General features: G+C 34.6%; 8 protein-coding genes across 13 annotated transcripts; 3 read left to right on the top strand and 5 right to left on the bottom strand.

Moving 5' to 3' along the window:
* The first annotated feature begins 8,838 nt into the window (after window positions 1-8,838).
* Window positions 8,839-20,562, top strand: LOC123561413 (protein TANC1-like). Its single transcript, XM_053525183.1, has 3 exons — window positions 8,839-9,050; window positions 15,998-16,740; window positions 17,198-20,562. The coding sequence occupies exons 1-3, from the start codon at window positions 8,848-8,850 to the stop codon at window positions 19,900-19,902; spliced, it is 3,651 nt and encodes a 1,216-aa protein (XP_053381158.1). The 5' UTR covers window positions 8,839-8,847; the 3' UTR covers window positions 19,903-20,562.
* A 6,419-nt stretch (window positions 20,563-26,981) lies between these two features.
* LOC123552472 (uncharacterized) lies at window positions 26,982-38,744 on the top strand. Its single transcript, XM_045342157.2, has 9 exons — window positions 26,982-27,163; window positions 27,942-28,059; window positions 28,554-28,657; window positions 31,110-31,251; window positions 31,436-31,530; window positions 34,652-34,757; window positions 35,116-35,200; window positions 35,615-35,816; window positions 38,416-38,744. Exons 1-9 carry the CDS (start codon window positions 27,023-27,025, stop codon window positions 38,542-38,544), a joined length of 1,122 nt encoding a protein of 373 aa, XP_045198092.2. The 5' UTR covers window positions 26,982-27,022; the 3' UTR covers window positions 38,545-38,744.
* Window positions 38,745-39,652: 908 nt separating this feature from the next.
* Window positions 39,653-41,844, bottom strand: LOC123557949 (cytochrome P450 1A1-like). Its single transcript, XM_053525187.1, has one exon. It carries the CDS (start codon window positions 41,731-41,733, stop codon window positions 40,231-40,233), a length of 1,503 nt encoding a protein of 500 aa, XP_053381162.1. The 5' UTR covers window positions 41,734-41,844; the 3' UTR covers window positions 39,653-40,230.
* A 4,756-nt stretch (window positions 41,845-46,600) lies between these two features.
* Window positions 46,601-60,987, bottom strand: LOC123561418 (uncharacterized). 6 transcript variants are annotated; one of them, XM_053525189.1, is made up of 6 exons: window positions 60,349-60,987; window positions 59,884-60,039; window positions 53,478-53,669; window positions 52,918-52,980; window positions 51,889-51,951; window positions 50,769-50,924 (listed from the first exon to the last, which is right to left on the bottom strand). In XM_053525189.1, the coding sequence occupies exons 1-3, from the start codon at window positions 60,844-60,846 to the stop codon at window positions 53,559-53,561; spliced, it is 765 nt and encodes a 254-aa protein (XP_053381164.1). In that variant the 5' UTR covers window positions 60,847-60,987; the 3' UTR covers window positions 50,769-50,924; window positions 51,889-51,951; window positions 52,918-52,980; window positions 53,478-53,558. The 6 variants fall into 6 exon arrangements, with proteins under 6 accessions (XP_053381169.1, XP_053381168.1, XP_053381166.1 ...); XM_053525194.1 differs by lacking the exons at window positions 50,769-50,924; window positions 51,889-51,951; window positions 52,918-52,980 and adding exons at window positions 46,601-47,586; window positions 49,834-49,896; XM_053525193.1 differs by lacking the exons at window positions 50,769-50,924; window positions 51,889-51,951; window positions 52,918-52,980 and adding exons at window positions 48,778-48,941; window positions 49,834-49,896.
* Window positions 60,988-62,704: 1,717 nt separating this feature from the next.
* On the top strand, window positions 62,705-69,935 carry LOC123561439 (C-type lectin domain family 4 member M-like). The gene is made up of 5 exons (XM_045353811.2): window positions 62,705-62,811; window positions 64,151-64,236; window positions 65,375-65,465; window positions 68,638-68,860; window positions 69,762-69,935. The coding sequence occupies exons 1-5, from the start codon at window positions 62,757-62,759 to the stop codon at window positions 69,781-69,783; spliced, it is 477 nt and encodes a 158-aa protein (XP_045209746.2). The 5' UTR covers window positions 62,705-62,756; the 3' UTR covers window positions 69,784-69,935.
* An 8,853-nt stretch (window positions 69,936-78,788) lies between these two features.
* Window positions 78,789-83,849, bottom strand: LOC123561447 (perlucin-like protein). Its single transcript, XM_045353821.2, has 5 exons — window positions 83,561-83,849; window positions 81,991-82,076; window positions 81,415-81,505; window positions 80,000-80,222; window positions 78,789-78,942 (listed from the first exon to the last, which is right to left on the bottom strand). The coding sequence occupies exons 1-5, from the start codon at window positions 83,613-83,615 to the stop codon at window positions 78,921-78,923; spliced, it is 477 nt and encodes a 158-aa protein (XP_045209756.2). The 5' UTR covers window positions 83,616-83,849; the 3' UTR covers window positions 78,789-78,920.
* Window positions 83,850-89,062: 5,213 nt separating this feature from the next.
* LOC123552478 (CD209 antigen-like protein 2) lies at window positions 89,063-98,974 on the bottom strand. Its single transcript, XM_053525198.1, has 5 exons — window positions 96,856-98,974; window positions 92,089-92,174; window positions 91,505-91,595; window positions 90,013-90,235; window positions 89,063-89,206 (listed from the first exon to the last, which is right to left on the bottom strand). The coding sequence occupies exons 2-5, from the start codon at window positions 92,101-92,103 to the stop codon at window positions 89,185-89,187; spliced, it is 351 nt and encodes a 116-aa protein (XP_053381173.1). The 5' UTR covers window positions 92,104-92,174; window positions 96,856-98,974; the 3' UTR covers window positions 89,063-89,184.
* A 153-nt stretch (window positions 98,975-99,127) lies between these two features.
* On the bottom strand, window positions 99,128-105,376 carry LOC128549071 (low affinity immunoglobulin epsilon Fc receptor-like). Its single transcript, XM_053525196.1, has 6 exons — window positions 105,240-105,376; window positions 103,398-103,483; window positions 102,424-102,481; window positions 102,152-102,184; window positions 100,672-100,891; window positions 99,128-99,341 (listed from the first exon to the last, which is right to left on the bottom strand). The coding sequence occupies exons 1-6, from the start codon at window positions 105,286-105,288 to the stop codon at window positions 99,320-99,322; spliced, it is 468 nt and encodes a 155-aa protein (XP_053381171.1). The 5' UTR covers window positions 105,289-105,376; the 3' UTR covers window positions 99,128-99,319.
* Between the last annotated feature and the right edge of the window lie 4,349 nt (window positions 105,377-109,725).

Below are 109,725 nucleotides of genomic sequence, written 5' to 3'. Positions count from 1 at the left end.
GTCAAGTTCGAAACTGGGTCACGTGCCATCAAAAACTAGGTCAGTAGGTCTAAAATAGAAAAACCTTGTGACCTCTCTAGAGGCCATATATTTCACAAGATCTTCATGAAAATTGGTCAGAATGTTCACCTTGATGATATCTAGGTCAAGTTCGAAACTGGGTCACGTGCCATCAAAAACTAGGTCAGTAGGTCTAAAAATAGAAAAACCTTGTGACCTCTCTAGAGGCCATATATTTCACAAGCTCTTCATGGAAATTAATCAGAATATTCACCTTGATGATATCTAGGTCAAGTTCGAAAGTGGGTCACGTGCCTTCAAAAACTAGGTCAGTAGGTCTAAAAATAGAAAAACCTTGTGACCTCTCTAGAGGCCATATATTTCACAAGATCTTCATGAAAATTGGTCAGAACGTTCACCTTGATAATATCTAGGTCAAGTTCGAAACTGGATCACGTGCCATCAAAAACTAGGTCAGTAGGTCAAATAATAGAAAAACCTTGTGACCTCTCTAAAGGCCATATTTTTCATGGGATCTGTATGAAAGTTGGTCTGAATGTTCATCTTGATGATATCTAGATCAAGTTCGAAACTGGGTCACGTGCGGTCAAAAACTAGGTCAGTAGGTCTAAAAATAGAAAAAAATAGTGACCTCTCTAGAGGCCATATATTTCATGAGATCTTCATGAAAATTGGTCAGAATGTTCACCTTGATGATATCTAGGTCAAGTTCGAAAGTAGGTCATTTGCCATCAAAAACTAGGTCAGTAGGTCAAATAATAGAAAAACCTTGTGACCTTTCTAGAGGCCATATTTTTCATGGGATCTGTATGAAATTTGCATTGAATGTTCATCTTGATGATATCTAGGTGAAGTTCGAAACTGGGTCACGTGCCATCAAAAACTAGGTCAGTAGGTCAAATAATAGAAAAACATTGTGACCTCTCTAAAGGCCATATTTTTCATGGGATCTGTATGAAAATTGGTCTGAATGTTCATCTTGATGATATCTAGGTCAAGTTTGAAACAGGGTCATGTGCAGTCAAAAACTAGGTCAGTAGGTCTAAAAATGGAAAAACCTTGTGACCTCTCTAGAGGCCATACTTGTGAGTGGATCTCCATAAAAATTGGTCAGAATGTTCACCTTGATGATATCTAGGTCAAGTTTGAAACTGGGTCACGTGCCTTAAAAAACTAGGTCAGTAGGTCAAATAATAAAAATACCTTGTGGCCTCTCTAGAGGCCATACTTTTCATGGGATCTGTATGAAAATTGGTCTGAATGTTCATCATGATGATATCTAGTTCAAGTTTGAAACTGGGTCAACTGCGGTCAAAAACTAGGTCAGTAGTTCTAAAATTATTAAAATCTTTTGACCTTTCTAGAGGCCATATTTTTCAATGGATCTTCATGAAAATTGATCTGAATGTTCACCTCGATGATATCTAGGTCATTTTCGAAACTGGGTCACATGCAATCAAAAACTAGGCCAGTAGGTATAAAAATAGAAAAACCTTGTGACCTCTCTAGAGGCCATATTTTTCATGAGATCTTCATGAAAATTAGTGAGAATGTTCACCTTGATGATATCTAGGCAAAGTTCAAAACAGGGTCACGTACCTTCGAAAACTAGGTCAATAGGTCATATAATAGAAAAACCTTGTGACCTCTCTAGAGACCATATTTTTCAATGGATCTTCATGAAAATTGGTCAGAATTTTTATTTTGATAATATTTAGGTCAAGTTCAAAACTGGGTCACATGAGCTCAAAAACTAGGTCACTATGTCAAATAATAGAAAAAACGATGTCATACTCAAAACTGGGTCATGTGGGAAGAGGTGAGCGATTCAGGACCATCATGGTCCTCTTGTTAATCTTCTTGTCTGAAAGTTCAAGGTTTAAGCCTTTGCTATTTGATATATAGCATTGCCTAGTGGTTCTCTAACAGGATTGTTCAAATTATGCCCCTGGGGTGAAAAGAGGCCCCACCCCGGAGTCACTTGTATATAAGTTATATAGGAAAAAATACTTCAAAAATTATCAGATCGTATTTCCTAGATTGTTTAATTATAATTACCTGATGACCCCAAGTAATTAGGGATCACCTGACTTTGACCTTGACTTACTGACCTACTTTCTCGTTTCTTAAGATACAGCCTTGACATTTGGATGACATATACAGTTTTGCACACCGATCAAAACAGCATAGAAATTTGGACCACCTCAATAACTTTCGATAAAAATTTCAATACTCCTCTTTAATGTTCTTAGCCCTGACCTACTCTTTATTGTTTTTAGCTCATCTGAGCCAAAGGCTCATGATGAGCTTTTGTGACCGCTCAATATCCGTCGCGCGTCCGTCAACATTTTCTGAAAAAATCTTCTTAAAAACCACTTGGCAGAATTACACCAAACTTGACAGTTACCCTCGGAGGGCTATACTGGAGAGCTTTCATACAATCCTGTTTCTCCACTGCTCACTTTTGAGATGAAAGTTGACAGTTACCCTCGGAGGGCTAAATTGTAGAGTTTTTATACAACCTTGTTTCTCCACTGCTCACTTATGAGATGAAAGTTGACAGTTACCCTCGGAGGGCTAAACCGTAGAGTTTTCATACAACCCTGTTTCTCTACTGCTCACTTATGAAATGAAAGTTGACAGTTGCCCTCAGAGGGCTAAACTGTAGAGTTTTCATACAACCCTGTTTCTCCACTTCCCACTTATGAGATGAAAGTTGACAGTTACCCTCGGAGGGCTAAACTGTAGAGTTTTCATACAACCCTGTTTCTCCACTGCTCACTTATGAGATGAAAGTTGACAGTTACCCTCGGATGGCTAAACTGTAGAGTTTTCATACAACCCTGTTTCTCCACTGCTCACTTATGAGATGAAAGTTGACAGTTACCCTCGGAGGGCTATACTGGAGAGTTTTCATACAATCCTTTTTCTCCACTTACTATTTATTTTTTCATGCAAAGCATGTATGTTTACCATCATGGAAATACAAAAGAATACAGTTATTTTGTGGCGCGTCTTTAAGCTTAATAAACGTACGCAATTTATACATCTTAACCCGTACGAATTTTTACAGCTGTAAAAGACCTGTATTATCGCTCAACATTACATTCATGATTATTTCAAATTTACTCTTGTAGATTTTATATGACAACAATGAGTTTACAGCTGTAGATTTCAACTTACAACGAAAACCACTTTAAAACAGTTTTAATTATGCAAATGAGATACAGGTTTAAAACAAACTTATAGCTGTAAAATTGAAAAAAGTTACAGCTGTAGAAATATTATAGGTGTTGAAAAAGATAGAATTATTTCAAGGGACAAAAACAGATGTACAAACAGTTTTAGGATGAGCTTTAATTCTCTAGAAAGGTTATCATTTGCTACAGAAAAAATGACAAAACAAAAGATCTAGTAGGTAAAGTATTCTATGTAGCAATTGCAAAATTCAAGAGTAGGATACAAAGTAGAAGCTATGCATATGATCTTGTTTATAAAATTCTCTTTGTCATGAAAACATAATTATGACAACCTTGAAATTATTACTTTTTAACTGATCAGCTTCAAATATAGAGTAAAAAGTTAATGTATGTACTTTAACATATCCCTTTACAACTATTTTAGATCATAAAGCATTTGCTCATTCTCCATACCGCTTTAAATTCAGATATTTTAGAGAATATGATGTCCCTGTGAATTTCAGTTATCCTGCCAAAATGCATTAATTTAATAAATATGGCTGACGATACTCATGTTTTCCTAAAATGTGGGCAAGGGACAGTAAATCTGAAAATTCCACAAATCTGCACTGATACCAGTGCGAAAAAATCATAAAAAATCCAATTTTTAAAATTAAAAGCAAGTGTTGAGCGAATGTCTTGCATAGACGTAGCACTTCATTATCATGGTGACATTTTCAGTCTACAGATTCTGTTGCTTTTGTGATAAAAACGAGTAAAACAAATGACTGGCCTAAAACACATGCATATTTTCAAAGCATGTGGTCAGACGAAAATAATGGTGGGAAGAAAAGTGTCTCATAACCGTTTACTTTTTCCGCAAATTCGAGCTGAAGCTGGATGGATGGATGACCGTTTCCACTTCATCTGACTGTAAAATAATGAAAGATTATTATATTGTTTGTAAACCAGCTACACACCTGTCAAGTTGATATATTGTTGGTGCATTTATGTAATTGTTTATTATATCAAACCCTCACGTTTTATACGTCAAGTTGTCAGACTGATGTTAGAGAATACTATATATTGATGGTTAGATATTTCGGCTTGCAGAAGGGTCTTGGAGAAGGGTCTAGAGACACAAGGCGAGACCTAGTAATGGGTCTCGCGGATATTAAGTTAGGCTTTAGATATGACATTTGTTAAGGCTTAAGAAGTTACGAAATAAATTATGAAAGTATGTACGAAATATCCTACTGTGTAAATAAACATCAAAAATGTTCAGACTCATGTTTGTGTTGTGCTATGTGACACAACCTCTTTCAATTTTTGGTGCCGTGACCAGGATGTCGAATTTCAAGATGGGTTGTTGCGACATTACGAAGCGAAGTACTACTGCCAACGACGACACGCTGCCAAGACGAAAGAAGAGAAACTGTGAGTTGCCATTTTCCCTATCTTCTAGTGCAATTTTGCAAGCTAGTCTTTTCTTTTATTAATTTTTTGTTTCTATTTTTGAACAAAATTTCAAGGTAAATTTATTTTGATTGATTGTTAGACACCAAAAGAAATGTAAATTTATAAAATGATAAAACCTAACTCATAATATACAAAATTCTTAAAAAAAGTAAAATAATAGAAAAAAACAACGTAAAAACAATAAGAAACAATGCATTGAGGAAAATACTCAAGAGACTGAATTAAGAAATGCAAATGTGAAAATATTTGTTTTTCGAAAATTTTACTTGTCATATTATGTTTATTTTACTTGTTCCATATGATATTTGTTTCCCTTATGGCCACATTTAAACAGTTTTGAGCATTCTCGCATTGACAAATTGTTTAAATGAAGGAAGATGGATTGACCTATGAAACTTGTGTTGTATTCATAGATATGCGCAAAATGAGTTGTAAATAGTTTCTGTTGAGGTTATGGGTAATATTTCATCACTAATATATGTGAAAATACAAGGAACGGCTGAAAACTAGTTAAATACGTGGAATTCGTGTTTAAGATGTTTTATGCATGAGAATGCATTGTTGGGTTGAAGTGTTATTGCTGAATAAATGTGTACATGGTTATCGTACTAAAATATGGTTACTTCAGGTCTCAGTAAAATTATAAGGTTGGTCTGTTGTGCTGGAAATATTTTGAAGCCTGATATGGCACAAGAATATGTTTATTATGCAAAACTGACTTGATATTGTCTCTGGAACATGTGGATTCCAGTAAGGTTAAATTTATATATATTGTGAGATACTTAGAGTTACTTGATATTGTCTTTGTGAGACTGGAAGTTGTGATCCCAGTTGTTTTGTAAGATGTATACTATTATACAGACACAGATACTGTCTTCCGAAATATTTAATCGGAGTCTTACTATCATAGCGTGAAATCGGTGCATATATTGCATTATGAGGTACGTGTATGTACCGGATATTTAAGCGCAACAGCTTTTTGTTTTATGAGACCTGATGTAGTATTTTTGTCAAAGAGTTACAAAATCAGTCGAACGTGCTGTTACTTGTTCATGTTACCCTTCATGATTTTCATGCAGAGAATTTTGTCGGAAAATTTATATTTTTCTCGCGGACGACATAATATTTCTGTTGAATCATGTAGAAAGGTTACATTGTGTAAATATAATCATGGAAGAAATCATGATCATGCAGTTATTCTGTTATATATGGGTGTTGGTTGTTTGTGTTATGTCTATTCGTATTTAGATATGACTGGGCGCTTTATTTTGTAGCTTTCGTATGCATTCTTAAATATTATATAATTAGATTGTTTATGTAAGAACATATTTTGCTTTTTGTTACGAACATATTTTGGCTGATATCTTTATTTTTTGAATAATGTAAAACGTAGGACATAGCTTGCTAAAAAGTACAAAGAAGTAAGGTTTTCGGTAACATAACGGTTTATGTGAAGTACAGATCACTTAAAAAAGGAGACTACGAACTGGCTGGGAAAATACCATTAAACTGTCAAATCAACCTGGGAAAAAGTGTATTCCAAGTCAACATTATAAGTCTTGTCATATTGTGGACTGTCATTATATAATAGCCAAAGGGAGACTAATTACGTGTAACGGTTACATATTGGGAAGTACCTGTCAAAGCAAAATGATGACATTTGCATTGTGTATTATGACGATTTGTAAACATGCAGTCTTGATTTTATCTGTCATTTATGACAAATGGGAACAATGAATAACAAAGTATTTTCGGAAGTCATCGGAATATTGGACATGACTTTAATAAAACAGTAATATTATAACTTGGAGAACTCTAGAAAATGCATCTGAAATATTGAACATTTCGTTAATGAAGCAATAATATTATAACTTGGAGAACTCTAGATAATTTCAGAAGTTAGCAAATGAAATTAGATGGATGAACATCATAAACTTGAATAGTGCGGTACAACGTTACGGCCTATGACGGGAGATTTTTAGCTACTGAGACTGATGGTGACTCGTTACGCTATATAAGAATGCCGGAACCAAAGGACAAATTTGTAAAAAGATGGCGAAACCAAGCGACAATGGCGAAGTGGATTGAAAATGCTGGGAAGCCTGTTGAGTTTGGCGAAGAAGATGGTCCAGCTGGAAAATTACAGAATACTAAAAAAACTAATTATCTTCTCTCTCTTTCTACTTATCAATACATAATTCATACATTTTGGTCATTACATATCTATTTTACTATTTATTTAAGATCTGTAGTCAAATATCAAAATATTTTGAAAGTAAGATAAATATGATGGATAAAATATTTGTATAAATAAGTGAAATTTAAATATCATGATATAATTACAGGCAATTTATCAATGTTATTAAACGAAATTGTTATCTTTTTCCTAACTCTTATATAGCATATATTCTAAAAGATACTCACCTGTGTTTTGCTTTATTTTACAGATATTGGTTTTGTGAAATATGGCTGTAACACGGGTTAAAGAAAAAGTCTTGGAGGAAGAAAGGAGAAGTGCCACTACAAAGGCCGATATAAAATAAAAAAGACTTTCTATGAATTGTGAAAATTGTTTAGTTTAAAATTCTATTCTCCTTTGTTCTTGTTTACATTAATTGCATAAATGACTTAAGATTTTTTCTTTAACACTGTTTTTTAATATCATTCCTTCAGATTGTATTCTAATGTTCTTGATCATATTAAATATCATTCTACATGTCATATTGTAAGGCGATAGATAGTACTTCAAGTCTGAAAAATTTAAATTTGCAATTCAAATTTTTTCTTTCGGTGGGTAACGAGTGTAAAATAATGAAAGATTATTTTATTGTTTGTAAACCAGCTACACACCTGTCAAGTTGATATATTGTTGGTGCATTTAGGTAATTGTTTATTATATCAAACCCTCACGTTTTATACGTCAAGTTGTCAGACTGATGTTAGAGAATACTATATATTGATGGTTAGATATTTCGGCTTGCAGAAGGGTCTTGGAGAAGGGTCTGGAGACACCAGGCGAGGCCTAGTAATGGGTCTCGCGAATATTAAGTTAGGCTTTAGATATGACATTTGTTAAGGCTTAAGAAGTTACGAAATAAATTATGAAAGTATGTACGAAATATCCTACTGTGTAAATAAACATCAAAAATGTTCAGACTCATGTTTGTGTTGTGCTATGTGACAGACTTCCGTTACCTCGGGTAAGGTTTTAGACCTGGCCGTCTACACGGAGCTAGGAAAATTGATATTATGGGGGCAAGGGACAGTAAATTTGAAAATTCCACAACTCTGCGCTGATACCAGTGCGAAACAAATCATGAAAAATCCAATTTTGATCAATTCAAGGCAAGTGTTGAGCGAATGTCTTGCATAGACGTAGCACTTCATTATATTACATCAAAGAAGTATAAAATACATTATTTATTTTTATACCTTTTTGGTTACATTTTCAGCCTGCCGTTCTGTTGCTTCTGTGATAAAAACGAGTAAAAACGCAGGTTTCAGGACACTAAATTTTGAGACAAAAATGGCCCAAAGTGCACACATTGCGCGACCTGTGCCGTATTATCTGCAAATGACTGACCTAGCTAAAACGCATGCATATTTTTAAAGCATATGGCCAGACGAAAATAATGGGGGAAGAAAAGTGTCTCATAACCGTTTACTTTTTCCGCAAATTCGAGCTGAAGCTGGATGGATGGAATCCTTAGTTCTATAAACATCATAAATAACCAGTTGAATATATATGCCTGTAAAGTACATATGTCTATTTTATTTAAAAAACGTACCCTGCCAAATGCGAAACTGGCCCCTGCCACTAAAAAAAATTACAGCTGTAATTTGCCAAATGCGAAACTGGTCCCTGCCACTAAAAAAAAGTTACAGCTGTAATTTTGAGACATGACCATTTTACAGCTGTACATTTCAACTGTATTTTTACAGCAGTATTTTTGAGACCTGCATATTTTAAACTTGTAAATTTTAACTGTATTACTGGTCATTTTCCACTTACAGGTACTCTACAAATGTAATTTCAAATTACAGGTCTTTTAAGCTGTAAAACAGGTCTGTTTTCGTACAGGAAGTACCCCTAGATATATATGGACGTACCCGTCTCCGGTTCATCAATTGCCACACCAGGTTCAGTGTAAGCCGATATCATATAGCAATGGCGGATATTAGACAGTTAAGGCAAAACCGAAAGTGTAAAAATTATATTGGTGCTTTTGTGGCAACGTACAAAACTGGGGAGTCATTAGAAAATTTCACAGAGCAAGGATTGTTGTCTTTACATAATCATATTAAGCAGACACTGGGTAATATGCCAGTATGCGCACATCAGTGTAGCCGAAATTACAGAGATATAAATAGGTATGGTATCTTTTATACGTACAACAGGCTATAACAGTATAATAACTGTAACAACTAACACAACAACACTAAGATTTCCAAATTAACACATACATGATTTTATTCCATCTTTAGCCTGCTGGCGGCAAGCGATTCTGCCTTTGCGACCAGTGCAGACCAAGATCAGCCTGCACATCCGTGCAGTCTGATCATGGTCTGCACTGTTCGCTATTCAGATAGTAAATTTTCAGTGAACACCCCTTCGAATAATAAATGGTACTGCCCAAATTGAATGATGGACCAGTTCATTTTAGAAATTTAGCAGGCTAAAGGTTAATCACAACATGGCAATTTCTGTTCAAACAGTAGTCAGTTTGGTGACTCGGGGCCGACTATCACACTTGTGTAGCGTTCAAATGATAATCATCGACTGTGAGTTTCACGCCCCCAGGCGGGATAAAATGATGTTATTGTACAGCTTAGTCCTTCCTCATCATTTAACCTGAAAGTATCATATAGAGCCCACATTCCTGATTAGATATTTATCAGAAGAATGGTCATGATAACATCAGAGCTAAGTCTGAAACTCAGTCATTTCGGATGAACAACTACGTAAGTCTGAATTTAAACACAACCTTGTGTATGCAATACATTTCATTCCATATACCGAAACATAGAGGTCAGTTTTGTATATGGGCCATGATCAGTCAATAGTTAGGTCGCTAAATACTACAATAAAAATCCTGCTCGCACTACAAAGGCAATGTTTTTTCTCCAACATTCATGAAACCCCATCAGACTGTCTGTTTGCCTAGGGTCTACAACAAAGACACAAGTGTCATTATATCATCTCCCGTTCTATGAGGGTTATGCAAAAAGGTCTGTCATTGGGTTCGGATTTCTTAAGTGCTACGTTTCATCAAAATGATTATATTATAAGCCTTAAAGTATTCCTCACTTACCGAAACACATTTTGTTACCTTTTCGTCCAGTCGGGAAAAGCAAATTAATACTAATAGTCTTCCTTTGGTATCTGTTTGAGACACTGACAAATGGCGCTGCCAAGAAAACCTCTGGACTTAAATTTATTTCCAGAAAGCATTTTCGTAAACCTTCGAAAGACGAAAAGGTCACAGAGACTCGGGTCAGGTGAATAAGGCGGATGCTTTACAACTTCCACCTTTTAAGAAGCCAAAAAAAGACTTAACAACTTCGCATTTATGAGAGGAGGCGTTGTCGTGTATAAGATGGACTCCTGACCATTTTTTGCTTGGACGTTTCTTATTGTCAAACTTCTCACTTTTTGCAGTACAGAGTTCTTGTGGAATTGTCCAGTGACTGTATGACCAGATGGACAAGGCACTTGAACGATTAGCCCGCTAGAACTGAAGAAAATTGCGTATAACATCTTTTTCGAACTTGTGGTTCTCTTGGCAATACAGGAGCGTTTTTAATCTTTTCGCTTCCGTTGCTTATTGTCAGCCCTTCTCTGTGGCTCAAACATGTGCACCAGGTTTCGTCACCTGTTAGCAAGTTAGAAATAACCCGACTATCACAGTCTTTGTGTTTTCAAAAATTCCCGGTCACAATTAAGGCGTTGTTCCTTTTGCTCCTCAGTGAGCAAATGAGGTACCCACCTAGCGCAAACCTTTCTCAGGTCCAAACGCTTTTTCACAATTGTTTGCACACTGCCCTCAAATATGCCAGTACGACTGGCTATATCTTTCACTGACAACCGCGCATCCTTTTCGACCACAGCTTTTACAGCAGCGATGTTTTAGGCCTACCAGAACGGGTATCACATTGGACGGATAATTTCCCAGCTTTAAAAGCTTAAATCCACCTAAACACTGTGCGCATTGCAATGGCCTGAGGTCCATATATACTAAACAATTCATCAAATAATATTATCTGCTTTGAATCTATATCAAGCATTTAATAAAGCTACGTCTTTTCGTCCATCTTCAAATGTGACATTTCAATTAAAGGATTTCTGAATTTGCCTACGGTGATTTTTTTTGCTCTAAATAGAATTACGTACCATGTTATATACACATATAAAAGCTATTTTTCATTATACAACATTGTTCGCCCACGTGCATCAAAACCACACTAGTATTTGGTCATTATATGTGGATATTAATAATACAAATTTTCTGTAACTATTGTGTTGATGCACTTTTAAATAAAAAATATAACTACAGGGCGTTCCCACATGTAAACTACCTGTACGAAAAAAAGGACCTGTTTTACAGCTGTAAAACGTCTGTAAAAGACCTGTATTTTGAAATTACAACTGTTAAAGACCTGTAAGTGGAAAAATGATCAGAAATACAGTTAGAATTTTCAGGTGTAAAATATGAAGGTCTCAATTTACAGCTGTAAAAGTTTTACTGTTGAAAGTTACAGCTGTAAAATGGTCATGTCTCAAAATTACAGCTGTAACATTTTTGGAGGGAAACATGCGTATTGTCAGCCATCTTTAATGCATTTTGGCAGGAAATAACTGAAATTCACACAGACATCACATCTTGTAAAATTTTGGAATTTAAAGCGGTATAGAGTAAGTACAGATGTTTAATTATCTATTATAGTTGTAAAAGGACATGTATAAGTACACACATTAACTATTTACTCTATACTGGAAGCCGATAAGTTTAAATTAAAAGAAATAATTACAAGTTTGTCATATGTTTTCATGACAGACAAAGAAAGTTTTATAAACAAGATCTGCATATATTCTACTTTGTATCTTACTCTGCTATACTGTAACCATACCACATATATTTTACGTACTAGATCATTTATTTTGCCATTTTCATAGTAATTGCTAACTTATTTAGAGAATTGAAGTTCATCCTAAAACTTTTTGCACCTCTACTTTTGTCCCTTAAAATAATGCCCTCTTTTTCAACACCTATAATACTTCTACAGCTGTAATTTTTTGGCATTTTTACAGCTGTAACTTTTTTACAGGTGTAGCTCTTTTGCCTATTTCGAACTGTTTTACAGTCGTTTGACAGCTGTAAATTGAAATCTACAGCTGTAAAATCTATGTTGTTATATAAAATCTACAGGTGTAAATTTGAAATAAGCATGACTGTTATTTTGAACCAAAATACAGGTCTTTTACAGCTGTAAAATTTCGTACAGGTAACCAACACTTTTTATAATCATTTTAAATAATTTGATAGTCACATATTTTCACATCTGTTTGTAACTCAAATAACATACAAATGTTTGCAAAACGTGCAAATAGATATGTTATACATGTATATTAGTTAGAGAAGCAAATACTGTGAAAACATCATTGTTGATTGGGTTGAATTTTCGTTGAATTTGACTTATCCTGGTTGTTTGTTGCAGTAGATTTGCAAATGTGTGCTGTTCAATACAGACAATCTACTCTTGCCCTCTACGCGACGCGCACACAATCAGTGATGAGGAAGTTGTTTTTTCTCCAGTTTTTATTTTATTTTATATATTTTCTATTTCTTATTTTTTCCTTTCTTTCTGTGCTTTTATGTTTATGTCTTTGAGACACAATGTCACACGCATTCATTACTTCATGTTCTTTCCTTTTTGAAAACTGAATTGGAGATTGCTCTTTGTGGAGGACTTGGCCTAAGTACCACAACAAAGAGGCAATATGTGCACATCAGCCAACGGTTCTTTGCCCAGCTTTGCACTGACAATACCAAGCGTTAATCTGATCCTGACTATAGACTATCCAACCGAAATAACGATTGACATTGATGTGGATAGGATTCGTGACCTAAGCAGGCCTGCGTCAATATCAATATTATATTCACCGTCCTCGGACACATGCTAACGGGCGTAACATTTGGCTTGTTAAAATGATAACTGCCAAATGTTAAAGCCTGGAGTTGTTGCAGATTTAGCCTTGGGAAGTTTGGAACAGCATATTTAGCATCAAAGATGACGGCTTTTCAGTTCTGCTGAATAGTTGATTGCGGGTCAATTCTGCCTTACGAAGCATATCTTTAGCATGGGCTACGTCATGCTTATTGGTTTGTATTAATGGTGGACGAAATGCATTCATGGCGGCTGTCAGAATTCTGTTTAAGGCTCCGGGAATGTGAACCTCATCATGGTGGATAACATGATCGAAGAACAGCCACTTTTTCATTCGCCCATGATATGCCTCTACTGCCCACCTTACTTTTGTCACAAGATTTGTTCGCTTCCTCAATAGAATGTTGGATCATCCCAGCCTTTAGGAAGGAGGACATCTTTGGTTCCAAACCAAGGTCTTCAAATACATTAAGTACGTCACGGAAACTTCGGTTTACTATACTAACATCTCCTTCCTGAAATCATTCAATGAGGTCACCATGGATAAAATATGTCTGCATCATTGTTCTTGCTATCGGCAAGGTAAGGACCAACAGAGTCTAATACATAACCGTCTGGCAAGGCCAATGACATGAACTTAAATACAGACTTATATTTCTGACCGGAGTATGTTTTACTACCAAAGGCATAGTCACTTTTTTGTTGTTTGAAGTAATACCTTCCATCATATATTACACAAAGTTTACCGCCATAGAGATCCAGTGAGTTTGTATGTTGTCATATGGTTATCTAAAGCTACTTGTCTTGAAAGGTGGTTAGCTCTTAGGTAAATAGGGACAAAATGCTTGTCCAGAACCGTAGCAATCGTCCTGAAAGCACGCGAAGCTGCTCTGCGTCCATTATCAGTGTTTTCTATAATCAGAGAACCTATTTGATGAAATGACATATTAGTTTTTAACTTGACCCAAAATACAAGCAGTGCCTCACATTTGTCGTGGTTTAAACTGGACCTTGTATCTTCAAGATACACAGGCATGGACTGAAACTGTGGCTTGGTCCAAATAATGCAATCATTATCACTGGATATTGGACGAAGGAAATCTAGTATAAATGAAGATTCTTCCTGTGATGCATAGGTCAAGAACTGTTCAATCAGATCAGTAGCTTCTTGGCAGGTCATATCAGTGACGGTTTCACATTCAGTGTGATGCCATGAAAGTGATGTGTCAAGTCGCTTTCCATTCAGCTGGCATATACAAATACGGCTTGAATCGTGAGATAAAACTAGAACACGAAATAAAAGGTCCAGCCGAGCTTCAGGTGGAATTTTTATGCAGCGGCCTTCTTCTACTTTAGCCCTACAAATAATACATTTCGAATGTGTTTTGCCCACAACTTCAGCCCTGATTTGCACAACATTATCTTTAGCGGAGTTGCAGTCAGACTCATCTGAGTTAACTTTTTCCAATACAGCTTCCTAAGGCAAGTCCCAAAAGAACTGTTATTTCGGATACATTTTTATTACATTTTTTAGACAAATATTGTCTTTTCCACTGGTACTTATCCCCAGCGAGAACCCTACGGCCTTGATAAGATGACTGCCTTTTCTTAGTATTAAAGTTACACAGCCCAGTCTTATCTGCCACCACTTATAACATGAACATGTACTTGAATAACCAAGTGCCCACTGTAATAAACTGCAGCATGTCTACACATGTAATGCATCAATAACTTTACATTATGAACAGTGTATATATTAAGAAAGAATAGGAAGTTTAAATAAAGTACAGGTTGTTTGTAAAGATATCATTCTCTTTTTTATTTATTTATAGGATTTTAATCTTAAAATGTAATTTTTCCTTAACTTTTAGATTTTATCACTTTTTTTTCAGTTGGAATTCATATATTTGAAACTTCTTTACAGTGACGACATCATAACTAATGGAAATTAAACATCTTATTTTTTCAAAACAGTATTATTAACCTGGCCTAGTTTAAAAAACAATATCTTGATAAGAACGGATACAAACCAGTTTCTGCTGTAATATGTTAAGTTATTCATTGCTTTATATGTGATTCGAAACGATTTGGGTATTGTTTAAATACTCAGTGGGACTTTTGCATTCAAAATGTAGGCTAGCAGCATATGATAGTGTCCTAAGTCCTTGATCAGTGTATATGACTGCATGCATTTCAATTTAAAATACTAGTATCGGTCATTTGAAAAGCAGTTTGCACGAAATAAACCGATATCGTTAGCTATTAGACACACCATTCAAGTGTAATAAAGCGTTTTAAAGAATACATGGGAAAACCACGAAAGCCCATTAGAAACAGAACGTTTTGCATGACCCTCGTATCAGTACTAGATACACTGTTTTGTTTGGCGCGAAGTTTCCTTTTGCTGCATTTGGCAGCAACTTTCGTACTTGTTGATAATACTGTGGTGAGATTAACCGATACAGGTGAATATCAACGTACTAATCTCTTTGTTTACATTATCAAAAAACGAGTACATTTAAAACATTTAAAAATGATATGGAAACACAGATTTTATTTAACCATAGTCAATTTGTTTTGAAATAAAATTACATTAGGACCATCGCGATTGTATCATGTGATTAACACACTCATTTAAAGGAATGAGGATAAACATGTACACTGAACACCGATAAACGTAAACCCACTATTTAGGAACCGATCAAAACATTTAAATGCATGACGCAAGGAGAAAGAAATACTGCTTGTTTTCGAACACATTACTAGTATTTCTGTTTTTAAGGGGTTAACCTCACCAATAAGAATACGGATACGGCCTTGTTATATTTGAAATAATCTTAACTATACAGTCCAGTTCAAAATACCATTTTCGGCAAAGTACATTTCTGATGCGTTTTATATTAACACTGGAGGTGACAGAATATATTTAAAGTAGGCCATGCTTATAAATGTGCCAATAAAACCGCTCGTCGTCTGATTCTATGCTGTGTACTCTACCTGCTCAGTCTGATTCAGCAAAAACATGTTGTTCATGTCGATACGTGTGGTAAGCAACACTATTTTAAAATGACATTTTGTTTGTTGTATAAAGATTTTTTTTTTGGTAAATTAATATTTTCTTTTCAATATAAAACTTTGTATTATAATTGTAGGTGGTGTGTCACATGCACTGGATGGCGAATTGAACTGGAGAATGCTATGCCTCGAGGTATCCGGCGAATTTGGAACGATAAAAAGTCGTGGAACTGGCCAAATAGCTCTCGAGATATTGCTGAAGTTTTTATCTTACCAGGTTGGAATACGAACAACATTAACTTGAAAGATTTATCGACGATATATAATGTGTGGAATAGATGCTTACAGTTTCCAAGGCATGTCGTACAAGTGTTGGACAATCTAAAGGATTCTCGCAACGATCTTGTTCATAACACAGTCAGTATGAAAATTACCAGTGCCAAGAAGAAAGTCATATTTCAGAATATCACAAATGTTGTCAATCATCCTGATATTCAACCATCATTACCGAACAATGCAAATTTGTTACAAACACTACGAGATTTAAAAAAAGGCAAACTATTTCAGGACGATATTAGGTATACCTTTAACCAGATTGGGAAGCAAAATGCTGATATAAAAGCTAAATTAGACAGACTCGCGTTGACACTTGATGACACAAACAGAACATTTCATCTGCAGCTTGAGAAACTACAAAAGCGTTTCACAAGACAAGCTTTCGTCATTCCCATGGTTATGGTGTTTGCAATTGCTATCATGTTTGGTTTAAGCCCGTGTTTGATTGATCCTCTGTGTACAATGATTCAAACCAAATCCTCACAACAAACTGGACAATTTCCAGGGCCCCGTAGAAATTTGCATATACTTACGTCAAGAGAAGGTAATATATTTGTGATGTTTAAGGTACTTTTCTAATTTTTGGATAGGGTAGATTCAAAGTAAGTCTGTTGCAGATAGACCGAAAATTAATTCTGTAAGACTTTTATGCGGACGGCAATTTGTTACTTACTCGCTATTTATGCCATTTCCACTAGTATTTCATATGTGATGTTACAGTGGTTAGTGTATCTAGCAACAGTTTCTGGATTCTGTTCCTGAAAAAAAAAGTTTTTTGCAGGTAACTGAGAACTGTATCACACAAATAAATGGGCTAAAGATGAATAACGTCAGAAGTGAAGTTTTTTTGTCAAAACCTAATGCAGAATATTTGCTTTGCACGGGGACTGAGCAATATACAAGTGAAAATGAATGGTTAAATGTTTTCTTTCCAATTTATTTTTTTACAACAAACATCAAATGCAGAGCAATAAAGAAATAATTACGAATTTCATTTCCAGGTTGCCTTTCTGAGACGTCAAATACAATGCCGTATAGTCAGATTTCTCTATTTGAGTACCTAGCTCACCACAATAACTTCGTCGGAAGAAATTGGTTGATTGATCATATTAGAAAGGAACTATTTAACATGAATGCAAACAACAGAGGAATACTTCTTGAAGCCGGAATGGGATACGGAAAATCTGCATTGATAAAACATATAATATGTTCTTCTTCTGGAGGCCCAGCCGGAAAACTAAGGAGTCAGCTTGTCTCGTATTATGTTTGCAGATTTGACGTCTTAATTTCAAAACTTTCATATGTTTTTGTTCTAAGATTAATTAATATGATATCTTCTCAAATGCCATTTATTGCTGACGGGATCAAGTCATGTTCAAATGTTTTTAACAGAGACATGTGTGAAAGAGACCCAAACGGATGCTTAGACCAGTGTTTAATAATACCGCTGAAAAACATTCCGTATTCTGGCAGTGAACCAGTGATTATTGCCATTGACGGTTTAGACGAATGCTTTGACACCTACCGAGACATGAATGAAATACTACTAATACTGAAGCAAAGACTTTACCGATTTCCAGCTTGGGTGAAATTTTTAGTTTCATCTAGACCAGATTCAAGGATAAGACACTTGACCACAGACCTGCTCTTTTTGGAACTCAGTGATGAATCCGAAGACAATATGAATGATATTAACGCATATCTCAAACAACTAAGTATAAGAAAGTCCACCAAGACTAATGACAAATTGATTGATTACAATATTTCTAATTTCCTTGTATTATCTCTTTTACATGAAAATAAAGAAATAGAAGCAGTCGGAACATCGTTGTCAACTTCACTTGATCGCTATTATGACGAACAATTCACTAGGCTGTTTAAAAATAAAGTAAGCATGCGCTTTGAAGATGCAAAGATCATCCTTGAGGTTATGTTTTCGACATTTCAAACACCAACGAAAGAAATTATATGGAGTGTAGTATCAAATGTAACAGACATGACTTTAAAACAGTTTGATAAAAGTGTCCAAATGCTGGATAGCTTCTTTCGTAAAATTGGTAACGAACTTCGTCTTATACACATTTCACTGCAGCAATGGCTTATGAGTGCTGAAAACGTTGACTTTTACGTAGACATAGAAAACGGTCATGAAGTAAACGCCAAATACATTTTCAGGCTAATAGAAAATGGCTTTTACCAATGTGACATTGTTGATTTAGCGATTCACGTAGGCATTTCCTCATCACGTGTCCTTTATCAACGATTTTTGAACCTGTCTGAAAAAGTGGTAGCACAACTTGAACATGATGCAGCCGAATATCCGCTTTTAAGGCTGGCCAGAAGGGCAGATAGTTACATAACAACAGATATATTGACATTACATTTCAAAGCCGTTGACCATCGAAATAAAGACAATCAGACAGCTTTATTTATTACCGCATCCTTAGGTCATTTGAAAACATTTGATGCTCTGATAAAGAAAGGTTCGAATATACGTTATCGGACAGACTCGTTTCAGGATATCATAAACTTTGAAAATGCATCAAAAGTTTCAATTGAACATTATCTTTGGGACTATGGGGTTTTAGACATCGCTGCGCAAAATGGACATACAAATATCATTGAATATGTTTTGAAAAATAACAAAGTTTTGTTTGATTATCCCATGGAAAAAGTAAATTCAATGATGTTGTTACCAATTCACTTAGCGTGTAAAAAGGGCCACTTGAAAGTTGTTCAGCAATTACATTCTCGATACAAGTGGATGCTCGACTGGCAGTGCTTATATTACGCTTCTGAAATCGGAAAAGTTAGTTTAGTGAAGTATATCCTGGAAAGGAATATAAAAGATGAATGCCGCCAGTGTGAACCATACATACACTGGATCCCAAAAGGACAATTGCGGGTACAAGGTCAATTGCTCTATCTAGATTCTCATAACTACACATATGTTCTTTATGATGACTGGGGAAATATCACATGCGAGTCTGCGTTACATATCGCTGTAAGAGAAAACAAACTTGGTATTGTTAAACTGTTAGTGGGACAATCAGAACACGCCGCAGAGTGTTTTGATAGGGGTGGTAGAACACCAATTATTTCGGCTTTACAAAATGGTTTTAAAGATATTGTGGAATATTTCATAAGTACCGGACTTTTGAGAGGAATTGAAAAATGTGCGGCCGTTATTAATTTAAATGATCGTTTGAAACTACACAAAAGCGAATGGAAAAGGTTGGAAAGTTACTTCTGTGAAACAAATATGTCCGTTGCACATATCATTGCTAAATATGATCCTCTGTGGGTATTTGACATGATGACAGAGTATGGAGTTAAACTAGACTGGAACAGCAAAGACAATATGGGTTGCTACCCAATACATAAAGCTGCATGTCATAGTAGCATGACTGTACTCAGATTCCTTCTTAAACAATTCGATACACAATCTGAGTATTATAAATGGTATAAATGTATAAATGGTTCCACGCCGTTACATTCCGCAATAGCATGTGGGTCTGTGTCTGCCACTGAAATACTGCTCTTAAAATATATAGGATATAACAGAGAATCAAAAACCATAAAAATATCATATATTAATCATTCCCTATTGACGGATTATGGTTCGGAGTTGGCAAATGACATCGCAGATATAGAAAAAAATATTTCGATAATAATATCTATGCTTATAACAGAGGTTCCGATTTAAATGTAACAGATGCTATGAACAGAAATATTTTACATTATGCTATTCAAAAAGGCCATTTTTATGTTTTGCTACACTTGTTTTCTCGTTTCCCGGAAAAGTCAAAACTTCTACTGAAGGCAAAAGATTTAAACGATTTAAACCCTTTATATTATGCCATACATCAACTGAAGTCCTTTTCCAAATTCGTCGTATCGCCAAATCTTTTTGGTAGCAATGATCTTCTAAATGAATCCTTAGATCAGATGACTTCAAAAGAGTATGTTTTACTTTTGACTTTGAATTTCATGAAACAATCAAATATCCTCCGGATAGATCAAGTACTGCTAAAACATTTTGTAAGAAGACAGTGTTTACATATCATCACTTTTTTATTGGAAATATCTGATCGTTTGCTTTTTGAAGATACTTCAACACTACCGATTATTATAGAATCTGATCGTCATGGGCTACAAATGTTCGCATATTATGCAATAGCAGCCAGAAAGTTAACTTCTCATCTGCTCCTCAATTCCAAACTAGATGTTCTTCGAAGACAATTTATCTGCAAGACCTGCGATGAAATTATCAACAAATGTCATGCACATACAATTGCACATAACTACTTAAAGATTTCTAACATAATTTCATTGTTACGACTAAACATTTTTCATGACAGGGCTTTCCATAAAAGTTCGGCAGTATTGATGAGTAACTGTTACGATGCAGAGGGATATAATGTGCTGGAGAGAGCTGTGCAAGGCGGAAGTCCTGAACTGGTTCGTCATCTAATTGATATAGATGTAAGAAGCGATATCGAAAAGGACCAATTAATAGAAATGGCACTGAACGGACTTAAATATAGGCCAGAGGATAAATATATTCCATACATAACGATATCTAAAACTGGATTTGTCGAATTGTCATTCATAACCCATGAAATGGTATTGAAAGAATTTAGTTCCGTAAAAGGATATTCAAAAAAGACTTCATTCGTATTGACAAATATGAAAATATCTCTCAAAGAGCTTTTACATGGAACTGTATCAAATAGAAGAATTAACTCTGATCATCTTATATCAGAACTTATAGCGTCATACCATAATAATATAGTAAAAGCAAAAATGTGTTTGCCATCATCAAGGAAGTTTTCTGTAATTCATAGGCTTGCATTTGAAGGGTTGCAGTCTAGCTTAGAATTTGCTGTAAAATACTGGGGAAAAGATATCCTGAAATGTCAAAATAGAGATGGATTTACACCGTTATACATGTCGAAAGTGTTTCAATATGATGAAACCACACAGTTTATAGAAACTCAGGGTCTCAAGTTTGAAGCTCCACTTAAAACAGCCGAGCTGTACTTTTTATTTAAGCTTCAATTTAGGTATACATTTTCACGAAATGAGAAAAAGCATGTCCAGTGTATAATGTCATACACAAAAATTGTACCAAACACTACTTACAGAAAAATTAAAGCTTACAACTGCGCAGAAAAGGTGATTCATGTTACAAAATCAAAACAGTTTATGAAGACTCTTAACGAATTTAAGTGGAAATTATCATTTTTCATTGAGATGAATACATGGAATAAAATTTTAATGCAGTTTTTGAAAACTGCAAACATTAAAATAGATACATGTGAGAATGCGGCAAGGGATGAGTGGAAAAAAACAGCGTTGGAAGTATTAAATTTTTACAGAGATTATTTAAAACAGTTTGATACAAAATATGCTATTTTTCACAAAGATTTTGCATATTTAATTCAATTAATGGATACAGAAAGCCGCGTTTGCAAATACATACGTCAGTCATACAAAAACATGTTGTTGAGCTTTCAACATGACGTGGCTGATTGCAGACTTGGGTGCCGAATTAAGGAAACTATATTAAAGAGAATAAATTGGACATTGACAGATATTAGTCTGTACGAATGGAGTACCATAAATTGTACTGAAATACAAGAATTTTGCTTTGAACGCAGAGCAGTTATGGAAATTTATAGCATTGTGAGAAAAACATTTCATAAAATAAGATTTGAGCTTATAAGTCAGGCTGTAGAAGAGACAGTATTTTTACCATTTTCATCTAAAAGGGCAAATTTCAGTGAAATAATTCATAATCACGATTTATGGCTCAGACTGTATCATCGCTATAACTATATGAATGAACTACAAAACTCTCCAATATTTAAGGAGTCTTATGTGTATAAAAGCCAAAGTATAGATATATTCACAAAATATATGGAAGGTATTCACAATACATTACAGTTTATTGAATGGAATAGTAATTCTGATAAATTTTTACAAGACTACCAAACTAGCAAGAACAAAGATGCGCTATTTCCTACATAAATGAAGTTTTTTTGCAATTTAAACATACTTTAACCTTTGTCCTGCTGCTGATAAGTGATTCTGCCTTTACGACCAGTGCAAACCTAGATCCGTGCAGGCTGATCATGGTCTGTACTGTTCGCTATTCAGTCAGTAAATTTCTAGTAAGCTCCCATTTGAATAATAAATGGTGTTGCGTAAACTGAATGATGGACCAGTCAATTTTAAAAATTGCAGGCTAAGGGTGAAACGATACAGACATTTTAGACTTGAGATATTACTTATAACATTGTGACCGAAGCCTACGGATATACAGACATTTGAGACGTGATATCTTGAATAAAACATTTACAGTCAAGATTTCAATAAAATGATTTTGTTAGTATCTGGCCTCATATACATTAAATTTATAGCATAATTTGTGTATGCGGACTTCAACAATAAATGTCAGCTATCTGGAAAATAATAAATTAAATAATTATTTGTTACTGGCCAAATGTCGGAAAACAAAATTGCAGCCGAGTTCTGATATTTTCAAACTCAAATATGTTATAGTATCAATATTGTTCTAATATATGCGGTTTTTATTAAGGTATTGTGTAACAAATAGAATAAATGTCACTTTTAAAGATATGTTGCTTTTAAGAAATATACATTTTCGTTAAAATAAACTGGTCACTAAACGATTGAAAAGTAAGGGTAGATTTCGTGGAAGCACAGACAACAACACGGCCATGGCCAAACATCACAAAGTAGGCCGCAACAAATACAACTGTAGTGGAAAGATACATGAGACGGATAGCTATATTGGTTATTGCAAATCTATTGTTGTACCCAGTACTATCTTGTTATTTTTAAAGCCTGTTTACAACAACACAGAAGCTAAATCCAACCAATGTTTATCATATTATTATTCGAAGAATAGGTAGATATATTGCACTCACACATCCGTTGGCATCGGCGTCCGTGTCAGCGTTAAGTTTTGTATGTAAGCCGGTACCACTTGTGGGAAATCATTGAAACTTCGCACGCCATTCCACTGAGGTAAACTGACTTGCATTTCACTAGCTCCACAACTCTTCTTTGCACTTTTACAAACTTTGATAATGCACCTTTGTAGATACCTTTTACATTGTAAAGTATATTTGTTAGTTTGTTTTTCTGTTGTTTTTTGTATCTTTTATTAGTGTGTGACAATATGTTTTTTCAAATGTTCATTACATAGCAAAATTAGTTTTGACAAATTAAATATGATTAAATACAAATAATTGATTAATTAGTTAAATTTTCATTTCAATAAAAGTTCCATTGAATGTAAAATAAAAAAAGAAAATAAAACGTATTTCACATCTATTTAATCTATTTATAATATTGAAAATGATTGATCGTATTTTGATATACCATACAAAATAAAAGAATAAAATAACGTAGTGTCTTCTATATTTCCGTTCTGTGTTTACATTAAATTAAATGAAAAACAAAATTCAATTGTTACATTGTATGTAACCTTGTAATAATTAAATTAAATATAAAGATGACTATATTTGTTGTTCTTGTTTTACCGGTAAAAATTGGTGTAAAATGCATTCAACCCTTCCCACGTTTTTACAGTAGATCTCTAAGATCCTAGTTATTTATGACCGGTACCTCCCGTGATACGATAAGCGGAGATAGCCGAACCATAAGTTTGCAACACTCGCTAAAATATCAGATAGTGATCGATATTTAGCTAGGCGATCTAAGGGAGACAACAATGTATAGCGTTGATCTCGATAAACAAGGAAAGATAATAGAATCGGTTTTTACCCAATTCTGCAGTATGATATCGCACCTTTGTATGTAAGTTGGTATCTCGGTATCCAATAAAGTGCATGTATTTAAACTTCACACGCTTGTCCACTGTGATATTATATAAATACCATATGGCAGCGTGTGTGACATTGATATTGTCAACCCGAGGGCAGAATGTCACCCGAGGCGATAGCCGAGTCGTGACATTCTGTTCCGAGGGTTGACAATATCAATGTCACACACGCTGCCATATGGTATTTATTTTTTTGTACCGAACAAAACTAAACACATAAAAAAGTTTTAAAAATGTTTTTGATTCATTTAATTCAACAGTTTCATCTTTAGTGCGGTAATCAGTTGTGTACACACCGAATAGCGACGTCATTACAATATGACATTGTGTACAAGGGAGGCAATCATATGGCTAAATACCTGAAGCAGTTATTTGCCCTTATATGACATTCAAAATATCAGCGCGGTCACATGACCTGACAGTCACTTTCGCTTGGTCACGTGTCAAAAAGACTGAAAATGTTTCTGATAGTCAAAATATTTTCGGGTAATGGGATTTTACCATTGTAGACAAAAGTGAGGTATAATAATCTGGCATGCTTTGTACAGGTTCCATAACTATGTAAAAAAAACAGAAAAAAAACTGTCCAACGGCTTATCTAGTGTCGGGTTGTTGCGAAATGTTCCTGATAAGAACGGCAGTATAGTTTACAATGTTGAATAGTCAATGGGTCATAACTCAGTGAAAAAAACAACATCCGATAGAAACATGACGATGACACGCGCATCTTCTAGAATATTGAAGCTTCCTATTAAGTTTCGATTCATTCCATCTAGTGGTTGCTACAAAAATGGTATTATAGTGTACTATAATGAATACTTAGAGAGGGCAATAATTCCGTATAATCATCCGACCGGAACATGAAGACAATGTGCACATGTCACCTTAGTAGTAAAGTTTTCTATGAAGTTTCGCTAAATTCCAAGCTATGGTTGCTCCGGACATGAAATGGTCATATATTGTACTAAATTGAATACTAAAAAAGCAATGATTCAGTGAAACGTCATCCAGCCGGAATATGAAGACAATATGCACATCTCCTCTTGAGGAGTAAAGCTGCGGGACGGACGGACGGACGGACGAAGCTGCGACTATATGCTTCCCCATCCGGGATCACAAAAATCTTCGACCGAAATCTCCACCTGCTGTGCAAAACTTCCCAAAGTGAAAGCATCAACCACAACGTAATGACAATTCAGCTATCAACGCATCAGCAAGAAAGGTGAACAATACACCTAGACAAAAAAATTACCTGAACAGCGGCGATATGGGGAAGGGGTCTTACTATCCTATTAACCACAGCAACCTGCAAACTGAACAAGCACCAATAAGTAGATATGGAGGGAGGATGGACGTTCGTTTAAAGCTCCTAACTTTTCCCCCTTAACCTTCGACGGAGAACAAATATTATGATCTCTTCCACTGAGAAGATTGATTAATGTATTTACAGTATTTGTTATGTTGAGCAAAATAATGCAGCGAAACTGTCGCCGACTAAACGCTGGTAGAGAAAATGTTATTTCTTAAAGCACTAGACTAAGTATTCCCGCTCAGAAAATAAAAATGAATTAAGGAGTAGGCAAACCCAGATGAGAATTGCAGATAACATGAAAGCTATGGAAGAGACGAAAATCAGAGATTATGACTACGTTTTGTAGTCTTCAGAGGAAAATTATGAAAAAAATGGAACAAGTTATAGAACATTTAGATAGAGAAACAAGAAATTGTATATATAATGCCAATATTTGATCTGCTAGAGGAACCGGATCAAAATGAAATGAAGCAATTATGGAAACTGTCTTAAATGTAGAATGTCCAGATACCAAGTGGGAATAAGATTTCATAAAAGTATGTATTCAGAATTGTTAATAAAAATGAAAAACAAGATAGAATGGTAATCATAGACCTTAGGTTCGATGATGATAAACAAAAAAAAGTTCGTGAGTTCGATCCTCGGATGAGGCGTATGGTTATTTTTGCAAACATTTTTATGTAATTTTTAAGCCTCTAAAATAGCACATCAAAAAAAAAGTTTTATCTGATGGCTATACCCTTACCTATGTTCGGAGTCCGTGGCAATAAAATGTCAAAATAAAAACAACTAGCTGTAGTTGATTGAACAAACATAGGGACATGAGCTAGCCTACTAGACTAAAATTATATATTATGCAAGTGATTTCAGGGTGATTCGCGCACCAAAATCCTAAAAGCTCTTATGTGAGAAACGTTCATGTAAGCGTTGGTTAACGTTTAAGGTAGTTCCGCACGTTCAGATTGAAATCTTTTTACAATGTAGAATTTGAGTAAACCCTGATTTTTCAAAATATTGGAATATGGTTAGAAAAATCAGCAGATAAAACTGTGGTTGTTTGCTTTATTTTTTGTTTTTTGTTCCTGGACTGATTCGAAAAATTTGAACTTCACGCAATTTTTCATACTGAAAGCAACTTCCATAACATTTTCGCTTGTAGGACTTTTTCGACAGTGTAGATTTTAATGAAACTTTTCACAGTCGTAAATAAATATATGGTTTAAATGTGGTTTAAATGAAATGTAGAGGTCCGTGTGTAACCTTTTCTGTTGAGATATTTGAGAATATGATTACAGTGTACCGCACACTTCAAGCTCATTTTAAGATATAATATTGAATTATTTAACGTGTCAGAGGTTTTAATATAATCTTTTAAAGGTAATTGCATTGCAGTTGTAATAAATGTACGCACGAGTTGCCATTAATTCTAAAATGATTTTCATTTCCGTACGCCGAATCCAGGCTTTATTCTACGTTTTCCGGATAAATAACGTTACGTCCTCACATTCGGTTTATCAAACGTACAGAACTACCTTAAATGCAACAGTGTTGTAATCATATCTGTAGCCGTGACGATAATCTATATAGATCAATGATACACACAATGATAGTACATTTAGTAATCAAGTGTTGAACAAAATGACTGACGGTAAAAGTTACCCAGGATTTACTGGCGAGCGATTCCCTGAAAAGTTCGATATTAGGGCTATGCCGGAGCAGCCAAACGATCTTAAACCAGGCCAGCTCCCAGAGGATGAAATCAGGAAGTTTTTCACTAAGGTACTTGATAGTAGTTAGTTCGCTTAATACTAATTGTTCCTTGTTCGAACGACATGGTAAGGTATTGAAATTATAAGGCATCCGCCGTTCGTCAAAAATTCCATTGATCTATCCGTGATTACTTTCATTTCAATCATAATAACCGAATGCTTTGTATTAACAAGTTATGAGCTGAAACCCTTGGACCATTGGGCGCTCTTACAAGTCATGTCTTCAAACAACTTTTCGATGGAGTTAAAACACATACATTAGCTTTAGATATCCTCAAATGTTACGAATTCAAAATTGTATAGAAGTAATTGGTCGTGATCCAATTGTGTCAGTGGTCGTGGTGCAGTTCTGTCAAATTTTCAAATTCTTTCGTTATGACAGAAAATCAAAGAAAACATTTTGATTCAAACTCAGCGTCATATTAGATCTGACGACGACTCACCTTAAGGTTTGTATTGATATATTAGATTTTGTTAATAATAAGTTATGAGCAACTCGATAAGAACAATGAACAAAAACAGGCTGACAGACGGGAAATAAAAAAGGATGTGAAAAAAGCCTTAGTGAAGGTTTGCAGAGCGAGAGAGAAGTCAATGTAAAATTAGCATTAAATCTAGAATACGCTGATATATTTATAACCAGAGCTAAGGCGGATTTCACCTTAACTCTCAACTGCTTTTTAATTAGAACAGCCTTGCTGTAAGTGGAGTTCCTCTCCAACTTCTGTGTATTTCAGTAAAATGCAAAACATTCAATATGGATGATATGTAATTATCTATTTTTTCAGGGATACGTTGTAGTGAATGATTTCTTTAAACCCTCTGAGCTGGAGCCGGTAAAGGATGCAATTAATCAGTATGTCGATGTTCTTGCAAACAAACTCTATGAAGCGGGCAAAATTAAAGGTATATTTTTTTGTAGTATACTGTTTCAAAAAAGGGTTTCTGGTTAACTTTACTGTGTTGTACCTACCTGCAGGTGTTTTAAAATTTCTTGTTGGCCCCAAATAATGATACTAATCGACGATATTGCATTTGACTGTCAATTTAGTGCAGATAAGTCAAACTTCGCCATTGCCATTGCTAGAAACTTCCATCTGGGAAATGTTACATGAAAGAAGTAGTAAATCATAAGGTCATTACCCTTATTCACTAAAGACTTATAACATGTAGTTTCAAAGATTTTAAGTTTGAACTTAGTTAGATTTCCGTAAGAGAGTTTTGTTCGAACACTGTTTTCATGATTTCTAGTACAAAATTCGAATTGTAAAAATTGACCTATACGTATTCAACCGATTTTATTTGTTAGACCACACGTCTTCATGTGTTCACAGGTTATAACGATGTTTTTGCGCACTTTTCGTTAATTGTATTATTACTACTACTTACTTCTGTTTTAGATCCATACAGCGATCATGGATATCTAGACAGACTTTGTAAACTGGAAGAAGAATTCCCTGGAGCAAACATTCTCTGTTTTAAGCAGATGGGAAGTGTCCCGCAAGTAAGCTGTTTTAACCTTTAGTCTGCATAATTTCTAAAATGGACTAGTCCATCATTCAATTTGGACAGTACCGTTAAGTGTTAAAAGGGGTGCTTACCAAAATGGTACTGACTGAATGGCGAATAGTGCAGATCATGATCAGACTGCACGAGTGTTTTGTTTATAAAAATTGCTGTGTGCAGCATATTACATGTAAGGTTATTATGATATGATGAGATATGAAACCTTGTACATGTATTTTGAGCACTGGTAACAGTAGGCTTTGAATATTGAGATTAAAACAGCTTGTCATAAAAATATTAGTTTTACACTAAAATAACTGCTAACATATCTCTCTTTTCTAACAGTAAATTTAACACATACACCTCTTAGACATGTAATTAGTTATGTGAAGCGTTACATGTACTGCTGGATAACATGATATTAGTTTCAGTTTTCAGATTCAAACTTGACCCATACTGGTTGGCGAGATAACGTCGCCGAAAAGATAACCTCGCCGTCTCATAACAAAATCGATTAAACTTTTTATCCTTTAAAACTGAGTTCACCGTCGGCCAGAAACATCCATTATCAACAATTACTGAACATCTTGTCAAAATCGGCAAGAATATAATGTATTTACAATTACTTGGAAAGTCGCTGTCAAATAGTCGGGGAATTCCGCTTCCGATGCGCATGCGCATGCTGCTGTATTGTGAAGTTACCCGCGGTGGGCAGCAGACATCTAACACAGAGGTGTAAGAAGGAAGCTCGGGTAAACCTAAAGTGATACCTATAAAATTGAACGAGTGATTTACTGTTGTTTTCCCATCTAAGACAGTTACCTGACCGAGTGTTACTAGTATGCCAGTTAGCTACACTGAACGTACTAGTAAATACATTGAACTAAAGGGTTCAGATATGCATAATACCGCTGTTGTCAACTTATTAAAGATTACGATTAATAATTTTTAATGTTTCTGATATTTTATGAGTAAAATATCTGTTGCCGATTTTATCTACTTCCGCGATGGAAAAGGTCAAATTTTAGATCTATCTATAGCCCATTACTACGTCATGTCCTTTTTTCTAAATATAATTTTGTGGTGTCACCAGAAAAGCGACGAGCTGAAGTTCGTTGTGCAGATTATAACATATTTACACAGATTAGTAAATTATAGCCAAACAACTGCGATTTAGTGCCGAGGTTATCTCGCCAACCAGTATGAGTTTCAGTATTAGAGTTAAATGAAGAACATTTTTTGTTTGAAAAATGCATGAGCAACAAAAACATTAAGATTTACAAACCTTTTGCTAAATTAAATATTGAATTTCGAACTTTTGCTATTACCGACTAACATTTCACTTTCCGTTATTGCCATCGCCTGCCCTCTTATATTGGTCATTCACAAAGTGTTAGATCATGATGGCGAAGCGCAAGATCACAATAACGAAACTGTGCTTTGAAATCGTGATCTCGCGTTTCGCCGTCGTGATCTAGTGCTTCGTGCACATCCATTAGCAAAGGGTAGGAGATAACCTTAACGGGATACCAGAAAGTAAGTGGTAAAAGATTCCTAACGTCAGCATTAAAATCAGATTTTGAACTTAACATACATACATTGGTATAATTCAATAAGGATTAACTGTGCATCACTCATTGCAGGTTTATTTGTATAACGATATTTCATGTATAGTTGTCCCACCGAGACCCAGTCGGTTTATATTAAGTATGGACTACCGATACCAAATGTGGTGAAACATATTTATCTAAAAGAATTTAACATAAAGTAAGTATCTAAAATTTAGAAGCACAATTCTTGGACCTGCATTTTCCAAATCTAATGGTAATTTAGAAACAAACATATACCCTATATCTATAAATACGATATCAACTGTTACATTGTCATCTATCCCAACTAGACGATAACAAGCAAAGTCGTATGGAATCTATACATAATAATTTATTTGTTGTTGCAATAGCATGCCCAAAGTTAGAGGGTTATTCACAAAAGCATTTTATGTTACAAAAATGTCACAAGAAGATTATCTCTGCCAGAAACTACGATAGAGTGTCACCAAAGTTTTACGTTTACATTTAAAGAAAAACAATGCACACGTTAGTAAAGTGTAGTGATCACTAGCCCTTCTTGCTCGTCTTCGTCCAAAGACTTTGACCGATCTGAACTTTTTACTTTGCTCAGTGCTTCTAAGGAGAACACTCTTATATTTTATTTCTAAAACTGATGTAATGTCAACACATTTAAACATGCCTTCAACCTCAGCTCAGGCACACACATTCACTCAAGGATTCAGTTTACCACACGAAGTACGAAACCTGGCTTAAAGAAACCCCGTGGATTTTTCATTTGGCATTTCAACAAAAACACAAAATACGGGGTCAATTCAATAGAAACTATTTATATAACTTACTAGGTGTAAGTATTGTAATGAGTGCTGCTCAAATACACAGGCATTGAAAGATTTATGGTCAAACGAGCGGCTGTTGAATGTTGTCGAACAATTAATTGGCCCTGACATCGCTGGAAATCCTGTCTGGAATCTCAGAACAAAAACTCCGAAAAATGAGGCTACAACAGTACCCTGGCATCAAGGTGAGTACTTTATAGATGTAATATGTAAAGTGTTAATCAGTCTCCATCTGATGGGTAAATATCAGAATTATTGATTAATGTGTCTGTGACGGAAACAAAAAATGCGCTTGTGTTTTTGTGATAATGAAATGTTTATCAGTCTAACATACAGCATCACCATGTAGTTGAAACGTTTTTGTTTTAGATTGCTCATACACGGATAATAGCTCATATAACGTGTTGATTCCTACAGCCTGGATTCCGTTCTTGGATACTGATGAAAATAATGGCTGCTTACAGGTATTTTTTAGGTTTACTTACCATGTCACATACTTTTGATTCCAGTTTTAAAGGCTCATTATTTCATTCTTTAATCAAAGCACTGTAGGTGCTGACAGGAAGGGTCTCACTGTGGACAAATGTATACACACCAGCCTATTAAGTACCATCGTTAAAGTCAGATACATTCAGAAACCTTCTTTGTTTTGTTAGTTTCATGCCAGATTTCAACAGATTTTCAGTAAAACAATTAGAGTGCGAGTCACAACTCGTGACAATTTTCTCATAAACAGGACAATGGCCAAGTGTACGTCATTTGAAAGCGTAACAGAGATGGTCTCTGCAGAGCTGAACGCAATTGAAGGAGATATCAATATTTAGTCCATGATGTCTCACTGTTGAATGTTGACAACATTGCAGAAATTATTATTTGGTTACATTCCTTAATGGGTTTAACTGTATAAGTTCATAATTATGTTATATCGAAAGTAGTGCTTTTCTGAACATTAAATTATATATAGTTTCAATTTGGAAAACTGCTTTATTTGTTTATGATATGGAATATTCAGCCTTGTGTAACTTTAACTTTTAGCCTGCTGGAGGCAAGTGATTCTGCCTTGACGACCCTTGCAGGCCGATCATGGTCTGCATTGTTAATTTTCAGTCAGTAAATTTTTAGTATAACCCTGGTTTTGCCGAAATTGAATGATGGGCCAGTCCTTTTTAAAGAAATTTTGCAGGATAAGAGTTAAAGTCCACTAGTTCAGCTGAAAAGGTCTAAGGTTGTGACAGGAAAGGCCGTACCGGCGACAGTAACCATCAAAACAAATCAACACCCTTTACAATATTTACAAATTTATTTACAAAGATGATTATTAACAATGAATAGATGATATGAAAAAAAAACTGATTATAAGAAAGAAAAAAAAAGAAAGTTCAGTATCTCTAGATACAAAAGTTCTTATAGTTCCATTCTAATCTGACGTGACAAAGGTCTTTAATTTAATTGTGAACTTTAAGTAGCACAAACAATATATGACAACATATCTTCTAGTCCCTTTAAACCGTGAATACGTTGATTCCGTATTGGCTCCCTATGGTGGTAGGTGATTGCATCCCTGAGCTGACTTCAGAGGATAACAAAAATCATCGTCTTTGCGGTTTACGGCACAACCATGGGACGAAAGCTCTGCGCTGGGAATATCACATCCAGGCGAGTGAAGACAAGTGAACCTCGGGCATTGTACTTCCGGGTTATGACATCACCAGGAAAATCGTCTGGCGGAAGAAGCTAAAATATATAACATATGGCAAGCACCATAGCAAAACAAATAAGACAGGGCATAAAACTGCTCCTTTAGGTACACCATACCTCCGTAGGCTCCCATAAATAATACGTGCTACTTATACAAATATATGTGCTACTAAGTTCAGACGTCACATGATTAAAATACATCACTAATTACTTCCATTATTACAAAAATTACTTACTTAAAAGACTAAAATTAAAGTATGAAAAAGATATGAAAAGTATATGATGAAACATTATAGATACGGACATGATAAACTGCAGCTATTATTTACAACTACAAATTAACAAAATTCAATGTAAATCAAACGTTATATGATAGTTGGCATCCATATAATATCTAATGCCATACACTAAAACGGACATTGTATGTGTATGCAATAGACTGGCACACAATTACAAATTACAATAATATATTACATACATGGTGCTAGACTTGCCATATAGATTTAGACATAACAATACAATGCAGTAATGGCGTTCCATAATTAACCAAATGTTTGACATAAGTTTTTGAAACAGTGCTTTACAATTATCATGTTACAAATTTCAGTATAAATCTAACATCTTATATAAACGAAACGTTTAGACTCCTCTTTCTAAATAATTTACAAAAGTCTGAAAAATTTAATAAATTATCCTGACATACCGAAACTAGCCAAAATCATGTGCCGAAAAGTAAATGTTACAGAATTCTGTAGAATGAACAAAAATTTACCAAATAAAAATCGTAATGCAAAAATCATACAAAAATCTAACAAATAGATTTCTTACCTCGATCGAGCATAAATTTCTAGCAAGAAAATAATTCAGACATAGATTCGTCTATAATGTCGGAAGGTGGTGTGCGCAAGGCATATCTATTCCAGTCTATTTAAAGGGTAATGTCCCGCCAAATACTAACTTTCATGGGATTCACGGCTAAGCCGTGAGCTATGACTATTGTCATTTTCACGGGATTCACGATATAGCCGGGAAATCTGACTACTTTGGCGCGAATTGAAATTGAGAATTTGAGGCCCATTATAGTGGTTTTGGGGATAAAATCACGAATTACTGAAGTTTATAAAATATCAACTTCCTTATTACTGAACAGAATTTAATGAACTTTACATGGAAATTTATGTTATGAAATACAGAAAAACATTAGAGGTATTTTATGCATGAAATCTGACATTTACCTCAATAACTCAAAAATTTACAAAAAGATGATGCAATACCTGCATTTACACTACAGATAAAATAAGGCCCGTATGTCAATTTGTGACAAAGGTAGGGTAGCTGTCACGCTAATATAAAAAATTCCCACCTATAAATTCATCGACCAGTCACAGTCATGGCCTTGTCAATAGGTTAATGATTCCGTACTGCTCGTTCTGCACGACCATAAACATAAGCCGGGGACCAATCAACTTTACGTCACAGAAGAGTTAGTAGAAATCCGCTCTTCTATAATAGTCTGCCAATATCTTAGGAAAATGTGACCTCTGATGGCATTTTTTGTTAATGCTCGTATATTAGTATAAAAATGGTCCTTAGAATCAAACATGAAATTTAAAAGGGGCTGTCGCCTTCTAGGGTTCCTTTTCGGATATATTGGCAGAATATAAGGAAGGTTTGATGAGTAGTTATTAGAGTTATCCTAGTCCATGAGATGAAAACGCACATTGAGTGACGCACTTATTCTACAGATCATGTGATGAGCAAAACAACCTTTTGCGAATTTAAAATTGTAGATGCCAAGGTTTTTCCAACTGGCCCGCCCGTGTAATCAATCATGAAAATTACTTAATTTCTATTTTATTCCCGGATGTGCGACAACTGTTGTTTCAGATTATAGAAAATGGGCACCAGCCTGGTTTGGTTGCAAGGCACCAGTGTTGTTGGGGAGGCACGTGGTACACAATGCTGGAAGAGGAGGAAATGGTGAATACTCTAGGTAACCCACTTGTACCACTCTAGTATAGAAAAATGTAATTCGTGTTAAAGTTTATTATTAATAAGTAATCAACCTGAACGATTTTCACGTACAATATAACATGTATCACAAGGTTTGATTGTTATACAGTATAATCTCTGTTAATGAAACATCAAAAGAGGAAGAAGCGTATCTTAATAGAAAGGACTTTTCTCTTTCTATGCATCTAGAGCAGCAACATTTGTACCAAAACACGTTTAGTCTTAGCAGCGGTGCCTGCTTTGTAGAGAAGTTTTATATTAACCCTTACCATGCTATATTTCTATAATGAGCTTGTCGATCTTTCAATTTGGACAGTACCATTAACTGTGTCTTTCAGGGATAGATGTCAAGAAGCAATTAAAAACTTTGCCAATAAAGTATGGCAGTATGGTGCTCTTTAACAATGTGATTCCTCATCGAAGGTTAGTAAGTATAATACATTGTTGAATAAACTGTCTATAAAATGATTTCGTGTTTGTTATATCATTTCAATATGACGCAAAGTACTTTGTGCTGTTGAGAATTGGCAACAAAAAATCAGTTAAGTCTGACAATATCTGACACACAAGTTCCGTTTATGTATTATGGCAGCGAAATGTGTCTGTTGTTATTTGTATAGGAAAGCAGAACTATGTCTTTCTGTCCCTTATGTACTATTTAAATTCTAAGTTTTCAGAGTTCAAAGCCTGTGAATATTTCATGAAGATAGCGGAACTTAATTTCGACTTGTTTTAAGAAAAAGTATTTAATTCATAACTAACACTGCCTATGTCATTCTTAGAATCTATTTATAGCATAATAAAGACTTGTCCTTTATACCGTTTGAACAATTTTAGTCTTGACAATCTGTCCGATCACGTACGTTGGAGTGTTGACTTAAGGTGGCAGCGTCCCTCGGATCCTGCATGTTTCTATGGCCTAAAAGATGCTGTTGTGATGAGGTCTTCCAAAGACCCTAATCTAAAAATAGACTGGGAAAGTTTTGATTCTATCAACAGACACGAGGCCCAGGACAAAATGTTGAAGGATGACTCAACGGTAAATACTCCGTCGTATAAGACTATTCTAACTTTAAATGTTTGTTTTTGATGTGTTGACTTTAATATACTGGTCCAGTGCCTAAATCCGGGCACTTTTGGTGGTTTTATGACGATAACTTTGCATTCCGAAACCGCACTTGCATCACATTTTAAATGTATAATTTTAGGTTCTTTATAAATCTCTATACAAAACAAGAAAATCGTATATTACTGATTTCATCATAGAAAAAGTCATCCGAAGTGGGCCAGTAAAAGCTGTCAAAATCGACCTTCAGAGTGCTTAAATATTCGGACACTATTTCGGTATGAAATGCAACGAATCAGTGTACCAAAATATAACAATGAACACGACTTTGTTTGAAACAAAGCAGTCAGATTCAGTACTGTAAATGTATGTAGACATCTCCGTTCGATTGAAGTTTTATTACCTGTTAATCACGTGATCATGTGGACTAGTTTCTGATTTAATGTGCAACTGCCAAATATAACAATAATATAATACGCAATAATGTTTACAACATTCTCACCACATGCAGATTCTGTTGCTGTCGTTATACTTTTTGACGAAACTATGCACTATAATGACGCCGCGCCGATTTTATCTTATGAATCGCTTCCCTTGTCTGCAAAATGCTGGCATTTTCTTCTCTATTGAATTAATTATTATATAACAGAAATCAGTTAAATTTCTTAAATAAATACTGAGGGTAGTACAGAATTGTAAATGATGTTCTTACGTCAGTTTTGATCAGCTAAGAAAAAGAGTGGTATGCAACAGGCAGAATTGTTTTCTCATTAAATAAGTACCTTGCCGCATCTCAAATAACTGGCGTGCGCTGTATGACGTCATCCCCCACGACACACAATTTTTACTTTTAGCGGTGCGGATATTTGAAGGTAATTTTCTCTGGAAATACTTACATTCACACACTGTTGTTGACAACTGGTCATCAAAGCGTTCGTCTGTGTCGATCATGTTCATTCCATTAAAAATCACGATCGTAAAGCGTTTTTAAAGGTGTCCGAATTCTTAAGCACCGTCCGGATTTAGGCACTGGACCAGTAACTTCAAATACAAATTATGTGCGAGAAGTGTTATGTTTATATTTGAACACATTACAAACATACAGATATTTATCCTACCACTATGCATTTATCAGGCCGATATCTGCCTGCCGTGTAAACTTGAGCTTTATGCAGTCAATGCAGGTTTATACCGTCAATGCAACTGACGGACTACTTTTTCAAGTATATGTGCTATAGGCAATGTAAACTGGGCTGTGTTCGAAGCTCAAACATTTCATCATTTTATGAGGACGGCCACGGTAATTTTTTTTTTTAAAAATTGGTACACTCTATCCTAATAAACCTCCGTACGGAATGGTACGGTGACGGTTTTTAAAGACTGTGTGAATCGTCCTTGACTTTGTTTATTTGGCGTTCACTCATTTTTAGTTAGAAATTTACACAAATAACCAGATTTAAGCAGTCGTTTATTGTAATTATTGGATCTAAACCATTCATGGTGGAAGGAATTTCATTATCTCATATTGTCTTGTACGAAACTGGAGTAAAGTTAAGACTGCGGGCATTTGAATTCATCTCAAGCGTGGTTTTCGGCTGTATTTTATCCGAGTCAAAACCGTTCTGCTTGTTTTATACGCGAATCCCCTGTTAGCCCCGATGATTTATAATACACAGAACTTCAGAAGACAAAGTATGAGGCATGACATAATGTTTTATTGTACATGTTGTAAGGAATCGTTTGTAACTGGATCATGCAGACAAGGGGGTTGAACTTGAAGGGCGTAGGAATTCACAAGTGAGTGAAATTCTGGATTATTTTTGTATAGAAAAAAAAACATTTTGAAATTAAATATATGTTATACACAGATTTTATTGACTGCAGGATAAATAGAATATTAAGTTACTGTCTTTCTTCAGTTTATTCACCTCGTCTCCGAAAGGTTTATCCCCCTCGGCAAGCCTCGGGTGGATAAACCTTTCTTCAACTCGGTGGATAAACTTAAGTTAAGAAAGACAGTAGCCTAATATTCTCTATATTCAAGCCCGGCCGCTTAGCTCAATAGAGAGAGGGAAGCTAGGTCTACGGATAGTGAGATATTGAGTTCAATCCCCGGGTGAGGCACATGTTCTTCGTGACGAGTTGATATGAAAGCATTCGTCCCCCACCGGGAAAGTTGGCAGTTACTTGTTGGGAACAGGTCTGTACTGATACAGAATCCAGGAACAAAAGTTAGGTTAACTGTCCGCTGTTACTGTTAAAAACGGCATTAACCAAAACGATAAACAAACACATAAATAAACAAATAAACAAACAAACTTATGTGTTTAAAAATATGCATTTCATTACAATTAACGAATGATTTCAGATCAGTTACAATAATAAATCTTTCTACAACGCACAGACTAAGAAAGCATGTTACATAAAGGAAGTACGCCCGGAAATTTCCGTTACATTACGTGATCTCCGCATACGATTTCGGCATTCTCCGGTATTCTCCGTATACAATTTCGGCACTCTCCGGTATTCTCCGTATACAATTTCGGCATTCTCCGGTATTTTTTTCTTTCAGGTACAATCCATACCTCAAGAAGACCCAGACTTTGATATCCGAATCCTTGGTCCTTGGATGAAGAAATGGGAATTAGTTCACACGAACAGACACACGGAGGAATTTGTAAGATCCGAAAAAGCTCAGTAGCAACGAATGCATTTCGAGTTGTACTAGACAATTATTACTTTCGACTGAAAGATGAAACCGATTTGGTCAAATTACATACAATGTATACACTGACAAAAAGTTATATTAACTCAATACAAGCCTCCTGTTGTTTTCTAATAATGGCTAAATTACTGGAGTCATTTGCATAAGCTTACATTTATTAAATGACTGTACCAGTGTTTGAACCTCTTTCCATATGATTCAACATAAAATCACCGGAAAATGTTTGTACGTGCCAAACTTGTGTTGATTCAGAAGTGAAAGAGCTCTTGGTGCACTTAATACTCGAATCCTTGGTCCCTGGATGAAGAAATGGGAACTAGTCAACATGAACAGAAAAAGTTTAATTTAACACTACCGGTACACGTATATATGGCCATCATCTGATAAAACCGATATATACACAATATACATTTGGTTTTATACAGTCATGTAAATAATGGTTTACACAGGGATCGGTTTGACGACATTATATCAAATAACCGAATGGCGTCCTTTTAAATACTTCTCTGATAATTGAAGTTCAGCAGAAACTTTACCACTACTATATTAAGCATGTTGAAATGAAAATAAATCATACCTTAAAGGTGCGCCACAAAATAACTGTATTCTTTTGTATTTCTATGATGGTAACTATACAAAATCCCAGATTGAGCTACTGTTATAACGACCCTTTTATTATATACCTCCACCTTTTTGTTTGGTGTTAACCTTTTATGTTTATAGATGTTAAAATGGACCTTTATTTATAGAACTGTGTCAGAGCATGCATATTTATGAAAGTAGTCCGGTAACATACAATACAAAAGGTACACTACGGATTTATCTATCTGTTCATATTTACTTGTGATATACAAGCCGTATCACAGAATATATATAGGTATATATAATAAAAAAGGATACAGTAATTTTGTGGCGCGTCTTTAAATTAATAAGATCTGAGCCGTCGCACCGGTTACAGCGGACGGTTTGTTTGATACTGAAACTGCTTTCCACCTGAACCAATTTGGTGTTGAGTACGTATTAAACGAGAGGGTCGTACTTGGATTCTTTCTACATACCGAAAATTTCAGACAGTAAAGACCCATTGCAGAAGAAATGACATGCTTTTCTTTGTAAATCAGGTGCTTTGTTTTAATTCAAAAGACAATAAATTTATATTCTCTGTATACAGTTATAACCTACAATACAGCTATATGCCCATTCTATTTTATTGCATTTTCACATATGTTCATTCTTGCTATTTTATTATGTGAATTTTTCTTCCATATAGTTTGAAGATATAGAAGCAAAGTTGTGCACATATCAAAATATCCACTTTTGAGGCAAAATATCAACCAAATGCACCAGTTACAGTTACTCTGCATGTGCTTCATTGATAAATTATCACATTTGAGATAATTAAACATCAATTGTAAATACAAAGAAGTTTCCCGTAACTATCAATTTTTCGATGCAAACTATGTATAATTACTGTCATGAAAACATTGCTCTATATTGTCGACTCATTGGCTGATCATTTATTTAGTAAAATAACGACTGATTTTTCTACATACCCAATTGCCACTGCAGAGGGTCAACAGTTTTCAACCAATATTTTATCAAACAGTTTTTTTTTTTTTCATTTCTGTACGCATTATATTGAACTATGAACACCTTACTAGTTTAGTATCTTCTATTTACATTAACCATAAACGGTTTCGGCGAAAGAACTAGACTTCGGACGGGCTCAAAGTCAACGTCGTGACCATCAGCTTTCTTAAAGGAACAACGCTGCATCAGTGTTGTTATCAGGATAAAAATGTTCATTTTCGCTATCACATCACCTACACACCGTCGTCTTCCGGCACTGAATGTCATAATATGTGAACATTTTTCTGCATCAAGCATACCATCTTCATCGAGAAGTCTTTCTGGTCGAAAATTTTCAGGATCTCCCCAAAAGGACTTCTCGTTTGCCACAGAGTGAAGATTTAAGAAGACAACTGTATCTTTGTCGATGTCATAACCACGCAATTCCGTATCATTAAGAGTATAATGCGGTATTGCGAAAGGAACTACGGTAGTTTTTCTCATCACTTCATATATGGTGGCGTTTAAGTATGGAAGAGTATCACGATCTTTCCACTTGACAATCTTGCTGCTACCTAAAACATCATCCACCTCTTTTTGAACACGTTCTTGCACATCTGGATAGGCAATCAAATACAGGATGATGAATAAAATGGTGCGGCTTGTGGTGTCAAAGCCAGCGCCTTGCAACGCTGCAACCTGGTACATTAGATGCAGACTTGAAACACTGTCAACGCTTTCGCAAGAAGGTAAATCCGCGGAGAGGTCACACAAAGCATCTAATACATCTCTCGTTTGTCCTTTCTGAAACGAGAGTCTGTGCTCTTCTATTTTAGCCTTTGTAATCCAATCCGTAGATAATACCGCTTCTTTGAACTGTTCCACCTTACCTTTCATAACATATTGTAACCATGGTATTACGTCAAATATATTACCCGAACCTACAAACTTGTTAAACGTAGCTGTTGTTTCTACAATCGAGTTCAAATGAGGTGCTATTTCGCTTTCCTTTCCTTTCCCGTATAACATTTGATATAAAACACTTACTACGGCAAGTTCGACATCTGAAACTACGGACACAGCATCGTCACTGGGATATCTTAAAAGCTTCTCTGTCAATTTTTCAGCTTCTTCTCTAAACAAATCCTCCGGACAATATTCACACTTACTCAAATAACTGCGTAAGGCTGTAGCTGTTCTTTTCCGTAGTTGTAGGTACTTTGGAGAGAAGTTAACGAAAGTGAGAGCCTCTATTCCTCCAAATGCTTCCCTTAAAACAACTTGTGTCACAAAATTAGGTCTTCCAGAAAACACATCATCCTTTCTTTCTGCTACATCTTTAATTGTGTCATACCCATTCACAACAATAGCGTTCCAACTCCCAAACCGTATTTTCACAACATCACCATACCGTTGCCACCATTGTAAATATTTTCGCTCTGGGTTATCGCCTAACAAATGTAAATGACCGAGAAGAGGGATTCCCCATGGTCCAGGTGGGTATCGCTTTTTACTGAATATCTTTGCCCGCATAGCTATCCAAAACATCGTAAGTAATGCAATAAGCAAGCTCACAAAATTTGTTATGTCCAGCATTTTCAATTTTTCATTCAGTGGTACGGCACAATTAAGATTAACTGTAATATGTTGATATATTAAGCTCTGATTAAAACCTAGTACGTATAAAACGGCTAGCTTGATAAAGCAAATAAACCTTGACATACTGCACTACTTAAATGACAACTTTAAACCATAAACGGTATCATTCAGGTTGAGCGAAAAATTGAATATGCCTATCGGAGAAGTGTATTATATTTTGATTTAATTTAAACGAAAGGAATATGTTGGTTTTATATCACTCGTCTTTCACATCTATCTTGAAGAAAGTTTGGTAGGAGATCAAGCAAGATGCATATCTGGGAAATTTTGAATTTAAGCCAATGTTTTTCGTTTGTTTATTTTTTGGGTTTTTTTAACAAGAAGACTCTTAAGATTTAACAGTACGTAAACAAATCAGACAGGAAGAATTGTGTTTTATATGAAAATTGAACTTCAAATAAACATCATTATTGTGCTACTGAAGAACCGTAATTTTATCAAAATATGCATCGGAACCCAGAAAGGGACTCCAGGAACGGGTAGTTCAAAGTTATTAACATGATACTATCGTCTTAGAAATGTAAAACGTGTAACTGTTAAATATTTTCAAAAACATCCGAGCCCTAAATTTGAAAAATAAGTAGACTTTCGTTCTCATTCGGTCTGCCATATGCAAATTTCGAGAGATTGTCATTTGCAACTAAATCTTAGGGAAGCCAATACATGTATTGTAAAGAAATTAGCAGAATGACTTTCAAGAAATAGACATCACTCATTCATAAAAGAGAAAATATATGACATTAAATGAAATTCTCGCCAAATGTTGGTATGCGAACATCTTTACCAAAAAGTCTACCAGCCCACCCAATAACAAGAAAATGTGTCATAGTTGCTTCCCTTGTATCGAGGCATTCTCGCCTAAATGAAATGTAATTTTTAAGAGCGTCCGTTTCGAGTACATGGGTTTGATCCTCGGCCATGTCATATCAAAGACGTGAAAAATGGTACAAGTAGCTCTCTTGCTCGGCGCTCTGCATTAAAAGGGAAGTGGCAGTGGTTTCAATCGGTAATGAGGTGTCGAGAGTGAATAATATACGCTCCATAGCAAAGCAGCAGCGACAACTGTATGTAGGGCTCCAAATGCCAAAGAAGCTTTTTTTCAATAGTCACAGAACCAACGATTCTGAAAGACTGCCAGAACTAGCATCAGTATATAGTTCCATATCAACAGCGGTTGAGTCTTGTTTTCATAGAACACAGATACACTATTCCATTTGTCTAGAAATAGGAGCCAAGTACGAAGGCCTTCTTGATATTCTTTACCCAAATGCACGTGTCGATGTAACTCTCTGACGGGCGTACAAATGTCAATGAGGTATGAAACAAAGCTTTTACCTGGGACGATTTCATGTGAAACAAAGTTAAAATGACCTAACAGTTGCAAGTTCTCTCTTTGTACAAGATTGTTTTCTTTAATAATCCATCTATGAATTGAATAATTCTTTTAATTTTTCCCCTCGGAAGTCTTGCTTCCTGTTTAATAAAGCAAGTATTACTCCTAAAGGTTTCGATTTTGAGAGATGTTATTTTAGTTTATTGAATATGAGCGTTAATAGTGCCATTGTACGGTAGCCATTAGAAGCGCAGTGTGAGCACTGGTACAAGTAGCTCTCTTGCTCGGCGCTCAGCATTTAAAGGGAAGTGGCAGTGGTTTCAATCGGTAATGAGGTGTCGAGAGTGATTAATATAAAATTATGCTCCATAGCAAAGCAGCAGCGACAACTGTATGTAGGGCTCCAAATGCCAAAGAAGCTTTTTTTTTCAATAGTATTTGACCAATAGTCACAGAACCAACGATTCTGAAAGACTGCTAGAACTAGCATCAGTATATAGTTCCATATCATCAGCGGTTGAGTCTTGTTTTCATAGAACACAGATACACTATTCCATTTGTCTAGAAATAGGAGCCAAGTACGAAGGCCTTCTTGACATTCTTTACCCAAATGCACGTGTCGATGTAACTCTCTGACGGACGTAGAAATGTCAATGAAGTAAGAAACAAAGCTTCCAAAATGACCTAACAATTGCGAGTTCTCTCTTTGTACAAGATTTTTGTCTTTAATAATCCGTCTATGAATTGAACAATTCTTTTATTTTTTTCCCCTCGGAAGACTTGCTTCCTGCATAACTTAATCAAGTTTTACTCCTAAAGGTTTCGATTTTGAGAGAGGAACTTTTAGTTTATTGAATATGAGCGTCAGTAGTGCTATTGTACGATAGCCATTAGAAGCACAGTGTGAGCCTTGGCGTGCTCGCGTACCAAACCCCCTCACCTCCGCCCCCACCGCCCCTACACACACCTGAAATAGCTCAGTATCCGTTTCAAACCAGTCGACAGAAATGCGAAGCTTCACAGTTTTGGCTGCTTTGCTAGAAAAAACATGGTGATAATCGTAGAATTTATCGACATAGAACTAGTGGATTCTTTCTATATCTGTTTCGTAGTCTTCAAGCTCTTGCTGACAATGCGGTCATTTTGATACCATAATTCGTCGTTACTTTTCAAATTCCATCGTTTAACTTTCTATTTAGACTGTTGTCGGTTTTTGATAGCCTAATTTTTTAGCATTTCCCGGTTCGAATTCAGGAATCAGATAGGAAACGAGACTTACATTCCTTCCATCAATTATTTGTCTTTTCAATGTATCGCTTACGAAGTCTATGTCCGACAGAAAATTCGAAGGGACGCCGTGAATGTTCTGCGCAGCTAAATGCCGGATGTTATTTAATTTGTTATTAGGTGTACTTTCATACATACCACTGTTTGTCTCATTGGTACTGGATTTGTGCAAATCGTTTAATGTTGGCAATTCGTCAACTTTTGCATGTTTACTTGAAGGGTCCAAATTTTAACCGTCTCGGTGTCAGCGTTTATTGTACTTTTTAAAGTTTGTAGACATTTAGAAAAAGGACTGCTGACAGAAACTGTAGTAGAAATGCCTGTTGGTGTTGTTGTTGTCGTCGTCGTTACCGCCCATGTATCGATTAATGACTGAATTGGTGAACGACTTCTTGATCTAGAGTTTGTAGCTGTAATGTCAAGTGATCTAGTGCTTTTGTCGCAGTTCTCCTTGTGTATAGCTTTTCGCATTGTGTTTGTGATTGAGTCCGGCAAGCTAATTCAAGTTTGTGCGCCAATAGCAAAACTCCCAGCGGTCAAAAAGAATAATAAACAATGCAAAGCAAGAGATACCCTGTATTACCAGTGGGAATATTGATAAAACAGCCAAAATATCCCTGGAATATATTAATTCTGCACTTTAAAGTGGAATTATGTGCATTTTTCAAGTAAAAATCAAGGTGAAAATAATGCCACTTTAAATACGATATTCAGCAGTTCGTAAAAGACAGCCATTTTCAAATTATCGTATGTTTTCCAGTAGAGGTCCTATTTTCATACTTCTATCAGCGTTATGAAAAGCTTCAGGGTGGCTTTCATATCAAACAACATATTGTCAGGCATTCCATGCCCTTTAGTACCTACAATATTAAAATTTCTTGTATTCTTCAATGTCAACGTTCGACTGTTTAAAACACAATCATTTTAATTTTGGAAAATGTTTTGGAAGAAGCACCGACATGCTTATTCTATAATTGTATGAATTTTTGTGTATAAGGTTTTGTAATGTAAGCATGTTTACTCGTTTTTAAGTACATAATCGTTACGTGATTCACAATAACATTTACACTTTTAATTCACTCGATTTTCCTTAAGTTTGAAGAGCACATGCCATTTATGAACCTGGGTATACATTTGTTGGAAACAGGACTGAACTGAAGTAAACTATTCCTTTACCTATAAAATGTGATTTTCAGACTGACTCCCTAAAATGTGTTAGAAATCAGTATTAGAGGTGTTAGGTATTACTATTGCATAAGCGGCTTACAAAATCATTCTGAAGCCATTATATATTACTTTCATATTAAAGAGATTTTCGGATAGACTCAAAGACATGTTGTTAAAACAGTAGACTAGCCACTAGACTGATAATAACTATATTTCTATATTTTTCCCTTTTTTGACAAATTCAATTCCATAGAGACAAAAGCCAGTCTATTTTAGAGATTTTCACACAGGACTGATGTTGAAATTATCATATGATATTGGACATAGGATATAGACTGGCTCAGTTCACTATATTCAATCATAAAATTGTAAAAACATACAGTCTATAGGAGCTAGTCTATTAAAACAGTAACTCATTTAACTGATTTATTTTGTACTTGTTACATTCACTACTATTTTCTAGACTTGTTAAAATGATTACGTAATGCCGTGCATTTGGTTTACCTTGCTAAAAACGGTAATGTTATTCATTGTTATTGTTTGAAATTGTGCAAAAACCATAATTTATATTATGCTTTCTTCTACTAATATATTTGTGCCCGCCCGCTTAGCTCAATAGGGATAGTGTAGACCTACGGATCGTTGGGTCGTGAGTTCGAGACCTTGGCGAGGCGTATGTTCTCCGTGATGATTTGATTAAAGACATGGTGTCTGAAATCATTCATCTTCCACCTCTGATTCATGTGGGGAAGTTGGCAGTTACTTGCGGAGAACAGGTTTGTACTGGTACAGAATCTAGGAACACTAGTTAGGTTAACTGCCCGCCGTTACATAACTGAGCTACTGTTGAAAAACGGCATTAAACCTAAAACAAACAAACACATATATCTGTTGGGTAGTAAAATACCTAAAAAATTGTTTTCGCTGATTTCCTTATTTTCTTTTTTCTTGACTTGCTGATAAACGAAAGTAGGGAGTATCGATGATGGAGATTTTGCTGAATGAAAATCACTCATGGATATTTTAGAAATGTAATTTATGTTTCCATACATGTCTCATCTTAATATCTTAATGCCACCGATTGATGTAACGCATTTAGCTTCGTTAGCTTTAATTATCCGACAATGTGGTGTTATGCGAACTCGATCCGAAATGAAAACAAAATTAAAATATTCAAATGATGCACACCTCTCAATCGAAATCAGTGAGACACCCAATGTTCTTTTTGTATTTGCTAATACATTTTCCCATCGATTTGCTGTTTCTGCTTCCTTCATCTTATATTCTTTCATATGAAATATTTTGAATACACACATATATTTTGAAATATTAACACACAATATGTGTTTTGTATAGAAGAAAAGGAACGTGTATAATCGTTTAAGACAGTTTTTATCAAAAGGGATATCGAATAATCAAAGACTAGTTTTCATTCTCTTCGATTTTATTAACGTTTCGGCCTCGTGGCCTTTATTAAAATGATAAAATTTCAAGTTGTTTTCTACACCATGACGTTCAATCAATACAATACCAATTCAATTTGAAATACTTTAAAGAAAATTACTTTAAATCTTATCGTTTTGATAAAGGCCACGGGGTCGAAACGTTAACGAAATAAAAGAGCTCTGTATCAGTAATGTAGTGCCTGATTTCATACTTGATACATAGTATCTAAAATTCTAAACATACATGTATGTATATGAGCACCAGGCAGCCTGTTTGGAAAAAAGACGGGAATAATCGACTTTTGTGGTTGATTTTTTCCTTCTGTCCGTATGCCAGTTTCTCCGCAGTTTTTCGCACAACAGACTCTACTTTTACGACGTTTTTCTTCAATAGAGTTAATATCCTTTCAATGTATACCTTTGCTATGAAGACATGTTATACTCGTGTCAGTATACATACATCTTATAACTATGCAGTACGTCATTGATTAGCGCTTCCTAAAACGATTACATAAATTCACAACAACATTCTTTTGACCGGATTTCCATTTCACGTGGCTGAAATTATGAAAGAGGCAACAGTTATGTAATGGAATGAGTATAAGTGTCATTATATCATCGCTATTTGCAAAACAAATGTAGAAATGACTTTCGCAAAATAAAGTAAAGTAATAAAGTACATGTATGCTATTATTTTTTTTGAGAAGTCGACTGGTTGTCAGTGGGTCTGAAAATTTGTATTTCATTCGGGTGTAAAACAACAACATTTCGTGAACAGTACTTCATATACACAACTGAATCAAAGTGGAAAAAAACAACACTTAATAGCATCTTGTGTTCTTTTCGGTATATTTTTATATTAAAAACAACAGTCTATCAGTCGCAAGGACATAAAAAGCATATTAGACTTGCGGCTTATATTGCACCGCACCCAATATGTACGTACTCGTTTCTCGTTAATTATTATCATTTTCATCCAAATGTTCGCTAACACACATTCAAATTATTCGTTTCGATGTAAATAGGGTTATTATAACAGTAGCTTGAGCTGGGTGTTCGGCTCGAGCGGATGTTTGCCACATCGGATCTCACGAGGTCAGACCTTGCAAAATTCACGAGATCCGGATACAAAATCCCAGATCGAGCTACTGATCCTTTTATTATATACCTCTACCTTTAAGTTTGTTGTTTCGTTATAGAACGAAATGTTCAATGTTTATCAATTATATTAAAACAGAACTTAGCGAAGTTTTTATGTGCGCTATTTATAGAACTGTTTCAGGTCATGCATATTAATGAAAGTAGTCCGGCAGTATACAATACGGAAGGTACAATACGGAATTTAAAAGGTACAATACGGATTTTGAAAGCACAGAACACAACCAGGCAACATAAAAGCAGACTCGGTTTCATCAAGTATGTTCAAGAGAAGTCGTAGTGCAACACCCCTTCAAGATTCCTAGCACCGGCTTAAGCGGAATTTTGTAACAATCAAAATGAATGACTCAATGATCACAAATGACCAGAAAATATAACAACACCAAGTCCAAGCACTGGGAGACTTTTACATTCATCATAAGGAACATTAAGACTACTCTTGATATTTTATAAATTCTTTGAAAAGGTCCTTTAGAAGCACAGAACGCAACCAGTCAACATAATAGCAGACTCGGTTTGAGTCTGTGCATGCATGGGAAGTAATGGAAATGATCAACTTCATTAAGCATCTTAGTACCGGCTTTAATAGAATTCTATTTCCTAGTAAGTAAAAATGAAGAATACCTTTTCTACTAAATCTTTGTTTTCACTTTCCAAATTGCTTCCTTTTCTCTGTTCCTCGTTTTGCTGTCGACGGAGATATGATTAATATTATACGCTTCGTTTTTTATGGCATGGTTGCTTACTAGTTTGTTCTACAAGAACCATATTAATAGAAATTGACATTTACTCTTAAAGTATCTGCGTTATTCCAACACGAATTGTCTTTGACAAACATACATGTCTCTAAAGTGACACTGTATACACAGATGCAGAACTTGGTTTCGTACCTGACCGGTATTACTTTTGGATTTTTGTAATAATATATACCTTAAAAGTCAAACATGTGCTTAGATTTCAGAATTAGCTATTTTTTGTGTCTGTATATTCTTTTTATAATTTGTTTTGTTCATTAGGAACACGCATCATAAAAATTAAAATCAATAAAAATAAGTTTTTGATCCAGAGTCATGACACATCTCAGGATTGGTATTTTTGCATGTGTTGCTAGGGTGCTGGATCTGAATTCACTCGGCTTGAATATGTCATAGAGATTTTTGCTAATAAAAATAGTTGCATAGCGTTTATAATTCAAAATTAAAAGGGTAAATATGCAAAGATCCTTTGAAAGCACAGAACACAACCAGGCAACATAAAAACAGACTCGGTTTCATCAAGTATGTTCAAGAGAAGTAATAAAATGTGGAACACCCGTTCAAGTTCCCTAGCACCGGCATAAGCGGAATTTTGTAACAATCAAAATGAATGACTCAATGATCACAAATGACCAGAAAATATAACAACACCAAGTCCAAGCACTGGGAGACTTTTACATTCATCATAAGGAACATTAAGACTACTCTTGATATTTTATAAATTCTTTGAAAAGATCCTTTAGAAGCAAAGAACGCAACCAGTCAACATAATAGCAGACTCGGTTTGAGTCTGTGCATGCATGGGAAGTAATGAAAATGATCAACTTCATTAAGCACCTTAGTACCGGCTTTAATGGAATTATATTTGCTAGTAAGTAAAAATGAAGAATACCTTTTCTAATAAATCTTTGTTTTCACTTTCCAAATTGCTTCCTTTTCTCTGTTCCTCGTTTTGCTGTCGACAGAGATATGATTAATATTATACGCTTCGTTTTTAATGGCATGGTTGCTTACTAGTTTGTTCTACAAGAACCATATTAATAAAAATTGACATTTACTCTTAAAGTATCTGCGTTATTCCAACACGAATTGTCTTTGACAAACATACATGTCTCTAAAGTGACACTGTATACACAGATGCAGAACTTGGTTTCGTACCTGACCGGTATTACTTTTGGATTTTTGTAATAATATATACCTTAAAAGTAAAACATGTGCTTAGATTTCAGAATTTGCTATTTTTTGTGTCTGTATATTTTTTTTATAATTTGTTTTGTTCATTAGGAACACGCACCATAAAAAATAAAAACAATAAAAACAAGATTTTGATCCAGAGTCATGACACATCTCAGGATTGATATTTTTGCATGTGTTGCTGGGGTGCTGGATCTGACTTCACTCGGCTTGAATATGTCATAGAGATTTTTGCTAATAAAAATAGTTGCATAGCGTTTATAATTCAAAAATAAAAGGGTAAAATATATGTGAAAAGATCCTTTGAAAGCACAGAACACAACCAGGCAACATAAAAACAGACTCGGTTTCATCAAGTATGTTCAAGAGAAGTAATAAAATGTGTAACACCCCTTCAAGTTCCCTAGCACCGGCATAAGCGGAATTTTGTAACAATCAAAACGAATGACTAAATGATCACAAATGACTAGAAAATATAACAACACCAAGTCCAAGCACTGGGAGACTTTTACATTCATCAAAAGGAACATTAAGATTACTCTTGATATTTTATAAATTCTTTGAAAAGAACCTTTAGAAGCACAGAACGCAACCAGTCAACATAATAGCAGACTCGGTTTGAGTCTGTGCATGCATGGGAAGCAATGAAAAGGTTCAACATCATTAAGCACCTTAGTACCGGCTTTAATGCAATTCTATTTGCTAGTAAGTAAAAAAGAAGAATATCTTTTCTAATAAATATTTGTTTTCACTTTCCAAATTGCTTCCTTTTCTCTGTTCCTCCTTTTGCTGTCGACGGAGATATGATTAATATTATACGCTTCGTTTTTTATGGCATGGTTGCTTACTAGTTTGTTCTACAAGAACCATATTAATAAAAATTGACATTTACTCTTAAAGTATCTGCGTTATTCCAACACGAATTGTCTTTGACAAACATACATGTCTCTAAAGTGACACTGTATACACAGATGTAGAACTTGGTTTCGTACCTGACCGGTATTACTTTTGGATTTTTGTAATAATATATACCTTAAAAGTCAAACATATGCTTAGATTTCAGAATTAGCTATTTTTTGTGTCTGTATATTTTTTTATAATTTGTTTTGTTCATTAGGAACACGCACAATAAAAATTAAAAACAATAAAAACAAGATTTTGATCCAGAGTCATGACACATCTCAGGATTGATATTTTTGCATGTGTTGCTCGGGTGTTGGATCTGACTTCACTCGGCTTGAATATGTCATAGAGATTTTTGCTAATAAAAATAGTTGCATAGCGTTTATAATTCAAAAATAAAAGGGTAAAATATATGTGAAAAGATCCTTTGAAAGCACAGAACACAACCAGGCAACATAAAAACAGACTCGGTTTCATCAAGTATGTTCAAGAGAAGTAGTAAAATGTGTAACACCCCTTCAAGTTCCCTAGCACCGGCATAAGCGGAATTTTGTAACAATGAAAATGAATGACTCAATGATCACAAATGACCAGAAAATATAACAACACCAAGTCCAAGCACGGGGAGACTTTTACATTCATCATAAGGAACATTAAGACTACTCTTGATATTTTATAAATTCTTTGAAAAGATCCTCTAGAAGCACAGAACGCAACCAGTCAACATAATAGCAGACTCGGTTTGAGTCTGTGCATGCATGGGAAGCAATGAAAATGATCAACTTCATTAAGCACCTTAGTACCGGCTTTAATGCAATTCTATTTGCTAGTAAGTAAAAATGATGAATACCTTTTCTAGTAAATCTTTGTTTTCACTTTCCAAATTGCTTCCTTTTCTCTGTTCCTCGTTTTGCTGTCGACAGAGATATGATTAATATTATACGCTTCGTTTTTTATGGCATGGTTGCTTACTAGTTTGTTCTACAAGAACCATATTAATAAAAATTGAAATTTACTCTAAAAGTGTCTGCGTTATTCCAACACGAATTGTCTTTGACAAACATACATGTCTCTAAAGTGACACTGTATACACAGATGCAGAACTTGGTTTCGTACCTGACCGGTATTACTTTTGGATTTTTGTAATAATATATATCTTAAAAGTCAAACATGTGCTTAGATTTCAGAATTTGCTATTTTTTATGTTTGTATATTACTTTTTATAATTTGTTTTGTTCATTAGGAACACGCACCATAAAAAATAAAAACAATAAAAACAAGTTTTTAATCCAGAGTCATGACACATCTCAGGATTGATATTTTTGCATGTGTTGCTGGGGTGCTGGATCTGACTTCACTCGGCTTGAATATGTCATAGAGATTTTTGCTAATAAAAATAGTTGCATAGCGTTTATAATTCAAAAATAAAAGGGTAAAATATATGTGCAAAGATCCTTTGAAAGCACAGAACACAACCAGGCAACATAAAAACAGACTCGGTTTCATCAAGTATGTTCAAGAGAAGTAATAAAATGTGTAACACCCCTTCAAGTTCCCTAGCACCGGCATAAGCGGAATTTTGTAACAATCAAAATGAATGACTCAGTGATCACAAATGACCAGAAAATATAACAACACCAAGTCCAAGCACTGGGAGACTGTTACATCCATCATAAGGAACATTAAGACTACTCTTGATATTTTATAAATTCTTTGAAAAGATCCTTTAGAAGCACAGAACGCAACCAGTCAACATAATAGCAGACTCCGTTTGAGTCTGTGCGTGCATTGGAAGTATTGAAAAGGTTCAACATCATTAAGCACCTTAGTACCGGCTTTAATAGAATTCTATTTGCTAGTAAGTAAAAATGAAGAATACCTTTTCTAATAAAGCTTTGTTTTCACTTTCCAAATTGCTTCCTTTTCTCTGTTCCTCGTTTTGCTGTCGACAGAGATATGATTAATATTATACGCTTCGTTTTTTTTTGTATGGCATGCTTGCTTACTATTTTGATATCATTTTCTATAAGAACCATTGTCTACTATACATATTTACTCAGTGGTTTGAGAGGAAATATTAATAAAATTTGAACTTTACTCTAAAAGTATCTGGGTTATTCCAACAAGAATTTTCTTTGACAAACATACATGCCTATAAAGTGACACTGTATACACTTATGCAGAACTTGTTTTCATACCTGACCGGTATTACTTTTAGATTTTTGTAATAATATATATCTTAAAAGTCCAACATGTGCTTAATTTTCAGAATTAGCTACTTTTGTGTCTGCATATTTCTTTTATAATTTGTTTTGTTCAACAGGAACACGCACCATAAAAAATATTAAAACAAAACCAACAACAATAAAACAAGTTTTAATTCTAAATTATTTGTTTCTTTGATTGTTTACAATTAATAAAACATTTGCATTGGCGTACCTTCCGCTCTTCGATGTCTTGATATGTTTTCTCTAAGATCTTCTTTAGTTCCTTTACTTCTTTTTCTGAATCTAAGCTTTTTTATGCTTTTATCTCGTACTCGAGTGCATCGTGTTTTATTTCGAGTGCCCTTAACATCATCTCGTTGTTTTCTTCAGTAATGTTGCTCAGGAAAAACCGTTCTTGTTCAATCTTTTAATTATTTAAAACAAATGCTATCAAGCAGAATAAATAAATTTGGAAAAAAGACTCCAAAACTCATAAAAATAGTCGTTAAACACATCAATAACGAAGAGTTTGACAATCCTAAAGATAAATCTGGGGGATCCATGGCCGAGTGGTTAAGGTCGCTGACATCAAATCACTTGCCCCTCATCGATGTGGGTTCGAGCCTCACTCGGGGCGTTGAATTCTGCATGTGAGGAAGCCATCCAGCTGACTTACGGAAGGTCCGTGGTTCTACCCAGGTGCCCGTTCGTGATGAAATAATGCACGGAGGGGCACCTGGTGTCTTCCTCCATCAAAAGCTGGAAAGTCGCTATATGATCTACAAAAGTGTCGGTGCGACGTTAAACCAAAAAAAAAAAGAAAATAAATAAATAAAATAAAGATAGTTCTATACGTTTGATAAACCTGCCTTTACGGTGTTAGGTCAAATGTCCGGATAAGGTATAATAAAGCATGGACCGCGAACATGGAAACAAATTTCATCGTATGAATTTATCTCAACACTTGAGTAAATTTATTGGTTAGAGCACGACCGTTTATTCTTGATTTGCCGAATTTTAACGACCATCTTTAAGTTTAGAAAGATCCGGATTAGTTAAAATAAAATCTAATCAATGATATAAGTATCACAATTTATCATACTATATCTATGGTCCTTAGTTCAACATGTTGTTACTATTATATCTTAAGATAATAAAGCGTTAAGTAGAACTATGTTTTAAACAGTTAAGACAATGGTCTTCTCATGGCCACGACGGTGTGCTTGGTACATTTATTAGTTTTAGTTCTTCTTTTTCTTGAATAGATTTCTTTTCTTTTTTTTTCTCTGTCCCCCTCCCCGCCTTATTCTAAATAATGGTGTAAGGTAAAATTTTAAGAGATGCATTGTTTACATGGGAATGCCTAGGAGTGGTTGTGTCTCCAGTGCTGCATGGGATAGCCATATTTAGTTTTTAGTCCCATACTAACTTTAAAATGATGACTGAAAAATTAAAAATAGCCTCCATGAATGTGCAAGGTCTAGGTGACAAGTCAAAACTTAAAGATGTCCTTAACTTTATTAAAAGTAAAAACTTTAATATATACTGTTTACAGGATACTCATTTTACTGATAAAGAAATTAAATTTATAAGGAGTCAATGGGGATATGAGTGTTACTTTAGTAATTTTAACAGCCAATCAAGAGGAGTAGCCATCCTTTTAAATAATAATTTTGAGTATAAATGTAAAAATATCGAAAAGGATGATCAATGGAACTTAATAATTTTACAAGCTAGCATACAAAATAAAGACCTTACAATATTTTGCATATATGGACCAAATAGAGACAGCCCACAATTTTATCGTAATTTAAAAGATAAGCTTTTTAAACAAGAAAATGCCTGCATTCTTGTGGGCGACTTTAATTTAGTTTTAAACCCAGAAATGGATTACTACAATTATGTAAGTATAAATAATCCAAATGCTAGAGAAGTTGTACAACAAATAATTTTAGAAGCAGACTTAGTTGACTGTTGGCGTGAAGAACACATTGAAGACAAAAGATACACGTGGGTGAAAAAAAATCCTGTTAAACAGGCCAGACTTGACTTTTTTTAATTTCTAGTTCCTTGTTCACAGACATAGAAAATTCATCAATTATTCCCGGTTATAGGACAGATCATTCGATGATTACCTTAACCACAGAAATAGGTAAATTCCACAAAGGCAAGCCGTACTGGAAATTTAATAATTCTTTGCTAAAAGACACAGCATATGTAAATCAAATTAAACAATTGATTAAGCAGGTTAAAATTCAATATGCCTCAGAAAATCAAGATATTAATTTACCACTGGAAAATATTGAAAATAAAGACATACGTTTAGATATAAGTAACCAACCTTTTTCCAAAACATTGTTGATGGAGATTAGGGGTAAAACTATTGCATATGCTACTTATAAAAAGAAACAGGAAGTTAACAGAGAGGAAGAGCTTATTAAAGAAATAGAAAACATTGAATTACAAGATAACATAGATATCACATTATTGGAAGTTAAAAACAATGAGTTAAGAGAAATAAGAAACAAAAAACTAGAAGGTAAACTTATTCGATCAAGAGCTAAGTGGGTATTTGAAGGAGAAAAACCTTCCAATTATTTTTGTAACTTAGAAAATAGAAATTTTACCTCAAAAATGATGAATAAATTATATTCTAACACAGGGGAACTATTAAACAATCAGAATGAAATAATAAATGAAACTAAAAACCATTATAAGACTTCAGACTCACACAGAGAAAGCAATGACGTTAATTTGAACTCCATTATAGTCAATAACAATGTATATAAACTATCAGAAAATGAGAAATTAAACATGGAAGGTGAACTTACAATTGAAGAAATGCTTGCTAGTTTAAAGAAAATGTCTAATTTCTCCTCACCAGGTAGTAGCGGCTTTACAGTAGCATTCTACAAATTCTTTTGGATAGATATTGGATATTTTCTAGTACGTTCCGTTAATCAAGCCTTTAATGCAGGGGAATTGTCGGTTACACAAAAGGAAGGGGTGATTACTTGCATTCCGAAAGGTGACAAAGACAAATTGTTTCTTAAAAATTGGCGCCCAATATCACTTTTAAATGTTTCTTACAAAATAGCTTCGGCGTCCATAGCTTCTCGGCTTAAATCAGTGTTACACAATTTCATCAGCGAAGACCAAAGTGGTTTTCTACCAGGCCGGTTTATAGGGTATAATATTAGACTTAATTATGACATAATGTTCTATGCTGAAAAACACCAGCTTCCAGGAATGCTTTTGTTAATAGATTTTGCCACTGCTTTCGATTCTTTGTCATGGTCATTCATGTATAAAGTTTTTAAATACTTCAACTTCGGGGAAAACTTCATCAAATAGATAAAGTTATTTTGTAAAGATATTAAATCATGTGTTATTGTTAATGGTCACCTTTCTGACTGGTTTAACATACATCGAGGTTGTCGTCAAGGAGACCCTTTTTGTCTCCTTATATCTTTATAATATGCGCAGAAATACTGTCGATACTTATCAAACAGAACAAGAAAATAGGTGGTATTAAAGTAAATGATACAGAATTTTTAGTTTCTCAGTATGCAGATGATACAACATTGTTACTAGATGGTTCAGAAAAAGCATTAAGAAATACAATGAAAGTTTTAAAATTTTATGCAAATATTTCTGGGCTAAATATAAACATTGATAAAACAAAGGCAGTTTGGATTGGATCTATGAAAAATAGTAATACTAGTTTATGTCCAGATTTAGGTATCAAGTGGGAAAATGATAATTTTAAACTATTAGGTGTGACCTTTACTACAAATTTAAATGAAATTGTAGAAATAAACTATGCCCCCAAAATTGAAGAAATTAAAAACCTATTGACGCAGTGGACAAAAAGAATTATTACTGCGATTGGAAAAATAGCAGTGATAAAAACTCTGGCATTATCAAAGATCAATCATTTAGCTGTAAGTCTACCAAATCCTAACTTAAACACCATTAAACAAATACAAAACCTTTTTTACAAGTTTTTATGGAATGGCGCTCCAGACAAAATTAAAAGAAATATTATAACACAAGATTATAGTAAAAGTGGTTTAAGAATGATTGATGTGGAAAAGTTTATGAATTCATTGAAAATAACATGGTTAGGAAGATTTCAAAAGAAGAATACAAAATATTTTACATTGGTTAAAGAGATGTGTCCAATGATATCTTATTTTACAATTTATAGTAGTGATTATATAAAACAGAGGCTAACCACAGTAGACAATCTTTTTTGGAAAGATGTGTTTAGTGGTTTTATTCTCCTTTCAACTAAAAAGGATCCTGAAAAATGGGAAGAATTTCTCTCCATGCCTATAAGGTACAACAATAGATTTAAAATAGGGGGGACCAGTTTCTGTTACAGACTTTATTTTAATGCAGGAATACTATTTGTAAATGACCTTATGAATAGGAATGGTAACTTATATGAGAATTTGTTAGACATGTATGATATTCAAACCAATTTCCTACAATATCAGAATATACTACATTCATTGAGAGCTGAGCTGGACAGATTGCATTTTACACACCTAGCAGTTAAAGATACTAACCCAATCCAGCCACTATTATTTAGGCTAATAAATAGTAGTGAAAAGGGTTGTCGTAAAATATATGACACAATATTAAAAATGAAACAGCACCAACTCCCAAAAGTAAATGGATTGCAGATCTGAACTTGAATAATAATTTTGACTGGAAAAATACTTATAAACTGCCATTTAAAATAACTAAGGATTCAAAAATCTAGTGGTTTCAATTCAGAATCAACCATAGAATTCTGGGGACAAACTATTTATTAAAAAAATGGGACTTAAACCAGATGATTTATGTTCGTTCTGTAAACAACAGCCAGAAACTCTAGCTCATTTATTTTGGGACTGTAACACAACACAATTGTTTTGGCAAAGTGTCAAAAATTGGATAAGAAGAAAATATAAGATTATAGAATCAGACTGGTCAAAAACAAATGTCATGTTAGGAAATAGAATAATCCATAATCCAAACTGCCTTAAATAAAAGAATAATGACAGCTAAATATCATATTTATCAAAGTAAAATGATTTTTTCTGACCCAAATATTCAGGTTTTTATAAAACAGATTACACTGCTTTTTAACATGGAAAAGTTTCAAGCAAAGCAATCAATGTCAATGACTAACTTTAATAAAATATGGGACGGTCATGCAGTATTATTTGGAGAAAACAACTAACATAAAAAGGCATATTATTAATAACCTTGTTGTAAAATAAATCCTACTATTATACACCATTTCCCCTTTTGTAATGCTGGTCTTTGAAACACTAACCAAAGACTACCTTTGTACCTCTATATATTATAATTTAACATACATTTTAGATAATAGTGACTTATTACTATACTTGCCAAAAAAACACAAATACAATTTACTTAGAACATTGGAAGGAGCCTGAATATATTAGTTTTGTTTTCTTATGATATAAGTAAGCAAATTAAGAGTATCAGTGCAAGGGAGAGAAACCTTTTAAATACATTATTGAAAATGCCTATAAGTTAACTCCCTTGTTTGTATGATGTGATCTTGTGTCTCATTTTCAACTTTCCAAATTGTGGAGTCTTGCCGTTTTGAATTTCGTACAAGACACACAGTTATTTACCTATCCTGAAATTAAGATTAAAATTCCTAAGACTATCCTATATCTATATTCAGAGAAGTATCGGGCAGAAGTATGCAAATGGATTTGTAAAATGGATATAAATGCAAGATATCCTCGTAATTATTCTTAGCTTGTTCATTTATTTACTGTTTTTGTTAAAGTCGCAAAAAAAGTTTGGTTTATTCCAACCTTTTTATATTGAATAGTACGATCGAAATTTCTTGCTCACAAGTATATACAGTGCTATATATATTTTTCTTACTTATGTACATTTACAGGTATTCACTAATTAAAAAGAAAAATGTTAAGGGACTTGTCCCGTTGATAAAAGGCTGGAAAGCTTGTTTGTATATTGTAAGTGTGGTTGAATAATAAAATGATAAAAAAAAAGACAATGGTCTTCTAGCTAACAGGCAAACTGTATCACAAACCAACCATATCTTAAACAAAATGAAAGGTTTCAGTTTCCGAATGTTTGAGATACAGAATTTCACCAGACCTAGCCTCTGTTAGTTCGAGCATAATCAGGAAAGGAATGTATTTATACAAGGAAACCATCCACTAACGGGCACCTTGGCTTTAAATATTGGTAGACCTTTGCCCAACATAAGGTTATGACATAATGCCGTTTTCTGCATTTTATTGTCGATATTATGTTCTGATAAGCACAAATTTACACATAGCTTGAAAACTGAATTGCCCAAATTTGTATAAAAATGCCTTCAAATTCTTTACATAAAGTGTATGGTAATGCAATGCATTTTGAGTGGTGTGAATATGCAATTCGTTGACAAATGAGGTGTCACAAAGAGCGCCATAAGGTTTATGATAACTACCAATTTGAAAGAAAACGTAGACATTGTTTCAAGAGGATTACAAAATGTTTAGAAAGGTAAACAAAGAATATTCATTAACTGACCATATCACTTCCTCTTTAAATTTTGCCCATACACAATAATTACATATTTAAACATAATATACCTTTTCGATCTCGGCTACCGCCTTTGAAGATGTATCAACTATTCTGTCACGTTTCAACAATTCTTTCATCTTTGCAAATGCATCCTTCATTTCAGACTCGTCTACTGTCACAGTGTATGTAGCACTGTGCATCAGTTTGTTCCTTACCTGAATGATCTGAAACGTTCCGCTTTTGTGATTAATTTCTGCAGAACTAATCTCTTTGTAAAACACTTTAATAAAGTTACTACAAACATTAACAAAAATGAGCCGTTCAACTGTCAAGCGCACGTTGCAATCAATGACAGCTGGATTTCTTGCTAGCCGGAATAAATTTTGACAATTGACCGCCAACTAAACGAACCTCTCTTAACACGCAAATCGGGATCTCTGAATTCCTCATTGAAACTCGGCCGAATGAGCTACCGGAAAAGTTACATTTTTCTTCTTAGATATATTTAATTTCTGAACTAAACTCGAACTTACCTTATCGGCATTGTCCCATACATCTACAAATAGCTCGCAATGAAGAAGCATACTGAAAATGGACAAAGGATCCACCTGATCCGGCCTAATACTTTCCTCATTATGGTCAGGCATGTATATCTTCGCAATGATCCACCAGTAATCGTCAGGTGAATAATCAACTGAAGGATCATGAAAATCCCAATTTAGCTTGTTCGAACTCTTTCTAGCGTGCTTGTCCATAATAATCCGGAACATGTTTTGGCATTTAGATTTGCATTTAGATTTAAATGTCCATGTTTTATTTCCACGCCCCTTTTTAAATGTTATACGTTGTTTATTTTCCTCCGTTACTTTCTTTAGAAAACGTCGGATGTGTTCTTCTTCTACATCGAAGCTTTCAATAAGACTTTTCATTGTATTTTCGACATATTGGGCTGTGCCCTCTTTAGTTTTCTGTAGAGCTAATGTACATTTAATCCAATAAACAAATCCGTCTGAGTAAATGCGTTCCGTCATACTAATCTAAACTATAAAACAAGGATGTTCTAAACGTTTATGATTAAGAGACAATGAATAGACTGAATAAATTATGAAGTCTTTCTGAAGTCACCTATTTTTTTTTTTTTTAAAATGGCTAACTCTGTAATAATTTAACCGTAACTCGTCTACGTTTAATTTAGTAATTGAAGTCATTCAACGTTTACATTGTTTAACAATAGCAAGTCAAATTTATTACAGACTTAACAAAACACGTGTAACGCATACTTGCGTAATATAGTAAAATGTTCTAACTTTTTCATTGACAAACAATAACTACTAATATTATAATCATGATAATGGAAAAGTTAATAAAAGTGAAAGTGAACTTAGATTCATGTTCATGTGCTATACTTAAAACAAATGGTAAATTGGTTTTATCATAAACGTGCAACCACAATGATTGTTATCGAAATATGAAAAACAATACATGTGATATAATGAATTCAAAATATTGTTATCATGTAATTGATAGTATAGTATTACCCACTTATGTTATTTATTTGATATTATCTTACAGATTTATGTATGTTTGTTAACTTGTTGTTTACCTGCACTTAAAATGTTCTAAAATAATTTAACTGAAATGTTCTTTCTGACAAAGTTAGCTTTACCTAGAATCAAAGATAAATGAGGGACTGATGACAAGTTTTGATTCATCGCAGACCAAACCTCACACAATGGCGTTCTAAACGGTAAGGTGCAATGTACATGTCAATTGACAGATCTATATGGTATAAAACATATGAGCTGTGCCATGGGAAAACCAACATAGTGGCTATGCGACCAGCATGGATTCAGACCAGCCTGCGCATCTGCGCAGTCTGATCAGGATCCATGCTGTTCGCTAATAGTTTCTCTAATTGCAATAGGCTTTGAAAGCGAACAGCATGGATCCTGACCAGACTGCGCAGATGCGCAGGTGGTCTGGATCCATGCTGGCCGCAAAGCCACTATGTCGGTTTTACCATGGCACGGCTCATGTAGTTTTCACGAATGCATTTACAACTACTTTCTGTATTATTACAGAGTCTTTACAGCTCAGGGAATCCCAAGGATTGTCCCTTGTCTTATCAACTGCTTGTACATTGTATATTATTTGGTTCAATTCCTTTTAGTCCAGCTTTAACGAACAATGACTGATAACCTGTTTTTTCAAGTATGTCATATCATTTTGGTAGGGCAATCGTAATTTCAAAGAGAAAATTTCGACATATAACTTAGTTTAGTTTTCTTTGTTGATTTATTGCTTTGTGTTATTTTGCTATTGCGTGTTTCATTATTATTAATTTACTTGGCTGAACACCCTACCTTTCTATATTTTGAGATATACTCAGTAAAGAATAACAAAGAACTCATTGCACATATCTTATTATGTGATAACCCCAAGAACATAATGTCTGTCTTACTAGAGGCCTGTTTCAAACTGAGCATCCACAGGTCTTAAACGAAGTCACAAGGTTGCATAGCAAACCTTGTTAACACTCTAAGAGACCATATTTTTACTTGATCTTCATAAACATTTGTCAAAATGTTTACCTCTGTGACATATAGTTACTCGAAACTAGATGATAAAAGGTAAAAACCTAGATCACTATGTCAAACCACAGACAATAATAAAATCTGTTAGAATATCCCTTTGAAGTATAGAACAGTATGCAACCAACTGACGTTTTCCTTGCAACAGACGAATGAACTCGCAAAAAGTAAATAATTACGTTTAAACCTTATGATAACATTTGTTGCTTTTTGGAAATAGTAGACCGCTAAAATATTCAGCTTTACAGCTGTATTCGAATGTTATCTTATCTACCTGACGATGTGGCATAAGTGCAAGACACGTCCTATATTATCTATAAAATTATTTAAGTCCATGAGCATTCACAATAATGCATAAAGCTGTAAAAATTGCTGTTTTTCTATTACTTTCGACTTCAAAAGCATGTAAATATTATTTTTTACTTAATCATTTTAGCATTAGGAAAACTTAACTAAGTAAAACAATCAAAATTTTCCGTTTCGATTACGAATTCTCTACAATAACGGACGCAATATGCCGAAAATAGCTGACCAGTTTACGTAGTCGCATGAAAACTGTTGATTTGCTGATTTTAACTGCTATCCGCTACCATAAATGAAACAAATTATTGCTGATTAGTACAATGACACTCAAAAGTTGACATCGTTAATCTATTCATGCAAAACAGTTCTTTCAACGGATATATTTACATAATCATCGAAAATTAGTAGCAAGTGAAATATTGCGGACATTAATTCTCTACTCGTTGAAACAGTTGTGGCTTCAATTTTGGCTCTAGACACCGGTCTGGAACGGACTTTAGAGTGTATCACAAGCTAGTACTTAATGTAAAATATCTAACCACCAACACGTGCTCTTTTAATTCATGTTTTCCACTATTTTAATATGTTTAAAACAATGAGTCTTGTGGCGTACTATAATTTGGACCAAGTTACAACATTTGATCACAACTGGTGCAAAATTACGTGTACTAGCTATTACTTTATGTAAAATTACATCTTACCTCTGAGCTTTGAACTTTCATGAAATAGTAATATTTTCAGAAATATTCCAAATGGATAAATACTTTCCTCTTTGATGGTCCAAAGTTTGATTAAAGGAAGCCACCGTGAACACTTTTCGGGAGAGACTAATGGCTATTGTTTCTGAGAAACATCTGACAAATGAGTTTACACGTCCCGATCAGAAACGTATGGTTTTCCATATGAAGCATCATGCGAAACACTGACTTACATTCATAAAATTCATTAAATTTATTTCTGAATTCTAATTTGTCCAAGGCGACTGAGCGTTAACAATTGTTAAATATAATATTTGGTTGCAGCTTATACGTATATCGCTGACCAATGTGTTTGTCACAGATTTTGTATCAGCATAATAATTTGAACACATTTACGAAACGTCTATACTGGGATGCGGCAAAAGTGTTTGGTGAAGATCCATTATGCAGTTCATGAGAAAATGTCAAATCAAAGTTTTCTGTTCTGGTATTTGTTGGGTTGTTATTACAGGCAAGCGAAACCATTACATTTTGATCAAACATGATAGAAAGCAATGCAGGAATGCTTCTGACTAAGTGCAGAGAAAATCCACCAAGCGGTTCAGTGGAAGTCGTTTAAGGACAGTTTTGAATGCCGGGCGACGGACGACATATACCCTATATCCACCCTATAGCAGTAGGTAGCTCACCCTGGCCCTTACGTCAGGTTAACTTATAAAAGTTTATTTTTTATTTTTTTTTAGTAAGCGATTGTCCTGACGGATGGTTACACCATGGATCTTCATGCTATCACATCAGCCACGACAAGGAACCCATGATAACGGCTAGCGTACGTACTCTATTAAGTATTTTTTACTTTAACATTTTTGGCCAGCATCATTTTGTTGTTAAAACAGATGATAAATGTACATTCGAACACGTGTGGTATCACTTCTTTAACCTTTAACATTTTTATCATGTTGTGATATTGCTCCTGGAAAATAACCGTCGTGTGCAATTACGGGTCGTGACATTTTCTTGAATCATAAACCACGATGTATGATGGTAGCTCGATGATGAAACAACAATAGTACGATGGTGAAAACGCGATGGCACGATGATGAAGTCGCGATAGTGCGATGGTACTATGGTGAAATGTCGATGTAATATCGCGTTTCCATCATCGTACCATCGCGGTTTTACCATCGTACCATCGCAATTTCATCATCATACCATCGTAACATCGCGTTTTTACCGACGAACCATCGCGTTTTCACCATTGTACCATCGTTGTTTCATCATTGTGCCATCGCACCATCGTGCATCGCGGTATAGCATTCAATAAAATGTAACGGAACATCGTAATCACCGGATAATAACAGTGTGAACAACATCATCCATTTCACCCAAAATCACAATACCATTTCTTCCTATTAATATCGCGTATACTTGCCGTTAGCATTGCTTTCTGCCAGGCACCGGCATCTCGTGAAGTTAAGTTTCCATGATTGATGTTTTGAGCGATATTATGCCACTCACTAATGACGTCACGTTCCATGTTTGTACCTGTTGTTTCAATAAGTCCAAAAGGTTTTCCATGGGATTTACATCATGACTTTTAATGTGCTCACTATTTAATATATCTGTTTAATATGTAAATCAACAATTTTGCAAAAACATACCCTATTTCCCGTCTCAGTGGACTTGTTTCAGTACAAAAATGAATATTATAAATAAATATGCATACAGATACTGTTATTGTATTTTAAAAATCTGAGCGATTTTGAAAGTCGAGTGATGTATATTTTATGGCTTATGTTGTTTTTTTTATTCGATCGATGGTTACACTGTAAAAGTACGTCAGGAATTTTCTAGCTAACAAAGATCATATTTGTATCTTTTATAAAATACTCACGCATAGATTTATGGTTCTCTTTATTACTGATTTTGTTTAAATCTTTACATGTTATTCTCATTTTATTTAATAGGCATCATGCCAACATATGGGTTGTGAGTTTGTTGAGATCGAGTCTGCTGCAGAAAATGCATTTCTCTTTGCCCAGATAAAACCTTTGAAAAGTAAGTGTATTAGTGCAATGTTGCTGATATTAACAAATAACATACCTTTAATAATTGACTTTGATGCTTTTATAAAAAAAAACTTTAGCATGTCCTAAAAGGCTAAGGGAAAATTTCCTGGAAACAGAGAGCATCGAAAATACGGACAGGGAGACATGTATCACAAAGTAGATATTTTGAAATTTAATTCGTAATATATATTCTGGAATTTATTTTTGTATGAATTTAACTCATAAAAACTCTACAGTGTAATGCTCATGAATCAAGTGCTAACAAGGTATCAAGTCATTTTACAAGTATTACTGTTAGGCAAGTTGCAGGTTTCAGATTAAGTTTATCTATCTGGCGGCAAATAAGTCATGTCGAAAATACAAATTTGAGAACTTTGACATTAAAACAAGGATGAATATTCAAAAGGAAACGTCACGTTCCAAAAGCGCAGTCTCCCCAAATCACAACTGTCAGTACTTTGACGTGCACACGCACGCACGCACGCACGCACGCACGCACACACAAATACATGTGGACAAAATGAATAAATTAAGGAACACAGTAGGGTATCGCTTTGGAACAGTCAGTTGCATAAATCACTACAGGAGAGCTTAAACCGGTTTCCGATGAGCACCTAACCTAACTCGTAACCCCAACCACATTCTAAAGTCAACAGATATCCCCGCAATAAATTATCATACACACGCCAAACGCAATCTGTTTAATGAAAAGTGACATTACAGTGTATCATAATATGTCGCAGAAACTTACCATGAAATACTAATAACCTACAGCTTAATTGTCAAAACTGAAGTAATTGTGCGTGATACTACAATGACGCCATATTGTGACTTAATTTCATAAAATTATGCTGTTTGTCTGAAAAACATCAAACATTCGAACACATTCGCATCTGAATACGAGAACGAAAGGAAGTTGTAATATCCAAGGTGACAAACTTGTCCGCGATTTAAAAATAGCCGCTAAACTTAACATATTACTTTCCATAGACACGACAAATATTTGCAAAAAAATGTGTTGCATATTTTATTCACTGATATATATTGCAAGTTACGGTTCTATCATTAAAAAATTGATATGATGTAATAATCTATTTCCTCAATCAAAACATCAATTTACTGTAAATCAAAATCGTTTATTGATTATAAATCCATTAATTTTACACAGACTATTTCAGGAACAGAAACAACCTACTATTTAATGTAATGAGTACACAAAGTTAAATAGTACATGTATTTTAAATGAATAGAATATTCTTTATTCATATCAAATAACTGCTTACATGCGTACTTGCAAACGTGTTTAGCCAGTTACTAGTTCTGGTCTATGCAATCATGCATGTCCATTTAAGACTATGCTCAATTGATATATTCTTTCAAAGAGGACAATTCTGAGTCGGTACTTTTTCATAAATAGTATCAAAAACATAAGGAATGATATAAACTAAAACAGGACGAATAACTTAGGTCAGATCAGGTGGGCTCATATTGTGCAGAACACCATGTAGTTACGATCTGTTTTGTAAATTAGACTTCTGCGACAGAAGTAGAGGTGACACCAGTGCTACTAAAATCTCTGAATGAATCCTGTAAACTCCGATACATGTACCTACATGACTTTTACAGATTGAAGATTTTTGATAAAATCTAAACATTTATTCCAAAACATACAGGTGCATTCCATAGTTGTAGGGTATGTAACAAAGCTGCTTCAGAATGTCCGTTTCAAATGTTTTGAAAATGGTTGTTGTAATCGCGTAAAATCCTTGAGGGAATGAAGTCTGTTTATAGAACCTTTTCCCCTACTGAGTCGGCTCTATTGAAAATCCAGATTGACCGAACAAACTCTCAAATGACAGCATTCAATCCCAAAATAACATGTGTATTATGGTTCTCAATCTACTTCAACTATCCGAGACTTTTCACATCGTTAACCATCAGACATTCTTACACTGACTTGGGCACCATTTCAAAGTCAGATGTGATCGGATGCCGTCTGTCTTAGTAGTCACTATCAAATGGTGTGCTTGTATGGTGGTAAGTTATCGGCGCCTGTGTTGAAAGTGCATAGTGTCCCTAGAGTAAAACTAGATCCCAAAAGTTACGTAACGTATACTTAACCCGTTGGTGCAATATGTATATGCTGTGGAATGCTTCACTAATGCGTTACTAAACCAAAGCTTTTCTGTTGTTCTTGTCATTTAAGCCAGTAGAAGCAGAAGCTAAAAGTCAGGCTTTGTCACGTTTTGAGGGTCGTATCATAGATGCACCGTAAATGCTGATAAAACAGAAGTAATGTTGTTACTGTGTTCCCATTAACATATATATATATATAGGCATGATTTAAAAGACCTTACCAACATGTCGATGAAAGCAAGTGACTCTTTGATAACATTATTAATTTAGTATCTTAGAAATATCGGGCAGTATTGGACTTTAACATGGATAATGTAACCACAATGTGCAGGGCTGTATATCCACAAATACTCAGATTTCAAACTTCTTGGAAAAAAAATTAATTTTAAAGGTCCAATACTAAGGAAAGTGAACATTTTAATTTCTTTTAAAAAGCACAGAAACTATTTCATTTTATTGGAAAATGAATGTTGGTTTGTATAAATTCGAAATAAATCGCAGTATATGTACAATTATTTTTCTATGAAGTATGAAGAAAGTTTAAAAGACCTGGGGGGTCATTCTGTCGATTCATTGAAATTTCAACATAATACACATACATTTCTTTGAGTTCCAAAGACCTTCTGTAAATTTTGACCTGCCAATCTTCATTATTTAGTGTCTTGCAGAAGTCTATGCACTGGCTATGAAAAAAATTGCCAACTCACTTTCCCTTAGTTATGGACCTTTAAGTACATGTACGAAAATTGCATCTTAGCTAAGAAACCCCTCCTTGGATTGGACTTAATGGTACATGTATATCGTTCCAATTAATTATCTTAGTTTTGTCTTTGATTATACTTAATGGTGTATCTTCCTATTAATGTATCTTAGTAAAGCTTTGAATGGGACTAGAATTTATCGTTACTATTAATGTATCTTAGTTAAGCTTGGGATCGGACCTATGATGTATCTTTCCTATTAATTTATCTTAGTTGGGCCTGTGATTAGACTTAACGATGTATAGTACTCTTAATCTATCTTAGTTGAGGCTTGGCTTGGATTGAATGATATTCAAGAAGAAACTATTTGGCATTGGTATGGAAGCAATAGACCTTTAACGTCAACAGGATTCAAGAACTGGCATTCTGGAGAACCTAACAATTTGCAAGACGACGAAAACTGTGCCTTAATGTCTCCTGCTAATGGTCAATGGTATGATGGACATTGTCATGTTCCACTTCACTACATTTGTGAAAAATCGTATGGGTATGAACGATATAACTTACATTTAAATCATTTGAATATAGCTGTGTTTATTTGACAAGTACTAGTATTACACAGTGCTTCATTTTAGTTACTTTTAGTTACGGAAGACAAGATAACCAATGTATCTGGATACTGCACCAGTTTCAGATTTGGGTCAGAGGTTCTAGATTCATAGAGTCATTTTTCCTAGCTACTGAACTAGCCGGACTGGCAAACTATATTGACAAGCAATTTAAACAAACTCTTATTTTCACTAGTCTAGACTAGACTAGGGAATAACTCTCTATAAAATCACCGGTTCTTAGTTTGTGAACATGGAAGTTCTATATTTAAGACTGAGGATGTAACTAATTATGCAGACTTATTTCTGATGGCATGTAATAAAATGATTTGCCGGCCAAAAGTCAAAAATATTTCCCCCCTTATGTGTACGGTATCAATGAGCCAAACAAGCTAAATGTCCAAATTGTATTTATCTAACAGTCATCATGACGTAAATATTCGTACTACATACGCGGATATTAAAGGCACAGTCCATAAGTTCGTGTTTTATATAATGCCAGTGGTGTTATGATAATGCTTAAAGCCACGCTAACGATGTTTATTAATAATTTCTACAAATTAAGGTATTAACTTGAAGTCATTATATCAACAAGAAGGGATATTTCCAATGTTCAAGATCGTATTTGGTGGTCAAACTTACAAAGGCTGTTTTTCCTATTTATTCTGTTAACGCTGAGTCAGCGATATCAAATCGTATGTTAATTCGAAACTGGGAATTGTTTTGCCGGCGAGCAAAATTCGAGACGCTTTATTCATCCGCTTTAGAGCATTAAACATTTCAGTCCAGATCTTGAAAATATGTACGCAATTTTACTTCATTTTTTCTCTTCTTTTTCAGATCCGGGGAAATTGTTGGATAGGAAGATTGTCTGACAATGAATAAAACTGTCTATAAATAAATCATCGGACGTTGTGATAATAAATAAGTAAACTCTCTTACAGCAGAAATACGTTAAAAATGAAAGCATATAATGAAATTTTGTTTGTAATATAACTCAATAAATCAACAAGAAAATAACATTTTATTCATTTCTCGATACCTATGAATGAGTGATTTTCAAGATTTTTTATTTTCAAGTTAAATCAACATAAGACCAACATTTCACCTCGCAAGATATACAAGATGTTCTTTTGGTACAGTGTTGGCTTTTTGTCGCATTTAATTTTAGACTTTTAAACTATTACATAACAGAGTGACATTATTTATCTGTCGTCTTACTTCTGTCTTTCTTTCTTCAATAAGTTTATACAAAGACAGTAATACTGTATAGACCTTTAACCATTCTTTCTCCTTTGAACATGTTAGGCTTTTGCATTTTCACCATGTCCTGAGATATTGACATATCTAAGTTCAAGTTAAGATTCCGGGTATCAAATCAGTGACATTCGGAAATATTCCGATACATTGATTGGTAGTAATGTGCTGCTAATCACAGGGTCAACGACTCACCAACGGCCTTTATCGGTGACGTCTTTTGACGTTCAAATATCGACCGCACTTTACGTCTTTATAGTTCAGCATAGTGCTATCTCACCATTCTGGATCAGACAACTGGCATTCTTATTGATTACTGTTCATGTTAAATGATTTAATGAAGTCAAAATTGTGAACAAATTTAGCAGTCCGTGCGCAACACCATCGAATTACCAGGGTCCAAAACAAAGAAAGCAGTTTCTAACAGTTTATTTATATGTTTTTATATGTTTAAGTTAGAGATGATATAATCCAAATAGTGATTTGTCGCTGAATAAAGTCATCGAGTTCAGATGCGATAGATATAATGATACTAATCTAATCGACAAAAAAAAAATGATTTTATTCAAAAGCAAGTCATCAGTTTGAGATTATTTCGATTCTAACACGATATCAAGGATTATTATGAGGCGTCCTTGACGACATCCAGCAATTATACGCATGTTTTGTGATGTTTTCTTTTCAAGCGCCTCCATGACGTTTGACGCTATGACGTAATAAGTGTGACATACGAACAGTGAATTGTTGCATAAAAACACAAAATTTTCTGTCTTCATTGCTTAAAACCATAATTTACAACCAACAAGCAGGCTATTAGTTTGATCCAGTTTTATCTGATGTCCATTGTGCACTGATACTCATCATCGACAATTTGAATGACTCAGATCACCTGTTTCTGGTACATAAGTTCCAAGTAACATTTTCAGTATTAATGTAAATGCGGAAAGACGTAATACAAGTTTCAAACCGAACCTTAAACCCCACAATACACATGTTTGACTGAATATGTGAACTACCTTAAAATCCTATCATTTACTCTGCAATTTTACCTGAAAGGAGAACAGTTTCCCTTATTTTGATAGACAACATATTTTATAGATCATTTTGACATTTTTAATGGCGGTTTGTATAGATAAATGTGACAGTATATTGCAATATATTCCATCATTAATTTCAACGATTGGCTAGTGTGACACTACATCTTTGATCTTTCATTTTACCGTTCAGTTACGGCGCAAGACGTTTATGTCAGGTTGGTGCAAGTAAAGACGAAATTATTAATATTTTGCCTTTTCTGTCATGATGAAAAGCGGCTTCAAACTAATGTAAGAAATACACGGTTTGCAGTAATATATGACTGACACCAACATTGAACGATCCAATGCGGTGCAACTGCTTCAATTTGTTAAGGTATGTTTATGCAAATGACAATTATTTACACATCTGAATCTGGTCTCCCGGGGTCAGAAACTAAGTTACTGTGTTAAATAATAGAAGAAAAGAAAAAAAACAGATGGAATCCCATCTTCATCTACAACCAGAGACATATTATTATAATCTTACAAGAAGCCATATTACGTAACAGACTAACATGAACCCTTTTAACCATATTTGTATTATAAATCGAGTTTAAGAAAAAGTATTTGATCTGACTTACATGAACCCTTTTAACCATATTTGTATTAAAAATCGAGTTCAAGAAAAAGTATTTGATCTGTAAAGGTCACTGGGTAAGATTAATGCGACACATTTCAATCTGATCTATTTTTTCGTGTACATATGAACGTTACACTTGTGAGACCACCCCCTTAACTCAATAGGGAGAGCGCATATCTACGGACCGCCTAGGAGGGATGGGGATTGAGGGGGCGTCGTGAGTTTGATCACCGGGCGAGACTTACATTCTCCGTGAAGTTTCAATAAAAGACATCATGTCTTAAATCATTTGTTCTAAATTTTTAGATTAATACTCTGTCGTAACATAACTGAATTTCTTGAAAAAAGGCGTTCAACCCATGAGAAGAAACAAGAACAAAGCAAAGAAGACGTAATACTTTGGCAGAATGACTGCTTGCTTCAGTTTCGAAACTGGCTCATGTTGCGTCTGAAACAAACACGAGGTCAGGGCATTACAAACATAAAATCTGTAATAATTGTAGAATATGTGTTGACAGAAACTTTTATAATTAAGGATCAATACATAGGTCACCAAGTAAATTCGTAGAAAAATAAAAGTTTTATGTCTGTTCTAAATGGTCTTTAGGAAAAATAAATTTAAAAAGCATGTGCACATGAGTCTTAAATTCAGTTGGACCTTTTGGAACAGTAGTCAAATGTTCTTATAAAATGGATATATTGTAAGAAGGTATAACAGCAATTCTCATATTAAGATAAAATGATCTCTGATGCAGCATTGCTAAGATATCAGACTCCAAATCACTGTAGATAACCAAGTATGCGAAGTATGCGGCTGGGACGAGAAAAAAAAGCACAAAATTCATATGTAAACGTAATATCGGTCTCAAACAGTCATAAGTTATTAAGATTTAAGCTACAGTAATATGCAGTGCAAGCATTGAAAAAACTTCTTGAGCTACAATAGTGTGAGACCATACTAAGAGGTATTCGCGTTACATCTGCACTGGTAACGAGTAAATGTAAGCAATTGAAATGTTTCTAGAAAATAATTTGTTTGTAACTGCAATTCCCAACGATTGAAATCGTATCGAAAAACTTAATATCATTGTACAAATTTTGGACAAAGCTCGCTGTTCTTTTCCGGTTGCCTGTAGTTGCATTTCACTAGTACTACCAAATTAATATATTTAGAAACGTAAAAATATTAATACTGAAACAACCTGCTGGAGTTATCTCCTCACAAAAAGCAGCCATAATGACGAATTTGGCAGTAATTAAGTTATTTTGCTGTAAATCTAGATAGAGTTCGCTTTTCGTTGCAATCGAATGATGTATATAATTTTGGTTCGAAACATAAACATCCGTTAAGCAAATATCTATCAATTCGCAACAACGTCCAGTTGTGTTCGGTCGATTCTGAAAAGCGGTAGACATGCATGCCAAGGCGATAATTCCCATTCAATGCATGGAGAGAGAGAGAGAGAGAGAGAGAGAGAGAGAGAGATTTCGGTATACATAAACAGAAAATATTGACAAACGTATAATTTTATAACAATATTATGAAAATAGAAGGAATATAAGTTTCAGCTGAAAAAACAGACAAAGCAAATTCAAAGCCTGCCATTAAACCAAACGATAATTGTTGATATAAGGTAACTTCAAGATATGTGACCGATTAATATCAAGACAGGACTTTAATCTTAGTTTGGGTTTCGAATCAAAGACAGTTGACTCAATTTTGCGTAAATGTAGTGGCATTTTTTTGTCAATTAATTAACCATTGACTTACTTAGAGTCATTCCCCGGCCGAAAGCTGCTCAACATTAGCAAAACATTTACGTAATACTAAAATAGCAGAATTATCAGTATACAGTAACATTTTTACCTCTGCTGACATTTCATTAACATATATTAAAAAGAGCAAAGGCATCAGTATAAAACCTTGAGGTACACTATAGGCTACTTCTGCAGTAGAGGAAAATGTACAAAAAAAATCATCTACAAGCTGCTGTCTATCAGAGAGATAGAAGCTGGGCGACATTTGAATTGAGTGGTCCACTGTAACAAATGCTCTCTGCAGAGACTATATTTCTTTTATCTTTTCCATTCCAGGACCTGATTCAGTGGAAAATCTACTCCTAAAGCCAAATTGAAATTTATTGTGTATGCATTTAGAAAGCCTGTCAACAAGTTTACTTGCCACAGTATAAACATTGTTGAAAGTTTCAGCAATGAATGTTTATGAATGTTTATGTTTACGTCAATTTTTAAATATATTGAACTTGTGTCAGTAGATCCATTCTTAGAAGGCAACCCAAGCCTATTAAGAGTTTTCTTTCTTATCATTGTGAACTAGGTGCTGCACTTTATTCATTCAGATCTTTAGTGAGTTAAAACTTTCCCTCACATTTATTATGGTAATATTTATGAAATGCTCTATCTCTTTTATGTATTGCTTACAAAATGTCAAAATCCCTCCATGGCTGTGATTTTTGCTTGATTCTAGTTTGCTTCTCCTATCAATCACAGATCAATTGTTTAGATATGTTCCATGCATCATTCACATTGTCACATACAGTTAAAGGATTCCAATCATGGACAAAAGATTAGCTTAAAAATTTTTTTTTGCAATAGTTTTTCACAGATCTGAAAATGACATTTTTGCGAGAACCGAAATAAAATTGTGTTTTCTTGTGCAATAAACCATGCTGCAATCACTAAATGTAGTATGAATAATACCTGACTGGGAAATTCTATCACAATCTGAAACTGAAATTAAGTACTATATTGTTGAACCTGTTGAACAAACTCCAGTTGGTTCAATAATCACTTAATTAAAAACATATATGATTTAAAACACTGCAAACGAGATACAGATTTAGAACATGAAAATTTTATGTTAAAATCACCAAGCAAAATTGTTTCAGATTGTAGAAAGTCACGAAATTGAATAAAAGTTCTGAGGAGGTCTGTGGGTAACACCAGCTATAATCGGTTTGGATTTGGGTTAAAACAGTTTAATACATTTTGCCTCTAAATTTATAGTCATCATTTCTGTTTTTGAAAGACAAATTCTTCCGAATATACATGCACAAGCCATCATTATATCTGTTCCGTATCCATGCGCTGAATACAGATAAAGTTCTGAGTCTGGAATTGCACTGTCAGGCCAAGTTTATACACAAATGCAAGCAGCTCTAGATTTTTGGCTATTAATTCTTTCTCATCTGGGCAGTAAATACATAAGATAGACAATTCAATCAAATGTGGTGAAATGACACGGATACATGTGCATTTATCATCTTTGTCCTGTTCTGATTGTAGAAATGTTTGAAATGTATGACATTTCACTTATGCTTCACATAATTCGCTTTTGAATTATATCATATTTTCCAAATCGACAAATCATTACATCGACCCGTCTTAAAAGCAATGCTTTTAAATAAATTGCGATAGGACTCTAGTATGATGAAAAAAAGACGGATATGATGACCCTGGATACCTCACCTGAGCAATATAAGTTGCCTGTTTAAAATGTCAAACTGATGCTACGATATTAAGGGAGAAGGTCAATAGGTCAGTATATCAAAGTTAACGTCACTGAAAGTCAGATTTAAAATTGATATGCAAAACTGTAAATCTCATCCAAATTTCAAGATTGTATCTTATAAAAAAAACAAACAAGAAAGTAGGTCAGTAGGTCACATTCATGGTCATAGAAATTTAGTCTAAAATCAGTCTGCAAAACTGTACATGTCATCCAGTTTTCAAGGTGTATCTTGAAAAACGAGAAAGTTGGTCAGTAGGTCACATTCATGAACACAGAAATTCAATTTTTGATAAGTGTGCAAAAATATACATGCCATCTAAATTTTAAAATTTTAATGACTTTATCTTAAAAAAACAAGGCTGTACGTCAGTAGGTCACATTCCATGGTCCAAACTAGACCTAAAGATCATCAAGATTAACATTCTGACCTAGTTTCATGAAGATACAGTCATAAAAGTGGCCTCTAGAATGTTAAGAAGCTTTTATTTGATGTGAACTGGTAACCCAGTTTTTGATCTCATCTAATCAAGATTTTCACTTTGCCTTAGAATTATCCTGATTACCATTCAGACCAAGTTTCATGAAGATGTGATTATAAACGTGGCTTCTAGAGTGTAAACTATCGATTCATTTGATTTGACCTGGTGACCATTTTTACCCCTACATTCCCAGATTAAAACTTGCCCTAAAGATCATCAAGATTAACAAATTGACAAAGTCGTGACTGTTGCCTCTACAGTGTTGACATAGTTTTGACCATATATGACCAAGATTTAATCTTGACTTGAAAATCATAAAGATTAACATTCTGACTAAGTTTCATAGAAGTATTTACATAAATGTGGCCTCTGCAGTGTTAGCATGTATTTTTTTTACTTAGCCTGGTGACTTGGATTTTTTTTCTATTCCTCACGACCCGGATTTCAATTTTACCTAAATATTATCGATGTGACCATGTTTCATAAAGGTACAGTCATAAATGTGACCTTTAGACTGTTAATTAGGTTTTCCTTTGAATTGACTTTGTGACCTAGTTTTCGACCCCACCTAACTCAGATTTGCAGGATTGACATTTCAACCAATTTTCATGACGATACCGTCATAAGTGTGGCATCTACAGTGTTAACAAGATCTTCTCGCGATTTGACCTAAGGCTTATGATTTAGTTTTTGACGATGCATACAAGTTTGACCTAAAAATCATCAAGATAAACACTCTGACCAAGTTACATAGAGTAATGTTCATAAAGGTGACCTACAAATTGTCAAGATTGACATTCAAACCAGTTTTCATGAAGATACAGACAAAATATGGCCTTTAGAGTGTTAACAAGCTTTTCCTTTGATTTGACCTTGCAACCTAGTTTTTGACCCCTGCTGACCCAGATTTTAATTGGCCAGATTTACATTCTGATTATATGTCATGAAGGTACAGTCATATATGTGGCCTGAATAGTGATAATTAGCTTTTACTTTGATTTGACCTGCTTTTTGACCCCATCTGACCCAGATTCGAAGATGACCAAAAATCATCAAGATTGACATTTTGACAAAGTTACGTAGAGATATTATCATAAATGTAGCCACAAGAGTGTAAACCAGCTTTTCCCTTGATTTGACCAGTGACCTTTTTGACCCCAGATTACCCAGTATAAAACTCGTCCAAGATTTTATTGAGATAGCTTTCAATGTTGCATTAAGATTGGTCCAATTGTTGACGACGGACGACTGTACGGACGACGGATATAGGGCGATTACAAAAGCTCAACTTGAGCACTTCGTACTCGGGTGAGCTTAAAATGTAGGTACGTGTCCTTGAATCAATATAGTTTCTGGTTGGATTTAACACCGACCCAGTTATAGGTGATATGGCGACTTTTCGGATTTTCATGGTGGGTGAACACCTTCCTACATTAGTTTCAATGGAGCAGAACCACCAACCTTCCGTAAGCCATTTGGATGGCTTCATCAAATGGAGAATTAGAACGCCCAAAGAGAGATTTGAAACCACATAAGGGGCAGATGATTTAAAAAAGATGATAGGGAAGGAAAGATTTCTCGGAAGCACAGAGCACTACAAACACAGCCGCAGAGCCAAGCATTTGCAAAGTAGGTCACAACAAAAGAAGTTATAACGGAAAAATATTACTGACAGATTGGTTAAAAAATCCAAGAATTTATGTAAATTATAGATTTAAGAGGTGTGGGAGGGGTAAAAGCTAGAAAGGAGATGGGGGTTGGGGGTTTAGGGGGAAAGTTAGACAAGGACTATTTGTTTGTTTGTTTTTGGTTAACGGTTTTTCAGTCATGTAACGACGAGCAGTTAGCTTAACTAGTGTTCCAGAATTGTGTACCAGTTCAAACCTTCTCCCAAGTAACTGCCAACACTCACACATAAATTATCAGAGGTAGAGGAAGACTGATTTCAGACGCAATGTCTTTAAAGTAATTGTATTCTTTTGTGTTTCCATGATGGTAATTATACATGCTTTGCATGACGAAAATGAGAAATAACAAGTATCTAGTTACAAATTGACAGTGACATATATTAGGCCAAGACAGTGTGTGTAATGTCTTAACATTTTATTAAATAACTGTAGCAAGATGTACAGAAATCAGCGTATTTAGTGAAATTTCAATAACATTTTGTTTCTACAGTGTCAGATAGTTATACATCTATGTTATTGAAATTATGCTGAAAAGAGATTGACTGAATAAGTTTGCAGATGAAGATTTCAAAACACATTTATTCAGGAATGGCCTAAATTTTTCATCTGAAAACTTGTACTATAACTGTATATTACCTGTATTTCAAGAATGAATAACATGAAGATTTTGTGAGTGAAAAAAATAGGTCACTAGGTCGTGATGGGTGTTTAATTAAATCGTATGTTTTTAATCAAATCTTCACGGAGAATTTAAGCCCTGCCCGGGGATCGAACTAGCGAACCCCTGATCAGTAAACTAATGCCCTCCCTACTGAGCTAAGCGGGCGGGCTAGAAGAGGGGTGTTTTTACAAAGGAAATGTTCCTTGATCACAGTGACACTTAATTGTAAACCACAGCAGCGCAGGCATTCATGTGCCAGACAAACACACATACATACACACAAAACTAAATTATATTGATAAACAAACAAATAAGATATAACAACTCTGTAGGACATCGCCCAAGACACAAAAGCACATAAACAAGCACACAAAAGCACATATATAAGCAGGACTAAACAACAATCAGGGACCACCTTAACATTCCGGCAGCCAAAATTAAGGTGGGAGCAATAACTCACTCATAGTGAACAGGGAAGAGATGCCAAAACAATGGAGTGCTATTGTAAGGGGAAACGATGGAGACGAAACGATGAATCTGCGGTTTCAAACACTTGAACACTTGTATTAATATTGGAATAACATAAAGTAATGCATTTTCAATATAATTATTTATTCAGTTAGTTTTGCTATAGATATCAGAGAGGTGCTAAATATTATCGAACTTATCTAATATGTCTAAAATATTTTCTCCCTGATAAGATTTATTCATTGTGCGGCTCTGTTGCTATCCAACAATTTCGCCTTGTCTGAAAAATAAAAGAACCAATTTGAAGTAAATCTATTTTGGATCTTGTGTCTATTCCTACTATATCTACAACAAAATATCAATGTTCCGGAGCGTGTCCGCAAAGCGTTTGAAACATTAGTCACCAGCAAAGCGGAACTGGTAATTTTTCAAACAAATGCTTACTTTTTAAGGAGAAATTGCTTGAATGGTTATGAAACAAGTACAATTTTTTCTATTTGCAAGACCTTAAAGTTAACCCTCCAACAGGGAGATTGCATATAAAAACAGATCGCGCTGTCGTGAGTTTGTTTCTTGGGCGAGGCGTATGTTCTCCGTATGTTCTCCATAACGACATGATGAAGGAAAATTTGCTTAAATCATTAATCGTCTACCTCTTATTCGAATGGGTAATTAGATATTACTTATGGAGAACAAATGCGTATTATTTCGGTATCCAGGAGCACTGGCTAGGTTACTTTTCATCAGTAGTTGAACAGAAACAATCTAATTTTTCTTGGTTCCGTTCAATGTAAGAATTGTATAAAATCCCGTAAAATTTCCGAAAATTTTAAGTAGATGTTGCTGTAACATTGCTTTATCACGACTTAAAAAATACTTTCTTTTTATTTTTAAGGCAATGAAGTTATGTCAGTGTTTCTTGTTTCCAATTGATGTAACCTACTTGCAGAACGAGGTGCTTATAACATTTTTTCACACATCCTGTATGCCTCATAATCATAATTTTTATAATGCGGACTGGTCTGAAGTACTTAAAATTCACTCTAACCTTCGGAAACAAAATCAGCTAGTTTTGTTTTTAGAAAACAAAATCAGTTAAACAGTATCTGTAGTTCCAATTTTTAAATTTTATTTTGTATTTGATTATTAACACGTTTTTAAAGAGCCGAAGGAAAGTGACATTGATACTTCCCTACATATTGCACTTAATTGGATTCATCTGAAATATATTAGAGAAGAATGTCATCCATTATTCTCAAAAGTGAATCATCAGAAAGAGAGCTTTGGATTTATTTCTTATCAGTATGATAACATAGAATGCATATCAATATACATACCCATTTGACTGTTCACATATATAGTGAAAGGAATGATGACAAGGCCCGTCGTACCACTGCCCTTGAACTTCGGACATCACGACACAGTTCTCATCACCATTTGCATTATTAGGTTCTCCAGAATGCCAGTTCTTGAATCCTGTTGACGTTAACGGTCTATCGCTTCCATACCAACGCCAAACAGTTTCTTCCTGAATATCATTCAGTCCAATCAAAGCACCCACTAGAATTATCGGAACAAAACACATATAGTCATGAATTCAGTAAATCCATACCAGAAGTTGTAACATTTCGATGTATTTAGATGCTGAATGTTTTATATTGGATATGAATATGTTTTTGTGTAAACATTGCTCTAATTAAATTGTCACTAGATCGGTAAAAGATAGTAGCTGAATATACCGCCGATATTCTGTAACACAATTGTTATATTGTCTGCATAATTCCGAGGGACTGGTCTGATACCCAAGGCCGTAAAAGTGTCCCTATGGATTCTAAAGATTATACATGTAACACGAAATAAACATGAGCTAACACCATCTAGCATAAGATGTGGAAAAAACAATAAATTAATTCGATTTGCTCAACGTCATTAAAGTTCCATCAAATGCGCGGGAATATCTGAGTATTTTTCACGTTGATGTCATTTTAATTTTAATTTTCCTTTGGGGTCGCAATGCGTATGTATACGCTTTGCCACGGAACGCGCATACAACAGGATGTTATAACATCACGTAAGCGGGGTACTTTTTGTGTTAACACACACTTTTTCTCCGGTTAAAACACCCCCGAAAACGAATAGCAGTTTCATGCTAGAATTGTCATAAATGTGTGTTTATTTGTTACAAACACGTTTAAGTAGGGTGATGTATAACGATATGTAATCTATTCTTTTGAAGAATTTTACAATGAATATTGAAATTACCTGACCATTTGAACTCATTATGGCGATTTGCACATGATCCTGGGTGCACACTAATTTGATGCAGGTGATCATAAAGGATAGAAATGCTTGATGGCAGTTATAAGTGTAAGTGAAATATAAAAATATTTAAAACACAATAAGTTCCTCCCAATAGCTGTTTATAGTAGAATTACCCGTGTTTTGAGTTCTTAATATGTTAAAATATATCACAGAGTGATACATTGTTTCGTTTGAAAACGAAAAAATGGCATCTACTTCTTACGACCGTGTCACGCAACTGGATCGGATGACGTCACTGCATGCGCATTGGTTATCGCAAAAAACCGTTGACTGATGTTCTTCAATGTGTATATAGGGATTTGCTGGTTGTGTTAAAATGGCGTAGGCCTATTTATCGTTCAAAAGCTTTTTAAACTGCTCTTTATTTTTTAGCTGAATATTCAATAACGTTTACAGGCAATCTTTTTATTCTCATAGTCTTATATCTCACCTTTCAGTCGCTTTACCTCTGCAAAGAGGAAATTGTTTTCAGCAGCAGACTCAATCTCCACGAGTGTACCTCCCATATGTTGACATGATATCTATGTAAACATATAAGAACTTATATCACGGCAAGTCTTCAAGTCTTTACGTGGAAGATCGGGGGATTAATATGATCTAATGATCTAATCAAACTAAATATCGATTTTAAAATTGATTACAAACTTCTTATGACATACGTGAAAATGTTTAAAAAAAATAGTCTGTGCAAACTTTATGGAAATGTATAGTTGTTATTTGTTGAAGTGGTACTTTGGCCATATATAAGTCAAAAATAGCTGTAGGCACTATAAATGATTCTTATTTGTTACGAATGGAAAAGTCATGTAAAAAGTATATTATTTATCGTGGTTGTTTGAATATTCTCACAACAAAATATACTTATTTGTTATTTGTTGATTCGAGTAACGGCTGCGCACAGAATCGTAATAAATTGTTCATAAAAAAGCAATAGGTAGGTCGGATAAACGGGAACAAACTTATCTTATCACTTGAATAAAAAGTAAGAACCAGCAATAATACTTACACTAGCTAAAAGCATGGGTTCGGTGTCATGACTGAAGTGGTAACATGAAGACCCATGATGAATCCATCCGGCAGGACAATCGCTCACTTTAAAAATAGTTTAAGACTCTTTAGGAATACAGTAAATCAAAAGAAAACAGACATATTTCGAAGTACGGGAAAAATTGTCTCTTTATTACGGTGTTCCGTTTGGACAATCGTGACTTTTTATTTAATACTAAACCGCGATGCACGATGGTACGTTGACGAAAACGCGATGGCGCGATGACACGATGATGAAACAACGACGGTTCAATGGTGAAAACTCGATGGCACGATGATGAAATCGCGATGGTGCGATGGCACGATGGTGAAAACGCGATGATACGATGGTGAAACCATGATGGTACGATGATGAAAACGCGATGGCACGATGGTGAAAACGCGATGATACGATGGTGCGATGGTGAAACCATGATGGTACGATGATGAAAACGCGATGGCACGATGGTGAAAACGCGATGATACGAAGGAGAAAACGCGATGGCAGGATGATACGATGATGAAAACGGGATAGCACTATGGTACGATGATGAAAACGCGATAATACATCGACATTTCACCATCGTACCATCGCACCATCGCGATTTCATCATCGTGCCATCACGTTTCCACCACTGAACCATCGTTGTTTCATCATCGTGCCATCGCGTTTTCGTCATCGTACCATCGTGCATCGTGGTTAAGTATTAAATGAAGAGTCACGATTGTCCAAACGGAACACCGTACTATATGAACATTTTCCTTGTCCATAGATGAAGTTGTACTATTTATAGGAGGTAGACCTTTACATAGCTTAGGTCTTCTATCGGAGTTTTCTTAAGTATCTGGAGCCTTCATATAATTTCATCTTATCTTATTGTCATGTTTGTTATCACTCGAAATTGAAACTACAACTGACAGTTTTCGTGTCTAGATTATATATATGTGATAACCTTGACATATTACAAAGAGCACAAAAGCAGGTGGGTCATGATGGTTAAACGATTGCTCACCTGAGTTTTACAGCTAGCATGGTTAACGGATGAGAGATATTGATTAAAGATTTTCTATTTTTACCTCTAATGCCATGTTTTTTTCTTTCTTCTTTTTTGGCAAATCAAATTACGTCGACCGCTATTTTTGAAGGTCATATAACGAAACTTTGGATCAAATTGTTTTTTAAACAGGCAAGAACAGTGTAGTTATATTTGCAAAGAAAACACTCTAAAATCAATCATATATATACGTACAGAAAACATACTCCATTTTTTGTGGTTATTTTAACGTAGCAAAATGATCGGATGAAACTGTCTTTCTTAAATACTATCAATGTGTATTACTTGTCACGTTACTGAAACTTCCAATGGTTACCTAATATTTCTACTATTTTATCACCTTGTCATTGATTTGAAAAACTCTCATCTTAAATCGAGAACATTCTTGTATAAAAATATTTGTGTAAACCTCAATTGCAATTTACATGTTATGGCTGTCGGTGAATTTACAATTTACATTATTTTAACAGTCTAGACTTATAAAGAAATGCTTACGTGCAGTAGTTGTCCACGTTAACAACAAACAAATAATACTAATTCCTTTATACATTATTTCTGACGATTTAGGTACAGAAAGGAACGACGAAATAAAAGGCCAATCTATACAGAGTGTTTGACTGGCTTATCTATGTTAACGCCTGCATATACATGTACATTTGTTCTACATTGATCACAGAGGTAGGTCGGTTTTGGTTTCAATGCTTTGTTTAATCAAATTGATATAAAAAATTAAAGGTCGATTTATATTTAACACTCTCCGTTGCTGAACAATCTCAGTAATTGATTGTCTTATCTATGTTTACGCACAGGAGTCTGAAATTCTATCAATAAGACCATAGAAATCTGTCTTTACAAAAAAAGCCCTATATATATAAAATAAACACCAGGAATGAAACGTCAAAAACCCAAGGTCTCCTGAAATTATAAACAGATGCGATATAAAATAAACACCAGGAATGAAACGTCAAAAACCCAAGGTCTCCTGAAATTATAAACAGAACACAGGGTAATTGGAATTTAGCGAGCGTGGTGAAGAAATAACACTAAAATACACCTACCACACTCGACAGTGTTCAAATCTGATACACTTTACAAGAGTAATCAGACATTTTCTGAGGTTTTCTGAGATTTTCAGCTGTCGCCGAAGCCATTCGCTGACGTCACAACAGTAACAACAATTACAGCGCCGGGATGAAAATAAAATACTTATTTTATCCTTTAAAATTTGTACATCGAGTAAATAAGTATTAGAATATTTATGTGTTTATATCAGTATATAATATCCCCTAGATTCCTTTTGCAGTAAAAAGATAATTTACAAAATTTGACTGGGAAAAACCGTAAAGGGAGGTTACACTTGGGAGAATCTATTTTTCGATGCAGCGGAATATCTAAATTTCAGTAGTAAAATTTGATACTTGGTGTACAATGACTTTTTTATATGAATAGATCAATATGAAAATGTCTGGTATGTAATTTGAAGGTAAGACAGTATGGGAATTGCTACTTTCTTGTTTTCATCCCGGCGCTGTAATTGTTGTTATTGTTGTGACGTCAGTGAATGGCTTCGGCGACAGCTGAAAATCTCAGAAAACCTCAGAAAATGTCTGATTACTCTTGTAAAGTGTATCAGATTTGAACACTGTCGAGTGTGGTAGGTATATTTTAGTGTTATTTCTTCATCACGCTCGCTAAATTCCAATCACCCTGTGTTCCGTTCGTATTTTCAGGAGACCTTGGGTTTTTGACGTTTCATTCCTGGTGTTTATTTTATATATATAGGGGGTGTTTTTTGTAAAGACAGACTTCTATGGTCTTATTGATAGAATTTCAGACTCCTGTGGTTTACGCCTGCATACATACATCTATTTGTTTCAAGTTTATCTTAGAGGAAAGTCTTTTGTGTGTCCTTGACATTATCAAAATTGACATAAATGAACCGCGCCATGAGAAAACCTACATAGTGCATTTTGCGACAAGCATGGATCCAGACAAGCCTGCGCGTCCGCGCAGTGTTGTCAGGATCTATGCTGTTCATTGTCAAAACCTATTGCAAATAGAAAAACCGTTAGCAAACTGCATTGATCTTAACCATACTACGCGGATGCATAGGCTGGCCTGGATCCATGCTGGTCGGGAACGCACTATTTAGTTTTTCTCATGATGCGGCTCATATACAGAAAGGTCATTTTATATAGAATAACAGGTATAGCTTTGCGATATTTAATTGTCTTATCTTCGTTTCCACCTACATGTATATGTTCTACATTGAATTCAAAGAGAATTCTTTCGGCTGTCAAAGATAGCATCAAAATGAGTATCTGCATATTATCAAAATGAATATCTGAATAGTATTTTATGAAATTGCCTACAGGTATACCCAAGCAATTTATTTGACGTTGCAAAAGCCTATATGAAAATATATCATTTAAGTTGATAATATATGCGTATTAGATAAGATTACTTCTCTCTATCCCGTTTATTTTACATACAGTTTTTTTACAACCTTTTTATGGCGATAGCTAGCTAGCATACACATTTTGCTGACTTTACAAAATTAATAAATAAGCACCGATCACTTCAAGTTTACTTTTTTACGATATAGGTAAATGCTTTCCAAAATATTAACTAAAACACATTTTCGTTGTGTACTAGCCGGATAAGAAAACTGGAATATTTTTATTCTTTAACAGTCCAAAATGGTCTGCCCAGTTTGTTTGTTAAAATTATAAAAAAAATGTATGCACGTGTGTTATCGAGTTTAGAAAACAAAAATGGCATTCGTGTACCATTAAAAGTATTTTAAAATAAAATAAAAAAACAACCATATACATGTACAGAGTGAGATTAATTGCTATACAACTTTCTACCTGCTTGTTAGCTCGTCTGATGTTTGAAATCTAGGAGGTTTTGTAGTCACTTAAATTGTAAGCGTCGTCGTCGGCGTTGGTTAAAGAAGGACAAAAACCATAACACTGATATGCATTTTGTCAGAATTATGGTCTTTTTGTATTTAGAAAATTTGACTTTCTTGGTTAAATTTTTGGATATGGTCATTTTTTTCAGAGACTATAAAAGCTACAGCTTTGAAACTTTGCACACTCAATATATGACTAATCAAGGGACACATTCGCAAACAACAAGCGTACTGTTTATTAACATATAATTGTGAAACAATAAACGTTTTCTGTAAACAACATGAAAATACGCGCAAATTTCTGTTTCTATCAAAAATTACCCCTGATCTGAATCCAAAAGAAGAAATATTGTAAAGAATACATTTTCATGTGTGCTTGTATAAATACTACATTTAGAATCATATTTTAACTTTATACACCGAATCTGTTGAATATCTAGATTATTCGTCTCCGACAAAGAAAAACGTGTGTGCTTTAAATTAGCATGCAGCGACGCCGCACTAACTGAAACTGGATGTATGAATAAAAATATATCTTGGACAAAGTTGGTGCCCTTTTATCAAATTACATTTCGATCGTGGTTTTAATCAATGTATTAAGAATTCCATACACGCATTGACATATGCAACAAGAAATCTACGATTAATAAAATACACCTTACACGAGTACAGAATACGTAAACGTATTGACATTGTAACGTATGTGCAGAGGTTTTGTGAAAGCTTCTGCATTCTGTCAAATAATACGTAAGCAACTTTTCTATAACATTCGAATGTGAACAATTTTATCACAAATTCAAAAAGTCAGATGTTGGCAATTACACATGGACATCTCACAATAGCTCACATTTACTTACTAACAAAACAGCTATCTTTCTGTATCTTAATATTGTAATATTTTATTAATTTTATCTGATGCCTGATCTTTTGTTTACAGTAGTATTTATCAAATAGTTTAATCACATGATATCTATGCTCATTCAATTCATACATCTTTAAAATGTCTTAATTTTAAGACTTATTTTTTATGTGTTTGTAAATGCAATTGAATATGTTTTACGTAAAAATAGGGGTTAAATCAAATAAAACAGTTTCATTTTTAAAAAGATTTTTTTTTATCTGGGTCAAATGCCTTGTGCTGGTGAAATTTATTATAATGTGCACGCTGCTAAGGTTTGCGGTGTAGGGAGACTGAAGGTTTAGAAACGTGGCTTTCTCTGATGGATATTAATCCGTCAATCTTCTAAACCAGCATGTAGGTCGATTACACGTTGCTTTTTAACAGATGTAAAGTTTTGTTTAATTAATTCGCCTATTTTAAAACCCAGTCACACGGCGCGGATAGCAACGTCTAGCCACGGATAGAAACGTAATAATACGTATCGATCCGTACCTGAGCAGCACGGATTGCTACGGATTAATACGAATTACTGCTTTAAGATACGGCTCAGGTACTGATCGTGACGGATTACGACGTTTCTATCCGTGGCTAGACGGATAGAAACGTAGTAACACGTATCGATCCGTACCTGAGCCGTACAGATTGCTACGGGTTGATACGAATTACTACTTTAAGACACGCTCAGATACTGATCGTTACGGATTACTACGTTTCTATCCGTGGCTAGACATAGCTATCCTCGCCGTTAGTGTGACTGGGTTATTAAGTACGATGTGTGTATATTTATATTAGCTAATACTCCAGTCACACGTATGGCGCGGATAGCTACGTCTAGCCATGGATAGAAACGTAGCAATCCGTATCAATCCGTACCAGAGTCGTACGGATTGGTACGGAGTGATACGAATTACTAATTTAAGGTACGGATAGATACGGATTACTACGATTCTATCCGTAAATAGACGTAGCTACCGCGCCGTATGTGTGACTTAGGTATAAGATAAATGGATTATTGTGTATCTTGTGTCAATGTGCGGTGTGCGTCACAGTAAAATAAGGCTGACAAAGGCGAGCTCGAAGTGTACCCATTTGAATAACCTTTACAGTTTATGAACAATTTGAGTGATTTCTTTGAAATAAAAGTCTTACATTGGCCAGATATTGACGACATTGTTGTGACTTGTATCCAATGGGCCAAACGATATTTACACCATATATAAATGATATGGTTGTTAAATTATGGTCTGATTTCAGGAATAAAGATCGGACTTTTTTTAAAAGGAGAGAGATAATTTTCCACTTATCTAAATTAATTGATGGATCCACAAGCACTTTTTTTTAAAATAAGATCTTAATGAAATTAAAATTAAACATTTAATTTCCAAGTTAAGTGTCTAAACGTGACTGGGGATTTTCTAATAAAAGTTATTTCCCCAAAAATAAGAGAAATATGATATTATTGAACCTCAAAAGAAGCCTGTTTCCTGCACTGGAGACCTAACTCGTACTTTGCTATTGATGAATTTAGAAGAAATTCAGGACTAAACCCACAGGTAATTTTTAATGCATCAAAAAAGAAGGTCGTGAGATTAATATTGATTTTTCTTTACGATACAAATGAAATTATAAAATTCTAAAGGCTGGCAAACGCAATATTGAATATGTTGCAATGTATGGATTTGTAGTCAGACTATTGTACAATTGCTAACTTTCTGCTTGAATGGATTTCACTCGAAACATTATTGATGTTGGTATGGCTTAAACCTGCATACATACTGGAAGCTCGATAAAGCTCGCTAAAATTACCAAGTTTGAGAAAGTTTCAATATGTGGGGTATTTAGTTTGAGATCAATTCTAAACCATTACATTAAAGAATACTTGAAATAGTTTATCAGTCTATATTCTACAATTTTAGTTACAACACAGTAACACCGTCATTACACATATCTGTCAGAATGGCGATTTGTTAATTTGAAGAGTACGTGTATCTTCTCTGTCGCCAGTAAACATGATCATTTTCAGTATGAAAAAACAAAACTGCTGAAAGATTCCTGTTGGGGAAGATGTCAAGCCAGCATAAGGAAACGTCCTTCAAGGCTTTCCCCAAGCTTAATCATACTACGTTCACGCTTTGGATTTATCGATCGTATTTGGAACAAGAGTTACTAGAAAACACCGTTAAATTTGTATCAGTTTATTGTACCCAACATTTAAGAGAGGTGCTAAACATAATATAACTCATTTAATATGTCTGAAAATATTTTCTTCTGAATGCGGTTTATTAATGTGCGGCTCTCTTGCTATCCAACGATTTCGCTTTCTCTGAAAAATGTAAGGAATTTATTTTAAAGAATTCTACATTGGATCTTTTGTCTATACCTACTATATTGATTCTCTGGAGCGAGCCACATCGAGAAAAAAAACACCTTTATTTGCAAGGCATAAAAGCAAGCCTGCCCATTCAGCTTAAAAGTGGGAGTGCAAATCTACATATCACGGAGACTTTAGTTCGATTTCCGGGCGGGCGTATGTTTGCAAAGAAGAAATGAGAAAAGAAAAACATTTTGCTTAAATCATTTGTCCTCCATCTCGAATTCATGTGAAGAAGTTGGCAAATACTTGCTGAGAACAGGTTTGAACTGGAACAGAATTAGGTAAACTGCCCGCCGTTACATAAGTGATAAATAAATACTACTGAAATACGGCGTTATTAACTCAGAACAAACAAACAAAAGACCTAAAAGAAGGAACGAAATTTCTGTCAGTTGTTGACAAAGCCACTGTCTGCAGAATTGTGTAGAAGCCCAACCGCCCAAAATTTTAATTCAATGTTGTTGTAATATACATTCTAAACAGTTTACATATTTAGAAAACAAAATCAATTTAACAGTTACATAACATCTTGTTTTCCCATTTTGATTTGTTTTATCTTGTATTTTCTCGTTAACAAATTTCCCCAAAGTCACACTGATACTTTTCATTTAATTGAATTTATCCGAAATATATTGAAGAAGAATGCCATCCAGTATTTATGTTTTAACTTTTCAAAGGCTAATCAGAAAAAAAACAAAACTTTTGTTTAATTTCTTATCAGTATGATTCCATAGAATACATTTCAATATACAAACCCATTCGACTTTTCACATATGTAGTGAAAGAAACTATGACAAGGCCAGTCGTACCACTGCCCGTTACCGTAGGAAATAACGACACAGTTTTCATCCCCTTTCACATTATTGGGCTCTCCAGAATACCAGTTCTTGAATCCTGTTGACGTTAAAGGTCTATTACTCCCATACCAACGCCAAACAGTTTCTTCCTGAATATCGTTCAGTCCAATCCAAGCGCTACCTAAATTTATCGGTTACGTTGTAATAAATTCAACAAATTCATAATTATTTTGATTTAGATATTTAGGTGCTGCGTAATCTCAATGTTTTAAGTAAACATTGCTGTAACCAGATCCTAAGAATTGGATCCTAAGACTTAAATTAATATAAATAGACTGCCGACATATATCCTATGATATAATTATTCTGATATTGGTAAGACAGTCTTTTATCACTAAATGATTAAACTGTGCTACAAAATATCTTTAAGTTTGAAATTGTTATTTATTTCAAGCGCACCTTTGGTAAAGTAAACTATAACGATGTGCGATGTTAAACGATTTCACAATGTTTAATCAAATTACTCATTAACAATTAGTTAAGCTGTTGTGGCGATTTGCATTTAATCTTGACAGCACAACCATTTTACCATTTTATGTGTGTGATCGTAAAGGACACCGACACCTTCATCCACCAGCCTCCTTCTTCTACCCTGTCAACTGAACATTTTTTAGCATTAAATCACATACTGTGCATAGTTGAAGATCATACAACGGGTTTTGTTACAATTTCAGCATGTATTTAAGATACACTTTTAACCATGATTGATATCGCTCTAAAAGTAAAGATGCGCAAATATGAAATAGACACTGGGAACATTTTTTTATGCTGGACCTCCGCTTTATATCGTGCGTGTCTTAAACCACCAGGTAACAAAATAATTACGCTTACAACTATTTAAACCGCTTCCAATTATAATAAAAGTCCAATTTTGGTACTCAACTACAATATGTGCAGTATAAAGCAGGGATCAATTCACAGGGAAGTGTTCCATACAACATATTGTCAGTTGTCAGGATTGATGTCATTTGACAAAATTGTTACAGACCCCACAATACTAGGAATTCATAGGTAGGCTAAATCAACTATTGTTTCCTACTGCCAGCTTCTCAGATGCTCATCTAAAGAGCATTTATGGTAAAAAAAAGTGTATTTTTCAAACATGATGAAATTGAAAAAAAAACACACACATCATTTAATGAGCATTGCTCAGTGTGATTTATAATGCTAAAAACATTGGCTAACAGTTGTCAGAGGCGGAGGAGGGTGTTAGGGGTTTCCTGACCCTACATACACATAAATGATAACCCCTAACAACGGTAAGACATAAAGTAATGAGGTTTTTATCATAAAGACTCTAACTTTTTCAAGTTGTATGGTCTTAATTTCTACGCTGGATGTTCAGTAACGTATAAATGCATACTTTTTCTTTCTCTTGGTCTTATCTCACCTTTCAGCCGCTTTAATTCTGCGGAGAGGTAGTCATTTTCAGCGGCAGACTCTATCTCCGCAAGAGCACCTCCCATGTGATCACATGATGTCTAAAGCATACAAGAATTCATAACAATGTCAGACTGCAAATCTTTACGTGGAACGCTGGTAGATTTATTTGCAGTCGTGGGAAATGTGCTACATATGATACATTGTCTGATTTAAATCAAAATAGATAATAAAGTTGATTAAAACCTTCACATGATATATGCAAATCGTTAGAAACAAAGCGTTCATTGGATTTACCTCCCTTTATATAAATGTAAGTGTTATAATTTGGCTATGTATAACTTAAAATGTAGCAATGTACACTAATAACATAAGATATGAGCACTACATAAGTGCTTTATATTATAATGATGCTTCGATTATTGTAAATCATGTAATATCAACAGAATGTAGCTTCAAGTTCCGCTGGGTGCAAAGTCTTAAACTGCACCTTTGTTGATACGTAACTACATTGGTCGAGTAATCGGGAACAAATATTTCTTTTTTACTTTACGCCTAAACTGATAAAAAGCAAGGAACAGCAATAATACTTACACTGGCCAAAAGCATGGGTTCGGTGTCATGACTAAAGTGGTAACATGAAGATCCATGATTTACCCATCCGACAGGACAGTCGCTCACTTTAAAAATAGTGTAAGACTTTTTAGAGTAGTACAATAAAGCAAATTAAAGCAGACAACTATCGGGAAACGGGAAAAGTTGGCTCTGTATCAACGTGGTAGGACGGTTGATATTGTACTGTTTACAGATAAACGGGAAGGTAAAATGCAGATCTTTATTTAACTAAGGTCTTCCATTGGAGATGATTTTTAGTATCGGTTGATATTTTATATAGTAGTTTTTTTTACTTTGATCTGATCTTTATGTCATGATGGTTATCATATAATGTTTGCGCTAACACGATGGGAACAGGGACTAACTTGAAATTGCAGTAGTTTTTGTGCCAATGCGAGTTCATATCATTTCACCCTTCAAGACTATATACAGAAAAATGATAATCCAGACTTATTAAAGGTTACAACACACTAAATAGCTGTTCTTGTTTATTCTATATAAAACTGGCATATTTCCAATGGCTGCAGCATACATCAGGACCCATTTTAAATGTCTGTCACTTACATTTTCTTGCAGAATATTGTCAGTGCTGAATAAAAATCTAAAGAAAAGTAGGGGCCATTTTTGATGCAAATAAAATATTACCGGCAATCACGCAAACTGTAAAATCAGCTAAAAATGAGACCCCAAATTGTAGTGGTGGTGTATGATCTAAGTTTCCATGACAAATTCTGTCACGTTAGTATTGCATTATGAAAATGCTACCTACATGTCAAGCATAGATCTGTCGTGTGATTTCAACAAAAACAAATGCAAAGAAAGTAAGGGAAATATCTCTACAAATCAAATACCGAGAACTATTTGTTTTAATTCGCCATTATGTTATTATCCTATTCAGTGTCTGTATGCCAAAATAAAGTACAACAACATCATAGATAGCGATTGCTCACATGAGATTTTCAGTTGGAGTGGTTAAAGGATGGCACCGATTATTATTAATAACTAACTGTAGTACATGTTGTCACATGCCAAATGCTTGTGTAGAAGCAGGGTAACATTGAGGTAACTTCCACATTTTAAGTGGAATTGTACAATTTATTACCCCTGACCGTGAACAGTTTTTAGTAACTTGTTCCTTTTGATTAATCGTTTGGCTCTTCAGGGGTGACATGTTCAGTCCAGCTTATTTGTTGTCTTTCCTTCCCGTGTCATAAATAGAGCTACATATTTGACTTAGCAAATATGGCAAATGCCAATGTATAAATTTACTCGCAGTTGCGATTAATGTTGAAAGGTTTCAATTCCGTACGCCGAATCAGTCTTATTCTACGTTTCCGAAAATTGCGTTACGCATACTTCGGTTTTAAGTGCAGATATTAATGAAATGATTTAATTAGTAATTTGTATTCAAATAATGTAGAATAGTCTGATCGATTAACAAATATATATAATTTACTTATTCTGTACAATTTTTAGTATTCGTAATTAAATAATTTCATTATGTTCTCAATATCTCTGATGCTCCATTTGTGTCTTATTAGTTATATTCAATTGCAGAAGATAAAAATAATAAAGTCATATGAAGTTACGGTGTATGATAATTTTATATTCAAGCTCGATGGCAGCCTTCCAAATTTACCAGTAAAATATGCTCAACATCCGTATGACCAGTGTTTCGTATTACCTGAGCCTTTTATATTGGCTGTGATTTTATCATTTGCTCACACGAGTTGGTATTGCACAATTGTTCATGTGATATGCACAATTTATATTATACTGTGTCAATTACTGCATAATAATAGCAAAAAATCAGTTCTCGTGTAGGTCGTCATCTTCTGTATGGTAAACTTACTCATCATTTTTCACAAATATACACGAACCATCAAATGACAAGTTCATGTTCATGTTCCATCTGTTGTATAACTGCACAGTCATTCAATCCTGAATGTGGATCTCTTTGGTGCCCAGTTGGAACAGTAGATGAGAGAGGACGTTCGCTCGCATACCAACCACCACCGATCTTGCTTGAAGTCACTTAAACCAGTCCAAAATTGTGCTTGAAAATGAGACGAAAGTCCAAATATTGTAACTTCGGTGGTCAAGTGTATAAATTCAGATTCAAGATTATAAAACAGTGTTTGGGATACTACTAACATCAGAGTCAAATGTAGACAAGTTTGAAATTACAAATGGCACGTGTCAAACGTGAATATCATATGTACCTTAGGATAGGTTATTACAAATAACAGTTAAAAGCTTCTTGTTAGGCGTTCGATTTATTTCATGCTTATGTTTGATCGGGCAATTGTCGAATATATTTGTGAAGATGCACTTAAGGCAAGGTAAACCTTGAGGTAAGGTCACATAGCGTTACAGTGTGATCAAATTAGATTGAGTTAATAGGTATCTTCACATGTATGGAATATGATTTAAACGAGCTGAAAAATTATAAAATGTAAGGATCTGTCGAGTTTTTTTGGGTCATTTAGTCACGAGGCTATTATGCATGAATTTCAAGGTGAAAGCACCATAATATTCTTTTATCAAATTTTAGCTTCTTCTGACATCGAAATTCTTACTCCAGTACTTAATAGACAATCACTTCTATGTGTTCTATACGTTTGAAACACGTCGCCTTTAAAATGTTACACCCTTTAGTAATTCAAAAATTGTAATGCCTTTATTTCACACTCAAATATGTGATAAGCCATGCGTTTTTGTATTTATATACGACAACTTTTAGTATAGATTGTCATGTATTTTTGATCCTTTGACTTTATTAACTTACTTATTTCTACACAGATAGCATGGAAAATTGTTACGGACATTATACATATTTATCATTACCATCTACAGATATTGATATTACTCATATGTCGAAAGAAGATATTGTAAAAACCACTGAAATCATATCAAAGGTATCTACAATTGTAAATACAAAGAATTATTCGCGCGACCCTTTTTGTGAAGTAGGAATTGTATTAGAAAGAATCATGTAATTTTTATGATAAAATTTTATACTATGACAGCTTGTATTTGTAGCTCATGTTCCTCCTTGTTCACTTTTAAATACTTACAAGTATGTTACTGCAGTTGCAATTAAACAATTGTCCAATATAGCTTATCTTATTGTCTGAAGTGTAAGGTTATCGTATTTATGTATTCCCATTTATCATTGCATTATCAAATTTCCTTATAACTGTACATATATTTTTAAGTATTTTGTCAATTACCTTAAGCCAATTTGCTTTAGCAGCTAGATATGAGCCTGCAGGAAAACCAACTAGTGGGTGTGCGACCGCGGATCAGACCAGCCTGGCATCCGCTAGCAGTTGGTCAGGATCCATCTGTTCGCTAATGGTCTCTCAATAATAATAGTCATGAAAGGAACAGCATTGGCTGACAGCTGCGCGATGCGCAGGCTGGTCGTATCATGCGGTCGCAAAGCCACATGTTGGTTTTCCTGGAGCTATATGCGTTTCGGCAGTGTTGATCTCACAAAAGTATTCCCCTAGGGGTTTACAAACAAACCTTGAATTAAATAGGAAATGATTTTGACATTTGTGGGGTCACGTGTAGATATAGCAGGAGGATCTCATTCTACGTACTGCTAATACACGTAGATGTGTCATGCGCAGCGTGAGGTACAGGACGTCCTATCTTACCTACTAAATATTACGGCAATGAGATTCTTTAACCTTACCTGCTAAATTCTTAATGGACCTGTCATCTTCGATTGACAGTACATAACTGTGAAAGGAGTTGCTTATCAAAAAGATACTGATTTGCATGGGTAACGTGCAAATCGATCAGCCACAATGTGAGGGGATCATGATCTACACTGTCGCAAAAGCAGAATCTGTGTGTCCGCATTACGGGTTAAAAGCGCCGGTCTTCTTTGAATATGGCCGTGCCATTTTAAAAAAAAATCGACTTTGTTACAGTGAGAAAGATGAACTTGTTTGAAACTCATAAATCTATTTCGATAACAGCTGAATTTATTTTTAATAATGATCGAGCTGGTTTAACAATAACATAATAAAAAAAGACTAAGCTGCTACAAAATTGATCAAAGTATTAGATAGTTTTCACTTTTACTGGTACATGTAGTGTACGTGGTACATAATTGTTATAACGTGGTCGTGCCGCACATGATTGAAAAATAGTCCATTAAAAACTTCACACTACATGTTTTTTAAATGTACGAAAGTTATCTTCACATAACAATAACAGATATATAATGATAAATTATTTATATATATCCTAAAAACATATAGTTGACTTGTATAACCCTCTGGAATGCAATGAATTCACGGATTAAATGCGCTTGCGCCTACGTGATGCATATCCATTGTAAATTACATAGAAGAATACAGTCGATTTTCATTACTTTACTCAATCAGCACAGGCATAGACTTCCGTATATGATAAAATTAACACGACGTGTCGTAATGTTCCATCATTAGGACTAACTGTTGGCTATGAAAAGTAAAAGCATGATTAGTCATGTATCTGTGTTCTTTATAAATTCGAGTTGCATAAACTCAGTTTGTTCAGGTTTCTTGAAATTGTACGTCGTGAGCACATTTGTTTGTTTAGTGACAGCGTTATTTTAAGTCGTTTTAATGGTTTATTTTTGATATAAACCGCATACGGTACTGTATGGCATGTCAAACGTTGCTAAATTATATATGTATGTTATTATTATTGTATGTTTCTTATTGTTATTCAATGCTTTTATCTTACCCAAAAATATATTTATCTACACGCTGAAATACGTTCAACAGAAACATGCAGAATCAGAGTTACGTAAACATTTTTCACGTGAGTGCAGCGAAGATGCAATCCAGATGACTGTGAATTATTTGAAGTACAGTGGTTAGGGAGGGGAGCCAAACTGCAGGTAAACCAATCCAGAATTTCCCTAAAAATGAAACAAAAAAGAAAGAAAACTTTTAGCACGTTATTGACAATACATATGACATAAATCCGTATCAGTACATCTAAATGTTCTCACAAACTGGTTTTTTTTCTGTATGTAGTGATTTTTTTTGTTTCTGTGAAAAATCAGGTTTTTAGTCAAAACCATACACAGGACCCTTATCTCAAAACTGTGGGTGGGGATGGGGGCGTCCTCCCCTGCTTTTGACGTACATATTAAAACCTGAAGACTCTTTTTTTACTATAACCTTGCTGTTGAAGATATTATTTATAAGCTCTGAGAATTACAGACATAGCAACAAAACTGTATTGAATCGAATCAAATTATATTTTCATTTTCACATCTTAGCACGCTGTTTTCAGAGGAGACTTTGAATGTAGTTGATATTAATTTAACTCACTCTCGGATAAACGTGAGTGATTTTGTCTAAATGTTATTTTATTCAATTAATCTTGCACGTAAGTTCTGTACTGCAGTAGTTAATAAAAATTCAAATACGCTGGATAGTTAATCGTACAAAATATTATCTTAAACTTATATACTCACTCATGCCCATCAAGTGCTTGGAACCAAATTGCTGTGCTTTCCAGCAGAATTTTCTGTATGAAACGAATGTTATTAGATACGAATGTTATCTAATTTGTTTAGTGTATGTTGGCTGCATATTATTCATAGCTGCTACCAAATATAGTTTTTTTTATCAGATGTTGCATCAGTTACTGTCATTTTGAAAGTCAACATACATAGAAATTGTCGCGAAGGTCAGGTTTAAGTTGGACAATAAATAAGTTTTATTATACTGCTTTTGCGTGTTATGTCCTTGAAGACAAGTAGTACTTTCGTAAAAGGGTCGTTTCTGCTAGTCATTTGATTTCTGTCAGAAGATATTTACTACATTATTTGGTTGCAAGTTGCTGTTTTAAAACATTGATGATAAGATACACGTCGTTGTAACAATACATAAGCTCATAGAAAAGAGCGTTTGTGCAACATCTTTGCAAAATGGCTAGCTTGTATATAAGCGGACCTTTAAGTCTAAGACTTGCGCAAAGCACATGGCAATTGTTTTCATCTGACTGTGACATATATGAGTTACAAAAAAATAAGCTCCAAACTTGAAACAATGTATAGAAATAAGGTTACATCAGAAGACTCTCTAAGTTTTTCCTCCCGAGCGCAACCTTACTTTAGATCTACTTGCTTGTAATATAAATGCCAAATACGACCCTAATCTTAAAGTTGTATGCCCGATTGTTGCACACTTGATAAGAAATCAGTCGTGCTGAGGAATATCAAACTATTACAACAGGTAAGGCACTGGCATTGATTTTTCCATAGGTTGATATTACAAGAAATGACTCTGTCACATACGATGACAATTAGAACGTGACTCTTTTAATGAGATAACATGTAAGACATCAAAAATAGTAATTCTGGGTTAGTTTTACTGATCTAATTTTTCACATTTTCTCTTCAAACAAAACATACCCCCTCTGTTGAATAGAATATAGTGGCATAATGTCCACAGACATCTATTATTCTAAAGTAACAATTGATGCATTCAGTCAGACACTCGTGAAATATTCCAAATGTCACAGAAAACATTTTATTGCATGATATTGACACGATCTTTATTATTTTAAACATTACATATTTATCCAATCAACTTATGCTTCATTGATTCTTACGGGTTTCCTTACTTTTAATACAGAACAACTGACCAACAGACCGTACACGAAATATTGCTTGCGCACTCTGATATTCCTAGCAGCAAGTAAGCTTGTTCTCGCATGATTTTGTGCAAAATGTTCTCCACAAACCTTAGTCTATGTATATCAACTGTACACTCAAAACTAGACATATTATACAAGCAGGCATACAACTGGTTGTTTAGACGACAACGCTGGTGTCACAGCAACCAAACCCGAAAAGGGCTAAATGTATTGATAATAAAAGGAGGTATACTGGCCTGCTGGCTGGAGCCAGTTGGTAGTACAATATCGTATATCAAAGGACAAACCCCCAATAAGTGTTTTAATTTGCATAGTACTGAAATCATTTATATCAAAACTAAGATCAATTTTCACTTTATTGTCTGGTTTCAAACTTTAAATTTGCTTAACAATGGGTTTCAGAAAGTTATGATTAGCAAAGCAGCATAATCCATAAAACAAGAAAATACAAACAAAAAGATATTAGCGACTAAATGGCAATGAAGTTAATTGTTGTATTTTAAAAATTGTGGCAAATCTCATCGACATTATAGATCTAACCAACTATTTCTGATGATCTGAAAAAAAAAAAAAAAACGAACGTTCAATTATATAGTACTCATTAACATATTCAAATTAACATGTTTATATGAGACACCCATGTACTTGTAAAAATAAAGATAATGTATTTTATAGAACAACTTCTGCACAATATTATTCTTATATGGTTATATTTTCTAATGCAATCGACTGGCTAATCCCAAGCATTAGCTTGCTTAAGGTAGTTCTGCACGTTTGGATCGAAATTATTTCTACAATGTAGAATTTGATTAAACTCTGATTTTTCAAAACTTCAGAAAAATACCTAGAAAATTAAGCAAATAAAAAAGATAGGGTCGTGTGCTTGATTGTTTTGCTGCACTGATTTGAAAAATAGGGACCTCACGCAATATTTCATAATGGGAGTCTATAGGAAAATCATAATTTTCATAACATTTTCTGGAATAGAAAATTTTCTACAATGTAGATTTTGATGAAACTTCTAACAGTTATAAGTAAAGGCATGGCCTATAATTTGATGAAATAAAATGTATAGGTCCTTGTGCTAATTTTTGAAATCTTTGACCAGGATTAAAGTAAACCGGACATTTTGCGCTAATTTTAAGACATTATTTTGAATTATTTAACATGGTGATATGTTTTAATTACCATATTTTGACTTTAGAAATATGGCAACAGTGCCATTGTAATAAATTTACTCGCAGGTTGCGATTAATTCCTGAAATGGTTTTCATTTCCGTACGCCGAATCCAGTCTTTATTCTACGTTTTCCGGAAAATTGACGTTACGCCATCACTTCCGGTTTATCAAACGTGCAGAACTACCTTAATGAAAATGATTTTTAATTAAGTAATTTTATATCAAACATATATGTCAGAATATCTAGATCGATTTAAACAATATTATATAATTTCTTTATTTGTACAATTTTTAGTATATCGGAAATTATATAATATTCATTTATGATTCTCAATATTCTACTGATGCTTTCATTTGTGTCTTAAGTTATATTTCAATTGCCAGAAGAAAAATAATAAAGTCAATATGAAGTTACGTGGTGTAGGATAATTTTATTATTCAGCTCCGTATGGCAGCCCCTTCTCAATTTAACCAGTAAATATGCTTAAATCCCGTATTGACCAAGTGTTTTCGTATTTTACCCTGAGCTGTTTTTATATTGGCTGTGATTTTCTCATTTTTGCTCAGTCGAGTTTGGTATTGGCACAATCTGTTTCATGTGATATGCACAATTTATATTATACTGTGTCAATTATTGCATAAATAAATAGCAAAATAATAATTTTCGTGTAGCGGTCAGTCAGTCATTCTGGTATTGGATAAACTTACTCATCATTCTTTTCACAAATATAACGAACCAACAAATGACACGGTCCATCGTTCCATGTCCCATCTGTTCGTATAACTGCACAGTTCTCATTCATTCCTGAATTGTTGGGTTCGTTTGGTGCCCAGTTCTGGAACCCAGTAGATGAGAGAGGACGTTCGCTGCCATACCAGACCCACACCGACTCTTGCTGAATGTCACTTAAACCAGTCCAAAATTGGGCTTGAAATGAGACGAAAGTCCAAATATTGTAACTTCGGTGGCAAAGTGTATAAAGTCCAAGATTCAAAGATTATAAAACAGTGTTTGGGGGATACTACCTCAACATCAGAGTCCAAATGTTTAGACAAAGTTTTGAAATTTACAAATGGCACGTGTCCAAACTCAGATATCATATGTACCTTTGGAGTAGGTTTGTCGTCACAAAAAGAGTTAAAAGCTTCTCTGTTAGGCGTCCGATTTATTTCCTGCTTAGTGTTTGATCGGGCAATTTGTTCGAATATATTTGTGAAATAATGCCACTTAAGGACAAGGTAAACCTTGAGGTAAGGTACTACATAAGCGTTTACAAGTGTTTGATCAAATATAAGAATGATGTTAAATAGGTATCTTCACATTATGAATATGATATTAAACGAGCTGAATAAAATTATAAAATGTAAGGATCTGTCGAGTTTTTTTTTTTTTCAAATTTTAGTCAACGATTGTTATCATGAATTTCAAGTTGAAAAGACACTCATGTAATATTCTTTTATCAAATGTTAGCTTTCTTCCTGAACCATCGAAATTCTTCTCCAGTACTTATAATAGACAAAATCACTTCTATGTCTTCTATACTTAAAACGACGTCAGCTTTAAAATGTTACTACCCTTTAGTAATTTCAAAATATGTAATGCCTTTGTTTCACACCATCAAATATGTGATAAGCGCATGCGCTTTTTCTTATTTCATATACCGACAACTTTGTAAGTATTCGACAGTCATGTATTTTTGATATTTTATGACTTTATTACTTTCGATTTTTACACCGAAAATGGAAATATTGTTACGAATATACATATTTCATTACCATCTACAGATTGATATACGTCTATATGTCGGAAAGAAGATATTGTAAAAATCGTGAAATCATTAAAAGGTATCTACAATTGTAGAATACAAAGAATTTTCGCGCGACCACTTTTATGGTGAAAGTAGGAATTGTATTAAGAAAGAATCATGTATTTTTAGATAAAATATTATATATATGACAGCTCTTGTTTTGTTAGGCTGCTGTTCCCTCCTTTGTTCACTTTTATTACTTACAAGTATGTTACATGCCCGTTTGCAATTAAACACATTGTCCAATTTATAGCTTATCTTTTGTCTGAAGTGTAAGGGTTATCAGTATTTTCATGTATTCCATTTTATACATTGCAATTTTATCAAATTTCTCCTTATAAACTGTACATATATTTTATAAGTTATTCATGTCAATTTACCTTTAAGTCCATTTGCTTTAGCAGCTAGATATGAGCCGTGCCATGGGAAAACCAACATAGTGGGTGTGCGACCAGCATGGATCCAGACCAGCCTGCGCATCCGCGCAGTCTGGTCAGGATCCATGCTGTTCGCTAATGGTTTCTCTAATAATAATAGTCTATGAAAGCGAACAGCATGGATCCTGACCAGACTGCGCGGATGCGCAGGCTGGTCTGGATCCATGCTGGTCGCAAAGCCACTATGTTGGTTTTCCCATGGCACGGCTCATATGCGTTTTCTGCGGCAGTTTCTATCTCCACAAGGTGTCCTCCCATGTGTTGACAAACCAACTTGAATAAATAGGAAAATGATTTAATACATTGTTGCAATTATATATGATATTTCTTACACTACGTTACATCTAATACACAGTAGATGTGTCATGCGCAGTGTGAGAGTAAGGACCGTCCTATTATTACCCTTCTAATAATTACCGGCAATCTAAGGATTCTTTAACCCTTACCCTGCTAAATTTCTGTAATGGACTTGTCCATCTTTCAATTTGGACAGTACCATTAACTGTTAAAAGGGGAGCTTATCAAACAAAAAAGATACTGACTGAATGGCGAACAGTGCAAATCCTGATCAGACTGCACAGATGTGCAGGCGGATCATGATCTACACTGGTCGCAAAAGCAGAATCTGTCGTGTCCAGCATGATACGGGTTAAAAGCGCCGGGCAGTTCTTGAATAGTCCGTGCGCATTTTAAAAAAAAATCGACTTTGATTCAGTGAGAAATGATGAATGTGTTTGAAACTCATAAATCTATTTCGATAACAGCTGAATTTACTTTTATATAATGATTCCGAGTGGTTGAACAATTAACATAATAAAAAAAAATGATAACAGCTGCTACAAAATTGATCAAAGTCATTAGATAAGTTTCACTTTTTTACTGGTACATGTACGTGTACGTGTACATAACTTGTTATACGTGGTCGTCCGCTAATGATTGAAAAAATAGTCCATTGCAACTGTCACACTACATGTTTTTAATGTCGAAAGTTATCTTCACATGCAATAAAATATATAATATAAATCATCATTTATATATTTCCTAAAAAACTAATAGTTATACGTATACCCCTCTGGAATGCAATTGAATTTCACGGCTAAAAGAATGCAATTACGTCATACGTGATGTCGTATCTCATTTGTATTTAACATAGAAAGAAATAGCTGATTTTCATTTACTTTATACTCACATCAGCAACAGGCATAGACTCCGTATCATGACTAAAATGGTAACACGACGTGTCGTAATGTATCCACTCATTAGGACAATTGTTGGCTATGAAAAGTAAAGCTATGCATTAGTATGTATCATGAGTGTTTCTTTTATTAAATTCAGAGTTGACATTAAACCTCAGTTTTGTTCAAGAGTTTCTTGATATTGTACGTCAGTGAAGGCACATTTTGTTTGTTTCGTGACTTCAGCTTGTAATTATAATGATATTTATGCTATTTATTTCTTGAATAAAATGTCTAGGCGTATTATCAGTTTGATATTAAAATTCAACTGTAATTTAATAGGGGATTCGTTAGTTGGCATGTTTGTTTTTCTTCCTCAATTTGTTTAAGGTTAAGTCATCGGAGTACAACCACCAATACTAATTTTGCATTAGGCGTTCGTCTTCAGTATTTGAGTTTTTCAGAGTTTGATCAAGTGTGTTTTACATGTATACACATTTTAAATATAGCCAGAATCAGTCAAATGCTACAGAATCTTCTGGTAAAAAAGTCATTTGCTGCATTCTGCATGCCGTATAATGGAGTAAATAGGCCAATGCCAAAGATGCATTGACAAAATCTACGCATTCGTATACCTGTTGTTTAATACATTTTAATATATGGTTACTTTTATCTACAACGTACACTTACTGTATAAGATAAGGATAATACAAGAAAACCATTTATCTTATTGTTTGAATTATTATTATTATTTGAGAATTCTTTGTAATAATCTAGATGCAAGTAGACTTTGAAAGGGCATAAGTGAACTCAAAATACTGTAATACTGTAATACTTACAATCTCAAAAAAACAAAAACAAAAAAAAAACATGTTGGTCAAAACTGACTGTACTACAATGTATGTATCTCATTCCTTATATATGACTGAAAAATTGTTGAAAAAGACGTTAAACCCGAACACACACACACGCACGCACGCACGCACGCACGCACACACACACACACACACACACACACATTCCTTATATATATAAGACAAAAAGAAAGTAACGAATAATGTTGACTCATTTTTGTTATATTTACTGACATTTTTGAATTAGGCATCTATTAAAAGTTATTGGTATAATAGGGTTCCACTAAAGTGTGGGTTAGGAAGTGTGAAGGGTGTTGCACCATTTATTATCTTTCAAGAACAGGCTCAGTCAAACCGAGTCTGCTAGGATCTTTTGGTAACGTTCTAGACTTTCAAAGATTTTATCAACTAACACAAAAGCAGTATTTCAGCGCGAAGTGGCGGTCGTAAAATGTATCCATTTATTTGCACTCAGAGGAGTTACATTTTCTGATCAATTGGGGACCAAGGAGTGAATTGTATATGATAGAATTCCACACAAGCCAGTGCTATGGGGTGTAATTGGTGTTTCATATTGTATTACCTCTGAAGCACAGACTTGATCAAACCATCTCTATTATTATTTTGATTGGTTTCGTTTTATGTTTTCAAATGATCTTCTTATAGGCTATCTTTACGAAAACTATTTATAACGAAAACATGTTGGATAATTTCTTCCTCTGTTGCTAAAAAGAACTCGATAGAATCCACGATCAAGTTAAACAGTACCACAGTTTGTAAGGTAATATGTCAAGCATCATATATATACTTCAAGATGACGTCATTATTATTCCGTGTGTATATCAGTGTAGATACTTGACATGCAAAGATCTAAACAACATTTGTAATTACTCTCTTTTGTCTAAAATGAATGTAAACTTTAGTTTTTCCAACGACAAGGATAGCGCACACACAATAAACGGCTAAAGTGAAGCCGCATCTATATAAAAACAATCTACTTACAAACTGCTAATCCTAGCATCGACGAAAGCGTTAGTAAGGGCAGAAACATATTGTCGATTGTGTTTGTCAAATAACAAAAACCTGACGGAATAGTGTGTCATGAATTCTTATCTTGCATTGATAACAATGAAAGATCTCTGTATAATGGTGAAAAAAATTCAACGTGACAAATGGCAATATCTCGTATTTTGATGTATAAATAGAGAGTGTGAATACACCGGAATTCCCTAAACGTGTTGGGAATTTAAATGGGCAAATAATTTATCACAAATTACTTCGAAATCTGTTTTGGAAACCTCATTTTAGAGACGCCAAATTTATGGATTTTTGAGAGAAAAATATTTTCGCTTAAAATGTGTGGGCGGGTGCGTTTAAATCATTTGTTTGTAAATATACATTAGAGAGACCATAGTTATGATTTCTATATTCTTGACCTAGTTGCTTACACTAATAGAAAAAAGCTAGAGAAATTTAGCAATCGTTCATGTTTTCGCTTTTCATTGATTGACACCGTAATTTTAAGCAATTTTAAAACAATAAAATTATTGTAAAATAAACATGTAGTGTTTGATATCGTTGACAAAATTAAAACAATCAATGAAATGGGGAGGCATTATACATCCGTTTGTAGGCGGTATGTTGTGTACAAGGAAGGACATTACAAAATGTGGATAACAAAACAGTTACATCAATTGAGGGCCCTAAGAATCGCAAATGTGGAAGAATTACAATTTTAAAATAAAGATCATACCATATGCATGAATATAATAGACGTCGCAAACTGTGAGTAAACCTCCAAATGACGTTTGTATGGACGCCGTCATCTTGGAATGGACGTCACGTCATTTTACAACGCAAGTCTGTGGAAAAACATAAAATCTTGATTTTTAACTTCATTTTAGATTTTTTCAAAAAAATGAAAAAGGTGCCTACAGATATTAACCTTCTGGTAATAACGATGTTATTTTTGACAATTTACATGTAGTATAAATACATTATCGGAGGTCCAAAATTAGGTGGGACAGACTATAGTTCTCTCTAGGTGCAAAATTGGGAAGAAATGATTTCAATTGTATAAATGAGTTTACTTTTGTTCCGAGAGATTTCCTCCAAGGAAGTCTAAACACGGTGCAATTATGCACACAACTAAAGACGTTTTTAAAGCAGACCCTATTTATTTGCAAACCAGATGTCTCGTAACTCGTAACTCAAACCACGCATTGCAATGCTGTTGAGAAATTAAAAAAAAATACCAACGGTCTGCTTAAGTAAGTTCATACCGACTTTCACTTATAATTGGTTCTCTCTGAATAATGTAGGCTTGTTTCAATCTTAAGTAAGTAAAGATTTTTAAAATTTCCACACGAAAACATCGCCAGTTAGAGGTGTACACGTTAGTTTAAAATATATAGGTGTGGAATACCAACGCCTGTACATTTGTTTAAAATTAGACGTAAAAATTGTTTGTTTCCGGTATCCCGAACTACCCTAAATGTTTGGCCTGACCCTAAATGTTTTAATGGCCTTGGAGATTTTTTTTCCAACTTTTTTACAAAAAGTGGCAAAACTGCCATTTTAAGCTATAAACATGGTCAGTGATGTTACTGATGCTTTAAAGGCATAACCCCCTTATTTGTATTCATTTTTTGTATTTCATAATTTCCGAAAAGTCTCATGAGCATGTTACCTGAAACAAAGAATGTTTTAGGCCTTATACAAAACCATGTATTCCACACTCAAATCTAAATTACATAACCGCGCTTTACATCTTTATTTTTTTCTCTTTCTTTCACAGTATTTTGATTAATGCTAAGTATTAGATCTTTTAAACGACAAATATATCGACCTCTGATGCAGCTGTTTAATTCTACGCTCTGACGCTGCATTACAACATACACTTTTCCACAGGCATACGTATCCCATAATTGCGACCACGTGATGCATGTAATGACTGAAGTCTTATTTAAATTATATACGTTGAATTTTGAACGATAATTTACTGCTAAGAAATAAAGATAGATGTTATTTAAAAATACGCGCGAGTACTTCAAAAAGAGTTGCTATTGATACGTGTCCATACATAGGTACATGAGTCTCATGTTCAGTTTCTACATGCCCTTGAAGATGTATTTAAAAATCCGTTGCAACCTAGTGACCTACATTTTCCTCCAACATTAATTTTATGAAAATTATTTTGATGATACTGGTCAAAAGCCCCTTGGTTGAAAAAAGACTTATGCCTTGGTCACAAACCGTACGATGTCCTTACGGTTTTGAAAAATCGTACGACTCCACCAATTTTAGAATCCTTACGGTCTCTGTACAATCGTAGCATCTGGTCACAGTACCTACGGGTCCCGTACGATCGTTAGAGATGCAATCGTAGGACATCCGTACGGACACCGAAGACAAGTCGTGCAGAGCTCGCAGGGAGCCCGGCCTTACCTCGTACGGCGCTCGCACGGCACTCGTACGGTGTCCGCACGGTGTCCTTGCGACAAAAATAAATCAGTTCGGGACGTCAGAAAAATTTGCAATTACAATCGTAGGATATCCGTACGGACATCGCAGACAAGTCGTACGGAACTCGCAAGGTGCCCAGCCATACCTCGTGCGATCTCCGTTGGCTCGTACGGCGCTCGTACGATGTCTGTACGGTGTCCCTGCGACAAGAATAAACTAGTTTTGCGACGTCCTTTTGTAGCCACTCAGCTGATCGTAACGCCCTGTGAGCCCTTTGCGGACATCGCACTTTCTCCGTAAGGTGTCCTTAGTATCGTACAGACATCGTACATTGACCATGCGAGTCCCCTACAATAGTCATGCGAGCATCAACAAGCCTCGCAGTTTTCCAAATTCGTGCTATCCCCGTACGAGCTTCTCCGGGGTCCGTGCGGTTCCCGTACGGGGCTCTTGCGAGCTGCTCCCGACATAGAAAATCTCTACGAGCTAGTAAAGAACTCAGGAGTTCGGTGAAACATTTTCACCGAGTTCCCGAGTCCTCTACGAGTTCAAAAAAATAAAAATTCCGCACGACGGTCGTACGAATCAACAATGTCCGTGCGGACGCCGTATGAGTTTTCCAAAATTTGACTGAAAACTTACATGTACGGAGCTCGTAGCGTTCTTGTGACCAGGATAATAGTGGTCAAAATCCCCTCAATAAAAATGAAAGGGCGGTCATAATTCCATCGGCAAAAATGATGGTGTGATCAAAATCCCTCGGTGTATAGTCAAACTCTCCTCGATACTTTGCCAGGGTCTTCCCAGTGATATGGAATTGTGAGGCAAAATCTCATTCATTCTTGAAACTGTTTTATCATTGTGATTTTATATATTCTAATAAAATCAAGATACAATGCCCACCTTTATATGTTGCAAGACCAACGCTAAATATCGCACAGCAAAATAAGGCAAATTCAAAAGTCTTACAACTTGGAGATCAGATTGGGTGAGTGCATGCCTGCATGCATGAGTATGCAACGAGTGCTGAAATGACATACCGTTCTGAACTGCACGTTTGCTTTTCAATGGTCCCGTGCCATATATACATCATATATTTAATATACGTAATTCTATGTTTAGCTCATGAGACATCAACCTCGCACGTCGTGCCGCGCGTCGTATTGTCGCGCGTTGTACCGCATGTCTTGCGTCGACCTTGAAGAATTTCATTATACACAAGGCCGGGGTCCAGAAATAGTTGATTTGGGGTGGAGGGGGGGGGAAGTGGGGGTTCTAGCACCGGCTTAAGCAGAATTCAATCTTCAAATCTAAATGAGTTTAAATCAATGATCCCGAATGAAGCTTTCAGGTTTATCGGGACCATTTTGGAAATTAATATTAAGTGTATTGTCGATGTTTCCTGGACAATGCAAACGATCTACGTAAAGCTTTTCATTAATGTATCAGAAGATCAGCAGATTGCTTTGATTTTTGTTCTTTTCCTTTTCCAGGAAGAGCAGAGCTTCTTGGAAAAAGTCTTCTTTACAAATATTTGAATAGAGTGTTATAAATTCAATTGAATTTGATGTTGAATAAGCCGGAAGGTTACCGGAAACGTCTAAATGTTCACGTTTATTTCTGGTCCATTTAAAGCAGTCTAAAAGCTATCTATCTATTCGTAACCATAAGATACGGAAATAGCTGCCATATAAACAATTATATGAATACTGCTGATCGATGGCTACTATTTATTGTCTTTAGACTGCCCACTTAAAACTTAATGTTTTGGCCAATACAAAGAACAGATTCTTACCGAACAATTAGTTTTTGTACAAAGTGCAAATACTCTTAGTGTTTTAACTTCAGACGAAAGTATGGAATACATTATTGTACAGATACCTTGGACTGTCCATTTTATGTTTAACTTTATACTTTCTGTTATTTTATCAGATAAGAGGGTATTTTTATACTTGTTAGACTAATTATTTAAAAATAAGGTAAGTGTGAGGCTGACATGCCTCTTAGCGTTTAAACTACAAGT

Source organism: Mercenaria mercenaria, chromosome 15, assembly GCF_021730395.1.
Source record: "Mercenaria mercenaria strain notata chromosome 15, MADL_Memer_1, whole genome shotgun sequence".
Taxonomy (NCBI): Eukaryota; Metazoa; Mollusca; class Bivalvia; order Venerida; family Veneridae; genus Mercenaria; species Mercenaria mercenaria.
Note: the sequence above shows the minus strand (reverse complement) of the source record. Positions and strands in the feature narration are given on the sequence as shown.

Bases quoted from the DNA above. Each gene is read 5' to 3' on its own strand.
- LOC123561413 (XM_053525183.1), top strand. From the start codon at position 8,848: ATGGCGGATATTAGACAGTTAAGGCAAAACCGAAAGTGTAAAAATTAT. The intron at 9,051-15,997 runs GTATGGTATCTT...TTATAATTGTAG, and splicing joins AATTACAGAGATATAAATAG to GTGGTGTGTCACATGCACTG. The intron at 16,741-17,197 runs GTAATATATTTG...TTTCATTTCCAG, and splicing joins TATACTTACGTCAAGAGAAG to GTTGCCTTTCTGAGACGTCA.
- LOC123552472 (XM_045342157.2), top strand. From the start codon at position 27,023: ATGACTGACGGTAAAAGTTACCCAGGATTTACTGGCGAGCGATTCCCT. The intron at 28,658-31,109 runs GTAAGCTGTTTT...TCAAATACACAG, and splicing joins AGATGGGAAGTGTCCCGCAA to GCATTGAAAGATTTATGGTC. The intron at 35,817-38,415 runs GTAAATACTCCG...TTTTTCTTTCAG, and splicing joins TGTTGAAGGATGACTCAACG to GTACAATCCATACCTCAAGA.
- LOC123557949 (XM_053525187.1), bottom strand. From the start codon at position 41,733: ATGCTGGACATAACAAATTTTGTGAGCTTGCTTATTGCATTACTTACG.
- LOC123561418 (XM_053525194.1), bottom strand. From the start codon at position 60,846: ATGACGGAACGCATTTACTCAGACGGATTTGTTTATTGGATTAAATGT. The intron at 60,040-60,348 runs GTAAGTTCGAGT...GGAACGTTTCAG, and splicing joins TATGGGACAATGCCGATAAG to ATCATTCAGGTAAGGAACAA. The intron at 53,670-59,883 runs GTATATTATGTT...AATAATTAAAAG, and splicing joins CGGTAGCCGAGATCGAAAAG to ATTGAACAAGAACGGTTTTT.
- LOC123561439 (XM_045353811.2), top strand. From the start codon at position 62,757: ATGCATAAAGCTGTAAAAATTGCTGTTTTTCTATTACTTTCGACTTCA. The intron at 62,812-64,150 runs GTAAATATTATT...ATTTTTTTTTAG, and splicing joins ACTTTCGACTTCAAAAGCAT to TAAGCGATTGTCCTGACGGA. The intron at 65,466-68,637 runs GTAAGTGTATTA...AATCTATCTTAG, and splicing joins CCAGATAAAACCTTTGAAAA to TTGAGGCTTGGCTTGGATTG.
- LOC123561447 (XM_045353821.2), bottom strand. From the start codon at position 83,615: ATGTATAAAGGAATTAGTATTATTTGTTTGTTGTTAACGTGGACAACT. The intron at 82,077-83,560 runs GTAAGCATTTCT...CTATTTTTAAAG, and splicing joins AACGTGGACAACTACTGCAC to TGAGCGATTGTCCTGCCGGA. The intron at 80,223-81,414 runs GTGAGATATAAG...CGATAATTCTAG, and splicing joins AGAGGTAAAGCGACTGAAAG to TGGGTGCTTTGATTGGACTG.
- LOC123552478 (XM_053525198.1), bottom strand. The intron at 90,236-91,504 runs GTGAGATAAGAC...CGATAAATTTAG, and splicing joins AGAATTAAAGCGGCTGAAAG to GTAGCGCTTGGATTGGACTG. The intron at 89,207-90,012 runs GTTTGTATATTG...TACATTTTTCAG, and splicing joins ATATGTGAAAAGTCGAATGG to AGAAAGCGAAATCGTTGGAT.
- LOC128549071 (XM_053525196.1), bottom strand. From the start codon at position 105,288: ATGTTTCTGCCCTTACTAACGCTTTCGTCGATGCTAGGATTAGCAGTT. The intron at 102,482-103,397 runs GTGAGTATAAAG...TATTTATTCAAG, and splicing joins AGTCTATGCCTGTTGCTGAT to TTGGTTTGTCAACACATGGG. The intron at 102,185-102,423 runs CATATGAGCCGT...CATGGCACGGCT, and splicing joins AGAAACTGCCGCAGAAAACG to CATATCTAGCTGCTAAAGCA.